We start from the raw sequence: 144,179 nt of genomic DNA, 5'->3' as shown, positions 1-144,179 counted from the left end.
TTATGGTCTTTTTACCTTAAGGATTTATATCAGCCTAAGGGAAATTTTAGAAGGCTGTGGAATGAAAATAAAATAGAGCCTATCTTTATCTTTCTCCCTTTCTTCCCGTACAAGTTATCCTTCACCCTTTTCTTTGAGTTTTGAGAGCCCATGTTGAGGAAGCAAGCTAGGGAGTCTAAGCTTGGGAATTCTAGACCTAGCTCAGCCATTGGGAAGGATTCAAAACTGTGTTTGAGGTGAGTTCAGCCATAAGTTTCTGATTCATACTCTGATTTGAGTTTTAGTTTTTAACTTGTGAATCTCTTGTAGAAAGTTTGAATTAATGGAAGTTTGGGTGATGTTTACTTTGGGTTTTGATGAGGGTGAGTTGTAGAGGATGTTTGGTGGTTGAATTGGGTGTTAGGTTGAGGTTTGGGACAAGTTTGAAGGGCTGGTTTCAAGGGAAAACGCAGGGGAAAGTCTGGTGTGCGTGCTGAGTTTTCTGGGCAAAATTGGGTATTGAGCCACGGCATGGCTGTGATGCGCCGCGGCTCAAGGCGTTTGGCAGGGAGGGTGGTCTCTGTCTGGGAGGCGCGCCGCGGCGCAGCTAGGGCGGGCCGCGGCCCTTAAGGCCATTTTGACCAAAAACATGTTTTTTAGCTTGGGGATTCAAGCCATAGGCCTCGGGGTTGAACCTAGTACCCGGTTAAGTGGGGATTGATGTTCCGGAGGCTAGATATTGATTTGGGAACTTGTGTTGATCATTTTTATTGATGATACCTTATATTTGGTTATGACTAGGTGACCGTTAAAGGACTAAAAGTTGATCGTTCTCAAGGGTCGTTCTCTTAATAGTTCTAGCTCGACTTTGAGGTAAGAAAACTGCACCCTGTGTATACGTGACATGCATGGCTATTATTGATGCATGTTGGTTGATTATTGAGTATGACATGCATGGGTATTCTTGATGCATGTTGGTTGGTTATTAAGCGTGACATGCATGGCTATTATTGATGCATGCTGGTTAATTACTGAGTATGACATGCATGGCTATTCTTGATGCATGTTGGTTGGTTATTAAGCGTGACATGCATGGCTGGTATTGGTGCATGTTGGATTGCAGGATATATTGCATATGATGTATGAGAAACATGTGATTAGGATATGCTTTGTATACTGGGTATGATATTGTTCAGAGCTTGAGCCTCTGTGGTTGTGCATGGTCCTAATTGTACTAGTATCTGTTTAGTAAGCATGCTAAATACCTTGTTTATGGATATTGAACATGTGGTATATGGTTGGTGGCATGACTTGCTTGTGTATGACACTGACTAGTTAGGGACCGACTCTAAAGTCGAGGATCACGCATTGAATGGCTCTATGGCATTAATGCTAGACCGACCCTAGGGTCGAAGAACCTATAAGCGCTTGCCTGGTCTAAGACTAGATGATTTCAGCCAAGGTATATGACCCCGGTGACTGTTTATCACATGGCTGGGGGACGCAGTCCTTAGTTACGACTCTAGAGTCGAGAGGGTGGTTATGTTGGTGACTAATCACCATGCACCTATCCTAATCAAGCTTATGAAGGAACCACCTATCAGTTAAGCCCTGGTGACCCTATCGTCACATGGCTAGAGGAAGCTACACTCACCTTTGTGACCTTTGGCTATTGTCACCTACCTGTTTTGGACCGTTGGTCCTGAATGGCTGTTACAATTACTGTTGATATTATATCATGTTGGATTGTCTTTTCTTGCTGGGCTTTGGCTCACAGGTGCTACGTGGTGCAGGTAAAGGCAAGAGGAAGCTAGACCATCCTTGAATTGAAGAGCTTAGGTGATGACGTGTACATATGCAGCTGCTTGTCCGCCACGGCCGAGGTTTAAAGTGGAACTAGGGTTGAACCCTGTTTTGCCGCTTAGAACAGCCTGTTGTAAATATTTTATGTAATAGACTCTGAAATTATATTTTCGGGATCCCAATGTATATATTAAACATTTTAGTAAAACGTTACATCCTAACCAAAGTTTTTAATCCCTAAACCGCTAATCATACTTAGTTCACGATTTTGGCCAAATGACTCGATTAGCGAGTTTAGCACTGTTTACAAGGCACACCGTAACGGTCCCTGGAGTTTGGGGCGTTACAAGAGTGATGACCAGTGGGTCATTGTGGGGAAACTGAACATGGGACGCATCGTCCTCAGTAAAGGTTATCGGCCGAGATTCAATCTTTTGGCACTTTGGAGCTCTAGGTTCGGGTTCATAGGGGGACCTGTCCCCAGTTTTTAGCTCGTTCACGTATCGCTTTTGGGCATTCTTGCCCGTCCCTGCGAGATGAGGCCCGCCCGAGATGGTTATCACATCTTCTCCATCAATCGGAGGGGGCTTATCTTCTTCTCTAGCTCGGGAATTATTGTCTTGAGTAGGCTGCGGCGCAGCTGCCCTCTGGCTAGTAGAAGCCTGATTATTATTCTGGTTCCTGACATATTGTCTAAAGTATCCTCTCAATATCAGTCCTTCGATCTCGTCCTTCAACTACCTGCATTCATCAGTAGTGTGCCCAGTATCTCTGTGAAATTGACAGTACTTGCTGGAGTCTCTCTTAGACTTCTGATTTCTCATGGGGTCTGGTCGCCTGAAAGGGACCTGGTTTTCATTAGCCAGGTATATATTCTCCCGAGACTCGTTGAGCTTGGTGTACACTTTGTACACAGAGAAATACCTTTCCCGTTTCTTCTTCTTTCCCCCTCCCGCCTCGGGGTTACTTCCTTCATTCTTCTTCCTTTTAGAAGGGTTTTCTGCAGGGGGTTTCGAAGCTGATGGGTCCGCTGAGGCCGAGGCAGAGTTTACGTTTATCATTGTAGTTATGGGCTGAGAGGTCATGTTCAGCGTTGGCCTCACTCCTTCTACATTGACAAACCTCTGAGCTCGTCTATTAAACTCGGTTAAGGATCTCACAGGCTTTCTCTGCATATCATCCCAGAGGGGACTTCCCGACATTACCCCAGCTTGGATGGCCATTAGATGACCACTTTCATCTACATCCCGAGCTCGGGCAACCTCCAAATTAAACCTTGTAAGGTAGCTCTTCAACGTTTCACTTGGCTGTTGCCGAACGTTGGTCAGGGTCGATGCCTTGGGTCTTACCCCGATCATGGCTCTAAACTGCTTTTTGAAATCTTTTGATAGTTGATCCCAAGAAGTGATTGAATGCCTCTTATATTTTTCGAACTAGTTTTTTGCTGGTCCTGTAAGCGACGCTCGAAATAACATGCATCTGAGCTCGTAACCCACATTACTTGCTCTCATTATGGTGTTAAATGTACTCAAATGACTGTACGGGTCGGATTTCCCTTCAAAAGGTGGGACATGAGGAATCTGAAACCCTTGAGGAAACAGAGTGTTGGAAATATGGGCAGGGAATGGTTTGAGCTCCTCATCAGAGTCCTCATCCCGACTCCGACCTCGCTTATTCTGCAAGAGCCTAAATGCCCTTTCCAGCTGATCAATTCTTTCTTGAACCAGGTCCGCAGGGGGTCTTGCCTGAAATTGACTATCATTGATCACAATTCCAGGCTCGCACCTTCGCAGGGGATCTTTGCGCCCATTTAGGCGATCTCTCAGGTCCGGGTTCGATGGATTACCACTACCCCGATTCTGATTCAGGTGCTCCCGCAGGTCGGAGCGGTTCCTATGGTTTCCAGTATTTCTTCGTCCTTGATCATGCATGCTGACTGATCTGGCGTCCCCTGAGTCGTCACTGGCGAGGCTTGTCGCATGATTGTTCCGAGACGGATTTCTTTCATGCTGCCTCGTCTCTGCAGTGCGAGATCTAGACATTTGGCTTCTCGCAGGCTAGTCGCCTCTCCGTTCTCTAGTAGGCTCTCTATTCCCCTGTTTCCGTCCTGCCCGCCTTGCCTCATCACCCCGAGTTGGTTGTGCATTCCTCCGAGGTGGTGAGGGGTATCTTATTGGTGATGGCGGGAACCGTATGGGTGACGGTGGCTGCCAACCATTTCGGGGCCTGGATGGCCCCGAGTTCGCCCGTGATGACTCGGTAACATTTTGCGCGTTACCAGGAACCTGAGTCTGAGCCTCTGCAGGGGCTCGGTTATTCCCAATTTTTGCTGGTAACTCCGTAGTCGAGTTAGTCGAAGCCCTAGCCCGAGTGTTTCTTCGGGGTCTCGAAGGAGCAGGTTGCTTTGCTGGTGGCGGAGGTTGCTCCGCTCCTCTTGTGGCAGCGTTTTTTCGAGGTCGCCCACGAGGCCTGCGGGGAGGAACATGAACGTCCTGCAGAGGTTGAGGTTGAGCCGCCTGCGCATCTGCGGCTAACCTAGCCAACTCTTCGCTTCGCTTCTTGGCTTCAACCAGCTGTTTTCTTAACTGTCGGTTTTCAAGTTCCACAATGGGGACGTACCATTCAGGATTATAGTACATGTCCTCATCGTCCCTTGGAGCCGGAGGTGCTGGAGGTCCTCGAGAATCAGAGGACTCACTTCTCTCATCAGGTTCAGGATTCGTCATCGGCTGCTTCCCAGGGCACCGTGGATAGTTTTCTTTAGGAATATTCTGATCATTCGCGGCCATAGCTAATCAGGGATTGTATTGCTTAAGGCTCTCAATGAAAGCACCAAACTGTTGACGTCGTTTTTCGTCAACTTAAAACGTAGAGCAATTAAACAACAAGAACTATGGCGCAGGTAAATAATACAGAATAACAACGAGAATTTTACGTGGTTCAGCAGTTTACTCTGCCTAGTCCACGAGTCAATTTTATTAAGACTTTTGATATTTCAGGAAATTCTTCAGGGATGAATTCTCCATAAATTCTCTCAAGATATCAAAAATTCGTCCCCTCTAAGTGTCCATGATCTATCTATTTATAGAGGGTTCTCAGAGTTCGTTCCCACATATTTCGGGAATATACTCCTCTTCATTAATGGGGATAATGACATTAAATTATGTAACTCCTATATACAAGGAAACGTCCCCTGAAGACCAGGAGGCATATAACAGACTAGTTAATATCCCTTTAATGTAGGGAAGTTACAACAATAAATATCTTTAAACGCATGGAACGCGTCTCATCAGATGACTCATTACGTCGTTCGAGATCGGTAATCAGTATCATGTCGGACCAGGTCTTTAGATAAATTATGAGCTAGCCACCTTACCCCAAGACCAGCTCGGAGCGGGCAAATACCACCGAGGCCTCTACATTTCGAGATTATACCCATGTCGAGTTCGGGCTACTTGATCCAACAACACCCGACAACGGATATACTCCGATGCTATGTCTTTCGAGCTTAGAAAGAACTTCGAGGTTACATATCTTTGAGGTTGCCACCTTGCTTCGAGGGTTTGACATCTGGACCGCGATGTGCTTTAGATATCTCGAACTCACACCTGACGAGTCCAACTTTCGAGGTCACAATCTCAGGTCTTGAAATCTGGGTGTAACACTTACTACTCTTACATAACCATTAATCTATAAAAAATATTAAACAAAACACAACAATGGTTGAGCTATGAAATTACTTCATATTCTTTATGAATTAGACACCATTTGGGTTTCAAAAGATGAAAGAAAATTAAACATTTTCCATAATAGGTCAATTAACCTAATGATTAGTCAATCTATGGAAATTACTAAGGTGTTCTTTGGTAATACTTAAATAAATAGTTTTTTATTTATTTAATTAAAAATTTGACAATTAAACTTAAAATAGTGTTTGGTAACTCTATTTTTATTTATTATTTTTAAAAAATTTAATTAAAATTTAATAAATTTTGAAAATATAATTTTTTCACTTTCAAAATTTTTTAAAACTGTTTTAGACTTTTCGTTTCTTTTTTTTCTTCTCTTTTTCAAATCAACACCTCATTTTATATTGTTAAACAAAAAATAAAAATAAAAGTTATCAAAAATATTTTTTATTTTTTATTTTTAAAAACAAAAAACAAAAATAGTTACCAAACATATATTTATTTTTTTAAAATAAAGAAACAAAAATAAAAATAATATTTCAAAAATTTTACCGAACACAAACACAACTTAAGCATTATTCAGTTGTTGATGTGATCAAGGTGGTCATCCAAATCAACCACATCTTCTCACTTTTCAGTTGAAATATGATCCAATATAGGACCATATTCCTCCATATGATCCACCAAGATTGAGCCTGGCCCAACTTAGGTTCTCAAGCCCAGGACAGATTTGACTAAATAACTATTTTTCTCAAATTATTTAAAATATATATATATATAATAAACGATATTTTAATAATGTTAAAAATTATGGCTTATTTATGTGAAATTTAAAAAAAAATATAGAAACATTAGCAAATTGAAATTTCCATAAAAATAACTAAATGACAAGCTTGAGCCTGGCCTAAATGATGAAAGTTAGAGTTTTTTATAAATATGATTTTTTTTTATTTTTTTATAAATATATATAATATATGACATTTTAAATAATTAAGATTCAAATTTTACAACTTAATTATGTAAAAGACTATGAGTTATTTGCTAGCATAAATATTTATAAAAAAAATATAAAAGTCAAATATTTGTAAACTTAAAACAAAAAAAATAAATAAAGATTTCCCATACAAATAATTAAATGACAAAAAATCTATAGAGGTGTAATTTCTATGAAAAATAATTGTTTAAATGAAATAATTTTAGTAAATTTATAAAATTATAGATCATTAAATATAATTATACTATGGTATAAAAAACATGACAAACACAGCCTTGTAAATTGTAACATGATTAAGATTAGGAAATTCCTTCAACATAGCACATATGATTGAGTTGTTCATTGGCTGACCCAAGTATTTTGGGGACCTTGGTCAAAAAAATTAAAATTGGACATTTTTCTTAAGAAAAAAAAAGTTTGTGTGTGTTTTTTATTTTTTATATAAAAAATAAATTTGTATGGCAAAAAATAAATAGGACCTTCTAGAAAGAAAATTTTTGGATCTTTTCTATCAACATTTGTGGGCTAAATTTTGGGACTTTGGCCCCAGCCACATTTGCCCCACCCTGGCCAGCCATGATTACCCCAAATATAATATTTAGAAAAATTATAAGAAGGAAGTGAAAATTAAATTTAATATGGGTTATTCAATAGAGTTTTAAAAAATATGGCTTGTTTTTTATAAGTATTATTTTATGGTTTTCTAAAACTTGTATTCCTTTTTATGGGATTTTTTTTCTTCATATTTTTGTAAAAAAATTATTTTTATGCCATATTTTTTTTCTCATAATTTGATTTTTTTAATTAAATTTGTCCATACAAACTAAAAAAAGTTTAATTACCATATTTTTGCATATTAATGGCTAAAAATTCATATTTATGAAAAAATCCCTTATAGGAAATTGCCCAAAATAAAGGCATCAATAAACTAATGTCTTATTTTTAAAATTGTAGAGAAATGACCATTTTACATTGTTAATTACCTAAATTGTCATTTTTTTATAATTTATTTATTTATTTAGGACTGTATGACTTTAATATAGTGGTATATATATATTAGTTTTGTTTAATTAGTTTTTATTTTAAAGTTATATTGATTTTTTAAGTTTTTTTATAAGTTGTTGGTATATTATTTTCCAATTTGTGTATATGTTTTTGTAGTATGGTATATAATTTTTTTTTTTGTGATATTTAGTTTCTATTTTATTATACACAGTGGTAGTATATAATTTTGTATCATGGTATATACATTTTAATGGTAGTATATAACTTTGTTAGCATAGTATATATATTTTTTAGTAATAATTTTGTAAGTTTTGATGGTATATTATTTTTCAACTCAGTATATATATTTTGTGGTATGGTATATCATTCAACAACTCATAAAAAAAAAATCAAAATAACTTTAAAATAAAAACTAATATACATATGCCATAATATTAAAATATTTAGAATAAAATAGTAATTTGTTAAATGACATATTTGGTAATATGTGATATTAAGGAGATGATTAGGCTATTTCACTACAAAATTAAAAACATGGACATTTACTTACTTTCACACACCATTAAGGGTCATTTTGCACCATAATCCTAATATTTAATGCATCAAAATAGACAAAAAGTAGCAATGAGAAAAACCTAAATTAAATCTTAATATTACACTCAACATAATAAGTGTCTAGGTAAAAAATTGAGTATAACTTTGGTACGCATATCAAGTCCAATAAGACAGCCAGATGAGTCCATATTCGGGTAACGAGCCCAAACTACAAAATAAGTCCATATTCGCGTAACGGGTCCAAACAAACAACTTAACCTGCACCTGGGTTTGAATCCATCCACTCAATCAAACGGGTCATAGAAGAAGTCAAGAAGATTCAGCCAAGAAGGACGTTATCTATCTGGCGAAATCCAAGGGACGAGGCCCTTGAACAGGTTAGAGGAAATGGCCCCAATGGGAACTCTATAAAAGAAAGTTGGAAAAGAGTCTTTAATGACTATTGAATACCGAGACTAATCACTCATACTTAGTGAACCTGACTAGTTTGGTGCCTAAGTAATCAATTGTAAGAAAACGCTTTTACAATAACTCCCAATTTAATTAGGATTATATTGTGCAATTGTGTACATTAGAGTATCTCCAATAGGGTACTAAATTAGTGATTGTGTGTTACATTTATTTTTATTTTTTTTAATATTTCTCTAATAGTGTGCTAAAATTTGTGTCAAATTAGTTTGGCACAACAATAAATGATATATTTTTTTATTTTTAATTTGGCTATTAATTATTATTTTTATATCTTATTTATCAATTGGAAACTTTTAATTTTTATTTATTTATTTTAAAGTCAAACTTAATTAGAAACTTATATTTTTTAATATATATTCATTACAATGTTTTTTATTAATGTGTATCTATGACATAGATTCTATATGTTTTGGAAATCAACTAAAATATTGTCCTAAATATGTCATTTATTTATTCTTTTTGTGTTAAATTTGGCAAATCATCTTAGGTTTAAAAAAATAATGTTAATTTATTTCTAATTGGCTATATATAAATAGATCCCTTATAATAAAAGTTTTTAAATAATTATTTTTTCTCTTTCAAAAGAGATTTAGAAGAATTGTTAATAATTGTTCTTTGTTTTGCTTGTATCTTAAGAAAGAGCCAATATAAACCACGGTGTTGACTTGACTCAAAAAGTATCATAGAACTAAATTCTTTTCTTCTTTTTTAAAAAAAAAAAAACATAAAACTAAATTCTAAAACAACAAAAATGGCAATTACCAGAAAGAAAAAGATAAAAAAAAAAAAGTAGCTTCCAGTCAGGGGCCAGGGGTCACGTGCTCCCTCTCATTTGTTTTTAATATTTTTCTGTTTGTATTAATTAAAATTTGGCCCCAAATATTAAATATCTCACCATATAATTCATTCAATTTATAAAAAATTAAAAAATTATGATTATTCATTGTATTTATGACAATGTGTGTTGTCTCATTACTTGTTAGAACCATGTATATTCAAATAGATATTTAAACCAGAATCTAATAAACAAAAAATTGAATATAATAACAAAAGTTGTGTTTGGTAAAAATTTTGTTTTTGAATTTTTTTAAACACAAAAATGGAAATATTATTTTATTTTTGTTTCTTTATTTCTAAAAAAAAATGCTTGGTAACTATTTTTGTTTTTTGTTTTTAAAAACAAAAAAATAATAATTGTGTTTGATAATTTTTTTGTAAAAAGTTTAAATACACCTTTAAATTTGATTTTGATCAAAGTTTTTTAAACTAAAATCACAAATAATTCACTAAAACTAACAACTCAGAACAAAAACACAATTATTATGCGTAACAACTTTGGTGTTGTTTGGTAACACTTAAAAAAATAGTTTTTATAAATAAATTTGCTTACTTACAAAAAAAAAAAAAAATGGATGTTAAATTTTCAAACCAGATTTTATAAAAATCTAAAATTCTATTTTTTACAAAATTATACCCTCTATTCTTAACATCCATTTTAATGTGTCCAAAAAAAAATATAGTTTTTTGTATAATTAATTAAAAATTTGACAATTAAACATAAGGAAATTTCTTTGGTAGGGCTTTCAAAAAGAGCCCTACCGGTAGGACTCTTTTATGTTCTCAACCTTTGAACAGTTTTCAGCGCAATTTTTTTTTATGACAGTGTATATTGTAGTTATTTAGAACATCCTGCAAATTTTCAGAAAATTCCGAATAATTTACAGTGCCGAAAACTAAGTTCAAACATGCTATTTTCCACACGCATAAAAAAAATTAATCACGCGTGCAACAACCTATTTTTATACTAGTTTTTGGCACTGTAAATTATTCGGAATTTTCTGAAAATTTGAAGATGCTCTAAATAACTACAATATACATGGTCATAAAAAAAATCGCGCCGAAAACTATTCACAAGTTGAGAACACAAAAGAGTAGGGCTCTTTTTGAAGTCCCTACCATAGAATTATCATAAACATAAAATGTAATTGATAACTCTATTTTTATTTATTATTTTTTAAATTTGAATTAAAATTCATTAAATTTTGAAAATAGAATCTTTTCACTTTCAAATTTTTTTTAAACTGTTTTAAACTTTTCCTTTCTTTTTATTCTTCTCTTCTTAAAATTAACACATCATATTGTTAAATAAAAAATAAAAATAAAAATAAACAAAATCTACAAATATATAAACCCTAGTTTTCCTTTATATCGTTTAACAAAATAAAAATTACCCACTCAAAAAAATAATAATAATACACATGCAACCATTTTTCATAATTACTAAAAAAAATTATTTATTTGGTGTTCAATGTTAAAAATACTGAATATTTTATATCACAAATCACATTTTTCAATCATATAACATATAAAAAATTAATATCTCAAATAAAGAATACACACTAATGAATCCAATAACACCTCTAGACAATAAATAAAAACTTTTTCTTCTTCTCTTGTGAAATTTTTAGTTTGTGATCTTATCCCCAATATGAGATAGTGATCTTATAGTCATAAATCCAAATGAAACAATTTAATTTAGTTTTAGGTAATAAAGTAAAGGGTGGGATATTTTTTTTAATTTTTATTTAATAACAAAATTTAAAATGTGTGAAAATAAATTTCAAATTTATAAAAAGTTTACAATAAAATTATTTTATATACCATTATGTATTATTTTGAATGAATATTAATAAATAAGTGAGTGACAAAATTAAAATGATTCATAATTATTGTATAGGCTTATAGCTCCAATAAAATTACAATATCTTTTATTATATAATTTTATTAATTAATATTCATACAAAATAAGAGAATTTGTGGTGTGAGTGAGTGAACTTTTATTATATTCTCAAATGAAATGCAACTATCTTTAAAAAATTAATTCGGTAGTTTTTACTTTATAGTCAATTTTGGTTATTCAAAATTTATAATTGTATAATTTTACTATTGTAAAAAAAAATCATTAAACATAACTTGATTTTTTGAAGAGTTAGTTCAAATAAACTCTTAAAGATATCAACACTAATTATAGTTATTTATATAAAAGAAAGGACATAAATATTTACAATAGTAATACAAACAATTTAATATGTTTCTTTTCAAATCAAACTTTCCTCGTGAGGATGTCAATATTATAAATTGTATTCTTCATAGGTGTAAGATTCCTACCAAGGTAAAGATTTGATTAAGCCATGCATTTCATGAAATTTTAGTGGTTTGTATTAGTCTTTGCTAAAAGGGATGTCTTCTGCAAGGAAGAGACTAACGAGATGTTTGGTTGGGAGTAATGGAATGTAATAGAATAAAAATGAATAAATTTTCATTCTATTACTTTGTTTGGTTGCAGTTTAGCCAAAATCTAATGTAATTGTGTTTTCTACTATTTTGATGGAATGACTATTCCATTTAAAAATGAGAAGAATGATATAAGACTCACTCCTATGTATTTTAGAGTGATCTAACAAGAACGAGAGCTCCAATCCCTTGCCTATACAAAGAAGTTCAACCACCTCTTTATTTTAAATTGAAGCTTGAGGTCTAAACTTTTTATCTCTTCATTTGCTTGCCCTCTCCTTACAATTTCTCTCCATATTTACTACATAATTATTACACCAAACTCTTTGCTTGACTTTGTCATCATAGATCATTTGTGAGTTACCAAACCAATGCCAAACACTCATCTTACCCTAAATTACACCTCATACACATATACACATATATATGGTTGGAGAGGCCTAACATCTGCAATGGTGGCACCATTCAAGAGTGTCGAAAATCTCTACATTATCCAAAAATATATTATTTTAATTTATTTATATTTCACATCATTTTTGGCAACCTTACTTTTAAAAGTGCTCAAATTGTTAGCACTGTTCACGGGTGTCATCATGGTTTCGCACATCATTATTTAATATATTATTTATTTTAATTATAAATATTGTCCCACTTATTTTTAAAATTCATGTATTAATATAAATAAAATATTACATGAAATTTAAAAGCAACCCATTAAATAATATAATCATAATTAAAATAATACTAATTAAATTTTTTTAATCATAATTAAGCAATCTAACATAATTAAAAAAATACTGATTTCTCAAAAAATAAAATACTAATTATTCTTACTCTATCAGTTGGTACACGACACAATGTGTATATAATGAAATTATTTTTTTTATTAAAAAGATAGATTTGGCAACAGTGCTAAAAAAAAACTTGGCACCCTTGACTCTCCGATGGTTGGCACCCTTCAATAGTTGTCAAAAAAAAATGTCACATATCCAAGCAATCCTTTTGGCTCTCCCCATTGGAGATTCTATTAGTGAGATCAATATTTGACCTAATACTTTCTTATCATATTAAGAAAAAATCTTACACTAACACTAGTTATGGTAAACTTTCCCAAATTGAGGTGTGAGAATTTGAGTTGTGGGTGGAGATAGAATTCAAAGTAGTATATGTCATTGACTTAGATGGAAGATGATGATGATGATGATGATATATATGATGGTGACATTTATACTCTTATTATTATTATTATTTTATTTTTATATTTTTTACATCCAATTAGAGAGATGATTATAATTTTTTTTTAGAATCAATGGGGAACAAAGGGAAAAGGTTGTTGAAAGTGAAGTGTGACAAGGGTGGATTTTATTTTTTTGAATTAGACATGTTATAATTTTATTTGAAATTAACTAGTTAATGGAAGATAAAGGTAAATTTGTCCCTTTTTTTTTTACTAATTTCAATATATGTGGACTTTCTTTTTTATTATTTTGAAAAACAAATAGACATAATTAGAATTCGTTGTATCACAATGTTATAAAAAAAGTATTAGGGGGTTTGATATAAATTGTAATTGAATTTTTTTAATTCTAATTAAATAAATGTTTCATATAAAAGTTCTTGATGAATACACACACCTTAGAATCTCTTATTATAAGTTTAGTGTGGAATAGGTTTGGGACCAATAGTGTGTGAGGTGTAAATAAAGAAAAGATAATGAAGAATAAGACAACAAAGCAAAAGCTAAAGATTAAATTTGAGAGAAAAAAGAAAAAGCCAAAGCAAAAGGAATAACATAAATATATAGACATATGCAAATTAAATTGTAACTATATTGGCTTTTAGGATTTCAATTATGTGTTCAACTAAATAAGGTATCAATGTTCTTTTAGAGTGAAATAATCCAACCAATATATTTAAGGGAAAATACAAGTTTGGCTCTTGTATTTTTTTCAAATACGCGATCGGTCTTGTGTTTTGTTAAATGACAATTCGGACTATGTGTTTTACAAAATGGATCAAAATAATACCTTATACCCTATTTTGGTCAAAAAAATTCAAATATAATATTTCATTATCAGCTCTTCGATCACTTTTATTAACTTCTCTGAACTCATCGCATCACTAATGATCCGATAATTGATCTTATAATTGAAAATATTTTGACCAAAATCGAGTCTATGGTACTATTTTGATCAATTTTGTAAAACACACAATCCAGATTGTCATTGAACAAAACACAGAGGTCGATCACGTATTCAGAAAAAATACAGGGGCCAAAATTATATTTTCCCTATATTTAATATCAAAACTTGATTAATAAGAAGAAAAATAATTGAAGAAATAGAGTAAATAATAACATGCAATTGATTCTATTATGTGAAAGAACTAGTTTCACTAATAATTTTGGGCTACCTTTTTTCTTTTCTTTTATAAAATATAATTTAAAGTACATAAGTTATAATTTTAAGTATATAAATTGTGTCAAACATTATGTAACTTGATATGTTCTATTACTACACTACTTTTGCTAAGTAATATAATATAATCACTACCAATATTAGGATGTTGCTACAAAACATGAATGGATTTGTATGTTATTTAAACAGATTATATTCATTAACCAAACAAAATTTACTAATTTAATATTTATCAAGATATATTTATGTAACACACTAATTTTAAATATATTAAAATTCACTAATTAAAAATTGTAAAAAAAAATCACATATTAAAATATTTAATATTCTAAATATAAATACAAATTAATTAATTTAATTTTTCAGTACAAAATTAACTTATTTATTTAATTTGAGTTTTAATCATGAAAAAAGAAGACTATTTTGTAAAGTGACAATATATAATAGTCTATTTTCACCACTTATAGAATAAGTTACTAGTGAAGTTGGTGAATTTTTACTCTATCCTACATAAAACTTTTGTTTAAAAAAAGAAAGTAATATTTCATTTACTAATTAAAGTAAAATTAATTGTTTAAAAAAAATAAAGTAAACTTACTTAATTTATCTATTCTACAAAATTCTTCCCAAAAATAAAAAGTCACTATCGAACTATTTTTTTACCCTCTAAAAAAAAGAATTTTTTTCTTAAATACACTTTTTCTTTTACTATTTTACAGTTCTTATTTTTTTCTTTAAAAATTACCCACTCAAATTTTTAAAAATATAATTTTCAAAATTTCATAATTACGAAAATATTATTTTTAAGAAAAACAATTTGAAAAAAATTCAATGTATAAACTAAATATCAATAATAAAACCTAAAAACAATTTGAAAACAACACAAAAAACGAAAAAAGAGGAAACTGTAAAAATTTTCTTAAAATCGTATAATTGAAAAAAAAAATTTGAATGTAAAAACTTAATTTTTTAGCGAAAATTAGTATTTTATGTAATTTTTCTAAAAAAAACTAATATTATTTTTGAGATTTTTTCATAAATATGAAAAAAAATATGGCATAGTAATGATTTTTTACAAAAATATGACATAATAATAATTGTTTTACAAAAATATGGAAAAAAAATCCCACAGCAAAAATACAAATTTTAAAAAGCCATAAAATAATACTTATAAAAAAATTTAAATTTTATTAAAAAATGTAATTTTCACGTTATTTTTGTGGTTCAATTGGGCCAATTTTGAATCAAGGCCCATAAAAAGACACGTAAGGTTTGAAAAGAATTTTCTAAACATAGCTTTCTTTTTTGAAAGAAAGATTTTTCTAATTTCTGAGAAATTGTAGTAAAGACTGTTGAAGAATATTCAAACTATTAATAATTAAAATAAATAAATAAATATATATAAGCTTTTTAATTTAAAATTAGTTATAGAAGGATCTAGAAACCCTAACCATTTTCCATTATATATACTTCGCTTTCTCCACTCCCCCACTACCTCTCTCGCTCTAGCTCGTAATTCTTCGTATTCTTCTCCAAAAACCCTAGATCTAAGCTTTTCACAGAGGTTTAGGTTCAGCCATGGGAGACACCGAGACCTTTGCTTTCCAGGCTGAGATCAACCAGCTTCTCAGTTTGATCATCAACACTTTCTACAGCAACAAGGAGATCTTTCTTCGTGAGCTCGTCAGCAATGCTTCCGACGTACGTATTTTCTATCGTTTTCTCCGTTTTTTATATGATCCGATTATCTATTTGCTTATTCTGTATTGTTGTTCTTGTTGAGTATGATTTTCGTGTGTGTATTCATAGATTGGGATGGTTTTATTATGTATTGGTTGGTTTAGTATCTGAAGATTATGGAAATAATGATGATTAGGCTATGGAGATTGTTCCTTTAATTTTGATTTATGTATTTGTTAAGAGAAAAAAACCAAGCTTAATTGAGTGGGACGTTGTTTGATTAAATGTTGAATTTTTAATTACAGGCTCTTGACAAGATTCGATTCGAGAGTTTGACTGACAAGAGCAAGCTTGATGGTCAACCAGAGCTCTTTATCCATATTGTGCCTGACAAGACCAACAACACCCTGTCGATCATTGACAGTGGTATTGGAATGACCAAGGCTGGTATGTACTCTGAATTATGTCTGGTTGGTGTTTGTTTAAAGTACTGTGTTCAGTCTGTTATTAACTAGTTTGTGCATGTGGGTTTTTGCAGACTTGGTTAACAATCTTGGTACAATCGCAAGATCTGGTACCAAGGAGTTCATGGAGGCATTGGCTGCTGGTGCTGATGTTAGCATGATCGGGCAATTCGGTGTTGGGTTCTACTCAGCTTACCTTGTTGCTGAGAAGGTTATTGTGACCACCAAGCATAATGATGATGAGCAGTACGTGTGGGAGTCCCAAGCCGGTGGATCATTCACTGTTACCAGGGATACTTCTGGTGAAGTTCTTGGCAGGGGTACTAAGATCACCCTCCACCTTAAGGAAGACCAGCTTGAGTACTTGGAGGAGCGTAGGTTGAAGGACTTGATCAAGAAGCACTCTGAGTTCATTAGCTACCCAATTTCTCTCTGGGTTGAGAAGACCACCGAGAAGGAAATCTCTGATGATGAAGATGAGGAGGACAAGAAGGATGAGGAAGGAAAGGTTGAGGATGTTGACGAGGAAAAGGAGAAGGAAGAGAAAAAAAAGAAGAAAATTAAGGAAGTTTCACATGAGTGGTCTTTGGTTAACAAGCAAAAGCCAATCTGGATGCGGAAGCCTGAGGAGATTACCAAGGAAGAGTATGCTGCTTTCTACAAGAGTCTCACCAATGACTGGGAGGAGCATCTTTCTGTGAAGCATTTCTCAGTTGAGGGACAATTGGAGTTTAAGGCTATCCTCTTTGTTCCCAAGAGGGCACCTTTCGATCTCTTCGACACCAGGAAGAAGCCCAACAACATCAAGCTCTATGTCCGCAGAGTTTTCATCATGGACAACTGTGAGGAGATCATTCCCGAATACCTTAGCTTCGTCAAGGGTATTGTTGACTCCGAGGATCTTCCTTTGAACATCTCAAGAGAAATGTTGCAACAGAACAAGATTTTGAAGGTTATCCGTAAGAATTTGGTGAAGAAGTGCATTGAGATGTTCTTTGAGATCGCCGAGAACAAGGAGGACTACAACAAGTTCTACGAGTCCTTCTCCAAGAACCTCAAGCTCGGTATCCACGAGGATTCCCAGAACAAAACCAAGCTCGCTGAGTTGTTGAGATACCACTCAACCAAGAGCGGTGATGAGTTGACCAGTCTCAAGGACTACGTGACCAGAATGAAGGAGGGACAGAGCGATATCTACTACATCACTGGTGAGAGCAAGAAGGCTGTTGAGAACTCCCCATTCCTCGAGAAATTGAAGAAGAAGGGATATGAAGTTCTTTACATGGTTGACGCCATTGACGAGTACGCAGTTGGTCAGCTCAAGGAATTCGAGGGAAAGAAGCTTGTCTCAGCCACCAAGGAGGGATTGAAGCTTGAAGAGAACGAGGACGAGAAGGCAAAGAAGGAAGAACTCAAGGAGAAGTTCGAGGGTCTATGCAAGGTTATCAAGGATGTGTTGGGCGACAGAGTTGAGAAGGTTGTCGTCTCTGACCGTGTGGTGGACTCCCCTTGCTGTTTGGTGACCGGCGAGTACGGTTGGACCGCCAACATGGAGAGGATCATGAAAGCTCAAGCATTGAGGGACAACAGCATGGCTGGCTACATGTCAAGCAAGAAGACAATGGAGATCAACCCCGAAAACCCCATCATGGATGAGCTGAGGAAGAGGGCCGACGCCGACAAGAACGACAAGTCCGTCAAGGACCTTGTGCTCCTCCTCTTCGAGACCTCCCTCCTCACCTCCGGCTTCAGTCTCGACGACCCCAACACCTTCGGAAACAGAATCCACAGGATGCTCAAGCTCGGTTTGAGCATCGACGAGGACGCCGTCGAGGCTGATGCTGAGATGCCGCCGCTCGAGGATGCTGAAGCTGATGCCGAGGGCAGCAAGATGGAGGAAGTCGACTAAGCTTTGTCGCGGCCTGATTAACAAACCATGATTTTTAGAGTTTAAGTTTTCGTTATTATATAAGTAGTTTTTTTTTTCTGGGGCTTTTTTTGGTACTGTTGCCAACTTTGGTGGTGGGTTTTTTTATTATCCAGAGGTATTGTTTTGGACAAGTTATATTTTCCTTTTTTGTCTTTGCGATATTAAAACTATTTTAGATGAATTATCATATATTCTGATCAGTCTGCTTTTTTGTTTTACTTATAATTTGTTTTGCCTTGTTTATTCTATTTTTGCTTTAATAAGTTTTATTTATCTTTCTAATTATAAAAATGATAATTTTTTTCTAAAATTAGGAAGCCTTTAAAAATGTGCTCCCAAACAATTTAAACACCTCAACACTAATTCTATTTGAAAATATTGGAATGATCTTTTTTTAATTAGCATTTTGATTTTTGAACTTAGTTAGGTTTACATTAAGAATTTTAGGTAAGAAATTGAAGAACAATTCTGTCAAATGAAGAATGGAATTGATAAGTGTCCAGATGAGAAGTATTAACTTCTTTTTTTTTTATTGATTTTTAACGAAAAGATCATCTTTTTATATTTAGTAAGACATTCAAAATACTTGTTAAATTTTACAATCAAGTTCAGAAATCGCATAATTAGTTGAGAAAATTTCTAATATGTGGATTTTCACTTCAGTAGTTCTTACGTATTTACACACACACAGATATATATATATATATAATGAGATTCTCATAGAACCTTTTATTAAATTTATACTTGAATTAAATAAAATCAACAATAATGCATTAAAATTCCAAGCTAAAAAAATTTAAATCTGATGACAACTAGAGTCATATGAACAAATAAAATAAAAAAAGCACAAGCCAAATACCATACAAAAGAACAATAATAAAAATAATGCAAAAAAAATTGTTCCCAACTCCTTTACATATGAGAGCAAAATATGATGAGTCTAGAAACGTAGAAAACACAGCAGCAGAATGAACTGAAATTTGGATTTGAATGTTTTCCCACTTCAAGTATCGTCCACCTGTGAATGGAACACAAAGCTTGGGAATGTTGTGGTGATGTCTCTGCTCAAATCAACACAAAACACCAACATAAGATTAACACAAACACACACACACACAAGCAAAAGCAAAACCCGACTCCACTCGCGATCGAAAATGGAAGCTTACTTGAGGTACTGAAGTGTCATGTTTTTCAAGAGAGACGGGTGTCGAAGAACAAGACTTCTCCACTCTTCCTTGTCAATCCTCCCATCGTGTTTCGTATCAGCTTCCTCGAAAGTCTATAACAAACAACTCGCTAATAGTATTAGTCAATCGGTTTTCGCTGTGGAGCTGCAAATACAGGGAGATTGAGAAGGGTGGTTACCTTGTCGATTATACTTTCTATGACATCGTCTGAAAGATTCATGCCAGATTCTGCAAGAGTAGCCACTACCATTTGCTTCACCTGAAAATTAACATTTGAAATGTTCGGTTAATATTGTAAACGAAAAACTAGCAATGAGAAACAGAAAATAAGAGCACGAACCAATAGTTTTTTACCTCCTGCCTTTCGATGAAGCCTTGCTGCTTGAGATCATACAGCTGAAACGAGACTGTGACACGAAACAACAGAGTATGAAAATGTTTCAATTCTCATTCTCGTACCATATGATTATTCCATACCGAAACATGTAATAACAGATGGAAAATTCTATTCGTTCAAAAAAACGTACATTCAATCTTGTCATCGATCGGGGCGTTGGGATGAAAGACAGAGAGGGCACGGGCAAACTCTTCAAAACCTAGTATTCCATTGTGTTTTATGTCGAACAAGTCGAATACCTGAAATTTAAAAGTGATGAAATTATAGCAAGCAGCTTATGAAAGATATAAGTGATGAAACACAGTTAGACAAAGATATGATACCCGGTCGGCGAACAGGCTCTCTTTCTTATTTGTCTTGAACAAGGCCAGTTGAAACTCTTCCTACAACAGAGGTGTAAAGCAATCAAGTTAAAGACTATAGTATAAATAGAAGTACACTTTCATATTCTGAGTTTATGACAGAAAAATACTGTCTTTTATCACCTTTTATACAACAAACAATGGAGAGAGATTAATTAAGTTGAAGTCAAACACAGATTCATGCAGAGGATAAAAACTAGCTCAAAGAATAGAAAGATAACAAACCTTGTTGATTAATCCATCATCAATCACAGCACTACTGATCTTCTTAAAAAGTTCATAAAGTGCTTCAATTTCGCTTACGCTAACTGCATACAAGAAAGCCCCAATGTTCAATAGACAGGTTTTATAGTGTTCTATGAAAAGGTTGGATAGCAGCAGTAACTTTAAATTTAGTCATAGTCAGAAATAGGCAAAGAATTTCCAATGATTCCCTACTTTAAATTCTGTGTCTAAAATAAGCAAAGAATATTCATTGATTCCTACTTTTTTGTTGACCAAAAAAAAAAAAGCTCCTCACCTCACCTAACCCCAATATTATGTAGGTACTCAAAAAAAGTCAAACCTCAGAACTTGTAGGAGCAAACCACAAGACTGAACATTTGAGCTACCCTTCTTGGGTTCAATGATTTCTACTTTAAAATATAATAATTTAACAATGAAATGAATTATCAGCAAGCATCATAATATACTAAAAATTGCTAATCTGTTCAGGTCAGAATTCAGAATCATACACACTGTCTCTTCTGCTAGAACTGCAGGATCGTCTAGGCCTCTTGATTGGTTATACAAGTCGAGATCAAAGCACCGCAATACGGAAGCAAATAAATGCTTGAACCCATCTATGCACTGCAACATGATATTTTCTCTAAATCAAAACACTCCATATCTGTTCAAAGAAATAGACAAACAAGTGTTAGAAACTCGTAAACGTCTTGTGCTCGAAATGGCCATCAATGTATGAAAGCACTGAACAAACCTGTTAACCATTTCCTACTTCTGATATTAAGCTCAACTAGGAAAAGATTCTTCAAATGTTCAACCACCAAATCTTATTTGTCCCTGGAATTAAACACAATATGATAAAATTGTTCAATGTTGAAAGAACTTAAAATAAGAAAAAAGCAAATTTGGGTCATAAAAGATTGAACTATCCTCCTAGATGAAACAAACTAAGTACCAACATAACTTGTTTAAAGTCTAAAGCATTACTCTTATGAGAATTAAGTCGATTATTTTAATGTAAAGTATAAGCTTGTACTCCTAGATATGAACTAAGCAGATTGTTAGAACAATGTTAAAGAAGTAACATTGGGGGCTCAGCTACAAGCTGCCATAGTAACTAAACTGAACCATAATTCACACACCAAGATTACAGAAGAACTCCCCCATTTAAACTGTGAAGCAAAACTACATAAGATTCAAACTTTCACATACCCAGATAGTTTTTCACAACAAAAAAAATCAGATATGATAAGAAATCAAACCGAAAAAATCCCAGAAACCCACTTCGTACAAGCTTGAACAATTTCCAAACAGTTAAAGAACAAATCCCAAACCTACACTAGAATTATTCATAAACACACACCCATAACACCGAACCAAAAATCCACCGATTTTTCAAATCTGATGAAATGGGACAAAACCAGATCCAAGATCCCAATACAGAAAGCTAAAATCCCATTACAAAAAAAACAAAATTTGAGAGCAGATAAACGATCCAACGGTGCAAAAGGGAAATTCCCAGAAACAGTTGGAAAGCAAACCCAAAAGGGTCATCAAAGGATCATTATGAAAAAGAGGGAAAAGAAACTCACTTTTTTAATGCTATTGCCTTGAGAGAGAAAAAAAAGTGAATAGATAGTTGAGTCGAGTCGAGTTGGATGCAAAGGTTTTTGTGTGCTGACCGGTGGCTTTAACCAAAAATTCGGAAGATGACGAATCTGACAGACTAATATATATATATCAACTGTGATAGAGTTATGGTCCGGAATTTTAAATATATTAAATAATAATAATAATAATAATGAGAAAAACAATTATTATTATTATTATTTGTTTGAAAATAAAAAAAAATTAAAAAAATAGGAATTACATACTTCTAAGTTTTTCTCTCTATTTTTAGGTTATATGTATTGACTAATTTTAAAAAATTATTAGTTATGAAATCTCGCTCGAAAATTATTTTTTGGAAGTTTAAAAAATATCTAAAATTGAATCATTTGAACTAAAGTAACTATATAGCCCACATGTTAGGGGAAAAAAGTTATATCCCACATGGAATGTTGAGTTTAAAATTCAAATTCTGATCTTAATAAATTCTACTATTTTTATTAATAATTCTATTAATAAATGAATTTAATAAATTAATATTTTCAATACTGTTTTAAAATTTAGATATGAATATTATAATAAATGAAGAATCGCCTCACCGGTGGTATTATTTTGTATTTAAAATCCGTCAATGATTTTTTGTGGTATTATTTTGTATTTAAAATCCGTCAATGATTTTTTGTTTCGTGAATAATTTTTTGCGCGATTTTCTTTTATATTCGTGTATATTGAAGTTATTTAGAACACTATACAAATAATTTACAATATTTACAGTACTGCGTATCGAAAATTAGGTTCAAACATACTATTTTTCACACGCATAAAAAAAATTAGTTATGCGTGCAATCTTTAAATTGTAAGTTATTCAGAATTTTCTAAAAATTTACAGAATACTCTAAATAACTACTCCAGTATACACAATCACAAAAAAATTTCTTTTTGAAGCCCCTACCATAAAATTTCCTATAATAAAATATATAATATTGATTGTCAATTTATAACAAGGGTTGAATAATTTATAAATTTGTGATTATTATTACCCTTTAAAAGATATTTCATTTATTCTCTAAAAAATATTATTCTATTTATTTTATTGTATAAATTATGTAATCCTAAACTAAAATACTAAATTAATATTTATTAATTTGTCAAAAAAAAATTATTCCTTTTGTAAAAAAAATTCAAAAATAAATAATATGTATTTTCGACCCGTATATATATTTCCCCAAATAGAACTTAGACCAATCCTTCTTATTATACAGAGAACTGAATTGAAAACCCTAATTTGGGAATTCGAATTGAATTGAAGAACGAACAGGTAGCAGAAGACCACCAACTGCGAATTCATTCCATCCATGGGGAAGAGAAAAGAGCGTCGCCGCGCAGCTATGTCCAACACTGGCCGCAGAGTCAAGCTCGACCTCTTTGCGGAACCCTCTGGTAAATACATACATATATGATTGGTTTTCCATAATTATGGTTTCGTTAGTATTGTGTATAGTGTTTAAACCTATATGAATGAGAAATCCCTTTAAAGATTCAATATTTACTATTTTTGAATTTTGGATTTGGTTGGGTGAGCAGGGGACTTGGGTGGCTCCAATAATGCACATGATGGAGTTGGAGAGCATATAGATACGAAACATGGTGCTGGGTTACCCAATTCACCATCTTCTTCAGGTGGGTTCCGTGTCAGTTTTTCTACCAAAAAAAAGGGACTTTGTAGAGTGGGACATGTCACATATGTGCTCTCAACATTATGTTGGTGCTGAAATATGGAAACTATGTAGTACTACAAGGACACATTGTGTTATGTTGTTTTGCCACAAGAATTTTTGTTTTTCAGACTTGTTCTTCTACTTCTCTACTACTCTAGGGTGGCTTTGGCTATGGTCTTGAGTTGAGAATATACACTGCCAGATCGGGTCCCGGCCCTGCCACTGTGAATTTATGACCTTTTAGGCAGCATCAAAGCATTTTGGAGAATTCTGCAGAGAATTTTTTCTATCGGTTCGTATGTCTCTTGCTTTTATTTGATTTTGTTCGTGGCTGACTTCTTGTTTTCGTGTGTGACAGGTTGCTATGATGTGATGAGTAAATGCTGAAATCATTAATTTTCTTATTTTTTTATTTTAGAAATACTAGGAAGCTTTGGTTGTCCATGTTGTTTTGAATCTGTATCATGAACTCGATTGAATATGACACGAGTTCTTTATAGGTGTATATGGTCTGGATAGTTTCTGATTTGCTAGTGTTTCTTTTGTCTTCAGGCCCGCAACCGGAAAATCCACTGCTCTTACTCGGGCAGTATAGCGACGATGATGAACGGGAAGATGACTTGGATGAGAAACTTGGTGAAGCTGCTGTGGAAAGTTCTTTGGTTGAAAATAACAATGAGGTAATTTAGCAAATTTGACAAAAAGTTGGCTTAGTTTTCTCATTTGAGTTCAACAACAATTGTATTCTATATGGTGTAGTCTTTTGTTGACTTGTTTTTTTTTTTTACTAGAGATGAATTGTTGTAGTTGAATTTCAGTTCAATATGACTTATCTTCTACTTTGTCATTTTATGTGTTAATATCTCCCTCTTTCTCTCTCTCTTACAATAAACAGGTTAAGATTTTGAATGGAGAAGGTTGTGTAGATGTGGTTGCTAACAAACATGAATCAGATAAAACCTCTAGTTCTCTTGATATTAACCACAACCTTGACGATGCAAATAATAAAGAAAGTGATGATACAGCGTTGACTGCCTTAGGCAAGGGTGATACTGCCTCAACCGCCTTAGGCAATGACTTGGAAGTAGGACAGATCTTTGCCCCTGCCACATCTGACCTACAACAGAGTGGAGATGTTGGTTCTGGTTGGCAGATGGTACTGCATGAGGAAAGTAATCGGTACTATTATTGGAACACGACAACTGGAGAAACTTCATGGGAAATACCTGGAGTATTGGCTCTGGCATCTGAGTTGGTCAATAATCATGAATCTTCCACTACTAACGAGAGAGCAGAAAATGCTTTTGTTGATATGCAAGATCCCAGCTTGAGTACAGGTCCGACATTTGATGGTCTTTCAGCTCCAACACATATTGAAGGGTCACATCCGGTTGAGTGGAGTGTAGCGAAGAGTGAGGCTCAGAATGTTACAAATTGTGGTAATGACGCCGTCAAGGCTTCCTATGTCAATGCCACTTTAGGTGAAGGTAGTTCTATGAAAGATGTTTATGACAAGTTGGTATATGGTATGATGGACACTGAAGATCATGGGTCTGGAATGGACCTTTCTACTTCTCTTATTAAACGCAGTGAGTCTTTGATAGAGAAATTGAAGTCAATAAAAGGGTAAGCTTACCAACTATAGTTTCATCCATGCTTTGCATTTTTTTTTTTGTTCTTCAAAATTGTAATTTTTTTTTAATGAATTTTCATATTTTCTAATTGCTAAATATCATTTTCAGGTCTGATGGCCAAATGCAAAGTCTTGACCGCATCTCCAAGTATATTTTGGAAGTTGAGATTAGGCTTTCTGATTTTAAAGCTCTTTCATCTTTTGGCTCTTCTCTGCATCATTTTTGGGTACATTCTGATAGGCGGCTTAAACAACTCGAGGATTCTATTAGTGTTGAACTTTCCAATATAGGTTCAAATACACAGATTGATGACAAGATTCAAGAAAGCTCTGAAGCCGATAAAACTGAAAAAAGAAGACTGTCGCCTGAGACTTTTGATGTTTCTACAATGGTTACCACATCAACAATATCATCTAAAGATCACGATGCTACAAATGCCATTACTTGCTTACATGTAACTACTCCTACTGGTGAACAAGTAAATGGGGCAGCTTGTCCTGAAGAATTAAATTCGAAGCAAGGGTTGCTTGCTGCAGAAGAAGTCGACATGGATGTTGACATGGAGGTTGATGATGCTTCTGCATGCAATACTGCCATTGTCGATGCTTCAGGTGTTAAGGAGTCAGCTTTGCAATCAGTTCAGCAGCCCATTCAGCCTGCAGGGTACACATCTCTAGTCCCAGATGATGTATTTATTGTTCCACCTCCTCCAGATGAAGAGTGGATTCCCCCACCTCCACCAGATAACGAGCAAATTCCTCCACCCCCACCAGATGAGCCACCCGAGGCCATTTATCCTCCACCTCCATCATATCCAGAGACAGGGCCACCTCCATATGCAGAACAGTACAATATATCTTATCCAAATTCCAGTTTTGAATATTATGGGCATGCAGCTACAGAAGTCCCAAGCAATAACTTTTATGGACAGGCACCTGTCTATTATGATGCTGTTCCAAATACATATACTGAAACTCCTCAAATCCCAGCTGTTGCTTATTATGATTACGATTCAAGTGTTCCTCCTGCCCCTGGGGTTAGTAGTGTAGAGTCCTCTCAACTTCACAGGGAGCCTGCTCCGATTAGCTATGGAACTGTCGTTTCTAATCTTGTTGGTTCTGTGCATTCCTTAGTTGAAGCAGACGGCAATTCATTGCCATCTGCAAATGGGAGCAACAGTTCTGCTGTTGTTGGTGAGATTGATAGGGCACCTCTGGAGGTTCAATCTACTGCAGCCACTATCCAAGTTCCTTCCATTGTTTCTGCAAAAGAGAGCGATTCAGTTCCACCAGTTGAAGCAGTCCCTGCAACTACTGCCGTTTCTACTGTCACAACAGCTACTAAGGCTCAAGCTAAAGGTAAAGTTTCAGAAGCCTTATGTTACTTGGTAAAGTTTCAGAAGCCTTATGTTACTTGGTAGATTTGGTCCTTTTTTTATTGACCAACTTTTACAATCTTCACCTGTTGATTTCAATTTATTTTTACTTGCTTGCAATAATATAAATAAACAAATAGCAATCTTTTGTGTGTGAATTTAAGCCGAAAAGTCACAATTGCTATGTCAAGATATTGGCTTAAGATAATAGTGAGCATTAGCATTGCTTCACATGCGTTTCTGAATTGTATGCATGATCTGTGAAATTAATTTTCTTTACTATAAATGAGCTTTTTCTTCATGTGCTAGCTGATTTTATAAATACATGTTCACTTGCTCACATTTGGTTACCTTTTTGTCAGTTCCACGTGTTAAAAAGCGGTCAGTTGCTGTTGCCCCTTCATTGAGATCAAATAAGAAAGTTTCCAGTTTGGTAGACAAGGTATGAAATGTAGCTTATGTACTAATCAATTCATTCAGGTTGCATCTGCACTACCTTTACTGATATAAACTCTTTTTGTATAATATTATCATATTAATTTAACCAGTGGAAGGCAGCTAAAGAAGAGCTGCTTGAAGACGAGGAACCAGAAAATCCATATGAGATGCTAGAAAAGAAGAGACAAAGGGAAATAGAGGTCTGTTTTTAGATTTTTTTTTTAATTGTTTAAATTCAATGCAATGCTCTGCTACTTCTTTGTTTCTTATACTCTTTTAAATGCAGGAATGGAAGGCGCAACAGATTGCCAGTGGAGAGGCCAAAGATAATGCAAATTTTCAGCCGCTGGGTGGTGATTGGTACGAGTTCCTTCCTTGTGGTAGAGCTTGGACTCTCATATTGCAGATTTCTTTTTCTCTAATATTTGTATCATGTCATGGGACAGGAGGGAACGGGTGAAGCGAAGGAGAGCTCAACAAGCCAAAGAAGCTGCACGAAAAACACCAGAATCATGTAACGATGAAAACACCCTAGCAGTTGCCAAAGAAGCTACACGAAAAACACCAGAGCCGCTTAAAGATGAAATCAAGCAGCAGCCTGTAGTTAGTGAACTTTCAAGGGATGATGATCTTCCATCTGGGTGGCAGGTATTTTTACTTTTCTTGCTTATGTTACATATAACACATTTGAATACAATCAAACACCCTGTTTCATCGCTGATATATATATTTATATGATTTGGTTTTTTTTTTATTGATTGCAGGCATACTGGGACGAATCGTCGAAACAGGTTTATTATGGAAACCTTGTCACTTCAGAAACTACATGGATCAAACCAACGAAATAAGCCATTGTTGAATTTACTATAGCATAAAATTTTGGTTGTTTTACCCTTATTTTTTTTTTCCATTTTTCCCACTTGGCTCGTGTACATATTTTATTTTATGTCAAGGGGAAGTTCATATTGAGAACAGTGAAACTAAATATTTACCACCATTGAGAAGTAGGTTCTATCTCTTTTTGACCAATGAAAAAATCACACCTGTTTTCATATATATGATTGCTATCATAGTTCTTCTATAGTTGGATTTTCTTTCAGCCTCTTTTGCTAACATTATATGCTCATAGCTACATGTTTTCAGTAACCATAAAATAACCATGTTCTAGTCATAAAAAAATCACGTTGAGCAACAAAAATTGATGTAATTGTAGTAACTCAAACCGATAACAAAGTCTGAAGATAATTGTTATACTTTTCTAGTCTGAATATGGTTTGTACTTTGTACAATAGCAGCATTCAACAACTTTTTTGGACTCGTTACAAAATAGACCAATTTAAATGGAATAGCATTTAACTATTGATAGTTGGAACAAGTGCCAAAAAAATAGTAATTATTTCAAGGCTATATATAGTTCAAGTCTTCAAGATGGAAAGTGCATAGAATAATAACTAGACAAGATCGACACCCCCAAAACTTGTACCGATAATTTATAAGCCTAAGCTATCCATCGGTACAGATACAATAAAGCTGAAGTAGCACTTGAGCTTGAGCTAGAAATATCCACAAAAATAACAAAATCTCCCTCATCGTCTCCTGTCTTCTTGATATGGTCCCTCACTCTCTTTATCCTTCAAAAAGCCGAGGAAAAGAAGAAAACCGAAAAAGAAGAAACCACCAGACCAGTTGCCTCCACCGCCGCCACCCCCACCTCCGCCATCACCATCATCACGTGGTGGAAATCCAGTCCCACCATCATCGAGATCCGGCAACTTCTCCTTTGCTGAACATTGCAATGAGCAGTTAGATACGATTTAAATCAATCTCGGGGATTTCGAGAAAAACAGATGCAATGAAGAAAGAATCCGCATGCATGAAAATTCAACATTCAATACTATACAACTTCCCACCAAGTGTTCAAGCATGCAGTGTATCCCAACCAATTAATCATAGTAAATTTTTCTACTGAGTGCAAATAGCTAATAGCTAATTATAACTAAACACAGGCAATGACTATTACTTGGCATGTGAGTCATGGTTGGAGCTTGCCGTGTAACTGTTTGGGTTTGCTCCGCAGAACATCGAGCACTCTGTAAAAAATAAGCAGTTATCGTTGAGACATTTTTCCTTCTTGGAGATTATTCAGTAATAGAGGAACACAAAGAAAAAGTGTTTCTAATCCGTTAAAACAGAAACATTTTTAACTTCTCATGAGGAGGTCATGATATTCACGAGACCTAGGATTGAACATGGAACAGAGATCACCCTACAGTAAAGGAAGGAAGAAGAGAAAAGATATGAATTGCGAAAGCTTACATAAGCAGCAGCACATATGACAGAACTAGACTGCCTTCGAGTAGAAAGCATGGCTGATTTACTTGTCTTTGTAAACATTAACTTTGTCCCAGGCTGAACTGGTCCTAACTTATCACTCTTAACTTGTAAACATTTTGTAGCCAATGGTTGAAACCGGTAGCAGACTCTTCCTAAATCAGATTCCACAAGCTTACTTCGTCGCTTAAATCCCACTGTTCTTGCCGTGGCCATATACAAAAAAGTTTAACAGTTCAGTACAACAATAGTAATCAAATGCCAAAATTTAATGAAAAAGGCAAAGTTTATATCTACCATTCCAGAAATTTAAAGGAACCAATCAGTCAAACAGATCTCATGCCTAAAAGATTGACATTAAGGAATGCACTTAATCTCTAGATTTTTTTTAAACAAAAAATATATAAATTACAATTTTTTTTTTCTTTCTAGATAGGGACAATTGTACCATGGCAGTCAACCAGCTGAACCTTTATGTTTAGAAATAAACAAGCTAGCAGAAAAGTTCACAGACCTGGTGGTAATAGAGGCGGACTGATAACAGAGCTTGCAGTTGCAGTAATCATTGACATCTTAACGATGCTGTTGGAAAATGGTCTGAAAAAATATGATGCTTGTATTATAAAAATGACAATATGTTTAGGAAAATGAATAATAACAAAAAGTTGTGAATCGAAAAACCCAGTTCAAAATGAATAATTACAGCATTCTAAACCACATCCACAAGCATCAAAATAAGACTGACGCACGCAAACCATTCTTTCAGATTTTAGCCAACGAAAAAGATTACAGACCTATTTTGTCAGGTATTCAATCTTTAAGCTACAAAACTCAAACTATGAAGAGTTATTTGGAAGAAAATAGTGGTAAGAAGACCAGAACAATCTCTTTTATTCAATTTTGCATTGTTCCAATAAACCAAGAAAACAAAAAATAAACATATAATTAGTACTAAACAAATAATGAAATTACTAAAGTCATCAAAATTTAACAACAATATTTTCTAATTATGCCTAGTAGTTGAACTTAGAAGCCTAGAAACTTAAAGAAATATTTCTAACTCAAAGGCCTAAGAACTCCTCATTCTCATCATCCTTGACTAGGGTTTGTTAATTTGGGATTAATTAAACAATTTACAGGGCTAAAAGAGCCACCCCACTCTAATGATGACTATATATCATTATCACATGAAGCTAGAACAATCAAACACAACAACCCCACAAAAATAAAACCCCGAAGAGTCAAGGAAAATATGATATACAAGAAAGAAACGAAGCAAAATAATCCCAACTATAAGCAGAAATATAAGAGCTTTATCTTTTCTTTTCTTTTTTCAATATAGTAAAGATAGAAATGAAGATAAATGCAGCAACAAGCCATGAAAAACCTTAATTAAATCACAATTGGAAGGTGGGTTTTCCTGATTAAACCTAAATTGATGGAAATACGTTAAAAAAACCACGACTTTGTTCTATTTTTTCTCTCGTTTTCTCGGAAACCAAACGAAAATTTCAAATCATCAATTATACTTATTTTTCATAAAAAAAAAAAAACAGGGAACTATTCTACTCACCTTAGCTATGCGATTTTTGAGAGAAGAATGGAACACGCAGAGAACTAAGCCTAAACGCTTGAGCGAACGAGCGAGAGACTCCTGCTGCTGAGGATGCGCCAATGGTAGAGAAGGCGGTGATCGTTTTCACAACCCACCCACCCAGAGACGCCAAATACGACGCCGTTTTACATCATCCTTTCCTTCCCTCCCTCTTCCTCTACTCTTTGACTGGGCCGTAAGTGTAGTGATACTCCTGACCCGGCCCATTATAGTCCAGTCCTTTAATGGGCCTGTAGCCCATATAGACTAATCTAATTTATTTAAAAGTTAAATATGCAAGTTCATATCAACAAAGTCGTTGTAGTATAGTGGTAAGTATTCCCGCCTGTCACGCGGGTGACCCGGGTTCGATCCCCGGCAACGGCGAATTTTATTTTAATTTTTTTGTTTTTATCAAATCTTGAAGGTTCTAGCTTTAATAATTTCATTTATTTATATTAGTTATAGTATATATAATAGTGCAGCTCTTAATAGAGAAATTTCTCAGAAAAAGAAAGAAAGAGAAATTCAACCTTGCTAGAAAAACTTGGGCATAAATCTATATAACAATAAATATATATTTATATATATAAAGATAAATTTGTGAACATGTCTACTTTATTTTGTATTCTAGCATATATTTGATAATTTTTTACAAAATGATCTTTGACTATAATTCAATTACAGCAACAATAATGTCAGCAATATGAGCATATCAGCGATTACTAGCTCCTATGATTCGAATACACATCAATTTTTTGACTCCACTGTTATCTGCTACATTCAATTGGATTTGAGGTTGAATCATATTATTTTTTATTTGTTTTTTGCGAAGTGAAAAAAAAAAGTTGTTTGTCTAAATTTTTCAACTGATTATTTGAATCTAAATTTCGATTAGCTATCTAACATATGAGAGACTCTTTTGCAAAAAATATTAAAACTAGGTTAGAATGCAAAATAATTTTAAAAAATAAATCATTTTACCAAGAAACTCATATATAAATAATAATATATAATCACTTGAATATTCAATTCTCATGAATAAATTGTAATCAATTGACCAATGTTCAATTCTAAAAGTTTGGCAGCTTTGATAATTTTGATTTATTATAATCATAATAATTCAAATGACATATTTAATTGGTATTACTTTTTTCTTCCACTTTGAGGTGCATCAAACAAAATTATTAAGATGTTGCAATTATTAATAGAATAAAACATAACATGATAAATATATTTTCAAGATTAATTTGTGATGATATAACAAACTAAAAAATTGCAGACCAAGATAAAAATAAATTTATGAGAATAATTACTAGAAGAAGAACCGTATAATATCAGGTTCTTCACCCCTAATACATAACATTCATACATATACATAATTAAAAATTAAAAAAATTATACATATATATAAAAATAAATAAATATATATATTATATATTATATTAAACAGAAACAACAGTCATTTTTTTCCACGTGCATGACACCCTCTTCTTCTACTGTGCTTCAAGTGAGTCATCTATGGCGCCGGATTTACGAGCCAAATCGACGAGGTTAGAGCCAACCGAGCCACCGCGCTGCATGCCTGAGGTGCGGTGGTGGCGGCAACGGAATGAGCCGGCGTGTGTGGTGGGGGAGCAGAGGCAGTTCCACCTTGAACTAGAGGATTTGGTCACGGCCGGAGTTCTTGCTCTTGGTGACACCACAAGTATGTGAGTGTGTTTCTTCAAATCCTCTAAATTGATTTCTGGTAAGTTTAGCTTGTAATTGTTTATACTCATTTTCTTGTTCATCTTTGGTGATGCTGGTGTTCTTTGCTCCACATTTGCATCCATATTAATCACTTAATTACACAAATTAACTAATAAAAAAAGGTCATTATTGGAACATTGTTGTGTAAAACTATAACAAAAATATGTCACATTTCATAAAAATAATGTTTAAGGCCTCAAATTTTTGTTTTACTTTATGTATAAGGAAAAAGTAACCCTCAAAATAAAGAACTCGAAATGCTATTATACCTAAAGTCTTAGAAAATGTTAAGTCGAGCATGGTTTAATGTAGGACTTACAGTTACTCGTGAATCCTCGAGAAATAAAAAAATTTGCTTTCAAATTCAAGTTCACAAAAATCATAGCATAAAACTAAAAAAAATGAAAATATAGTTGAAATTTCTACCTTATTCTTGCATTACCTTGACCTTGATGAGACCTATAAACACTTATTCGAGTAAAAAAAATGAAATATCATCGAGAAAATTATCTTAACTCTAATAAGAATTATAAACGCCCTTAAATCTTAACAAATGTAAAAAAAATCATCAAAACTTCTATTATATCCTTGCACTAATGGCATAAGACTAAAAAAAAATCAGATTATCATCGAGACTTCTATCTTATTCTTACCCTAATCTTTTTTTGTTTTTCTTTTTTTTAAAGGAAATTCTTACCCTAATCCTAATGACTTACATGTGATAAAAAGCATAACATAAGGTATTATAATGCTATTGTATATCAAATCAAATAAATGAAAAACTAGTTAGGGAAATTGAAAGAAAGAGAAAGTGTACCTTAATGAGATTACAAAGGGTGGTATTTTGAAGCTTTGAAGAGTTTAAACAATAATGATGATGATCCAAAGGAAATGGTTGTGAGAGAAAAGAGCCTGGTTTAAGATTAAGTTTATTTAATTTTTCCTAACATTAAGGAATAGATCCAAAGGAAATATACCAACAAATTTAACCATTTTTTGTTTTACTGTTTCAAAATTTGTGGTTACTCCTACTCAGCAATTTGTGGCCATTAATTCTCATTCTTTGACTTGAAAAACTGAGTCTATTTCTGCTCCCTATTTTCTTAATTTTCTATTATTATGATTTTGTCCCTAAACAATTGAGAATTAATGTATTAAATTAATAGTCCTTTAGTTTTATAGTTTCTTATTAATGCAGTCTTCAATTGTTTTATTCAAGGGACTATCTTGAAATTTGCTAATAAGTTTAGGGATCATTAGCCTCAAATTTTATTTATTTTTGAGGAGTCATTAATATCAATTTTTAAAATGGAATAAAAGAGATTCATTTGCGGTTGGTTAGGGAACAAGAAAGTAGTTACACATTTCTAATTTATGCCATGAGAATTAGGAAATGGTAAAACAAATATTTTCTGAATTTCGGTAAATTTGAAAAAAAAAAAGAAAAAGTCAAATAAAAGAGAGGGAACACAGGATCAAAACTAATTTCTCTTTAGAAATTATTAGTTTCATCCAAAGAAAACACATATTATTACATTAAAATATCCACCACACTCAGCATAAGATGAACTAAGAATTCTTATGATTAACCAAAAACAATCACTAAAAATGACCCTTTTATTAAAAAGAGTGAAAGAAATGCTAATGCCCACACAAAGTTGATTGTTATCTCTTTAGTCCAAATCTCCATTTTCAACCTTACTTCTGCCTCTTGTAGATCTTAGCCAAGAAAGATTTGAGCACTGCCTGAACTTCTTCTTTCGGATGAGCTTCGATCGATTTTATAAGCTTTTGGTAACTAGCATTCTCGTAATCCGCAAACACGCCCTACAAATCCCAAAAATCGAAGTTAGAAGAGGGTTACTCCACGAGCTTTAAAAACATAGATCGAAAGAGAAACAGAGAGAATGAACCTCAAGATCAAGGGCCTTGTATAACTCTTTCACTTTTTTGACAGATGCTTCATCTCCCTTACCATAATGCTCCTGGAAAACACAGAATTCAGATGTGTATGCAAAAGTAACTAACGTTCCCTCGAGACATTTTCATATAAAAATTGAAAGGATGAACTTTATTGCTTACAAATAGCATCTTCTTTTGTTCCTCGGTAGCTATTTCGAGTGCTTTCACAACCAACCAAGAGCACTTGAAGTCTTCAATATCTGTACCAATCTGATAATCCAAAAGGGCATCAATGAAAACTGAAAAAAATTCCCAGTTGAATGAGGATAGTGCATTACAAACTTGACAAAAGAGTGTGGCTTTATAACATACCTTGCCAATTACATCTGGGTGGCCAAAACAATCCAAATAGTCATCCTACATAATATGTCATTGGTTTTTTTGTCAATAAAAATACAGTAAAATGTTCAGCAAGATTATCAGGATCAGTGGCCAAAAGATTTGGTCAATACATTTGCAACTATATTTCTCAAGAATATACAAATGAGGATATGTCTGCAATCACCTGTACTTGGAAATAGGTTCCCATTTCAATAAGAACGTTCTTCACATCAACATGGTTATCAAGATTTTCACCAGCCATCACCAATGCACAAGCAACCTGATCATAATTAGTGTCAGAGAACGATACATAAGCGCAGTTGATAGATTCTTACATGAAAAAGATTATCAAAACAAGCAGAACTATCAAAGACAAAGATGAAAACCAATCAAGGCAACATGCTTCATGAATGCATAAATCAACGGTTCTCTCTTACCGGAAGGTAGAATGAGTAGTAAGCAGTCTTGTACTGAACAATGCGATGGTGACTGCAAGACAACACCACAATCTTTAGGCACATCGAATATTTGAGTGAAAGTCTTGTAGTAATCACACATATCAATTTCACTTACAGTGGAATTGAGTATTTTGAAAGATCTTTCTCTCCTTCAATTGTGGTGATCAAATCAATCATTTGTCCCGAGGCTGTTTGGAATTCCACCTGTAGATTAACAAACCCTGTTACATGACTAAGATGACAAAGAAAAAGAAACCCTTTTGCTCTACTCAACTATCCATCAAACAAATCACACCTCATTAAACAAATCAAGAAGATCCACATAGTAGCTCTTCCCCTTGAAATGCTTCTTAAGAATTCTCGGAATATGGTTTCGAAGTAGAATGCCATCGTTTGCAGCAATCAATCCAACCTGTGATAAACGCAGAACACTTACACATGTTAGGATATTCACTCCATAGAAAACAAGAGAAAAACCCCATGAAAGGATGTAAAGTCACACCTTTGGTACTCTAAACCAGCAGGGTTGACCGCGACGTGTAACAGAGTTATCCATGATATCATCAAGAACCAAAAAATATGCTTGAAGCTACATAGAATTGAATGTTACAAAGTGTTAAAAGGGTATCCCAGTTAATGAATAAAAAGTACCAAAATGAAAGCTGCATACCCATTCAATACACCAACCAAGAGCAGAAGTTAGAAAAATTTCTTCTTCAGTTAGTTCCTTTCCTCCTTTAAGTAATTGGTAACTATCAATAACTGACAACCCACGATTAAGCTTACCTACCAACCAGAAAAAATCAATATGAATTTGTTAAAGAAGGTAAAATGTCACAGTTCATTACAATCATTCTCAACACAAACAGGTCAAAGGAAGTGAAAAAAGAGTTGCATTCCAAACCTCCTGGGACATTGTAATCCAGCATCTGCAAAGTAAAAAATGACACTCAATCAGGTCTTTTTATAAGGCTCAACTAAGTACAATAAAGAATCTTAAAGAAAGAACTACACAGAGAAATTGAACTTGGTCAAAGCATGATTCTTCAATGAACAAGATCACATAAAATCTGAGCATAGTCTCACTAATTGAAAGAAAATAAGTATAATGACACTCAATCAGGTCTTTTTAATAAGGTACAAGTCAGTACAATAGAGAATCTTAATGAAAAAACTAAAGAGAGAATATGATAATAATAACACAGTATTTAAACATGGTGAAGAGGATTCTTCAATGAACAAGATCAGATAAAATCTGAGCATAATATAACTAATTTAAAGAAAATAATTATAACCCACCAAAATTTTCAGCTAAAAGTCCAGATCTTTTAAGGAAATATGTTCTAGTTTCCACTTTTACATATAAAAAAAAAGTTTGAATTGAAAAGACCAAAACGAATCTGGTGAGAACTACACAAATCAGAACCCAAATTCCTTAAAATGGAGAAAACGAAAGCAATGTCAGTGAAAAGAGAAGAGAGTTAGAGAGATGGGAATACCCGTTCGACCCATTGGCGAGAATCATCGGTGAACTCGAAAGCAGGATCGTTGAGAAGCTCTGATTTCAAAATGGAGTAAACCTCCATGAATTTTGACCTTAAACCACTCATTTTTTGGCTGAACAAGAACTCAACAGAGGTGGGACTAATGGGTTGTACTTGTTCTGGTCTGTGATACTGAAAATCTATATATAAATGTATATATAGACAGATAGAGAGAGAGAGAGTCAGTGTAGAAGTGCTCTCTTTATAGTGCTCTCTTTATAGAGCTTTGGAGGCCACTTGTTTTGACCAATCATGCATTGTTTAAATCATCAACATTAGGGCTTCATTTACCATATAATTACAAATTTGCCATTTTTAAAATATATATATTTATAGGATAATTTTTTTTATAGGTTTTATAGGAGTTCACTTTAAGCCTTACCGGTGAGACTCTCAGTGTTCTCGACCCGTGAATCTTTTTTGTGCGATTTTTTTATGACCATGTATATTGTAGCTATTTAGAGCATCTGTAAATTTTCAGAAATTTCTGAATAGTTTACAGTACTAAAAACTAAATTCAAATATGTTATTGCACACGTAGCTATTTTTTCTTATACGCGTGGAAAACAACATATTTGAACCTAGTTTTAGGTATTGTAAACTATTCGGAATTTTCTAAAAATTTGCATGATGCTCTAAACAACTACAATATATACGGTCATAAAAAAATCGTGTCGAAAACTATTCACGGGTCGAGAAGAGCTACATCGGTAAGGCTTAAAGTGAAGTCCCTGTGTGAAAATTATCATATATATATAAAATATAATAATTGTTATTGCTATTATTTTTTCTTTAAAAAGCAGACAAATAGTGTTAAATTAAATGAGTTTCATATGTAAGAACATCTCATTATTTATTGTTATAATGTGAAAACAAAATAATTTTAATTAAAAATAAATGTTCTTTATTTTATTATATATTATTAGAGTAATGATTTATGTGTAATTCTAATGTTTGTATTTGTATGAGATTGACTACTAAAATGAAATTTAGTGGTTGAATAGATTAATTTAAAAAAAAAATATTTTAAAATTATATATATTAACTAATATTTACTATTAAGGAGAAAGAAAAAAGCTTAAATGGAAAAAAAAACTCATGTTATTGTTATAATTTTTCCTTTAAATAACAAACTAGACTCATCTAAACTCAGATGGAAAAAATTCATGTTATGTAAAAGACTCTTATTATTGTTATAATATGTATGACATGGAAAAATTAAACAAAGAAAAAAAAATTGAATAATCATATAAGACCACTTTTTTTTATTGCTCTTATATAAGAAATATATTATTTGATTTTAGCTAAATATTAGACTTGATTGTTAATTTAAGAAAACTTAGTAATTATATAATGTTTTACATTATTTATCAAAATTTACTACACATTAGCTTTTGGTCAATTTTATATGAATGTTTTATTTTTTTAATATCAAAATCGAAATTAATTTCAGTAGGTTTTGTAAAATAAAAGTTTTTATTATAATTTTATAGACTAAAAATGTTAATTTTTTGTATTTTGATATAATTAATATGACAAAAATAATATTATAATATATGATAAAAATGTAAGCTTGAATGGAAAATTACAAAGTTTAGAATAATAAAAAACAAAATCAAAGACTGAGGACAAAAAAGTAATATACCATCTATGTTGTTTGGCAAGCTTACACAATAAATGTAAACATATATATATATATATATATATAACCAATCAAAATTTTGTCAAATTTAAGAGGCTTGCCAAAATCTTTCTCATAAGTCAACACTCCAAATTTTACACCCAAAATAAATAATTTTCTTCTTAATAAAATGAAATAAAATAACCATACACACTACATGGTCAAAGGTATACACCTCTAAGTAATAATTATCTAATATAGAAAAATAAATAAATAAATGACACCTGGCAAAAAGCATAGATTTGATTGGCTCATACAATTTGCCGTCTATTTTACCAAATAATTTCTTCTTAACCTTAACAATGCCATTGAGTAAGATCCAAACTAAATTTTCCAAATTGAACAAAAACTAAAATAAAATAACAATTTAAAAAGGAAAAGAAAAGAGAATTGAATGAATTGGTCTTGATCTTGATTGTATGATTTTATTGACTAGGGTACTATTTATTAATTGAGTAATAATATGTGTACCTAAAATATGCATACAAACATTACACATAGTGATGTGACAGTTTAGCCTAACCAATCACATTTATGAAAACTGAGACCCACAGTTTTATAAAACAGTGACACATCACTGTGTGTAATGTTTGTGTATATATTTTAGATAAACATATCATTACTCTTATTAATTTGGGACCATATAGGATGGTAGGGTTGTTGACATTACTAATACTAAGATTGAGCTAATTAACTTGTTTTGGATGGTTTTGGCCATGGTTGGTGTATTGGTGAGAAAGAATGAGCAAAATTTTTTGTAATGTTGTTGTTGGGAAACATTACATCCAATGCCATCTTCTATTAAAATAAAATAGGTTGGTGTTAAATATATATATATATATATTTACATTTTTTATGATTTTGGTACATTCTAAAATTAATTAATAAGTACTGCAAAATAATAATAAGTATGTAATCTTTAATTAATTAATTTCATAAATATCTAATATGTTAGGAAAATATATATATTGAGAAATCAAAAACTTTTTGGTACTTTCCTCTTCCGCCTTGAATTTTGTCTCAAGTGCATCTCATATTTCCTTTGCCGACTTGGTCTCGGTGTAGAGGTCATAGAGCCTATCTGAAAGAGTGTCGAGGATATGACCCCTAAGGAGATTGTCCTCCTCCCTCTTCCTTCTTTTCTCCACCACCTCAGGAGTGTCCTTGTCGGATGGTGTTGGGAGATGTTCAATGGTGGACTCTATAATGTAGGCGATCTTGAGAGTGGTCAAGAGAAATCTCACATTGTTTTGCTATCTCGTGAAATTAGATCCATCAAACTTATCTAACCTCACTAGGTCTTGATTCACGATTTTGATAGTCTCACATTCCATTAAAACAACACAAGGGGTAAGCTTTTGAATGGTTTGATATAAAGGTTTTTTCATAAATATATTTATCTTTTTTTGTTTTTTTTTTCTACAAAAATAGTACTTTAGGTTTTAAAAAATACAGTTTTCAAAGTTTTTTTATTTAAAAAAATACGGTGTCAAAAAACAACTAAAAAATAGCAATTATACAACAATTAGATGCCAACTCATTGCATACTTATATGTTTTAGAAAAAAATTTGAAAACAACTAAACACTAATTAGAAAATAACAGAACAACTAAACATAAATTTAAACAACGTGAAAACAACTATTCATAAAATCAAAACAATTACAAAATTACACAAAAATAATTAAAAAACAACACAAAATAAGAAAACACAAGCAAACCCGTAAAAATGTAAAAAAAATTCTTAAAAACATAAAATTTGAAAGAAAAAAAATTTGTTAGTCTATAAAAATGTAATCTTTTAGTAAAATTAAGTGTATCATGTAAATTCTCTTTTAAAATAATAGTCATTTTAAGTATTGCTATGCTTCACACATCTAATAAATTGAAGATGAAGTGTTTTATTAAAGGCTTTAATTGATACAAATATTTATTATTTTTTGAGTTATGAAGATGGGACTTTGTTTTATTTCGAGACTCGGAGAAGAATAATTCAAAATAATGATTTTGTTGTTAAATTTGCTATGTTTGATTTTTTAGTATATCAAACCCAAGCCCAACAAATGAGCCCATTAAATTTCAAGCCCATACTTACACAGATTTTAGTAATATGTTTTTTTTTTTTGACTTAGATATTTTTTTCAATACTTTATCATTTTAATATATAAATCTTATAAAGTTACTTTAAATTTACTTCTCAAACTTAAAAAATATATATTTTATTTGAATAAAAAGAAAAGAAAATGGAATTCTTTGAGTAAAATTCAAGTTCCAATCAAATGAATAATTTTTAGAAAGAAATATTATATTGATCATGGTTGGTAATGGTTTTAAAATATTTTTCAAACAATTATTAGGATACAAAAATTATAAGATTATTATCATCATTTACAAAAATAGTTAGGAGTATGAGATTATATTATCACTGATTCACTCCAACAGACATAAAGCCTTAAGAAACCTCTTTTTTTATTAACTTAATTCATACTAACAAGTTATCAACATTCTAATCAAGGTTTAAGACAAAAAAAAAAAAAACAAACAATAATCCATAAAAAGAAAAAAATTATTAGATCAAACCAATTATTTATGAAATTATTCTCATTTTGAATGATATTAGTTAGTTATAAAATTTAGTATTGTTGATTAGGAAAACCATTCCATAAGATCACAAAAGTTAAGGAATGAATAAGATAAACATAATAATAAAACTTAATTATTAAAATATATAGGGAAATTTTTCTACAGGGGCTTCACTTTAAGCCCCACCGGTTGTGCTCTCAGTGTTCTTGACTCGTGAACAGTTTTTGGCGCGATTTTTTTTATGATTGTGTATATTGTAGCTATCTAGAGCATTCTGCAAATTTTCAGAAAATTCCGAATAGTTTACAATACTGAAAACTAGGTTCAAACATGTTGTTGCACGCGTAATTAAATTTTTTTATGCGCGTGGAAAACAACATGTTTGAACCTAGTTTTCGGTACTATAAACTATTCGAAAAATTTTAAAAAATTTCAGGATGCTCTAAATAGCTACAATAAATACAGTCATAAAAAAAATCGCGCCGAAAATTATTCACGGATCGAGAAACACTGAGAGCCCCACCGGTAGGGCTTAAAGTGAAACCCCTATAGAAGAATTGTACAATATGTATATATATATATTTATACAAAGGTGGAGATCATCAAGAAAAGCAATACAATATAAAAAGAAAAGAAAGGAGTAAGATGAATAATTATGTATCAGGTAAATATTAGATTAGTTAGGATCATATAACACCACACATATATATAATTATAGGGCATACTTTGTTCCTCTTTTAGAAAACCAATTGTATATTTTTGATATAGTTAAAACATAAATTAACCATGCCATTTAGCTACAATAGATTATGTATTTTTTTGTATTATATATTGTAATTTGTAGTGGTGTGCCATAGATGCATTTCACCAAAAGTAGTGCTAAAATACAAAATAGTAATGAAGTCACAAAAACTATATGTGTATTAAATTAGAATTAATATTGTTAAGAAAAAAAATTATGCCAATAATCACAAATTTAATTGAAGTATATGAGAAAAAACAAAAATACAAAGGATAAAGAGTTTGTTGTATATAAATAAATACAACTATAATTGATATATTACTTACAAAGAAAAATACATTATATGACACTCAAATTAAAAAAAAAAAGACCCAAAAAAATAAAATAAAAGTAGTGCTAAAATAGTAATGAAGTCACAAAAACTATATGCGTATGAAATTAGAATTAATATTGTTAAGAAAAAAAATGATGCCAATAATAAACAAATTTAATTGAAGTATATGAGAAAAAACAAAAATACAAAGGATAAATAGCTTTTTGTATATAAATAAATACAACTATAATTGGTATATTACTTACAAAGAAAAATACATTATATGACACTCAAATTAAAAAAAAAAGACCCAAAAAAAACTAAAAGTAGTGCTAAAAGAGTAATGAAGTCACAAAAACTATATGTGTATTAAATTAGAATTAATATTGTCAAGGAAAAAAAATTATGCCAATAATCAACAAATTTAATTGAAGTATATGAGAAAAAAACAAAAATACAAAGGATAAAGAGCTTGTTGTGTATAAATAAATACAAATATAATCGATATATTACTTACAAAGAAAAATACATTATATGGCACTCAAATTTTTTTTTAAAAAAAAGGACCAAAAAAAAAAATATTGTATTGTAATGTAATGGAATATATATGAAGTGGATCATGTCCCTTAGGTGGTGGTGAATATTCTCACATCATTCTCTCTTGTTAATATTGCTATATTTGTACTCAAAAAGAAGAGTATAGTTTTGGTTACTGGTGACCTGATCCAATGTACAAGCAATAAACTCACTCAAGTAACCAATTACAAATAAGAATACATTTAAATCACACCCAAATAAAAATTAAAAAAAAAAATTCATTTTTTCATTTGCTTTCCGCCTAATTCTACAATATTTGGAGACCAAAAAACTATAACAATTACTACGTAAGTATTCGAGATGTATTTGAATCTCGAAACTTGTGAGAACAAACCACATGCCTAACCATTCGAGCTACCCGAGCAATTTTTTCCATTTGCTATCTTTGTAGTTCTTGTTTACAAAGAGGGCAACAAGATATGATTTTGAGCCATTGATCCACACAATTGAGGTGGAACATGTGAGAGCATGGTAGTTGCCTCACTTCTTCCTTGTCTTTATACTTAGCTAAGCAAATGCAGCATTCCTGTTGAAATCACACAAAAATAATGAGCTCCAACTGTTTGATTAAAGTTCTCAAAGAAAAAATAGATATTTTGAGTAAAAGACTTACTGGGTCTTCATCAATGGAGTCTGAATTACTGCTGTTGTTTGTGTTGTCTGATTTGTTGTCAACAGCTTTGTACTTCCAATTGGGTAGTTGAGAAATTTGGTCTTCAGAAGCTCCTTTGTCGATGGAACCCATGTTCATGTTGTATCCAAGGAGGCTGCTGATCAATGGTACACAGCAACATAAAAGAAGGAACAATAGGAATGGGAAAGAGTAGCTTATGGCATTCCAAGCCAGCAGAGAGATGCATAGGACATGGAGTTTTGGAGCGCGGCGGAGTGAGCTGAATCGAGAATCGAACACCCAAACATTGCCCATTACGAACCATATGGCGAAGAATAGCTCGAGTGAAGTCCTGCACTTGTTCATCAAATGTGTGGTCCTGCATAAGTTGCACACAACAAGCTCAAAACCAGAAAGAATACAGGTAAAAAGGCAATGATCTTACTTGTGACATGTTTACCAAACCATAATCAAAATCAAAATAGTTTAGTAGATGAATGAGAATTATGACTTGTATTGCAGACATAATCAAAATGTTTTAAATTGACCAAACTGTTATTCTTTTGTTTTGTCGGGAATAGAGTTTATTACTATTCAGAATGTAACGAAAAAAGAGTACAAATTGGAGGAGGATTTCCTCTAACCAACAAAACTCATCGTCTAGCCCAAGGGCATGCTTCGTCAATCCATATGTGAAAGAGATGCCTCGGAAAAGTAGACAATAAAATTTTAATATCTATGTTATTATTTAAACTTACGACCAACATGTGACAGAGATGCTTCTGGAAACTGTTATTTATTTTAAATGAGAATCATTAACACACAAATAATCAACGTTCACCCTAATTAAACATGTCATTACTACTTAACATGTTAAAATGAGAACAAATATGATCAAAAGCAGGAAAACATGTCAATTCTTTCTTACCTGGATTCTTCAATCCCTCTTTGGTGCTCAACATCAGGAAGGCTATAAGCATCTCCTTGAGTGAGATGAAGATACCGGTACCGCCCATAGAGCAGCAGAAGATTAAGAAAACAGCCAATATCATAGCCAACAATCCACATCCTCATAGGCCAAACTGGCCTTTCCCTCTTCGAGGTAGCTAGAGTGATTGTTGTGAGGCTTATCTGAACAACCAAAGCTATGAGCTCCAGCATCATCCAAGTGCTGGAATTGAAAGGATTAGACCCAAGATCTGATCTTGTTCCATTTTGGTAATGAAACACTCTTCTAAAGAAAGTAAACCACCTTGCTCTAGAGACTCTCATGGCCATTCTTATCAACAGTGAAGATGGAGGTCGAGAAGGCCTATTCCGAGTGGCTGCTGCTGCTGGTGCTGATGCTGCTGTCGTTGCCATTCGATCTCCTACGGCGGAAATCGATGAAAATGGAACTGTTGTGCTGCCAGAGCTACACAAGGAGGAGTCTGATGATGGGGAGAAGTACCGGGTATTCATTGCTTGAATTCAAAAACTAGTTCGACTAATCAATCTCAACTCTGGTTTTTGCAGCTTAAAAGAGTATGGAAATCACCATTTGAGTCTCCAAAGGAATGGACTTGAAGCTCTTAGCAAGGTACCAAAGACTCAAACTTGAATAAACTTTCTTGGGTCAGAACCAAAAAAACAAACTTGAATCTCTTAGATAACTAATATCAAGCTTCAAACTTTTTTAATAGCTTTTCTCTGGTATGACTAATCAATCTGAAACTCTGGTTTTTCCCGTATTTATCTATATATATATATATATATATATATATCAGGCTTGCGTTTCTAACTTTCCAACTATGGAGCAAAATTAAGAGAGTTGAAAGAGACAAAAGGATGAAATTACCATTTGAGACTCCAAAAGGTTTGAACTTGAAACTCCACAGACCAAAAACTTGGAAGATTCTCTGTGATAAATAGTACCAAAAACTCAAACTTGAAGCTGAAACTACAGATGGGTCAGAACCCAAAACCTCTCAACAACACTTTCAGAGCCTGGAATCACAAACCAACTTGCTGCAGAGGACAAAAGCTGATCTGGGTACGAGAGGATTGGACTGAAGATGAAGAAAATGGAGAGAAACTGAATAGTTTATATGAAGCAAAAGGAGCTGAGGAAAAATAGGTGCGAAGAGTGTGTCGAGAAAGGTGAAGTTGGTTCTCAGATGGTGACCAAGAATCAACTGCAAAAGGCTTTTGCTTTAATCCCAAGTGAATCAGAAGAAGAGAGAGTTTGGAGGGAAGCCAACGGTTGGCCTAACTTCCCTCAGGTTTTTGTTTATTAAGAAAGCAAAGCTCAACCCAACTGCTTCTTCAACTGCAAATCTCTCTCCCTATATCTCTTTCTATACAAAATTACCAAAATGACAAAACCTAAAGATACATATAAATAAACAAATATTCTCAAGTAGGAAAAAAAAACCAAAGACTAATTTGTTTTCACCTTGGTTTTGATTGGAATAAGAACAAAGTTAGTTACTTATTTTGATTCTTACCCTTGTGTCAAATTAACTGATTTGAATTCTGGCGGGTACAGTGTCCTCAAAAAAAAAAAAAAAGATATTTTTTTATGATATAAGGTTGGCCACCTAATGCAACTATATAAATAAATATATATTTATATATATATATATATATTGTGCAATTTTGACCACATTATTTTCAAGTTGTGGTGTGTTAATGGGGCCATGTTATTTGTGTTATCTAATCCTATGCATGATCATGATGTGTGTGTATTAAGTGTTATGTATAATATAGAATAAAGTTTGTAATTATGAAACACTATTAAATAATTTCAAATGTTTTAAGGGTTTTTTGTTTTTGTTTTGGAATATAATATGAGTAACATACCTTGTGGGATCTTCCAAGGTGTAGAGAATTATGTCAAGTGTTCATTAATTAATTAGAGATTGGGTTCAAAATAAGAATGAGAATATTAATGGATAAGAAGAAGAAGAAGAGGCTTGATGAGTTTTCTCTCTTCGAATGAAAGACAAAAGAAAAGGTTTCTTTCTCATGTGTCATGAAGATCACATCACATTGATGTTACATATAGATATAGATTTTGATCCCATTAAGTTTGCTAATATATATGTATGTATATATATATTTATATAATATGTGGGGTCTTTTAGCAAAACGAATTATTTTTTGAAATTAAGCTTAATTTTAATAAGTTTTTACAAAATGACATTTGTCTGTTTGAATTTTTTTTAATAGTTTGTCTGGAGTGTCGGAGATCATTTTGCTAAAAAATTTTAAAATTAGGTTAAAGTGCAAGATAACTTCAAAAATAAAATTTATAAGTAACATTCATGTTCCGCTTCAATTTTTGAGAATTGGAAATTTGGTCATTAATTTTTTTTAGCAATTAGAAGTGTGAATTTAATTTAATTTAAATAGTGAATGGCTCTAAATTGTAAAATTTTTAAGTGATAAATCAATTAATTTAGGATAAGTTCAAAAAAAATATTGCAAAATTATAATAAATTTAAATGAGAAATTTATTTTAAAAAGTATGTTCTAAATAAAAAAACATACGAAATTAAATGTTACTATTTATAAATTCAAAGATTTTATTTTTTTTAAAGAAAAACTTAAATAATCATTTTGTCGATCCAATAAATTTAAAGATTCTAGATTCAAATTTGTTGCTATAAAATGTGTCTTAATTATTGGTATCTAAAACAACTGTTTAATCTTATTTAGCTAGAATTAATATTTTATCAATAAGTCAAACCATTTTAATAAATACAACCAAGCAAGTATTTCAGTCTAATAAATTACAAACTACATATTTTATATTTTATGAGACAAAAATTCTTAATTTTTCTCAAAAATTTGAGAAGGTCGACTACTTTGAAATTCAAGATATCCACAACTTTTTCACAAAAATTAAAAGTTAAAATAATTATATATGTTTTTTTTCGTGGAAATTTACAATAATTATAGGTGTCTTAATTAGATTGGGAAACTAGATATATTATCATTAATTTAAGTGATAAACATTTGCCACGTGTAAAGAAAAAGAGTTTGATTATGTATGGAAAAAGACAAAATAAGTTTGAGATATGTATAAACATAAATAAATCGTAATTGACTAGAATTTGACTGCCTTTAATTCTTCTTAACCGACCTATTAACCAAAAACGTGTCAAACTTTGAGATTAAGGGTCCTTTGTTATGAAAATTCAATCACAATCTTAAATAGATTATTATAGGGATAACTTGAAAAATACCCAGTTTTAGGATTAGTTAACTAAAAATAGCTACTAATAATATTTAGTTGAATATTACCTATTTTTTTAAGCACATTTCCCATATTACTCTTAAAACACTACTAGAAGTCTAATGTAAAAATCTCAATCTTTGCCACTGTCGTGTCATTTACTTCCCTCTTTAAATAATATTCCACAGTCAGTTCCAGTAGACCACTGTATAATGGGTAGAGTCATTAATAATTTGGGTATTAATCTAAGAGTTTTAAAAATTGGGTAAAAATTAAATAGGTTAACTTAAATTGGGTATTAGGTGTAATTTTCCCATTATTATATAACACAATCTCTATTTGTTAATTTCGTTAGAAAAAAAAAAACCCAAAAAATTTAAGGAACTTAATCTTCAATTACACTTTTTTTAAAAGAAAAAAGTAAAGCATTCTCTAAGGTTTAAGATACAAGTTGGAGTTGTACTCTGTCTTTAGGAGGATTTTGTTAATAATAAAAGTATTATTAATATGTAAGAGTAGTTTAGTCTTTTAGTCTCTTATTATTTTGACTATATATTTTGTTGCTCTTGTACTCTTATTTTTATCATTTCGACATAATGAAAACCTAGTCTCCCTTTTGATTCTCTCTCTCAAATCTTCTTTGTCTATTTGCAAAATTATCAGATTTGATAGTAGGGGGCTTTAAAAAGAACTCTATCGGTGTGGCTCGTTTGTAATTCCGATTCGTGAACAGTTTTCGGTACGATTTTTTTTATGACCGTGTATATTGCAGTTATTTGAAGTATCCTGTAAATTTTTGGAAAATTCTGAATAATTTCCAGTGCCGAAAACTGAGTTCAAACATATTATTTTTCACACACATAAAACAATTAGTTATGTGTGCAATAACCTGTTTTTAAACTAGTTTTTGGTACTGTAAATTATTTGGAATTTTCTGAAAATTTGCAGGATGCTCTAAATAACTACAATATACACGGTAATAAAAAAATCGCGTTGAAAATTGTTCACGTGTTGAGAACATAAAAGAACCTCACTGATATGATTCTTTTTGAAGATCCTATCGTAGAAATTTTCATATATCTTTGTAGGCACCACCAAGGATGGTAAAAAGTTGTTGCTTTACATTTTTTATGGGGAAAAAGAAGATATTAAGTTGCTAATTTAAGATGATTATCTACTCATTTGGGCTCCATATACTTTTTGGTGTGTATTTTTTCTTGGGTCAATGTTTACCACAAAGTTGAATTACTACCATTTTCCACAAGTAAGTGTAGAATATAAAAATTGAATTAAGTAGTGTTTGGTCAAAAAAAAATATTTTTTATTTTTTAACAAAATAAAATTCTCGAGACATTCGATACTCAATTTTCATATTCGATACTATACCAAGAAAGCTAGTTTACAAAAAGAAAAAAAAAGGTTTATTTTCACTAATTAAAAAGGTTTATTAATTATCTAACTAATAATGCTTTAATTCATATAAAGATTTATGAGAATTTATTCTTGATTAAAAATAACATTTCTATACTCTTTTAATATATATTTTTTAAATTTTACCAATTTTTTTTCTTCCAACTTTTAAGAAGTTGAAATGAATATATATATGTTGAATAGTATTATAAACAAAAATATATTTTTGTAAGAAAACTAAAATCATATTATGAAAATCCAAAACCATTTTTTAAAAAAAATATTAATTCTAAAAATGTAAATTTTTTTTTTTTTAAAAATAAAATCCTATTAGCTCTTAAGGTGGCAGAGGTGAAGAGAAAGAATCCACAAATGTACTTTATTTTATTCTCAAAAGAAAAAAGAGACAAGTGTGTTGCAAAATCCATATAATTAAAAGTACAAATTTGATTCATTTGCATGGTTCTAATTTAAAGGTAAAAAGTAATTGGAGTAATATTATGCTTTTTTTTTTTACTTTATAAAATAATGAGTTAGTTGAGCCTCAAATTCAGTTAAACAGATGAAGAAAAATAGTTTAAAAAAAAAAGGAAGAAAGTGCATGGTAGAATATAATCAATATATCATTATCAACTTTTTATTTATCACAACAATTAACTAATCACAATCCAAATACATTTTGCACATTTGTCAACTTTTTGGTCTAAGGCCATGTTCACCACTAGTAACTTAATATTTATTCTTTTTTGTCCTTATATGGAAGTTAAAAAAATATAAAATAAGTATAGAAGAGAGAAGAATAATAATCACTCAGTTGTTTTAACATATCCAAACAACTTATTAAGTGGTCACTATCACTAAATAATTTATGAGAATAAATTATTCCATTGTTGGATATGGTATGCTGCCACTCAATTAATGGAAATGTTGAGAACATACTCTCACCGATAGGTCTATATGAGATTTGTCTAAAAAATTCCAAATAGTTTACAGTAGCGAAAACTAGATTTAAATATCTTATTTTCCACGCGCATAAAAAGAATTAATCACGCGTGCAACATGTTTAAACATAATTTTCGGTATTGTAAATTATTCAGAATTTTATAAAAATTTACAAGATGCTCTAAATAACTACAATATATACGGTCATTAAAAAAATTGCACCGAAAACTATTCATAGGTCAAGAATACTAAGAGCCTCACCCGATAAAGTTTAAAGGGAAATTCCTATATGAGAATTGTCCTATATATATTTATATACAAGTATATTTAATTCAATTAGGGTTGAAGTGTATTTTGTATTTTGTATTTTGTAACTAGGAAGATTTTGTTTGAGAACTAAAATTAATTATGACATTTGTTGGTTTTCCCAATTTAGCTAATTTAACTTGAATAAGTAAGAAACTAACAAATATATCACTTTATGAATTTTCCTTCAATGCATAAAGCTGAAATTAGTAATAGAGTACTAATCAGAATATAAAAAGGAATAAGTGAGATCATTGTACAGTTTAATATAAAAAACAATATTTATAATAGCCATTTTTATTGTCAAATTTAAAAGTTATTCCTCATTTTCTAAATTTATATTTTTACATACTTTCATTTTTAATTTCTAAATTTACTAATGAATCACATGTGAGTGATTTACCCAAACCACAAAAATGTGGTTTTAAGATTATGAGTAACCAAACCACATATTACAATTTACTATTACCATAAATTATTAAAAGGAAAAAAGTGGTAGAAATCTATAAATATAAATACATGTATAAGATTCAATAATTAGAAAAATAAAGAGATAATCATGAATATTAACTCATGACAAATTGGCTGTAACTAACACAGAACTCTAAGCTAAGATTGGCCTGTTTAAGTTAGGATTTTATATTAAGTAATCATTTTTAATTGGGCTTTTATGTCTTATATTCTAAAAATATAAAACCTGTGCTTCTATTTTTTTTGGTGTAAAATTTCAAATTTATTACTATAAGACATGTAACCATGTATAAAAAACACAAAATATTGATGTATTGACAATAAAAACACAATGTGAAGGCTATTTTATAAAGAATCATCAAAATAATATTAAAAAAAGAAAAATCTATTTTCACCAATATTTTTGTCTCCATATACATATGAAATACTTATCAATGGTGACTATTCATAGATGTGTACTAACAATTATAATGAATTAACAACATAGTGACGTGGTATGACAAGTCACCAACAAGTAAATATTTTTTTTTCTACAATAATTTCGAATTTAGTTTTTTTTTTGTCATAATTAATGTTGTTGTTTCCAACAAATAAGAAACATTATCTATATTTAGAAATTCACATATATTTAAAAAATAAAAAGTTTACAATATTATATTTTCGTAATAAATGCACATTTTTCATCAGGTAACTCTTCAAAAAATCTGAAAAAATCAAAATTTATTTTTAAAAATATTAATTAACAACTATAAATATGAACTATTGAACTTAATCTAATAATTAATATTAAAGTAACCATAGATAGTAATCATTAATATTTATTAATAACTTACAAAATGTATACACCTACAAAAAGTAACCAAGTCTTACATGAATACAGAGAATGTACAATAGTTATTTTTTTCTTCAAAAATACAACCCACCAAAGCAAAAAGTAAGAAAGAAGATACAATAACAACTCATGATCTAAAGATTACAAGGAAGTAGTGGGAAAGAAAAAGACACCTATTAGCAACTCATCTAAAGATGCTAATATGCTTTGTTATAAATAAATATTGATTAATGAATAAACACACACCATCTCATCTAAGTAGAGAAGAATAGAATCACTTTCAAACATAAATTATAGGGGAAAGAATAATGTGCTTGCAATCCAAATAATGATGCAAACAAATAATAATAAAATGGATATGCCATCCCATACCAGAGTAAGTTAGCTCTCTTTTTTCTTAGGTTCTTCAAGAACAAATTCAGCATACAAATCCTTGAGTGCTATCACAACTGTGGTTATCAGTGGCCCCATAATTGCACCCTATAAACCAGCCCAGTAACCATAGTCAGTACCCAAAAAAAGAAGAAGAAAAAATTCTAGAAACAGATGAGAGAATTCAATGGTAATGTGAAAACTATGCAAATAATAGCATTTCCAAGAAAAGTGTTATGAATACTCATTTGAAATATAGCACAAGTTGGCAAGAACAGGCAATAGTCAAGAGAATGATTTTATTTATTTCTTTTTTTCAAAAAATATATAGCAAACCACATCCTGACAGTTTGAGCCTAAACTATGTTTAATCCTACAAATAATAGCATTCAATTGTAATGTGAAAACTATGCAAATAATAGCATTTCCAAGAAAAATGTTATGAATACTCATTTGAAATATAGCACAAGTTGGCAAGAAGAGCAGGCAATAGTCTAAGAGAATGATTTTATTTATTTCTTTTTATAAAAAAAATATAGCAAACCACATCCTGACAGTTTGAGCCTAAACTATGTTTAATCCTACAGTATTTGGAGACTAAGAAACTATCAATTGCTGACTCGAGCATCAGACTTTGTGGGAACAAATCATATGCTTGTCTATTTGAGTTACTTCTATTGGTTGGTTGAACTAAGTTATCTGAAGTAAGTTCATTTGGCCCAAAGTATTTTAGGCTTCAGATGGGGAGGCTTGCACCAGAAATTTAAGGCAAAACATAGAAAATATATGAAGAAACAAGATGAAAATTTACCTCTAGCGCCGAGGGAAACAATGTCATTCCACCAATGATGCTAAGACCAGTGAGATAAGTACTATGGCCAGGAATGTCCTCCTGAATTTCGGATGCACCATAATCCATAAGAAAAAGGTGAACAATGAATAAAACGATCGCCACGATGTATCTACCTTCGAGCACAAGTTGCAGAGCAGCTGGAATTGTTGCAAACCATGATGGGAAGATTGGTAACAGAGAGCTAATGATAGCAAGAACTGTAGACATGTACAAGAAATGTATCTTAATCAGCCTAAACAAAAGCCATGTTAGACATCCTTGAACAAATGCAATCTCAGCAGTGGACAGAAGTACTCCTGAAACAGCTTGATCAAGAACCTCAACACATCTATCTCTAGCTGATTTCGAAATTGGAAGCATGCATATCACTTGCTCAGTCACACCGCCGGACTCGGTTGTAATGAGGTAATACAAAACCCAGAAGAACACCATTGACTGAGACAAGAAATTGAAAACCTCAGCAGCACCAGAAATGATGGAATTCCCTATGGAGAACATGAATTTCGCACTGCTTCCCAGAACGGTTGTGCTACTAGTGAGCACACGCTGCGACACATCCACGCCTTTTACAGCATATCCTTTTGCCTTCTCTACCAAATCCTCCCTAGTGATGATCAATTCTCGGATTATGGCATCCATTTCTGTGTAAATCTGTCCCCATTCTCGGTTACTCATCCGATTCCTTAAACTCAAAAGCTTTTCGGTGTAAGGTGAGGGGCTAATCAGAGCGGTTGAAGGCACTGAGGAATTCGCCTGGCGCTTGATAATAAAATGCTTGATTCCAGTGACGAATTCGGTTAGATTATACTGCATTGCTAAAGTGTCAATCTGTTCAGAAACAGTCTCATATGCTTTGGTACTATACTTGTCTACCATTCCAGGCAAATCATTCTCTTCCATCCATTTCTTAACACCAATTCTCTCAGCATAATTGCTCTCTTCCACATGTAGTTTCAATGAAATAACAGCATCTTTACCTTCAACACCAATCTTATAAGAGAAAAATGTAACACCAAACAAAAACCCAACAATCATACCAATAATTAAACCAATTCCAACAATGGTCTTCAACCTTTTCAACAACCCTCTTGTGAAAAAAGCACTAATTCTACTACGAGGGAAGCTAACACTTCTGAAAGAAGTAACCGTTGACATGGTGGAATCAACTGTTTTGGCACTGAACACAAAACCCAACCCAACAATCCCTAAAGACCCTAACCCACCAAAAGTCTCATAAACAAAAATGAACACCCAAAACGACACCAGCCACCGGAGCAGCTTCGAGAAGGCGCCACGGCGCCGTTTGGAGTGAGCTGATTTGGGTTTTCTGAGCAGAATTCGAACCGCAGCTTCCCGGACCTCTACAAGGGTACCAACAAAAACCCTAAAAACAGCTACTGGGATGGCTAGAACGGTCTCTGTCAAGCCCAAATTCAATGGCTCAGTCCAGAAGGCTTCTAGGGTTTGTTGAATTCCCCTTAATGGGATTGAGCAAAGCACAGCCCATTGAATGGGTCTGAGATATTCCTCTAGAAGCTTACAAACGGCGAAGAGAATGAAGATAGTGAAGGCCAGGCCAGCGTGGGCCATGGCTATGTAGAGCGCGAGTCGTACCTGGGGATCGCCGGAGAGGGTGGCTGTACGATCTGGGTCGGCGGCCATTTCCGGTGATTCGCTCCCACGCGCCGAAGGAGGCGCGTGTGATGGTGGGGTTGGGGAGGGTTTTCGAATTGAGGCTGATCGAAACATGTCTTGCCAAGCTGGGTTTGATGAGTTCGGTTCTGAGTATGGAACAAGTTCCATTACAGATACAGATAAGAACTGAGTGACGGAGTTTCTCTCAGATAAAAAGGAATTGACTTTATTGGATTATATTCTGAATAGAAAGAGAGAGAAGAAGAAGAAGACTGAGAGTGGCAGAGAGAGAGAGCGCCAGTTGTGTTAGGAAGAAAGATTGGATTTTTATGAAACCTCTGAAAGTGAAAGTGAATACTGTGTCGGAAATCACTTTCGAGTCCCTGTGGATTTTTTTTCAGTACCAATCAATCATTCAATAAAAGATTGCTTTTTTAATTTGTCAAAAAAAAAATTGTTTTTTAAGACAAAAACAAATTTGAGGATATGAAATGAAATAAATAAATTTGGAAGAAATATTTTATTTTTATATTAATTTTAGGTGTTATATTACCGGGAAAATAGCGTGGAGTCTTTATTTTTTACCGACTACACTTACATCTTAACTATCCCAATATTTATTTTAGGGGAATTTAATAATTCCAGTTTTGTTTGAGATAAAAATATATATTTAAAATGTATTAATTATTTTTATATATAACCGAATAATATATTAAAGTTAATTCTTTAAAATACCCACTAACATACGAATTTTGTTATTTTTTTTAAATACTCAATAACATACAAACTTTATTAAAATAACATAATTGACGAACATATTATTAATTCATATAACTAATTATTTACTTTATTTGGTTTTATTATTAATAAAGAAACACCATGGTTATATTGTAAGATTAGTGGAAAATTAAAAAATACGTAGTCATTGACTGCATAATCCAAGGAGGTGAAGAACAAGCATTTTGGATACTGTTTGATAGCTGTTTATTGTTTATTCTAAACATATCCTGTTTGTTATAATTGATATAACATATAACTTATTTGATCTCATTTTTATTAAGAATATGTTTCTACTATTATTATTTTTTGATACCAAAAAGTAGTATTTTAGACTCTCTTGGATATTAAACAATAACTCTTGTAAGTATGATAACAAATGGTAATTTAGAATGTTTAAATGTTGGAAATTAATATGTAGTTTTTTTTATGTAATATATATCACTGAGTATATAAATATAAATTTATTGTTGGATTTATACTGCAACGTTTTTAAATGTTGGATACTAATAGGTAGTTTTTATTATTGCTATTACATATAGTTTGGCTATTAGCAACACAACTTTGTTGTTGTACTAGTAACTAACTTGAAGAGTAATATAAAGACTGAAGATCATAAGATGCCACCAAGTTGTCCAATATTGAGCAAAGCAATCAATTTGGGTACCATTTGGTAGCTTTTTAATGTTTCTATTACTTTTATTTTTTATTTTTCATCCAATCTCATATGAAAATTACAGACCTTACCCATTTCTTATATTTCTTGAAATTGGTTTTAATGATAACATTTGTTATATGAATAATGGCCATCAAACTTATTTGGTGTCATCTTTAATTATAATATGTTTATACATCAATATTGTTTGATACTCGATAGTTGAATAATTATAATGATATGCTTGTTTAAATTAGTAATGTCATTTGAAACTAGTAAGTATATAATTATAAAAATATAAAGGAAATATATAATATAAGGAAATATATTGAATGTGATATATTATGATAAAAAAAAAGTTGGTATAATAAATAGGTAAATAAAATTTGATTGTTTGTTGTTTCGGTTAATTAATATTATAATATGGGTATATTAAAATATCAGTTTCAAATTAGTAATTATTTATATTATAAAGTATGTGATTGTAAATCTTCCTTTATTTTATGGCTTACATAGGTGTCAAAGTTATATTTTATTAAATAAATCATAATTTATAAGGGTAAAATATGATTTTTTTTTTTAAATATCACCTATTTTTCTCTCTATAAATCCTTCTTTATTATCAAATATTTTATTATTTTTAAGAGTAAATATCATTTTAGATTCTGTGTTTTGCAATAGTTACTGATCGAACTTTCTATTTTGATAAATGACAATTTGAACTATACATTTTGCAAAATAGAACAAAACAATACCCTGTACTAAAATACACTCTATTTTATAAATTAGTTAATTTAATAATATTAATAAAATATTATTGAATTAAAAATTAAATAAAATAAAACTAATTTTAATATCAAATTAATAAAAATCAATATTGAGATTTAAAAAAAAAGCGTGTTTTTAATAAAACACTAATCCTAAACTACTCCCCTACTTCTTCTTATTCTTCTTCTATGAACAAACCTTAACCCTAAATTTCCACACTATTCATCTTCTTCCTTTAATGATGCTTCCTCATTCTTAGATCTAGGCTTTCTATTTTTGCTGAACTAGGCTTCCTCCTTCTTGGATCTTTATCGAACACAGGTGGGGTTGGGTCATTGTGAATCTAGGCATCAAATGGAGGTAGAAGTATTCGTCATATACATTTTTATTTAAACTTCTCATAAATTATAAAAATTATTTTCACTTAATTTTTTTTTCTGTATGTGTGGAAAGAGTTTTTAACAATTTATGAGGAATTTAAATATGTATTAATTGAGGAAAAATATGTTATAGATAGAAGTAGCTTTAATAAATTTCATGCTTCTAAAATTTAAAGTATGTATGGTTTTTTTTATTAAAAATGATAAAATAATTAATATTTTATATAGTTAAGAGGTATAATAGAAAATATTTTTATTATTATTTCTTAATATTTAAAAATAAATATTTAGGTCAATTACCAAAAGTATTATAATTTATAATAATTAATTAATAAAGAAGTGTTTGAAGATAAAAAAAATAGGTATTATTTTTTTGTTAAAATCCTACTTTACCATTCCAAAATAAGATTTATTTAATAAAATATAACTTTGGGGGACCTAAGTGAGTAAAAAAGTAAATGTTGAAGATCTAATTGCTATAAAATAAAAATTAAGGTTCTAAGTATTACAACTGGTAAAACTTAGGGACCCAATTGTTATTTATCCTATATTACCACTACCTCAAGATTTAATAAAATATATATAAAAAAAATCAGAAATTGTATGTATGATAAAACAGAAATTCTAAGACAAATGTGTAAAAAAATTAATGAAAATCTGTCTGGTTTAATTTGTTTTAATCTTGTTAATTTTTGTCTTATAAGATTTAATATTTTTTTTTATCATATTTGTAAGTATTGAAGAATTCTCATGAAATATTATAATGATATGGCTCCAAATACGATAAATAAGTTTAAATAAAGAATTTACCAAATTGATTGTAATCCTCTTAGAATTACAAATTTACCCTAATTCAATTCACCCTTGAAGAAAAATATTAACTTTAGATAATTTTTTACAAAATCCCTCATTAGATAAAATAATTAATATATTCTTGTCTAGACTAAAAAATAAATAAAAGTCATAGCTTGGTCAATGTTTAAGTTTGGTTTTCCCTTTTGTTAAAAATACTTTATTGAAAAATAGAAAGTATTTGGTGACAACTATAAATGTAGGAAGCAAATCACATGGACTTGTGGTAATTGGTTCATGTTCATGATAAAGATGGTTCTATAAGAAGTAATATCCAATTCATTAATTTACAATTCTTGAAAATAAAAACTCTTAGACAAAAAAAAAATCAATTCTATGAAAATAATTATGTTTAGATCATTTTTTTTTTACAAAATTCCTCGTTAGATCAAGTAATATTTAGACTAAAAAAAATGGTTTATACATTTTTAGATCTTGTGTTTTGTCTCATTACCAGTTTGGACTCTGTGTTTTGACAAATTATTTTTTGAATCCTGTATTTTTTAAAATAGTTCAAATAGACCCATAAATCCGATTTTGATCAATTTTTTTTAAACTAAAATCATAAATAATTCATCAAACTAACAACTGAGAACAAAAATACAATCATTCTGCCTAAGAACTGTATTGTTATATTCAATTTTTTGTTCATCAAAATCAGGTTTAAATGCCTATTTGAACCATTTTACAAAACACAGAGTCCAAAAAATAATTTGTCAAAACACAAGGTCCAAACAGTTAATGAGTCAAAACACATGATCTAAAAATGTATAAACCTACAAAATAAACTAAAAATAATTCATAGCTTGCTCAATAATTTTTTTTATTTAAAAAAATACTTTATTGAAAAAGTGAAAGCTTTTGGTGACAACTATGGATGTAGCAAGCAAAGCACATGTCCATGTGATTATTGGTTCATCTAACAACCAACAAACTTGATCCTACTTCTAATCCCTCATTGCCTTTAAGCTAATAAAATTCATAAAGAAAGTTGACTTTTTTTTGGCATGACTTGTCTTGGTTTGCTCTAATCCAGCTTGATTACATGTTTATTTTCTCATAATTTGTACCACATAATACATATAACCCACCTTAACCACTAAGTGCTAAAAATTCTCTCTCTATTTTTTTTTTTAACATTTTCTCTTGAATTCTCTTGTTTGCCTATTCGACATATGGATTTAATAAAAAATTATAATTTTTTTAAACATTAAAAAATTAAGTAATATCCATATATATATATATATATCAAGTATTTAGATTAGATATATTTATAAAAGAGAATTTTCTTTAAAAAAAAAAGGGAGAGAAGCATCTAGCATGTATTTATATGTACACAAAAAAATGTTTATACATTTTTAGACCTCATGTTTTTTCTCATTACTTGTTTGAATCATTTGTTATAAAAAATTCATTTTTGGACTTTATATTTTGTAAAATAGTTTAAATAGACTCATAAACTCAATTTTGATGAAAAAAAATTTGAATATAACAAAACAATTTTTAAACAGAATGATTTTATTTTTGTTTTGAATTGTTAGTTTGGTGAATTATTTGTAATTTCAGTTGAATTTTTTTTTACCGAAATCAGGTTTAGGATTGTATTTGAACCATTTTACAAAACATAAAGTCCAAACATGTAATATGACAAAACACATGTCCAAAAACATATAAACGCTAAAAAGGCACACATGTATATATAAATGCCTCATTGTAGAGTTTGATTGGTTCAAACTTCTTCTCATCATAAAGTGATCAACTAGTATGTGATTTTTCATCATAATAAACAATTCACCCCAAGTTCACATGAAGAAAAAAACCAAAAGACAAACTTTTTTGTGGGGATGATATTATTATTATTATTATTATTATTATTATTATGCAACAAAGTATGAAAATTTTCCATTGTAAATGAAATGTGTTATATAAATATATGTGTATTTATTTTTCATATACTAATTCTCCTACGAAGACAGAAGTAAGCACACAAGCGATAAGCCAAAGCCATGAGTAGCAAGATCCACACTTCTTGCAAGCCACCATTGAGATTCACAGTGTCAAATGAAGGAGAGCTCTGTAAAGGCCTGCACCCTCCTTTGCTTTCACACTCATATAACTGTTCTCCAGAGTACTGTACTTTTAGGAGTAGTCTAAACCCATAGTACATGAACGACAAGTACTTCAACCACTGCATAAATATTGGTATGTGCTGCAACAACAAAAACAAACACCACTCCATTATACTAATCAAGAGAAAAAAAATCTGATCTTTATATAATGATCTTGCTCTAAGATAATTGTTAGCAGAGTAGCTCGAGAGAGAAGCACCAAGAAAGAGATCTTTGTATTTGAGAGTGACACAACTGCGAGAGAGTATTACTTGGGTGTACTCGGGTTTTTGTACAGGGAGAAAGGCAAAGTTCTTGATTGTCGAGGCTTGTGGTGTATTTCTAAACTCGATGTAGATTCAAGATCTTTCTTGATCTTGTTTCGAACCAGTATAATCCTTTGTGTTTCTTTAGTTTTCATGTTCTTATAATTTTTGTCTTTGATTTCTGTGATTACAAAGTGTTTGTGATATTGTGTCTTTGAAGTTTGACAACGATAATGCATATGTTGTTAAAATTTAAGGAGTTTACGAGTTCGTTATTGTTGTGGGCTCGATGCTCGTTTGAGCTATTAGGCTTTGAAACTTAAAACTATTTATTAGTGATCATCAAATTTGACATGGCAATAGATTAATGGAGTTTCAACTCAAAACCAATTAGCGATAAATAAAATAGTGGTAGTTATTGTTGTGGACTATAATATTGGTTTCGATGTCATTTTAAAGATTCATGGATTCTAACTCAAAACATATTAGTGGCGAATGGAATAGTTTATGTTCTTATGATTGAATATGTGAGATTCTTATGGCACAAGAAATTACCTGAACATAATAACCTCCTGTAAGGAGAAACAACATTAGTACCAAAGAGGCAAACATTCCAGCTCTTTTAATGCTCAAAACAGCAGCTCCAAAGAGTTCTCCTGCTCCCTTATTACACAAACAAATTTATGTCAACATTAAAACCATTCACAACACGAGCATTCGCACCCGAGAAGGGTAGCTCAAACAGTCAGGCATGTGGTTTTTGCTCGAGAAGCAAGTTTCGAAAGAAAAAATTGATACTAACACAAGCATTTTGTATTGTTTAACTCTTGAAACTTACTTGGCTTGTGACAACTACTAATAGTATTGCAAATAATGTCAGAAAAAAGCAAGGAACTGTTCTTCTGAAACCCGCCATGAAGTAGAGTATGATCATGAAGAATGTAGGGTAACAGACATGTGCTACCATGTCACACAGTGTGCTGCAGACATAGTATACACTCAGTCTATACATGTCTGCTTTCCTTTCTTTCACTAAGTAGATCTTTTCAAATGGAAAGACATAAACTGCACCGAAAATCGATGAAGATGTCCAGAAAATGCAAGTGTAGAACATCAAACCAACCTGAGAATCAGAGAGCTATGATGGTTCAGTATCTCAATACTTTCACTAGCACTATGTTTAGTAGAACGAAACAAAGAAGAGAAAGTTAGAAGGATATAAAAGAAAGTGTGCTTTCTTCTTAGTTGTTTGGTATATAGAAATGAAAGAAACTTGGCTTTTCTCTTCTTTTCAAGTTTTGTTTCTTACCAAGCACTCATTTTTCTCTCCTATATTTTCTTTTCCTCTCATTTTTCTTCTTTACCAAACATAGCCTAAATCTATCTCTAATTTCTTTCTTACACTGTTCTATCTTTAATTTATTTCTCATCACTTTATTTTTTATTTTTTCTCGTATCAATTTATTTGTCATCACTTTCTCTTTCCTCAAAGTTTTTCTCCTTACTTTCACATTACTTTATCTCATTATTTATTACAAACTTTTAAAATATTTTTCTCTTTGTAAATATATTTGTTAATATTTTGTTTAAGATTTAAAAAAAATAAAACTAAAAAATAGATTTTAGAAAACATTAACCAAACACTTGTTTTTTGAAAACTACAAAAACTGTATTTTGTTCTCATTTCTGATAACACAACTTTGAAAACAAAATACAGAAAACAATGTCAAACAGGCCCTTAGCTTTTCTCTTCTTTTCAAGTTTTGTTTCTTACTAATCACTCATTTTTCTCTTACCTGATCTCTAAGGTGTGCCTCAGTATCAGTCTTTGATTTCCACCAAAGGAGGCCCAACAAAACAGCAACTCCAATGGCTTGAACTAATCTTAGCTTATCAAAGTAATCCCTACACCTTTCTCTGAATGTCCTCTTACACAAAATCAGAAACTGATCCCACCATGACAATGTCCAATCTTTCTTGACTTGAATGGCTGCTTGGAGTTGTTCTGAGGCCTTTGTTGTTTGATGATTCTCTTGCTTCTCCATTGGCTCCACTTGAGTTTTGTATTTGTGTTGTAGATACTAACATAGTATGAGCAAAAACATAATGTTGAGAAAGAGAGAGAGAGAGAGAGAGATTTTGATAAAGAGTTTTACACATGATTCTTGTGTAATTCTACTGAACCATGTAAAATTCTTGTGCTCGAGAAAATAGTAAACTAGTTCATTGTTCTTACTTTGATGACAGCCTTCTCGAACTCTGGCGCGCCCCGTGGGGTTGAGAAATCTGAAGGGACACTGATGTCATTCACCTGACCAGTGGCTAAATCAAGCAAGAACTCAGCAGGGTTCATTGGAATTTCAGGGACAAATCTCAATGATGAAAAGTAATCCATTGATTCTCTAGCTTTTCCATAGTAAACAGGGTAACCTTCTGATATAAGCAAGAGTTTATCAAACATTTGAAACATTCTGCTTGATGGCTGGTGGATTGTTGTGATTATTGTCCTTCCTGCCTGCAATTTAAAAATGAGACTTTTTTTTTCAAAGAATTTTTTTTAACATTATTCTTGTAATAAAAACATAGGACAATTCTACTATAGCGGTTTCACTTTAAGCCCTACAGGTGGGGCTCTTCAGTGTTATCGATCCGTGAACAGTTTTCGGCACGATTTTTTTTATGACCGTGTATATTGTAGTTGTTTAGAGCATCCTGCAAATTTTCAGAAAATTCTGAATATTTTACAGTACCGAAAACTAGGTTCAAACATGTTGTTTTCCATGTGCATAAAAAAAATTAATCACGCGTGCAACAACATGTTTGAACCTAGTTTTCGGTACTGTAAACTATTTAAAATTTTCTAAAAATCGCGTCGATGCTCTAAATAACTACAATATACACGGTCATAAAAAAAATCGTGTCGGATGCTGTTCAAAGGTCAAGAACACTGAGAGTCCCACCGATAGAGCTTAAAGTGAAACCCAATTATCCCAAAACATATACATATAAATTAGTAATTCTTTAAAATTGACTCCAGTAAACAACTGTACTATTTTGACTAAAGCAAAGTAATTTTAATGTTAAAATGGTTGATATTGTGTAGGAAAGAAAAAAATATTATCTTTTTATGTTAAAGTGTCGTTAGTTATATTTAACAAATTAATAAAACTACTTTTTTTTTTCTTTTTAAACATTAGACACACTCACCAATATCAATAATTTTTTTTTTGAAAATTTAAAGAGTGACTTTCATATTTTTTATTTTTTAAAAAATAAATTCTTATATTTGGGTGCCTTAGGCAACGACTTGGTTGGCCTCGAGGTTAGGCCAACCTTGCTCGAGTGCAACACAAGTACCTTCGCAAGGCCTCGAAGTATGGCGAGAAGCCTATTCGCAGAGGTCGAATCGAGGCCTGAAGTTGGCTCATCAAGTAACAACAATGAAGGATCCACAAGAATTTCGTAACCAATACTTGTTCTCTTCCTTTCTCCTCCCGACACTCCTTTCACAAATCCTCCACCTATTCTTGTGTGACGACATCTAGTACGATAAAAATGAACAAATTATTTTCAAAAATACCAAAAAAATTAATCAATAAGAAAAATGCAACCTTCACCTACCTTTCAAGGTTAAGCTCCTTTATAATCATCTCAACTCTTCCATACTTCTCTTGTTGGCTCATATTGCTCGGTAACCGCAAAAATGCAGAGAATACTAGAGTTTCCTCCACCGTTAGCTGCGGAAAGAGCACATCGTCTTGTGTTACAAATCCAATCCTGGTAAAAAAAAGTAACCAAAAAAAGAAAGAATGACACTTTGCAAAAATACCATATATTTTCAAAGGTGAGAACTTGTTTTGTTATACCTTCTCTTAAGAGCTTGATTATATGGTATGTCATTATAAGTTATTTTCCCTTTAACATTTTCAAGTAATCTTCCTCCAATGACTTTCAACAAGGTTGTTTTTCCACTCCCTGAGGGCCCCATCAAAGCAAGAATCTCACCAGGGCCAATGCTTCCTGTTATGCCTTTCAAGATGTGCTTATAATTATCTTGATCCATGTTGAGTTGTGAGGACACTTTTGATACTACTGCTTTCACTGGATTAGAGGTTGATGATTGCTTGTTTTTCACCTTGTACTTCACATCTTCAAACTGCATTTTTGTAACAAAAATCATGTAAAATTTAAAAAAATATATTTTAAGATTGCCTTTTGTAAATTTACCTAATTTATTTTAAGATGGCATAAGAGCATATCTAAGCACCACAACTGACAAAAATGTGTGACAGAATAGTTTCATTATTGTAACAGAGATCTACTTTTGTAGTTATTTTAAAAATCTACTTTTTTTTGGGTAATATTAAAAAAAATTCGAGGGGTTCAAATAGATGTAGATTTGTGCTTGGTTCCAATGAAAAACACGTATCAATTCTACACACCATTGTGTAAAACCGATTCTTTTCTCAATTTTCTATCGATTTCGTATTGTGAGACTTATCTTTATTAGTGCGTTGCTCAACACCACATGTGTCTCTCGTACTAATAGTATCAGACGACACTCATTAGACGAGAGAAAAAGTGTAAAAAATCAAAGACGAGAGAGATTATTTTGTAAGTACCTTGAGAAAAACGGGAATAGGGCGATCTTTGGTTTGGTTAGAAGTGTGATCTTCAATGTCAATCTCAGAGTACCTATTCCTAAGATAAGCTTGAGACATGAACTCAATGCTGTGACCAAACCCATTGCTTGCTGCAATCTGCTTAGACATGTCCTCAATCTCATCATCTCTTCTGATTTCCATCCCTACTATGACTCTACAAAAACTAATCAATCTACTTTACTTGTTTTAATGGAATCACCCATAAATAACCATAATTAGCTTGGCTTTATAATGAAGCAGAAGATGGTTTGGTTAGCCACATGCTTCCCATGCAATATATATATATAAATAAATATATATATATTTATATTTATATTTAGGACTAGGAAAAGATTGGTTTTATTAGTTCTCACACACCCTTGTAACTTTCTTTATAGACATGCCAAGAACATGACTATATTCATATTAGAAGCTTCTGAGATCATAATGATAATAATCATCATCATATGATGTGTTATAGTCATATAATTGGATTAACAACTATATTCCTTAAACTTGTTTTGAACATGTCTTTTTTATCAAGTCTTTCTTATAAAAGTGAGTAGTGTTAATATACATAGTGTTTATACTTTTTTAAACCATGTGTTTTGTCCCATTATTTGTTTGTACTTTATTTTAAAAAATTACTTTTTGGACCATGTGTTTTGTAAAATTGTTCAAATATACTTCCAAACCCAGTTTTGATGAATATAAAATTGAATATAACAACACAGTTGTTAGGATATGTAGAATGGTTGTGTTTTTATTCTAAGTTGTTAGTTTAGTGAGTTATTTATAATTTTAGTTCAAAAAAAACTTTGATTAAAATCGGGTTTATAGGTATATTTGAACTATTTTACAAAACTCGGGATCTAAAAAGTAATTTGTCAAAATACAAGATCCAAACAAATAATGAAATAAAATACATGGTATAACCCCACAATGAACAATAAAAAAGTTACAAGAAATATCTTAATTATTGAAAAATAATAATACAGCAGCTCAGGCAGTTAGTGTGCTTCTAATTACATACTTAAGTTCTAATTATGTACTCAATATAGCTACTTGACAGAGTTTATAATTGGTTGGTTTCCACTTTCATGCATACGTATAAATGTCATTGTCCTTTTAGTTGATTTTGTACATGTTTTTCTTTTTGAAGTCTTATTCTTATCATTTATCTTTTGAAATTCAGGTGGTGATGATGAACTTTCATTTTCATGACATTTATGGAATATAATGTTGTTTTAGAAAAGAATAAGTTAATTATATTATATATATATATAGGGGAACACTTCGGTGTAACCACTTTTTTTGTCGTTCCGGTACAGTCAGTAGGGTATTTCGGTACCTAAATAATTTTTTTTATGACGGTGTACATTATAGTTATTTAAGACTTTCTCCAAATTTTTAAGAAATTATGAATAGTTTACAGTGAAAACAAGTTTATTATACTCGTGTTTATTTTTTATATGCGCGTGTAAAATTCAATTGTTTGAATATTGTTTTCGTCACTGTAAACTATTCAGAATTTATTGAAAATTTGCAGGAAGTTTTAAATGACTACAATGTACAACGTCAATATAACAAATTTTAAGTGCCAAAATAGCCAAATGTTTGCACCGAAGTGGTGCCCTATTTATATATATATATATATATATTATAAATGTATGCTTGTAAAGTTTATTGTCGTTAATCTGTCTTTCCTTTATAGAACCTGTCGTTATTTTAAATCAAGTATCGTTTTGTTAATTCTTGTCGTTTATCTTGATTGTTGTCGTTTAAAGAAAACCAACGAAACAACTAAGGCATCAGCCGGACATGAATTCCAACAAGATACCAATCTCAGCTCAGTCTCTCATTCTCATCATCCACCACACGGCGTCGTTTCTCTCCTCCCTTCCTGACTCAGTCGCCGACCAGTTCAAGACTTGTACGGATCTCTGTTCGAGTATCAAGAGCTTGGGTTACCTCAGCGACATTAGCTTTCTCCAGGTGCGGTTCGGGTTTGATTTAACTTTGAAATCTTGGATTTTGGCTATCTGGGTACCTGTTTATTTGTCTAGGAAATAGAAAATCAGTCAACTTCGTTTGAAAAAATGTGACTTACTTTTCTTTCCGTTATAAGGATCTACACTGCTATATATAGTCTGCTGTATATTTATATATGTATATGTTATTTAAATTGTAAATTATGCTCAATTACAGATTCTGTGTGTTGTACAGGTTTATCAACACTTCTGATTTGGTTAACTTTGAATTTGGTTACGTGGGCACCTGTTTTTTTGGCTATAAAATATAAAATTAGGAAAAAAAAACACTTGCTATATATGTATTATGCATGTGTGTATATGTTGTGCTCAGTGACAGACTATATGTGTTGCACAGGCAGCTCTTTTATCCATCTGAAGAGGATTTGTGTAAGTTGATTAGATTTTCGGTGGAGAGGCTTTCTGAAGAGGATTTGTGTAAGTAGATAAGTTTGAAAGCTATTTAGAGGACTATGTAGAGAATTCTGATGAAAATGGAGTGGATGTTGATAATCAGAAAATTAAACCTCAATTGACTGAAACAAAACAACAGAATATCTTAACACAAAGGCTATAGATGCCTCTTTGAGAAGGTCCAGGGATGTTGATATTGATGGTGTATCTAGCTCTAGTACTGGAGAATTCAACAAAAGTGGACTGACTGAATATATTGAATATTGAAAGGAGCAACTATGCAATTGTAGATGAGATAGTGTTCAGGTAAAACAAGTGCATTGCTTCTCTGAAAGTGGTATTTTGAGACCATTTCTTACTCAACTGAAAGAGAAGCATAATGTTTTCTAAGCTAAGAAAAAACAAGTAGGAAGGCAGGCATACATATAGGCTCCATACAGGCATCCATGAGAGCTTCGAACAAATATCTGAGAAAATTCTGGCAACTGATTACAGTCAGATCTTTATGCAATTAGGAAGGAAAATGAGTACTTAGAGAAATTCCTCCAAGACAAAGTGGATCAGTGAAGTGAGTTCCTTGTGATTGTATAGTACATTCTTTCAATGGCGCTTGTGAAACATTTTGGTTTAATTAAAACTAAACCAAATTGCTCCACTCAGTTACAACTTACAAGAGGAGTTAGTGAAAAATTAAAACTTGTGCTTATCATATAAACAAAAGTGACCATTAATTAGAACAATTGATTACACATTAAGATAGTTTATATATATATATATATATATTTATAGAAAATACAAAGACCCCAATTAAACAATATTCCTAAGGTTCCATACAAAAAAAAATGTTAAAGGGAATCATTTGATATAATAATAATAATAATATTCACATGTATTAATTCTTAAAATATAAAGTTGTCATATATGAACTAATTGGATACAAATGTACAAAAATGGTTACTAATTAACCAAATCAAGTGATCTAATGTCTTATTTTCGGTTTGTGTGTGTGTTCCTATTTATTTATTTTTTATAGTTAATAAAAGCTTTATCGGTTAGTGCTCTATTGATTTAATATGGAAACCATGATAGACTCACTGAAACACTCCAAAAAAGCATTTCTTGGCAACTTCTTGGAACCATCTGTCCATCACTATGGTGGCATCAAGTGTAATAATGTCCAATGACTTTTTCTTCCAAACGCGTAAACTGTACAAAACAAAAGCATAAACACTTCTCTTATACTTCCACTACTCCTTTTTGTTCTAACCTTCTTTACCATTCACTAGTTATCTCTCTCTCTCTCTCTCAAGAACAGAAACCATGGCTGACTTAATGGTGGGGGGAGCTCTTCTCTCTAGTTTTATCAATGTCCTCTTTGACAGGCTTGCTTCCAAAGAGGTCCTTGACTTCTTACGAGGAAACAAACTCAATCTTAAGCTGCTCAAAAGGTTGAAGACTATGTTGCTACCAACTAATGCCCTGCTGAACGATGCCGAGGAGAAGCAGCTTGGAGACAACAACGTGAAGAATTGGCTTGATGAGCATAAAGAAGTACTGTATGAAGCAGATCACGTGATGGACAAGAACAGTACTGAAGCTCTGCGACTCAAGATGGAGGAAGATGAACTCGAAAGCACAGCAAGTAAGCTCTTCAACTTTGTCTCTAATAATCCATTTGAAATAAGTGTTGTGAAATTTGAAATAGAAGAGATCCTTGATACTCTAAAGGATCTTTTAGAACAGACAGAATACCTTGGTTTGAAAAAAGTTGACCAGAAAACAACATTACATAGAACACATGCCCCTTTGCTAGATGTTCACAAGTGTATGGAAGGGAGGGTGACAAATAGGCTATTCTTAAGTTATTGTTGTGTGATGATGATGCTGGCCCTAGGATCTCAGTTATTCCTATAGTAGGGTAAATACTTGCCCCCAAGTTTATTTTACTGCGATCAACATTTAATAAATGTACTCGACCAGCAACCCGTCTGACCTGTCACATCTGTTTGTACCTTTTCGAAAAAGCAAGCAATTATAACCTTTACAGTTTCCCAAATATATTTTGACGGTTATTGCAATTCCCCATACATCGAAATCTCATTCCCATCATTACTCTTCAATAACGTCGAGCCGTATAAATATAATACTCTTTAGCTTTTTCATTTTTTTACCAAAACCTTCTCTCCTCAAGAACTCGGAAAAAACCTTCTAGAAACTTAGAAACTTTAGTGCGATCCGAGACGTCTTCGACCAACTACGAGAAAAATCTTCGTGATTTCTCCTTCAACTCATACTCCAAGTAAGTTTTCGAATCCACTTTCTCATTTATGTAGAATTTTTCGTGTAATCTAGTCTTGATTTCACGTATTTTTGTAACTGTGTCTCTGCTATTCTTGAAAAATTTTCTTGGTAATCGGGTTTAGGCAAAGATACATAGAAATTTTTTTCTAGGATAGGGATTTTTAGGCAAAATAAAATATTAGACAATGCTCAAAAATCAATGTGGGGTATAGGAGTACTGATTTCGGGTTCAAAATCGAAGTGAAAATTCGATTTTAAGCTTTTCAGCAAAACTGAGTTTTTCCCGCCTGTTTTCGGAGTTGAAAAGTTTTTCTGAAAAAACTTTTCACTTTAACCTTTTGATCTGTTTTTTCAAATTGCTCGCACATTTATTGTGTTTTTATCAGGATGCTACTAGTCATATAAAAGCTTAACTTTTATACACGAGCAGCGTTATCCTTACTTTTCTCTTTCTTCTATCTATTGGTCGTAGATTCTCATGTCCCCTTTGCTCTTCTCAAATATTCACGAATGATCCTTGGGGAGGTGAGAGACCAATAGGCGACGATCTTCTCTGAAACGCCCTAGTTACCCCATAACAGTTACGGTGAACGGTGAACCAGAAATTGAACTTGCTACTCGAGTCCTTTGGTTAAAAATGTGCTTCTAGTGTTATTAACAAGTTAAGGTGAAAAACCAATCAAAAGGAAATGATATATTTTATTTAATACTAAAACTGTTCATGGGCCCATAAAAAACATTTACAAGTTATTTATAACTCAAAATGGTCATTACTGTTTCAAATTTACAACCCGCCGACCTAAGTGGCAAAAATAGGGTAAACCCCCTAGTTCCTCTGAGAACTCCTTGGCCGTGGCGGTCAAGCGGCCACATATGTACACAACATCACCTAAGCTCTCCACTCAAGGCTGGATGAGATTTTCTTCCCCTTTACCTGTACCACATAGCACCCATGAGCCAAAGCCCAGCAAGAAAACACATTATAGCATGAATATAATATCAACAATGATCATAATATTCATTCAGGACTTTCAGTCCAAAACAGATGAGTGACAGTCGCAAAAGTAACTAAAGTGGGTTCCGTTCTCATTAGCCATGTGACGATAGGGTCATCGGGGCTTTAGAAATAAGTGATCCTTTCACTAGTTTAAACAGGTTAGGTGCATGATGACTAGTCACCAACATAACCTACCTCATGACCATAGAGTCATAACCATGGGATTCCATGCCCTAACCATGTGACAAGCTGTCACCTAGGCCTTAGGCCCTGGCTCTGAGTAACTAGCTTAGACTAGTCAAGCGCTTATAAGTTTCATCGACCTTAGGGCCGGTCTAGCGTTAATGCCCTTGAGTCATTCAATACTGATATCGATTAGATCTAATCTTTAATCGGCCCTGCATTCAAGACGCTTATGTCGTTTTCCGGCTCTTAGGTCAGTAATATGTGACCAGTGCCGTCCTTGATTAATCAGTGCCATACACAAGTAAGCAAGCTCTGTTAAGCATTTAATATGCAATCAATGACCACATTTATCAACCAACATGCCTCAACGACAATCATGCATGTCATATACATAGGGTGCAGTTTTCTTACCTCTGATTTGAGCGAGAATGAATAAAAGAACGACCCTTAAGAACGATCTGACTTTTAGCCCTTTAGCGGTCACCTAGTCATAACCAAATATAGGATACCATCAATAAAATGAACAACAAAGGTTCCCAAACCAAGATCTAGCCTCCGGGACATCAATCCCCACCAATCCGGGTAGTAGGAACAATCCCGAGGCCTAAAACCAAGTTCCCGAGGTCAAAACACTCAAACGAGCTCAAAACTACCCAAGAGTCGCGGCCCTAGCACCTTGAGCCGCGACCCCCAGCCACACTAGGAGCAAGGGCCGCACCAGGAGCAAGGGCCGCGGCGCCCAGCAAGGCCAAAGTGCTCCACCTGCTTCTTCGAGGTAGGGCCGCGGCCCCCAACCCAGAACCAGCCAAAACTCGACCTCCTTCATCCCAAACCCTCCAAAAACATACCTAAACACTTCCAAATCCAAAAATCAAAGTTCCCAAACTTCTCAATGATCCAAAACCATCAAAACCCGAGGCTCAAACGAACCAAAAACTCAACGATTCACAAAATCCAATTCGAAGCTTAGAAACTCTAAAAACTCAAAACTTAGATTATCTTTGATTGGGTTATTTCTCGTCAAATCCTTCGGTCAAGAAGCTTCTAATCTTTCCTAGGATCGCTATGCCTCGATCCTTGCTTGATTCTGACTCCTAGAACTCGAGATTTCTTCGAAAATGCCTTGAACGGTAAAAATGAACTAACGGGAAGAGAAAATATGCTTTTCTAATGTACGGTTCTATCTGACAAGCTACTTCAAGCTTAAGTAACCTCAAATAAAACCTAATGCTCGGGGTCCCAAAAACACCCCCGGGGACATTATAGTCAAAACTTCCAGAATTTCCTCCTGATCTCAATAACTCCCAATTTATCATCAAATAACATTCCCATTACTCAATATCCCAATAAAAGACCTCGTTATGACAAAACCGCTAATTTGAAATATAAGACCGTCTCATGCCGAATAGCTCGAATATATCTCCATAATAATGGGATCTCATCCATAAATCACAATATGCACTCAAAATACACAAATATGCCCTCAACGGGCCAAATTACCAAAATATCATAATAATCAAATGTAGACCCACATGCATGCATATAACATTATATTATAATATAATTAACATAAACATGCATATTATCATTTAATGGCATAATTAAATAGTTATGGACTGCCCGGCCTACTAATCTAGCCATTAAACCGCATTAGGGATTTCGGGGCATTACATTCTCGCTTTGCTGTTCGAGGATCAAGAACAACCTTCTTTGCCCTTTCCCGAGCCTTCGGCTTCACAATCAAACCCTACGACTAGTCCTTCATTAAGCCAACTAAACGTGGGTCGTGTCAAATACACTGCTTGTAGGAAAAGGAAAACAACAGATTCACCTTCTAACCAACTTGCAACCAATACCGAGGGTCCTTCAAACGACCCTCAACCTTTAAATTTTTCACCACCAGATATTCAGCCCAAAGCCCGTCTTCGTGATGGCCCTCGAACAGAAGTAGACTGGTACATCGCCCTTCCTAGTGTCATATCGGACAGGATGGTGGCAAAATATCCCAAGAAGTATGGGCTTCCTGGGATTACCCTATATAATCCCACACCCGACCAAAGGGCAAACGTGCTTGGAGGCGCTTACAATGCTTGGTCGAGGTATCATATAGAGCCAGGGGAAATCTTGCCTTTACATGACTTTTTCCAAGGGGTGGCCAATTATTTCGAGGTTGCCCATTTCCAAATAACACCCAACAGATATAGAGTACTTTCGGCACTCCATATCCTATATAACCATAAAAAATGGCCTGTTCCTACCCTGCACAAGATCAATTATCTGTTCGATCTTAAATCTAACCTCAACCAAAACAACATGAGGTTTTTCCACTTCTGCCACTAGGAATTTGCTTGCATATTCCTGAGCGATGTTACCCATAAGTCCAATGTACTCTTCCTTACTACCGACCTGGTTGTCGACAATTTGGCCTTCACACGAGGAGGTAAACTTTTAAATCACTATTCAGAACTTCTAGTCGTTCATTTTTTTTTCTTTTATTATCCTTATCTATTTTGTTTGAGTCTAAGTCCATGGCACTGACCAGACCCCACTCCAGAAATGGAGACAAGGGCCAGAACCCTAGCCAGCATGACGAATATAGAAAAAAGCATCAAGGAGCTGGTTACGGAGAGCAATCTAAGGCTGGTCGGCCTTTTGGAACCTCATCAGGAAGTAAGGGAATCCATTGCGGGGAATGCCATTGGAGAGGGCACCGAAGGACAGGAAATCCCCGAGCAGCAGCAGGATGTGTCACAACCCTAGAGGCGACGACCAACGGGAGTGACCATTTGAGAGCCATCCAGCAACCCTCGTACTGATGGGAAGGGAAAACAAAAACTACCGAAATATACCTGTAGCGACCCAAATTTGCTAATAAGGCTTGAGGCTTTGATTAGCGTGCCTGGAGGGCAATAATTGTTATATTGTATTAAAATATATGAATTTAGTGAATATGTGATTAAAAGTACATGTTTAGGTGATTAAATATGCATGCGGGCCCCATTTGGCTGTTAGGGGCATATTTATAATTTTAGCCCGTTGGGGGCATAAATGTTATATTTATGTGTATTGTGATTGACACCACGTGTGGGTGGTGATATAATAGCGGTGCACGATCCGAGACGATCCTAGGGAGCTGTTTTTGCTAAAAGTCACAACGGGGTCAAATACCCGGCTCGGGGGGAGCTTAGGGGTTTTTTAGGAATATTATAAAGTGTTCGGGGATTATTGAGTAACGGTTAGTGATAGTGATAGTTTAGACATGTTGGGATTAAAACAGGGAATTTTAGGCATACTCGAGGATTTAGCGGGATGTGTTAAAAGACAAAATCGCCCTTGGTGGCATATGAGGACTTAGGGTAACTTAAGGGGCAGTTGGGTCTTTTTGGCAGCTGGTTATGATGAGATAAGGACTGGGAAATATTAGAACGTTTTAAAAAGGAAAAGGAAAGAAAAAGAACAGAACTTCTCAGCTCTCCCTCTCTCCCATGCAGTTTCCTCTTTCCCTCTCCTTGATGGTTGAGAGCTTGCTGAGTCTTGAGGATTTTGGACTAGTGAATTGAAGGATTTTGGCTGCTGTGTCTTGGGGAGTTAGCTCAAGGGTGTGTTAAGCTCAGAGGTAAGGAATTCATCCCTGTTTTCTTTAAGTTTCCAAGCTTGACTTTGAGAGTTTGAGAATGGAAGTTGAAAGTTGGATTTGTGGCTTGTTAGTGTGAGAATTCAACTTGGGAATTAAAATGGGTTTAGCTTGGAGTTGGAATTTGAGGAAGCTCAAGGTCAAATCCTTGTTTGAGGTAATAATTCCATGCATTTATGAGTTTATGCTCTGTTATGGTTTAAGTTTTATAAAGTTTTAAACCAATTTGTGAATCATGGGTTTGAATGTGTGTCTAGGCTTGTTGTTGATGTTTCTGAGTTGTTAGATGGTCTATATGGGGTTTTGGATTGAATTTGAGACTTATGTATGCTTTGGTATTGATTTGGGAGTGTTTTGGCTCGGGAAAAATGCTAAGAAAAACCCAGATTTCTGGGTTCGCGTATGGGCGCCGTGACCCTGTTCTTCCGTGCTGCGGCGCTAGGATGCATCAGGGGAAGGAAACCTTTCTGGGCGCCGTGTCACGGGCTGACATTTTGACAGCGGAAATGCCCGTACGGCACTGTAGCTCCTCTGAGCCAAGCTCAGCCTTCTGACCAGTCGAATAACAATGGGCACCTTTTTCGCGCGACCGTGTGCCTTTGCACACTTCCGTCTCTCGAACAACTCTCGCTGAGTCATGCTCTCAAGCATCTATGAGTGCAATCATGCATCAAGGATATCTAACCAAGACACTCACACTGTCCATAGGTTCTTACTATGGCAAGGCAAAGCCCAACACCGATGCTTGCCCAGACATTCGCAAGTCAAGGTAGCATGTGTGGCCAAGAGCCAACACCAAGCTGACGTGCCAACACCTCTCATCATGCCCCATTCGATACTATCCGATTAGCTCACGTCATAGACCAAGGACTTTGATACGTCCATGGTCCAATCCTCAAGGCACCATACCATCATGCATGTTGGCAGGCCCTCGAGACTGGCTGCCAGACTAGTAGCACACACTGGACCTCTGTCCTGCTCAAGCATAGTGCACCCTCCAATGCTTGCATGCTAACAAGTCCCACGAATGACTTCCCGTGCCATCTCGTGTAGAGATTCATGGCCATGGCGCGCCACGACATCTCTCGAAGGTTTGGGCCACGTTCCATGCAAGCGACATCCCGGCAAGCCAAGGGAAACGTACCCTTAAACCTTTGGCAGCACACTTCAACGCACTACCGGGGTGGCCCGGTAATGTCCATGAGTACTCCTACTCATGGAGACATATGAGTCCCCTCCTGGTCCTCATATGCCCGCCCTACTAGTCCTCCCAACTAGTAGTAGCTCACTTGACGCACCTGCGCTAGGGGGTGGTGGAGAGCTGACACCAGATGCTTCCCCTACAAAGAGCCTTCTAAACTTTTAGCCTTCTACCAGGAACATATATGATTTTTGCTTGAGAGACATATTTGGCTTCCAACTCGCCAATTCTCCAAATCTCCCAAATACGATCATACCGTTGTGTTCATTGAACCTTCAATATGGAACCTACCAAGTCCTGTCCATTTCCGGGCAAGATTGAAGATATTTACAAAAATGCCACTGCCGTACAAACTAGGCATCAACATGCTCACTAGCCTGCACCCTCGCGTGCGCATCTGACCGAGCACCATCCTAGCTTGTAACATGCCATCAAGGCCGGCATGTTACACGCCGCAGCCCCCCGCGACCCTTAATAAAGGGGTGCCGCGGCGCTAGGCCATTTCTAGGCAGGGGAAATTTTTAGTTTTTAGGCTTTTGCCCAGGGGCTCGGAGGACGCTTTCGCTACCTTGTGTGGGGAATCGGGAGGTGCCGAGAGCATGAGATTGGTTTCAGGAGATGATTATAAATTGGTTAGTAATGTTGGTGCTATGTGTGCGTTGTGACTAGGTTTTTAGCGAGGCTCGGGTTAGAGGACAGTGCTCGTAATTTCGGTGCTCAAGAAGTGTAACGACCCAACTACTCTAGACTTTGGACCATTAATGACTACTATACATAGACACTAATCCTTGAGAAAACGTAAATATGAAATAAACATTACTTCATTAAAACTTGTAAAACAAATGTTAAACTACATAAAATTCAAAGTAGGATATGAGATCCCATTGTTTTTAAAATAAAAAAAATATATAACATAACTTTAAATAAATGGGATACAAATTAAGTGCGGAAAATACATATAAAGCATAATTTTTAATAGGTTAGGAAACGACTTCATCCTCGAATCGAACGCTCAGTCCAGCGATTCCATCTCGCCTCAATACACATCCTCAAGCTGCCAAGAACCTTTACCGTTGCCATAGCTAATTTCCTGCACATATAAACATAAAGGAATGAGCCTAATGCCCAGCAAGGAAAATCTACAGCATAAATCATACATATAAAATTATATCATATCCTAAACATACACTATATCATAAACATATGTCATACTACTATAATGCTATAATGGCCATCATACTACTTGGGGCTTGTTAACTAATCAAGTCATATGCCTATTAGATTTGTGGGGCTTGCTAGCTAAGCAAGTCATATGCCCATAAATTTATTGGGGCTTGTTAGCTATACAAGTCATATGCCCAAGTCTATCATCATACATAATATAATATTTCATAACACATCAATCATAAGATAACATATGACATATAAAATCCTATCCTATTTTCCTTACCAATATATACCGGGATATGAGAACAATATCGGGACTTTTGAACACTCCTAAAAACCATCAAAGAAAGGTGAGTATACTAAAGAAAAATGGATGAAAAGAATGAACGAATTATATCATCGAAAGGATATTTACCAAAAATCTTACGTTCAAGATCTTAGATTCCTAACCAAGAATAGAGAATATGTAACGACCCACTAATCTAGACTACTTGGACCATTAACGAATCTATACATAAAACTTACATTTTTGCGGAAATACCATAATTATATTGAAAACTTATGGAAACAAAGGTTACTTTCATAAAATAAGTAGGATATGGGTACCCATTGTCTTTAAAACAAAAATAACTTAAAAACTAAAAAGATTTACATAGAAAATGCGGAAAATACATTTAAAACCATAAAAACATAAACATGACTACATCCTCGAATCGAATAACGCTCGGCTCCTTGACTCCATTCACCATCGATACACATCCTCTAAGCGTCACGAATCTTTCCGCCTCTAAAGCTTATTTCCTGCACATAAACAGAAAGGAATGAGCCTAATGCCCAGCAAGGAAAATCTAACACATAGTCATAAACATAAACATAATGTCATAATAACGTAAAGACATATCATAACACATAATACACTTATTATAATGGCCATTATTACTTGGGGTCCCATAGACTAAACAAGCATATGCCCATGGGATTAGTGGGGTCCTACTAGCTAAGTAGGTCATATGCCCATAACCCATTTGGGGTCTTGTTAGCCATATGGGTCATATGCCCAAGCCTACAAACATACACATATACATATCATAACACTTTTAATAACATAAATCATATAGATAACATAAGCACATAACATGTTGATTCTAGCCTATTTTCCTTACCAAAGTTACCGGGATATAATGGACTGAGTTGGGACTTTTGGAACACTCCTAAAACCATAATGAACAAGAGTGAGTTGAAAGAAGGAAAGAGATGAAATGAAAGAGAATAGGAAGACTAAACCATTAAAAGAAAATATGCTTACCACAACTTAAGTGCTTAAGAACTTGGATTCCCTAACCAAAATAAGAATGAGGTTAGGAAATTGAGTAGAAGACTAAGAGAAAGGAAACATAATACAGAAAAGAACTAGAGTTTTGGTTACCTCAAAGATTGCAAGATCAATCTAACATCCACCGAAATACTATAGCACTCACTTCCCAAAGTGTTTGATAAGCTTATGATGTTTAAGCTTATAGTTTTTCCCCAAACCAAGTGTTTACACTCTCACACTCACTTAACACTAGCAGCCTCTGAACTTAGAGCAAATGGTGAATAATGGCTGGGTACTAGGTCCTATTTATAGAGTTTGGGAATGAAAATATCTTGATTTTACTTGAATAAAAATAATGGCTTTTTAAGTGAAAATCATTTGAATAATCGTTCAGCAGAGGCTGAAGACTCGTTCAGAAGATGCTGGACTGTTGAAGGATTTTGAATGGCTGAAAGGAAATGAATTCAAAAGAGTTTGAATCCATGCTGAAGGAGGCGATATATCGCCCCCTGTAGGCGATATATCGCCTGGGCCAGTATGCCCGAGGCGACCGTGCATCGTTTCGTGTTTTCCGTATCTACGTGCTGCGACATATCGCCCCCTATAGCTGCGATATATCGGCATACGCTGAATATTTAAACACGAAATTACACATTTTTAGCTAGGTTTGAATGGAGTAAACAGCCTTGACTAAGCCCTCAACGTACTCAAAGCTGCTGACTGACCCTATAACATTCAAACTTTACTCCTTATTATATTTAATCCTCAAAAATCTTAATCCTTAATTACCATTCAAAACATGTGCTTAAAATCCTATTGGTTGATGTCTAAACCTTATAATATAATAATAAAATCCTTAATATCAGTCACTTTAATCAAACCTTAGGTTATACTTAATATTCTTAAACTATAGGTTAAACTTAGAAAATCTATAAGTACTACTATGAGTGTCCAAATAATTCCCGGTCTGAACCAAAAATCCACAGTAACAAAGATAATGCTATAAATACTATCATACTATTATCTATCTTAGCTAAGTAAAGTTCTTGGATTCTACAATTCTCCCCTACTAAAAAGAATTTCGTCCTCGAAATTTACTTATCACATAACTCCGGATACCGGCCTTGCATGTCCTCCTCCAACTCCCACGTTGCCTCGCATTCAAAACTATTGCTCCATAGGACTTTGACTATAGGAAAGCTCTTGGACCGTAACTGCTTCATCCCTCTATCTAGGATGCTAACCGGTCGTTCCTCGTAACTTAAGTCTTTCTGGAGCGCTATCGTATCGTTCTTGAGGACGTGAGATGGGTCTGACACATATTTGCGTAACATCGAGATGTGGAAGACGTTGTGACTATCGGCTAGTGCTGGCGGTAGGGCTAGTCTATACGCAACTGTTCCCACTTTGTCCAATATCTAAAAGGACCTATGAATCGGGGACTAAGCTTGCCTTTCTTTCCGAACCGCTTGACACTTTTCATAGGAGATATCTTCATGAAGACTTGATCTCCAACTTGGAATTCCACATCGCGTCGCTTGGTATCCGCATAGCTTTTCTGTCGGCTTTGAGCTGCAAGCATACGCTGTCTAATAAGCGCTACTGCTTCTTGAGCTTGTCTAACAGCTTCGGGCCCTAGAAGCTTCCTTTCTCCTACCTCGTCCCAGTGCAACGGTGATCGGCACCTTCTTCCATATAGCAACTCATAAGGTGTCATCTCGATCGTCGACTGGTAGCTGTTGTTGTACGAGAACTCGATCAGTGGTAAGTACTTGTTCCACGATCCTCCGAAATCAAGTATACAAGCGCGTAGCATATCCTCTAAGATCTGAATCGTACGCTCAGACTGCCCATCTGTCTGAGGATGGAAAGCTGTACTAAGGCTTAACTTAGTACCCATAGCTTGCTGTAAGCTTCTCCAAAATCTTGACGTAAATACTGATCCTCTATCTGACACTGTCGTCTTGGGGATTCCATGAAATCGTACAATCTCTTGGATGTAGATGTCTGCATATTGGTCTGCCGTGCATGACGTTCTAACAGGCAGAAAATGAGCCGACTTGGTTAGTCTATTTATTACTATCCAAGCGGAATCATGCTGCTTGTTCGTCTTTGGTAGCCCCGTCACAAAATCCATGGCTATATCATTCCACTTCCATTCTGGTATGCTAAGCGGTTGCAATAAACCTGCAGGCCGCTGATGCTTTGCTTTCACTTGCTGGCATACCAGACACTTAGATACATACTCAGCTATGTCCTTCTTCATCCCTGGCCACCAATAGACTGCCTTGATGTCATAAGTCATCTTGGTAGACCCTGGATGAACTGAGTACGGGGCATTATGCACTTCTTCTAGGATTGTCTTCTTAATACTCTGATTGTCTGGCACGCATACCCGATCCTTATATCTCAATAAACCTTGGCTAGATATTGAGAAATCTGTATTCTTGCCTTCTCTTACTGCTTCCATATGTGGTGCTAGCGATTCCTCATGTCTCTGACCAATCCGTATGTCCTCTAGCAGATTCGATTGGATAGACAAGTTAGCCAGCTTGCCTACAACCACTTCTATTCCGGCACTGATAAGCTCCTACTGTAGCAACTTTTCAATTCCGGATAAGGTTGCTAAGTTCCCATAGCTTTTCCTACTAAGCGCATCGGCAACTACGTTCGCCTTCCTTGGATGGTATAGGATTTCACAGTTGTAATCCTTTACTAACTCTAACCACCTGCGCTGCCTCATGTTGAGCTCCTTCTGAGTAAAGAAGTATTTTAAACTTTTGTGGTCCGTATAAATCTCGCACCGTTCTCCGTAAAGATAATGGCGCCAGATTTTTAACGCAAAGACCACCGCTGCCAACTCCATATCGTGAGTTGGATAGCGTTGTTCATACTCCTTTAACTGACGTGACGCGTAGGCTATCACCTTGTCATTTTGCATCAGTACGCATCCCAATCCTAACTTTGATGCATCACAGTAGACAACGAACTTGTCGTTAGGTGTTGGGACACTAAGTACTGGTGTTGAGCAAAGCTTATCCTTAAGCCATTGGAAGCTTTCTTCACACTTATCGTTCCAGTTAAACTTTTTTTGCTTCCGGGTCAGGTTGGTGAGTGGAGTGGCTATCTTAGAAAAAGCCCTCTACAACTTTCTATAGTAACCTGCTAGCCCTAAGAAGCTTCTTACTTCTGACGCGTTCTTTGGTCTAGGCCAATCCTTCATGGCCTCTACCTTCGATGGATCTACTGCAACTCCGTCTTTTGATATGATGTGCCCGAGGAACGCCACTTGTGAGAGTCAAAACTCGCATTTCTTGAACTTCGCGTAGAGTTGGTGCTCCTTCAATCGCGTCAAAATCATCCTTAAATGTTCCTCGTGCTCTACTTCATCCTTGGAGTATACTAAGATATCGTCGATGAATACAACAACGAATTTATCTAAGTAATCCTTGAAGACTCTATTCATTAAGTCCATAAACGCGGCTGGCGCGTTAGTAGAACCAAAAGACATAACCAAGAACTCGTAGTGTCCATAACGAGTCCTAAAGGCTTGTCTTAGGAATATCTTCTCCCTTTACCTTGAGCTGATGATACCCGGGCTGTAAATTGATCTTAGAGAATACAGTCGCGCCTCGGAGTTGATCGAATAAATCATCAATCCGAGGTAGCGGGTACTTGTTCTTAATCATTACTTTGTTCAGCTCACGGTAGTCTATGCACATCCGCATACTTCCGTCCTTCTTCTTCACGAATAGTACCGGAGCTCCCCATGGTGAATGGCTTGGCCTAATGAAACCCAAGTCTAGGAGTTCTTATAGCTGTGTCTTTAACTCCTTGAGTTCCGTAGGTGCCATCCGGTATGATGCCTTAGAGATAGGCTCGGTGCCGGGTACTAATTCTATCGTGAAGTCTATTTCTCGATTTGGCGGCAATCCTGGCAAGTCATCGGGGAAAACTTCTGGAAATTCTTGTATAACTCGAACATCTCTAACTTTAAGTGACGACTCCTTCTCCATATTCGTGATGCTGGCTAAGAACGCTTGGCATCCTTTCTCCATCATTCTCTGAGCTTTGAGAGGTGACACTAACGGTGTGCGTAGTCCTGAAGCTTGTCCCATGAAGCACAATTTCTGGCCGTCAGGAGTCTCGAACATCACCTTCTTGCGTTTGCTGTCGATCGTTGCGCCATGCCGTGCTAGCCAATCCATGCTTAGTATTACGTCGAAGTCCTTGATTACTAGCTCTATCAGATCTCCTTCTAGTCCTATGTCCTCAATCTTGATCGGTAAGCCTCGTACTATTCGTGATGATAGAACTACTCTGCCCGAAGGCAACTCGGTTACAAACCTAGTTCTAAATCTTTCACTAGGTTTGTCTAGATTTTCTATCATTCCTAACGAGATATACGAGTATACTGCTACCAATCTAGCGATACATATACTATCGAGGATAGGATCTGACCTGTAAATCCTTGTTACTAGCATGGGTTCCTCCTTGGGTCAAGGCAAAGACCTTGGTCTGGAACCATCGTTTAATCCCTCTTCTCCTTGCTATCATTCATCTGAATCCTTTCTACTTCGATTGCCGTCTCAAGAACGTTGGCAAAGGTAGTGGTTCCCAGGTCTGCTAGCTTAACCCCTAATTCCATCTTTGGTCTAAGTCCTCTGACGAACTTGGTCAACCTCGTAAAGTCGGTTGGGACCAACTTTGGTGCAAACTTGACTAATCTGTTGAACTGACGAGCATATTCTTTTATCATTAGCGGTGACTGCCGAGGTGTAATACTTCTTGTGGAACGGCTCCACAAATCTTGTCCATATTATGGTGGTGACATCGTTAGTCTGCTGAACTAAGTCCCACCATATTCTGGCATCCTTCCTTAGTAATGACGAGACGCAGGATATGCGGTCCGCATTACTGAGGTTCATGCGCGTAAGAATTGGCTTCACATTCCTTAGCCACTCTTATGCCTCAAAGGGGTCTATAGTCCCTTCGAAGTTTGGAGCGTGCTGCTTGCGGAACCTTTCATACACTGACTCCATATTCGTTACTGGATGTGGCGCGTAGTTCATCACTGGCCATCCCCCATATGGACCAACTTGTTGGGGTGCTAGGGCCATTTGTTGTAGCTGCGGCTGCGGTTGCGGCGGAGGCTGAGGCTGCGCCTGTTGACGTTGTTGCTGCAAGAGTTCCTCGACTTGTTGTCGCCGTCTAGCGATTTCCGCGGTGTTGTCAGCTGACGGTGTCGGTGCGTTGCGGCTAGTAGTAGCACGCACTCCTCTTCTGCGAACTGGAGGGCATCATTGGTCGTTGGAACAACGTTGGAGGCGTTTCCGTTGGTGCGTGCAGATCTTCGGAGCGACATCTTCACCAAAAGTTCTAACAGTCGAGAACTTGTTAGAACTTACCCTAATAGGCTCTAAGGCAAAAACTTATTCTAAAACAAACATATCTCGGACCTATTTATTATGACTTCTTATGAAAAATTATATAGGTCTTTATTTATTATTAGAGTGGGTTTCTATATTTAGAAAAACAAGTCATCTTTATTTTCTAAGTGTGTTTCTAATCATCCTATATGACTTAATTCTCAGGCTCGAAACTTATCTTTGTTCCAAAGTTAACCATATTGAGGGAGGGCTGGGATCAGTAAAATCGTTCCCACTACTAAGGCCCCCTAACTCTCAATAAGGAAACTTGGTTCATTGATTTGTATCCACCTTCACTGAACTTAGTCATTATTCATTTTATTTATTACTCATTATGATTGCGAAAAAAAAAAAAAAATCAAACTCATACATGAAAATAAAATAACATGAACTTAATTTGGAAAAAAAATAATAATTTTCACTTATTACAATCATAAAATAAAGAAATAAACAAAACAAACATTGAAAAAACTAGCTATTCTTAAAAATCGGGATCTTCTACATCCGATCCTTCATCTAGCATATCATTATCTATCTCCTTATAATCATCATTGTCTTGAGCCTCAAAATTTCCTCGGGGAAGATTTAAGAAGATCCTATGTTGTTGCTCATTAGTGAATTGAAACTCTAAATCATAGGTGAACTTAAGTATGAGAGAATAATATCTTAGGGCTGCTTGTAAGTCATCATCATTATTTATATTCTCCCATATTTCTTCTAAAGTTAAAATTGCTGACGAAAAATCTTTTAAAAGCCTAATTACTAGGACATATTGTTCTGCAGCTCTCATCATGATTTGCTTAGACTCTTGAAGGTGACCTATCTCTTTGTGGAACAAAATCAATCTTTGAGTGATCTTTTCTAGTGCTCCTACGGTGTTTCTTGGCTCCCTTATTCTTTTTAAAGCCTTAATGGCTCGGATATCCTCATTGCTTAAAGCTCCATTCATTCTTAACTGAAACATAAACACTAAAGTCGTTAGCTATACACATAGACAAAGTAACTTGTAACTTGTAACTTAAACACTTACTTGGCGGTCCGATTCGGAGCTTTGAGCATGTGTATCGAGGAGAACTTCATGCGAAGGAACCGTTTGCTCTGATACCAACTGTAACGACCCACTAATCTAGACTACTTGGACCATTAACGAATCTATACATAAAACTTACATTTTTGCGGAAATACCATAATTATATTGAAAACTTATGGAAACAAAGGTTACTTTCATAAAATAAGTAGGATATGGGTACCCATTGTCTTTAAAACAAAAATAACTTAAAAACTAAAAAGATTTACATAGAAAATGCGGAAAATACATTTAAAACCATAAAAACATAAACATGACTACATCCTCGAATCGAATAACGCTCGGCTCCTTGACTCCATTCACCATCGATACACATCCTCTAAGCGTCACGAATCTTTCCGCCTCTAAAGCTTATTTCCTGCACATAAACAGAAAGGAATGAGCCTAATGCCCAGCAAGGAAAATCTAACACATAGTCATAAACATAAACATAATGTCATAATAACGTAAAGACATATCATAACACATAATACACTTATTATAATGGCCATTATTACTTGGGGTCCCATAGACTAAACAAGCATATGCCCATGGGATTAGTGGGGTCCTACTAGCTAAGTAGGTCATATGCCCATAACCCATTTGGGGTCTTGTTAGCCATATGGGTCATATGCCCAAGCCTACAAACATACACATATACATATCATAACACTTTTAATAACATAAATCATATAGATAACATAAGCACATAACATGTTGATTCTAGCCTATTTTCCTTACCAAAGTTACCGGGATATAATGGACTGAGTTGGGACTTTTGGAACACTCCTAAAACCATAATGAACAAGAGTGAGTTGAAAGAAGGAAAGAGATGAAATGAAAGAGAATAGGAAGACTAAACCATTAAAAGAAAATATGCTTACCACAACTTAAGTGCTTAAGAACTTGGATTCCCTAACCAAAATAAGAATGAGGTTAGGAAATTGAGTAGAAGACTAAGAGAAAGGAAACATAATACAGAAAAGAACTAGAGTTTTGGTTACCTCAAAGATTGCAAGATCAATCTAACATCCACCGAAATACTATAGCACTCACTTCCCAAAGTGTTTGATAAGCTTATGATGTTTAAGCTTATAGTTTTTCCCCAAACCAAGTGTTTACACTCTCACACTCACTTAACACTAGCAGCCTCTGAACTTAGAGCAAATGGTGAATAATGGCTGGGTACTAGGTCCTATTTATAGAGTTTGGGAATGAAAATATCTTGATTTTACTTGAATAAAAATAATGGCTTTTTAAGTGAAAATCATTTGAATAATCGTTCAGCAGAGGCTGAAGACTCGTTCAGAAGATGCTGGACTGTTGAAGGATTTTGAATGGCTGAAAGGAAATGAATTCAAAAGAGTTTGAATCCATGCTGAAGGAGGCGATATATCGCCCCCTGTAGGCGATATATCGCCTGGGCCAGTATGCCCGAGGCGACCGTGCATCGTTTCGTGTTTTCCGTATCTACGTGCTGCGACATATCGCCCCCTATAGCTGCGATATATCGGCATACGCTGAATATTTAAACACGAAATTACACATTTTTAGCTAGGTTTGAATGGAGTAAACAGCCTTGACTAAGCCCTCAACGTACTCAAAGCTGCTGACTGACCCTATAACATTCAAACTTTACTCCTTATTATATTTAATCCTCAAAAATCTTAATCCTTAATTACCATTCAAAACATGTGCTTAAAATCCTATTGGTTGATGTCTAAACCTTATAATATAATAATAAAATCCTTAATATCAGTCACTTTAATCAAACCTTAGGTTATACTTAATATTCTTAAACTATAGGTTAAACTTAGAAAATCTATAAGTACTACTATGCGTGTCCAAATAATTCCCGGTCTGAACCAAAAATCCACAGTAACAAAGATAATGCTATAAATACTATCATACTATTATCTATCTTAGCTAAGTAAAGTTCTTGGATTCTACAGAATACAAGTTAGGATTTTGAGTAGAAAAACTATAAGAATATCACAGAAAGGAAATAGAATAAGAAATACATGCTTCTATAACCGAACTACACCTCGAAACAAAATATACTATGAACCTTACTTCTCGAGTGTTTATTAAGCTTATAAGGATAAATCTTATAACCCCAACCCAAGTGTTTATCACTCTAAAATAACCTAGCAGCTTGCAGACTCTGAACTTAGCTTGAAGAATGAATAAATGGTTGGGTACTAGGTCCTATTTATAGAGTTCAAGAATGAAAAGATCTTCATTTAACTTGAATAAAATAATGACTTTTTAATTGAAAATATTTGAATAATCGTTCAGCAGAGGCTGAAGACTCGGTCAAAAAGATGTTGGACTTATCAAGAGGTTAATGATTAAAATAAGCTCGGTTTCAAAAACATTCAAAAATCATGCACATGAGCTGATATATCGCCCCTAGTAGGCGATATATCGCCTGGGCCAATATGCCCGAGGCTCGTCGAGGTGACTGTGCGAAGTTACGTCGTATCCCCGTATGGCGATATATCGCCCTTTAGATTTGCGATATATCGGCATACGTTGAAATATTATACATGTAATTACATTTTTTCAGCCTAATTGAATTGAGTAAACAACCTTGACTAAGTCCTTTAACGATTTCAAAGCTGCTGACAGACCCTAGGATATTCAAATATTGATCTTAATAAACTTATTCCTAAAAAATACTTAATTATCATTAAACATACACACGACAAGTGTTACTATCTTATTGGGTCTATCTAAACCTTATAATATAATAAATATCACCATCAATATCAGTCATATTAATCAAACCTTAGGTTAAAATTAATATTCTTAAACTATAGGTTAAACTTAGAAAATCTACAAGTGTTACTACGGGTGTCCAACCAAGTCCCGGTTTGAACCAAAATCCACAGTCATAGAAATATTACAACTATCACTAGCTATTACTATTACTACTACTATCTAACTAGCTAAGTAAAGTTCTTGGACTCTACAATTCTCCTCTACTAAAAAGAATTTCGTCCTTGAAATTTACTTACCAAATAATTTCGGATACCGGCCTTGCATGTCCTCCAACTCCCACGTTGCCTCTCGTTCAGAACTATTACTCCATAGGACCTTGACTATAGGAATACTCTTGGACCGTAACTGCTTCACCCCTCTATCCAGGATGCTAACCGGTCGTTCCTCGTAACTCAAGTCTTTCTGGAGTGCTATCGTGTCGTACTTGAGGACGTGAGATGGGTCTGACACATACTTGCGTAGCATCGAGATGTGGAACACGTTGTGACTATCAGCTAGGGCTGGCAGTAGGGCTAATCTATACGCAACTGCTCCCACTTTGTCCAATATCTCAAAAGGACCTATAAATCGGGGACTAAGTTTGCCTTTCTTCCCAAACTGCTTCATACCTTTCATAGGAGATATCTTCATGAAGACTTGATCTCCGACTTTGAATTCCACATCGCGTTGCTTGGCATCCGCATAGCTCTTCTAACAGCTTTGAGCAGCAAGCATACGCTGTCTAATTAGCGTTACTGCTTCTTGAGCTTTTCTAATAGCTTCGGGACCTAGAAGCTGCCTTTCTCCTACCTCGTCCCAATGCAACGGTGATCAGTACCTTCTTCCATATAGCAACTCATAATGTGCCATCCCGATCGTTGACTGGTAGCTATTGTTGTAGGAGAACTCTATCAACAGCAAGTACTTACTCCATGATCCTTCGAAATCAAGTACACAAGCGCGTAGCATATCCTCTAAAATCTGAATCGTACGCTCGGACTGCCCGTCTGTTTGAGGATGAAAAGCTGTACTAAGACTTAACTTAGTACCCATAGCTTGATGTAAACTTCCCCAAAATCTCAATGTAAACACCGATCCTCTATTTGAACTATTGTCTTGGGGAATCAATGCAACCGCACTATTTCTTGGACATAGATGTCTGCATATTGGTCTGCCGTGTAAGACGTCTTAATAGGCAAGAACTGAGCCGACTTGGTTAGTCTATCTATCACTACCCAAGCGGAATCATGCTGCTTGTTCGTTCATGGTAAACCCGTCACAAAGTCCATAGCTATATGACACAAACTCTGCTATGTCCTTCTTCATCCCTGGCCACCAATAGTTTGCCTTGATGTCATGAGTCATCTTGATCGACCTTGGGTGAACTGAGTACGGGGTACTGTGCGCTTCTTCTAGAATCGTCCTTTTAATCCTTTTATCATTTGGCACACATACCCGTTCCTTATATTTCAATAATCCTTGACTTGATATTAAGAAATCTGTGGCCTTGCCTTCTCTGACTGCATCCATATGTGCCGCTAGTGTGTCGTCATGCCCTTGCCCAATCCGGATATCTTTTAGCAGATTTGACTGGATAGACAAGTTTCCCAGTTTGCCGATAACTACTTCTATTCTGGCATTGATCAGCTCCTGTTGCAGTGGCTTTTCTAATCCGGCTAATGCTGCTAAACTTCCATAACTTTTCCTACTTAGCGCATCGACAACTATGTTAGCCTTCCCTGGGTGGTATAAGATTTTGCAGTTATAATCCTTTACTAACTCTAACCACCTACGCTACCTCATGTTGAGCTCCTTCTAAGTAAAGAAGTACTTTAAACTTTTGTGGTCCGTATAAATCTCGCACCGTTCTCCGTAAAGATAATGGCGCCAGTTTTTCAATGCAAAGACCACCGCTGCCAACTCCATATCATGTGTTGGATAGCATTGCTCGTACTCCTTCAGTTGCCGTGAGGCGTAGGCTATCATCTTGTCATTTTGCATCAGCACGCAACCCAACCCTTGCTTCGACGCATCCCAGTAGACTACGAACTTATCGTTGGGTGTCGGTACACAGAGTACTGGTACTAAGCAAAGCTTATCCTTAAGCAACTAGAAGCTTTCTTCACATCTATCATTCCAGTTGAATCTTTCCTGTTTCCGGGTCAGGTTGGTGAGCGGAGTGGCTATCTTAGAAAATCCCTCTACGAACCTCCTATAATAACCTGCTAATCCCATAAAGCTCCTTACTTCGGATGCATTCTTTGGTCTTGGACAATCCTTCACGGCCTCTACCTTTGATGGGTCTACTGCAACTCCGTCTTAATGTGCCCGAGGAACGCCACTTGCGAAAGCCAAAACTCGCATTTCTTGAATTTGGCGTAGAGTTGATGCTCCTTTAATCGTGACAATCCTCAAATGTTCCTCGTGCTCTACTTCACCCTTAGAGTATACTAAGATGTCATCGATGAACACTACGACAGATTTATCTAAGTAGTCATTGAAGACCCTATTCATCAAGTCCATAAACGCGGCTGGTGCGTTAGTAAGACCAAAAGACATAACCAAGAACTTGTAATGCCCATAACGAGTTCTAAAAGCTGTCTTAGGAATATCTTCTCCCTTCACCTTGAGCTGATGGTACCCGAACCGTAAATCAATCTTTGAAAATACAGTCGCACCTCGGAGTTGATCAAACAAGTCGTCAATCCGGGGTAGCGGGTACTTATTCTTTATCGTTACTTTATTCAGCTCGTGGTAGTCTATGCACATCAGCATACTTCCATCCTTCTTCTTCACGAATAGCACCAGAGCTCCCCATGGCGAATGGCTCAGCCTAATAAAACCCAAGTCTAGGAGTTCTTGCAGCTGCGTCTTTAACTCCTTCAGTTGTGTAGGTGCCATCCGATACAGTGCCTTGGAGATAGGCTCGGTGCCCGGTACTAATTCTATCGTGAAGTCAATTTCCCGAGTCGGCGGCAATCCTGGCAAGTCATCGGGAAATACCTCTGGGAATTCTCTTACAATACGGACATCTTCAACCTTGAGTGGTGTTTCCTTTACCATATCTGTGATGCTCGCTAAGAATGCTTGACATCCTTTTTCCATCATTCTTTGAGCTTTGAGAGATGATACTAACGGAGTGCGTAATCCTGAAGCTTGTCCCATGAAGCATAGTTTCTGGTCGTCAGGAATCTCAAACATCACCTTCTTGCGTTTGCAGTCGATGGTTGCGCCATGCCGTGCTAGTCAATCCATGCCTAATATCACGTCAAAGTCCTTGATCTCCAGTTCTATCAGGTCTCCTTCTAGTTGTACGTCCTCAATCTTGATCGGTATGCCTCGTCCTATCCGTGATGATAGAACTACTTTGCCCGAAGGCAAATCGGTTACAAACCTAGTTCTAAATCTTTCACAAGGTTTGTGTAGTTTTTCTATCATTCCTAACGAAATATACGAATGAGTGGCTCCCGAATCAAATAATACAGAGCATATAATATTGAGGATAGAAACCTGACCTGTGACTACCTTATTGCTAGCATCAACCTCTATTTGGGTTAAGGCAAAAACCATAGCATTAACCATCTTGTCGTCTTTCTTCCTTTCTGGCTTGTGCTGAGGACAATCTCTTTTCCAGTGTCCTTTCTGACCACAGTTATAACATTCCTTGGTGTTTGTGTGACACTCACCAGGATGTTTCTTCTGACACTTAGCACATGGCGGGTATTCCACATAACCTGGCTTATTTCCCCCATTAGTTGTCTGTGCCCTCTTATCGCTGTCAGATTGCTTATTATCAGAATGCCTCCTTTTCTGACCGTTACTGTTGTTGCCAGACTGATTGTGGCTATTATGGTTGTTGTTCCGACTGGTCTGAGGTTGACCTTGCTGTCTAGGCTCATGCTTACTGGCTTCTTCTTTACTTACATTAGCCTGCAACCTCTCTACTTCTATTGCCGTCTCTAGAATATCGGCATACGTAGTATTCCCAAGGTTTGCTAGCTTAACCCCCAGCTTGATCTTCGGTCGAAGTCCTCTAACGAACTTAGACACCCTCAGATAGTCAGTTGGAACCATTTCTGGTGCGAACTTAGCTAATCGGTCGAACTGTCAGCATACTCTGCCACTGATAAACTCCCTTGCTTCAAGACAGCGAGCTCCTCAATTCTTGAAGTGAGTACAGCCGAATTGTAATACTTCTTGTGGAACAGCTCCACAAATCGAGTCCATGTCATGATGGCAACATCATGCGATTGCTGGACCAAATCCCACCATATTCTGCATCCTTCTTGAGTAAAGACGAAACACAGGATATGCGGTCCGCGTTGCTGAGGTTCATGTGCGTCAAGATTGGCTCCACATTCCTTAGCCACTCTTCTGCCTCAAAGGGGTTTGTAGTCCCTTCAAAGTTTGGAGCGTGCTGCTTGCGGAACCTCTCATAAACTAGCTTCATGTGCTGTACTGGATATGATGCGTAATTCGCCAGTGGCCATCCCCCATATGGACCAACTTGTTGGGGTGCTGAGGCCATTTGCTGTGGTTGTGGCTGCGGCGGAGGCGGAGGCGGAGGCTGAGTCTGGGGCCGAGCCTGTTGTCGATGTTGCTGCAAAAGTTCCTCGACTTGTTGTTGCAGTCTGGCAATCTCTGTAGCATTGTCAACTGGTGGCTGCAGCGCGTTGCGGCTAGTAGTAGCACGCACTCCCCTTCTACGAACTGGAGGGGATTCATTGTTCACTGGAGCAACGTTGGAGGCGTTTCTGTTAGTACGTGCAGATCTTCGGAGCGACATCGCAGCAGAGTTCTAACAGTTGAAAGAAACATGTTAGAACTTTACCTAATAGGCTCTAAGGCAAAAACTTATTCTAAACAGACATAACTCGAACATATTGATTATGACTTCTTTTGAAAATTAAATATAAGTCTTCTTTATTTAGAGTGGGTTTCTATACTTAGAAAAATAAACCTTCTTTATTATTTTCTAAGTTTGTTTCTAATCATCCTATATGACTTAATTCTCAGGATCGAAACTCATCTTTGTTCCAAAGTTAACTGTTGACCCTGATTTTGGCCAACTGACACGGAGTCAAATATGCTTGATGTGGACAAATGCGTTGAAATGAATGTGATGACGAAAACTATAAGACATAGAGATTTATAGTGGTTCGACCCTAGAATCTGGTAATGATCTACGTCCACTTGAGCTGTTATTGATATTAGATTCAAAGAGTGATCAAAGAATTAAGGGTTCAATGAGTTTCACAAAATCTCTGAAGAATTGTACAATATATCAGATAGCTCTAATACACTCGTAAAACTCTAATCTCAGATAATTAGAAAGCCAAAAGTCCCTCCCTTGAGCCCTTTTTTCTCTATTTATAGGCTCAAGGGAGGTTTACATTAATTTGTTACATATATTATTTCCTAAATAATCGGATACTCAAGAAATCATGGGAGATAATTCCGGATTTGATCATAACTGCATAAGATCTTCTCTGTGTATAGCGTGTACACGACCAGGCTGGTCGTATATAGAGATTAAATGTTGTGCCAATAGATATTTTCCTGGTCGATAGTCGAGTACGAATTCTGCCAGGTGCTAGCCACGTGTATTAAATGCCTGCCACGTCATGCACGTTTGTTTTTTGGATAACATTTGCCCCCCAAGTTTGTTTAGCGCGACCAACAATAAGGAAACAACCGTCCATATCCCCACGAAATCTGTCAGGATCCTCGTGCATTCTTGAAAGCCGTGACATAATTATGTCTAATCAAGCCCTCTCAGTTTTCAAGAAACAATTTGACAGCTTATACACTTCCCCACGTTTCGAGAATTAAAAGTAATGATTGCTGCTTTTTGCCATACTTCGGTCCTCATAAATACCTTCTTTTTCTTCTTTATAAAATTTTTTCTTACCATCTTTGTCAAGAACTTCAAGAACCTTGCCATCAGAATACAAAGCTTCCAAAACCAGTCAGTCGTCTAGCCGAAGATCTTCCGACTCGAACTTTTCATTCTCTTCTGAATCTCCATCTTCGCCCAGGTAATCACTCTGTCTTTTTAAATTTTTCATTATGCCATGCATGCCGTTTCTATGCTCTGTGATTTCTGTGTTCTTGAGTAGGGTTTTATGAGGATCTTTTTGTATGAACCTTCCATTGCTTGGTAAGAGGGCGTCTTTCTGCTTTGTGTAGGTTAGGACGTAGTTTGATAGTTAGGATCATAGGCTTAGGGCGTAAGGTCGACGAAAAAATTCAACATTTAAGCTAGGTGAAAAAACTGAGTTTTTTCCCGCCCTTCAGGAGTCGAAAAAGTTCTCTTCTAGAAAACAGTTTATTTTCTTTCTGATCTGTTTTTCAAACCGTTAGTGCCGAACTTAGTGTAGGAGTAGGATGCTGCTGGTTATTTAGACGCGAGCAACGTTATCCCAATCTCCCATGCTACTTCGCAGACCATGTGTCTTATCTCCTCCATTGTCTGTTTGCAGTTCATATGCAAGACCATTGGGGAGGAGAAAGACCTATTGAAGATGACCTCTTGGCTCAACTACTTGAAGGCGAGAAAACCCATCCACTTTGATACCAGAAATCCCTATTTCTCGCCCCAGCTCAAACCGTCCTCCAGTGCCCAACCAGAGAATGGCCCGAACTAAAACAAAAGCTCAAAAAAGGAAAAACCCTAACTCTTCAGGCTAGCCTTTTGCTGATGCCCCCTCGACCAGAGGTTGAGGTAAATTCGCTCCCGAGACCAATGTCCAAAGACGTGCCCGCCCTCGCCATGCTGACCAGCCAGCTGTTGCGTGGCACGTCATTCCTCAAAGTAAGGTGACACTGCAGATGATTGCTAACTATTTAAATAGATACAATTTGACGGGTGTGACCTTAGTCAAACCATCTATCGACCAGAGGGCCAACCTGCCAGGCGGGGCTTACAGCGCCTGGTCGAGGTTCCACATTGAGGCAGGGGCCACCCTGCCTTTTCATTCATTTTTTCGGGGGGTGGCTAATTACTTCGGAGTAGCCCCCTTCCAAATCACCCCAAATGGATATAGAATGTTGGCCGCACTCTATATCCTTTATAAGCTCAAAAAATGGCCAGTACCTTCTCCCCACGAGGTCAATTTTCTTTTTGACCTTAAGTCCGACCCCAACCAAGATGGCACAGGGTTTTTTCATTTCTGCCATCAGGAATTCGGACGTTTTCTGTCCGACACCACCCATATCTCTAATGTGGGGAAGTATCACCATGAATACTTCCTCACTCCTGACCTTACTGCGAACAACCTGGCCTTCACTCGAGGAGGTAAAAATTCTTACACCATTAGCTTCTTTACTTAGTGTTTTTCTATCATAATATCTTGACACCCATTGTGTTCCAGGCCCATGGTTACGTCCCATCCCTACTCTGGGAATGGAGTCAAGGGAAAAACTCTTAGCCAGCATGACAAATGCTGATAAGAGTGTAAAAAAATTAGTTATTGAGGCTAACCTTAGGCTTGTCGGCCTCTGGAGCTCCAGACCCGCGGCGGATGAACCTTCGGCGAACGATGTCCAAGCCGAAGCGGAAACCGAGCAGCAACCCCAGGCGTCTCCTCCGCGGAGGAGGCCAACTGGGGTTACGATCAGGGAACTTGCCGCCCCTCCTCGAGCGAAGAAACCCTCGGTCCCCGAGGGCAAAGGGAAAAAGAAGGTTGCCGAGCCTACCGAAATTTCTGACGATTCGTCGGATGTAAACGGTACAATAATCTCGCTTTTAAACCATTTACCAATTCCCTCTCATCTATTTGATGGGGATGGCAACTTTAGGAATGCTCCCTCTTTAAACTCAGATTTCTTCCAGGAACTAGGTAGTTCAGTAAATAATGCTACGACCAGTAGTTGTAGCCCGGGTACTTAACTTGTAATCCTTTTACTTTAGTCCCTGTTTTCTGCATGACCATTTAATCTCACTGCTTGAGTTGTTTCCCTTTGTGCAGGTATGGACTCTGATGACGTCTTCGATCATTATCAGGCCGTCGCTGCTTCTTCCATCCCAAAGAAGGATGGCAAGAGGGCTCGAGGGGAAAGCAGCAAGACCCCCTCGAAGAAGGCTCGAACAGACGACGCTCCAGCCACCGCCCCTTCCAAGGAGAACACACCACCTCCGCCCCCCACCGAGCAGACGACTCCCACACCTGCTAATCCACAGCCTTCTTCTAGGGCTGCCGACAAGGAGGCATTGGACAACTCGTCCGAAGGCTCCCTGCCCAGCCTTGTGGTCGGATCAGCCAGAGAGATGATATACAAACTCTCAAAGCACAGACGCAGTCAGGCCGCTATCACCGAAACTGCTTCAATGGAGGCTGATCAAGTCGTCAACAGGGGGCTGAACGAGATAGTTAGCGTAAGTAACCTCTTGTTACTTTGCTATTCATATCTGATTTCTCTCCCTTACTTTGCCTCATTTTTTGTCTTTCAGGGGCTGTTAACTCTTACTGCTGGCTCGCGCCGTATTGGGGCGTTGGTTTCTCAAGGCAGAAATTTTGACTCCAGGCTTGCCCAGGCAAAGGAAGTATTTGAGGTTGACAAGGACAAGCTGCTCGAGGAGAACAAGGAGCTGTCCAGACAGTACGAACAAATGTGTGAGGACCAAGCTATTCTCACTAAGGAGCTTCAGGACGCCCAAGAGGCCTTGAAGAAAGCTAACGAGGCCCGGGAGAAATGGAGGGAAAGTTCTGTACTTGTCACCCAAGAGTGTAAGCAGCTTGGATTTGATCTGACCGCCAGCAGGGAAGAGAAGAAGAAGCTCGAGGAGCGAGTGCAGGAGCTCGAGGAGGAAGGGGCCAAGAATTTGAAGAAGTCCAAGGAAGCCACTCACCTCTGCTTCTATGAATTTTGGAAGCACAACCGGGAGGCCAACTTCAACTACTTAACTGAGCGGCTGAAGAGGACTCTGATGGCGCAGTGCGCCATCTGGTTGGAGGCAGAGGAGAAGGCTAAGGCTAAGGCTCCTGTTGCTGATGCTGAAACTGGTCCCCCGGCCGATCAAAGCACTCCTTCTAATCCTGAAGACCCTCTTGCTCCTCAATGATTATTTTTCTTTTATTTTGTTTTTATGGCCCACGGGTCTACTTGTAAAGACAATTTACTTTTATTGCTGCAAGGGTAGCTTTTTTACTTATAACTGAACAATTACATCCGAGCAATACTGCTCGCGGTGTAAAAGCTTTTCACTTTTAATTGAACAATTACATCCGAGCAATACTGCTCACGGTGTAAAAGATTGCCTTATTGATATCATAATGTTTCTTTTTATTATAATATCTGTTCGCATGACCGAACTTAGCATAGTACTTTGGTTTGATTTTACAAAACATAAATTTTGAAAAATACTCTAAGTACCGTAGCATGCTTTCACTCATTTTGTTCATGTGTTTACATACCGATTGGTATGCTTTGCTATCGATGTACTTTGTATGCCCCCCAAGTGATCGAGGAGCTTTAGGTCCTTGGTCACTTGCCTTGACCACGACCTGTGCGAACATTACTGCTTGGTATGAAACGTAACACTTGTAATACAGCAAAACAACACACGTAATGAACAAATACTTGTAAAAATGAATTTACAAAGGTTGGCAAGAATGACTGGCTGCGCATAGTCCCTTATAATCTCGTATTAAAAATGGACTAAACATGTCTTTACGAGTGATCTTAAAAAGATCTTACACTTATAAGCGATTAGCCATACAACATGGATAACCCTTTTCCGAAACTTGTACAAAGTAAAAATTAATACAAGCCAGTCCTTTAAAAAGGACTGTTTATTGGTAATACTTGCGCAGGTGTTCACCGTTCCAATAGCGTGGAACAAGATCTCCATTTAAGCGTGCAAGCTTGTAGGTGCCCGGATGAAGGACTTCTTCAATTTGATAAGGTCCTTCCCAGTTTGGTCCAAGCACTCCAGCAGTTGGGTCGCGGGTATTTAAGAAAACTCATCGTAATACTAGGTCTTCGACGTTGAATTTCCTTTCTCTTACTTTTGAGTTAAAATACTGGGCGACCTTTTACTGGTACGCAGCAACTCAGAGTTGGGCTCTTTCCCGTTTCTCTTCAAGTGAATCTAGGGATTCCATCATCAGTTGGCTATTGTGCTCCTGGTCGTATGTAATTCGTCGATGTGAGGGCGGATCTAATTTGACGGGCAACATGGCTTCATACCCGTATGCCAAAGAAAACGGGGTATGACCAGTCGTGGTTCGATGAGAAGTTCGATACGACCAAAGCACTTCAGGCAGCTGTTCTGGCCATGCTCCTTTAGCGTCCTCAAGTCTTTTCTTCAGGGTATCTTTAAGAGTTTTATTCACTGCTTCCACCTGCCCATTTGCTTGTGGATGCGCAACTGAAGAAAAGCTTTTTATGATCCCGTGCCTCTCGCAGAAGTCTGTGAACAAGTCGCTATCAAACTGGGTGCCGTTATCTGAGATAATTTTTTGAGGCAAACAATACCGGCAAACAATGTTCTTGATGACAAAGTCAAGAACTTTCTTGGTCGTTATGGTAGCGAGTGGCTCAGCTTTGGCCCATTTGGTGAAGTAGTCAACTGCCACGACTGCATACTTCACTTCGCCTTTTCCTGTTGGTAGGGACCTGATCAAATCTATACCCCATACTGCGAAAGGCCAAGGACTTTGCATCTGCTTTAACTCATTGGGAGCTGCGCGTGGGATCTTAGAAAATCTCTGACACTTATCACATTTTCGCACAAACTCCATTGAGTCTTCATTCATAGTCGGCCAGAAATAGCCCTGCCTTAGAATCTTTTTTGCCAAACTCTGCCATTCAGCGTGATCTTCGCAGAACCCTTCATGTACTTCCTTCATCAGCTCCTTAGCTTTTTCTGGTGTAATACATCTGAGCAATGGAATGGAATATCCCCGTCGGTAAAGAACTCCATCGACCAGTATATACCTAGCAGCCCGCCTTTGTAAGGTTCTGACTTTGCTTCTATCTGCCGGTAATACCCCATTTGTTAGATACTCCAGGTAAGGCGCCATCCATGTGTCTTCCATCCGAATTTCCATAATGGCTTCATCTGCTCGTATGCTTGGTTCGCACAATCTTTCTACTGGCACAATATTTAAAGTGTCAGCATCTTTTGCACTTGCGAGTTTGGCTAAGGGATCTGCGTTCGAATTCTGATTTCGAGGTACTTGCTGGAGGGTGTATTTTGCAAACTGAGCCAACAGATCTTTGGTTTTGCTTAAATAGGCCACCATTTTGAGGCCTCGTGCTTGATATTCCCCTAGGATTTGATTCACCACCAGTTGTGAATCGCTGTAAATATTCAGCACCTTTATTCCCATGTCCTTCGCCAATCTTAACCCAGCGAGGAGTGCTTCATACTCGGCTTCATTGTTTGACGTTGCAAAATCGAACCGGATAGCGTAGTGAAATCGATGCCCTTCAGGCGTTATCAATATCACTCCTGCCCCTGCGTGAGATTCGTTGGACAACCCATCTGTGAATAATTTCCACGAAGGAGTTTCTACTTGGGGCTCAGGCGCACTAGGCTTTTCACACTGCTCGTTGTCTGGGAGCTCAGTGAACTCTGCAATAAGATCAGCCAAGACTTGTCCTTTTACAGCTGCTCGCGGTGAATATGTGATATCGAACTGCCCAAGTTCGACTGCCCATTTTAATAATCATCCAATCGCCTCCGGTTTTTGAAGAACTTGTCGAAGGGGCTGGTTTGTTAAGACTGTAATAGGATGGGCTTGGAAGTAAGGGCGCAGTTTTCTTGAGGCCAAGATTAGGCAATAGGCTAACCTCTCGATGGGGGGATACCTCAGCTCTGCTCCGATTAGCCTCTTGCTTACATAGTAAACCGCCTTTTGTACGCCTTCTTCTTCTCGCACCAGTACCGCGCTAGCAGCGACTTCTGTGATCGCTAGGTAGATGAACAAAGTTTCTCCTTCGATGGGTTTTGATAAAATAGGAGGCTGTGCCATATGGGCCTTTAAGGCCTGAAAAGCCTGCTCGTAGTCTCCTGTCCATTCGAACTTCTTGTTGCCCCTAAGTAGATTGAAGAAAGGGACGCATTTATCCGTTGACTTGGAAATGAATCTACTTAAGGCGGCAATTCTCCCAGTTAAACTTTGTACATCCTTGATCTTTTCTGGCGACTTCATGTCGATCAGGGCTTTTATTTTGTCGGGGTTGGCCTCGATTCCTCTTGAATTAACAATGAACCCCAAAAATTTTCCTGACCCGACTCCGAAGGAACATTTGAGAGGATTTAATTTCATTTGATACTTGTTTAATACATCAAAACATTCTTGTAAATCCTTCACGTGTCCTTCGGCCTTTTTCGACTTTACCAGCATGTCGTCCACATATACCTCCATGTTTATTCCGATCAACTCCTTAAACGTGTGGTTAACCAGTCGCTGGTAAGTTGCACCTGCGTTTTTCAGTCCGAAGGGCATTACTTTGTAACAGTATAATCCCGTATTGGTCCGAAAGCTGGTGTGATCCTCGTCAGGGGGATGCATGCTAATCTAATTGTAACCTGAGTACGCATCCATGAAGGAGAGGATCTCATGTCCTGCAGTAGCATCGACCAGCTGGTCGATCCTTGGGAGTGGGAAGCAATCCTTCGGGCATGCTTTATTGATGTAACGACCCGACTTTTCTTAACTAGACCCACCGAACACGACTATGACTATCCGGGGTCAACTGGACCCTTACGGTCAACTTTGGTAAAAATCGGACGTTAAAATCTAAATAAACTTTAGAGTAAACTTTAGAAAATTTTACATTGGAGTACTTTGAAATAAAATAGTATTTGGATGGGATCCCATAGTTTTAAAAACAAAATGTAGTTAAACGTAACTTAAGAAATAGTCTGTGGCCATAGGGCCTTCTTTAAGTAGAACTAGTAAACATGAAATTGATAAAATTGTTACTAGACTTAGCAGAAAACTTAAGAGAACCCTGACAACCCTGCAGGTCGGTTGTTTCACAGTATGCATACTTCAGACAGAATCCCCTCCAGCTCATTGCACTGCTCCTTAAGCCTTGCCCTTACCTACACACACAGAGTAACTGATGAGCTATAACGCTCAGTAAGGAAGCTAGCTACAACTCATGATTCTACTATTCAAAACAAACTTTTCATAACAGAAATGCATATCTAGAAACTGCAAACTGAGCAACACGTCTAGCATATTCACATAAGTCAAAGTGTTGCGTAACATACTGAAAACATATAACTGAGCCATCGTGTTATCTGTGGGGTTTTAATCCCAGTGTGGCCTCCACGGCCCAGAGCAACCTCACCTCCCGTACCAAAGGGGTACACTCCGCTAAAACACGATGACTCTACTGACTTGGCGAATAACCCCACTGTACGGCTGCATGGGGAATCCGCCCTCACAAGGCCTTGTACTGAGCCATCGAGCTATCTGTGGGGTCATGATCCCCGGGTGGCCTCCGCAGCCCAGAGAATACTCACCTCCCGTGCCAAAGGGGTAAACTCCGCTAAAACTCGATGACTTTACTGACTGGACGACGAACCCCACTACACGGCTGCATGGGGTCCACCCTCACAAGGTTTCCCTTGACAGTCACAAACATTACACATGCATTCATGATAACTTTACTGCACTAAGCACATTCAAACCCGATAGATGGGTACTATCATGCGCATCCAGCCATATAATCACACACATATATAGCATCTAGAATTTAACCAGCAGTCTACAAACATGCAAACAATTCACTAGAATCACAACAAGCTAAGTTACTCTTGGTGTATACTTCCTTACCTCTTGTCCTTAGCTTTCGCGAATTATATCTTTGTGAGTATTTCCGATCGTGTTTAGACCATATAATCATATTGGGACAATATGTCTTAGTTTATGCTTTACTAAGATTTTAAATATAAATAAGGGAATTTAAAAATCAAAAACTAAAATTCCCGACCCTGGCCCAAACCCGAGCCCTTGGGGTAAAATGACCATAATACCCTTCTCAAAAATCCCGAACTTAACTTAGAAAATTATTATTTCCTATAATAATTTTGTCCTAGACCACGTCCGAAATTTCAAGTCAAAACTCCAATTATTTCTTAAAATTCCGTTTTCCGATGCTCGAGTCCAATTCACGAGCCCTGAGCCCACCTCTTGACCTTGAGACTTAAAATCGGTAATATTGTATTTCCTAAAATATTTTCTAAGTCCTTGAAAATATTTCGTAGGTTCTAAGTCATCAAATCTAAACTTTGAAACTAATTCCCGAACTTAGCATTTTCCTTGAAGCTTAAATAATACTTCCCGAGCCTAGCTCGTAAATCATTAATCTTAGATATTACTTAGATAAATTTTCTAAACCTTGATCCTCAAATATCAGTTTGTAGACTTTGGGGTACCTAATCCCGAGCCTAGCGATAAAATTCTAAAGTTTTGGGACCAACTACCATTTTTGGTCCTTTTGGTTACTAATCAGTAACCATTAGTAACTACTTGGACACATGCTCTTACATGCACGTGACTACCCCCTCATCTTCATCCTTATACACATTCAGCCATGGCCATCCTAACCAAGGTTTCTCACCATGGCAGCCACGACCTCACTCCATAGACCACCATGCTCATCACTTCGGCCACCACTAGCCCCACCACCGGCCTCCACGCGTGACCACCCAAAGTGGTATTCCCCATGCACGGCCACCCATTTCCACCATTCTTCAACCACCACCAAATCATCTCAAACTTCAAGACCACATATATTAAACTATCTCCAACCCCTTAATGTATGTTTCTAGACCTAAAACACTAATTAGATCCATACAAAATAGCCCACAAATCCATAGCCAACCTAAGAACATAAATGAAGAACAATCGGTACCGTAAACTACTAAGGAAATTTATGAATATCTACCTCTTAATGTGGCCGGTTCTTGGTGGTTCCTTCTTCTCCTCAACTTAGTAGACAACACTATGAACACAACAAAACTATTGACATAAATTTGGTACTCATAATCTAAGAGAAAAATCAACGCAAATGTATGTTCGGACTTACGTTTTTCTTCTGACTATTCATGTACCGAATTCCCAATAACTCTCCATTCTTCCTCTTGCTTTCTTCTACAATCAAAACATAGGCTCTAAGGTCGTGTCTAAGGACTGTAACCCAAAGAAAAACCAAAGAAAACTCACCTTTGATTCCTCCTTCTTGGACCTGAAGTGAACGTACAAAACAAGAACACAATGTGTTCTCTGTCTCTAATCTCTCACAGTTATCCTCTCACGTTCAAAAATGGCTAACACTAATGAAGAAAGACAACGGTTCTAATTCCCTGCCTGGTAACCTCTAAAAACTGCCATAGCTGTTTAAATTGTGTTTCCCTCCAATAAGTATGTGTGCAGCCAAACACACCACCGTACGCTTCTCAAAATACAACATTAAAACTATAGCTTAAGAATGGTAAATATAAACTATAGTCTAAACACCAAAAATGCAACTTTGGTTTAACTTATGTCTATAATTTGTCTATAATTTTATGTGAGTCATTTCAACATAAAATCATGATTTTGATCTTATAAAATTCATCTTGAATTATTCATACTCTTAGTGAATAAATAACAAAATCATAGTCTAAAATAATTCTATGATTTTATGTAGATTCCAAATACATAAAATCATATACTTAAACTCTTTAAACAAGATGTCCATCTTTGATTTCTTTCATATCTAAATCCCCACACTATGGTCTAAAGCGATCAACTCACACTTCATTATTTAAAATAATATTTACCAAATATTATTTTAATTATTATTCCTACTCTTAAAAAAAAATTCACAGAACAATATTTACAAAAAAAAACACAATAAACAAATAAAAAAATTCTGGGTTATTATAAAGACCCTAATTAAACAATTGTAGAGACTCAGAAAAAGAAAAAAATAAAATAATAAAAGATATTATTTAATTTTTTTTGTGGGTGGGACCCACCTAGGTAAGGAGTCAATAGTCCTCTTTTTTTTTTTCTCTTTTCTTTTCTTTTTTTTCCCTTCTCTCTCCCCGAAACCTCTTCTTCTCTCTTTTTCTTTTTCTTTTCTTTCCTTCATTTTCTCTCCAAACCAGTCACGGCCACAACTAGTCGGACCACCGCCGGAGTGTCATTTTCGACACGCGCCGGAGGTACAGCTTCCCTGACCGGCGATGACGGAAACCCCAAAATTTGGTGACCATCGGAGAAAGGACGCGCCTGTACGGCTACTTCGAAGTTTTTCCGTCGAAACTTTGAGGTGCCTTTCCGGCGAACTCCGACCACCATTCGGCGAGTGGGTGGTACCGTTGGAATCAGCATCGTGAGAGGATCGTCGTCCACTAATTCATTCCGGTCAACTCACCATTTTTCTCCGGCGAGATTTTGGGTATCTTCGCCCTTTTGGAAGCATTTTCCGGCGATACCGGAGGTCATTTGGGCGAAGGAGCTGTACTTTCGTGATGTACTCATCGAGAGGATCGTTTTGATATATGCCATGCATATATTTGTCGACGTCTCCGGTACCGCTACCAACCGCTATAGTGCAACGCTTGGGTAAGGTTCCGGAACTTGAAAATTTAAGTATGGTCATATTATATGTGATTGGACACGATTTTGAATAAGGAATGCTATGATGATAATCGTTTGCTCATTTGGTGCACGTAGAAAAACGTGATATTAAAATCGGACTAAATTATTCTAAGATCATCGTTAAGCTTAGGAGCGTCGCTTTGGACTTGGATTAAATTCTAAGGAGGTATCTAAAGAGGTAGGGACTCAACTGGACTATTGGACTTATTTTACTCATCTTAAATTACATTCAACATATTCCCATTTTGAGATTTATAAAATGTTTGAAAAATTGAAAACTTAACCTGCATGTTTTCTAATCTGTTATGAGGGCACTGAGTGCCAAATATATATTTTTGTTCACTTATTTATGCAGGTTATGATTTTTGGGTTTATTCAAAGGCATCTGTTATGCTGCCCAATTTTCTAAAATATAAAGGGAATGTGTTTCTTTCTTTTCATGTTTACCTGCATTTGGTTATACTGATGAGAGCCATAGTGATCATGATTGGTGCACGTTGTTGTTTCATGACCTAGTCTCTATGTCATCATAAGTAGATCAGGTGTCCACTCACCTGTAGGTGTAAAGACCTAGCATCTGTATACAGGAAGTGTTCTGAGCCTCCCCCTTGTGGTGGTTATCAGATCCGGTTACCCGGTTTAGGATGTTGGATTTTCTATGGTGGGTAACGGGAACTAGGGATCTAGTGGACGGTGTGATGTGCACTTGTAGCTATGCTCTTATGATTATTTGTGGTTTCTCTATTTTGGTTTATACATGATGATATATGTTTTGCTTTCAAAGCTAACTATGCAGGGGTTTTATTAAACTTCTGGGTCCATGATATTAGTTGTTTTCCTACTGGGCTTTATAAGCTCACCCCAATCTCTCCCATTTCAGGAGCCTAGTGACGCGAACGTGGAAAAGATGAATTATCGATGGGGCCAATGTGTTTAGCCTATTTCTATTTCGTGTCATGGTCTTATCTTTTGAGCATTTTTTTATGTATTCAATTTCGAATCTAATGATCGGTGTATCTGAATGAGCTATGAAATAGTTAGGGATGAGGAATGGTGGATGCTAAGTATTATTTTGGGTGTTTATGACTTATTAAATTTAACTATTTGGTGATTACGTAACTGTAGGAATATTATTGTTTTATGTATAATGATAAGTGATTATACTTTTATTACTAATATTTTTATATATAATTATAGGAGTTATTTCATTATTTTAACTTATAATTATAGGACGATTTAATATAAATTAAATGATCATTTATAAAGACTATTTTTCAACGAGGGTCAAAATTTGACCTTTGACCACCCAAGTTATGGATATTACAAATCTGCCACGGCCTAGGGCTCGGGTCGTGACAACAATATTCCATAAAAAAAATGTTAAAGGAAGGGAATCATTTGATATAATAATAATAATATTCACATGTATTAATTCTTAATATATAAAGTTGTCATATATGAACTAATTGGATACAAATATACAAAAATGGTTACTAATTAACCAAATCAAGTGATCTAATGTCTTATTTTCGGTTTGTGTGAGTGTGTTCCTATTTATTTATTTTTTATAGTTAATAAAAGCTTTATCGGTTAGTGCTTTATTGATTTAATATGGAAACCATGATAGACTCACTGAAACACTCCTAAAATAAAAAGCATTTCTTGGCAACTTCTTGGAACCATCTGTCCATCAATATGGTGGCATTATTCAAAAGAAAAGTCATCGTGTAGAGACATAACAGAAGGCATCCAATGTAATAATGTCCAATGAATTATTGGAACACTTTTTCTTCCAAACGCGTAAACTGTTCAAAACAAAAACATAAACACTTCTTGTTGTCATTGAACAACAACAACCTCAACCTTGATAAAACTCTACTGCACAATTAATCACAAACCAGAGAATGAAACTAAGAATATAAAAGTAAAATGACAGAAATTAAAAGAACATACAAAGTTTATAGAGGTTCACTCCTTTAATGGAGCTACTCCTCTTAGGAATTCTCTTCACTATGACAAATGGCAATATTACAGAGTTTGTGATCAAGATAACTTAAATTTTAACAATGGTGATCAATCTCCCTTGAACAATAACCAGACTGATGAAGAACACTTAGGAAACACCCTTGAAGATAACTTCTTCTGCCTTTCGACTTCTCAGTTCTGCTCTCAACTCTCAATCTCAAATCTCACTTGTTACAAGTATTTCAAAACCTCACCATACAAAATAAAACTTCTGTCAGAAAACTTGCACTCGAATATCCCCTTATATTCTAATATACAAAATGATCACATATATATAATGACTGAAATAATACAACTAACATAATAAAAGATGTTTAACTTGATCAACCAATAAAGAAATGCCATGTCATAAGAAAGAAAAGAAATAAAGAACCATGTTTTATTAAGAGCTGATAATAACAAATTCCACCTCAGAGCTTAATAAAACCTTGTTAAAAAATCTTCCCAAGACTCATTGTTCTATCCTCCACCAGATCAGCCTTCTTCAATACTTAGAAGTTTCACACAGTGTTGAAACTTGCTAAGTGTCAGTATTTTAGTTCCCATATTTGCTGAATTCTCTTCACTAGGTACTTTATCAATATTTATTAATCTTTGTGTCACCTTTTCCCTTATGAAATGATACTTTACTTCAATGTGTTTGGTCCTATCATGGAACAATTGATTTCCGCATAGATAAAGAGTTCGACTATTGATAACTCTAGGAATTAGAGTTATTTTTATGCTTTTAAACTTATAATTTTATCAAGAAAGAGTGGTTTAGGGTGTTTTGTAGTGTCTTTATTTTCATTTTGTCAAATATTAAATATAATAAGATAATATTAAATATTAGTATATTTCTGGAAAAATATACCCTAAACTATAAAATTTTGCCTTCGCAGGTGGTTGGTAGAATTTTGGTCATTTGGAAAGAAATTGAAGCCTAAAATGGTCTTAGCAGGAGGGAATGCTGCAGTATTGCAGCAGCAATGCGTTTTGCCAGCCAATCTACTTGGATGACCCACGTGGAAGCTACTATTTAATTCTCCAGCTCACTTTGAGGATTATTTAGATTGGGTTGCATGATAAATAAATAAATGATGATTGGGCTTCATTTTGCCTTGGACCCATTTATGGTAAAGAAGACAAAAACAAAAATGAATTAAAAAGAAAAAGAGGCCCATGTGACCCAAGAAGGAGGAAGTGACCTAGAGAAAAGAGTTGTCTTCTTTTCCAATTGGGAGATATACGGCTGGAGAGAAGAGAAAGACCCAGCCGCCTGTGCAAGAAAAAATATACCCATTTTGGCAACCATTAAAAGAGAAAAGAAGGAAAGAGAGAGGATTCTAAGGAAGAAGACAAAAAGAGAAGGGCTATTTGGGGGACACTCCATAATATTCTTGGCTTGTTTTTCTTCCCCTTCTCTCTTAGAACTTAATTCTTTCTTGCATTTTATTTTGATTTATGGATGATTATAAGTTGGGTTATTTTGTGTTTAAAGCTATGAAATAATTATCTTAAAGTTAGGATAATTAAGAAACTTTGTTATGCAATTGTGGAACTTTGCTATTGATGCTTAATGCTAATTGAGGTTTATTCATTCAAGTAATTTTCATGCTTAATATTTACTATTGCTTGATCACCTTTAGTAAATGATTGAAATAGTTAAGATTGCTGAAAATGATTATAATTATTGGACAAAAGACTTGAATGGTGCAAGATTAATTTCTTTGATTTTAATTTTGTGAGGGTATAGACATATATCTTTGTCTTGCATAATCTAATAGAATTGGTGCTTGATATGAAATTTTTGAAATTAAATTGGCTTAGACATAAGTAATTTAATTAGAGAGTTAAACCCATTTGATTTCGACAGAAACTTATGGACTTGATTAGAATTCTTGATTAGTAAACTGTCAGTGTGCCACAACATTTTCATAGAATTATTTCTAGTAATTGCATAATAGGGGGAATTAATTATCCTAGCTTACCATTTCATTATCAATTGATTTTCATATTGCATCCCATTAATTTAGATTTTAAATTCAGCTGTTAGTTATTTTTAATTGCATATAAAAATCAACTTCCAATTCAATTTGAGTTTGGTTCTTTTATTTTTAATCATTTTGCTAGAGTTTAATTTCACAATTTTTAGCTTAAAAACAATCCTTGTGGATACGATATTGGGTTCTTATCACTTTATTACTTGTTGACAGTGTACACTTGCACTTAGTATCTATTTTGCACAACAAGTTTTTGGCGTCATTGCCGGGAATTGCTTAAAGTCAATTATTGTAAAGTTAATTATCTTGCAATTTGGTTGAATTTTTCTTTCTTTTGTGCTAACTTGGGTGATTCTCGTGCAAATTTCAGGTTTATACAGTGTATGAACGAGAATCAAGACCCTGAACTACTTCCCATTGATCTAGAAATCGAGCGTACCTTTAGAAGAAGGCAAAGAATACAAAAGTCAAAAAGGGAAGTAGTAGTGATGGATGCTGAGCAAGGGGCTCAACAGGGAGCTGCCCAGAGGGCAGCAAATCTATCAGGAGTTGCTCATGATCCACCAGTAAATCTAGCAGGAGCTGCTCAAGATCGAGTAGCTCAAGGGGGAGTAGCTGCCAACAATGGGCAAAATGCAGTTATTGTGGCTGATGACAGAGATCGTGCTATCAGGCAATATGCTCTCCCCCTCTTTAATGAACTCAATTCGAGCATCGTTAGACCAGAAATTCAGGCAGCACAGTTTGAATTGAAGCCAGTCATGTTCCAGATGCTTCAAACTGTGGGTCAGTTCAGTGGGATGCCAACAGAGGATCCTCGCCTTTATCTTCGATTGTTCATTGAAGTGAGTGATTCATTCAAGCTGCCTAGAATGATAGAGGATGCACTGAGACTAAAGTTGTTCCCATACTCCTTGAGAGACAGAGCTAGAGCTTGGTTGAACTCTTTGCCATCTGATTCTGTGACTACTTGGCAAGAGTTAGCTGAGCGGTTTTTGATGAAGTATTTCCCTCCCACTAAGAATGCCAAGCTCCGCAATGAGATTACTTCATTTCAGCAACTTGATGAAGAATATTTATATGAGGCATGTGAGCGGTTTAAAGAGTTGTTGCGCAAATGCCCTCATCATGGCATTCCTCATTACATCCAGATGGAGACATTTTATAATGGTCTAAATGCCCACACTAGAATGATGGTTGATGCTTCAACGAATGGGGCACTTATTGCTAAGTCCTATAATGAGGTATGAAATACTTGAGAGGATATCCAACAACAACTATCAGTGGCCCACTTCTAGATTGTCTACAGGTAGAAAGGTGGCTGGTATTCATGATGTAGATGTCATCACTTCTTTGGCAGCCCAAGTCTCCTCTATTTCTAATATGCTCAAGACAATGAATATGGGGATGAATCAATCAATGGGGCAGCCTATGGGGACACAAATGGGGTCTATGGAGAACATTTCTTGTGTGTATTGTGGTGAGGGCCATACTTTTGACAACAGTCCTTCCAATCCAGCAGTTGTGTGTTACATGGGGAACCAAAATAGGAATAGCCCTTATTCTAATTCCTACAACCCATCATGGAGGCAACATCCCAACTTCTCGTGGAGTAATCGAGGGGCTGGCCCTAGCAATTCTTATATGCCTCCAAGACCAAATTTCCCACCGGGTTATCCCTCACAAGCACCACAACAAAGGCCACAACAACAAGCAATGCAATCTACTCTTTGTGGCTTCAGATTAAATCTCCTCATACCTGTCCCTTCTTCTTGTAGCTCTACTCTGAGGACCCCTGGCGAAACCAAACTGACACTTCATAGAACCTTACCTGTGACCCTGCTTCCTTAGTGCTAACGTCTTCAGCATAATGGTCACTTGCTTCTCACTTTGACTGGAGAGTAATCTGACATACCGCACGTAAACCTGAAGAAGACTTACCTGTACCGCTCTTATATTTCCTGCTTGAAGAACTTACCTGTGTAGCTGAAGCTTGAACCAGTTAAGAACCCCTCTTACCAATTTCCTCACACCCTACTCAGTACAAGTAATAATTCCTTAAATGTCTCTTTCCTTGATCTCCAGCTGGTAATAACCAGATCGTAGATCAATTCCTGGAGACATTGTCCCGTCTTGTACCCAACATTAAAACTTTTCATTCTTAACCGACGATGCCAACGATTCCCGCAGTATGATGCTCTGTCTAATCCAAGGTCAAATTTCTTCAATTGCTTCAGTAATTCTTTCTGTCAACCAGTACCGTCTTCCACAACATTCCTGATACCAAACCCACCTGTAGTTCGACCTTGAAGTACACCCAATCTTTCCTTATATACCCATCTAATTTTTTTCCACTGGTCAGCTTAGTTTCCATTCAGTCCAATTAAAATACTCCAGATGATATCCCCTATAATCCATGGTTGTCTCTTAACAGATTCACTTCCACTCTGACTCATGTTGAGGCTTCCTTACGATGAACTCTATTGTTCTCACTACGAACCTCTTGATTACTTGTATCCCAATTCATCTGCCAGAAGTTTCTAATTCCTCCTCAATAAATACTACTATCTTCAGCTTCTCGCACAGTACCCTTGAGGCATATTCTCTATGTCTAATCCTTTCTCGGAATATTCTCAACACTGAATTCTTCCAGCTCGTTACATGACTAAAACATAGACTATCCAGTTAGATACTCATCTTCGAGGAACCAGCCTCGAACTTCGAATGTAACGAGGCATTTTAGTCTTCCGTTCCCTTACCATGGGAAATCCATCCTAACATATCGAATTATTTCATGTAGAAGTCGTGCCCTCCCCTGACATCCTCTCGGGTGGCGTCCTCTGCCTCAGGTACATACCAAATAACCTCACCGGTTCCCGTCACCATCCTGACAACTACCTTTTCAATCAGACCCCTTCCCTATCACAAACTAGGTGCCCTAGCACTGTCTGGGGTCCTTCTACCTCGATAATCGAGAATCTGTCCTTACTGAATTCTACCAATAGAAGTACTATCTCTTGCATCGCTTGCCCTGCAGCATTCATGCTCGATACCTCATTCCACAGATCTCAAATAACATGGCCCTCTTTGCTGCTCAAATACAATCGAAGATCTAATACATTGGAGCGGCCCTGTCACCCTGAACCATTCCAGAATTTAACCTTTACATGGGTCATTATTCCCAACTACCACCGCTTGTATAAATTTCCAAAATGAAGTATCCAACTCCTAACACTCATTAACACATGTTGTCGTTGTCTTATCATTTCAAATCAAGCTCATAGATTTATTAATCTCCGCAGCTCAGACTGTGTCCTTATAACTTCTTTTATCGAATCCCCATTTGAGTTCTTTCCAATCCATCATGCCAATATCTCAGTCTGAATACCATTTCCTAGCATCCTCCTGCCACAAGTACTTAGCACAATCCCTTAGTTATGACCTCTCACCTTTATATAACCAAGAATGGAATTAGCTTTACCCATCCACTAAACAATTCTTAGGCAAACCCAAACTTTCCTCTTCAACCAGAGGATAACGCCTTTTAGGCCTTCCATTTAATATCCTTTATCTGTCTGTATCCTTATACTAAACCAACACCATTTACTCATATGCTAGCGCACATTTCTGCGACTTTCAGGGTAGATGGAGGTTTCCAACCCCTATTATCATCTGCAACCCTCCTGTATTACGAAGCCAGGTCTACTTAACCATCCTGGATGCAAACAATCTGAGTTCATCCGCCACTACTGACTAAACTTCTCAACCCTGAGGTTCACACTCCGAACCAAACCACATCCAGGTCCAAGTAATCACAATATTCATACACACATAGAACATAATAGACATTAGTTCACATTTCTACGCACTTAGCTACCAAATTTATTGCTGCTATGTTTATTCACACCTTCTCATGCTTCCTATAAATCAATAGACAAGCATAACATATAAATTCAGCTTGGGCAATCACCCACAAGGAATCAATATGCAAACCATTGTTCAAATATTCATTCACATGCAACAACAATGCTGATCAACATGCTTCCATCTCATCATGCAATAATAGTCAAGGGCCAGGCCCTATCAGTTCTCATGCTCCCTATGGTCATACAGCATAATACATTCTTACTTAGATCAAAAGCTTAAGCATACCATCTCATATATTCAATTATAGAACCTTGAGTCGAGCTTGTCTTTTAGCGGCGAGTGTACATGTCCAACCTATCTCCAGGAACCCTTAAACCTAGGACGCTCTGATACCAAGTTGTAACGCCCTGGATAACCAAGACCGTTACACTGTGTCTTTGAAATAGTGTAAGACTTGTTAATCAAGTCATTTAAATCAAAATGTGTATCTAATGATACAAACAGATTAGGTTAAAAAGAATTTTGGTTATAAACGATTAAATTTTATTAAAATACATGTTTGATACATGAGATCCCAAAACAAGGTTTAAATAACGTAAATACAAAATTCTCAATAACAAATAAATAACCAAGCCACTCTAATGGCAAAATATACGTTTTAGGTTCCCGTCCCTGTACAATTCCTCGACCGTGGTGGCCGAGCAGCTGACAATGTACACCTCGCCCCCAGAGCTCTCCAACTGTAACTCCCATTTCTTTTTACAAATACATTACAACAATTATGAAAAATAAGAGAAGATATTTTTATTTATACTTTTGAGTGCATTACAATGCTAATCAAAGTCTAGAGCTATTAAGTAAAGTGGAAGAATAACTAATGAAAATGCAACTATAACATTCATGGGCATTTCATTAGTATAATACCCATAGAATGATGCTAAATACAAGCAAACAATCACTAAAGTTATGAACAATAAAGAGAAATTCATGATTTGATGATGAATTTTATCTAGAAGGTTAAGAGATGAAGAAGTTGTGCAAGTAAATGGTTGAAGGAACAAGTATTTATAGGACAAAAACTAGCCGTTTATGACCGTTGGTGAATAGTGATCCTGACCGTTGGGGATATAGTTGTTTTCTATTAAGAGATTTTAACAATTCTAAGGTTGTTGAAGTAACCAACAGGTGGGAATAATTAATTTATGGGTGTTAGAGAAACATTTTCAGAAAAGTTTGTGAGTAAAAAATGTTAAACTAAGTAATATAAGATTGGGAAATTTTCATTTTTTTACTATTCACCAGGTACTATTCATAGTGGGTCCCACAGTGGGGTCCGCAAGGGTCCCACAGTAAAGTCCATATGGGTCCCACAGCGGGGTCCACCCCATGGGTCCCACATGTTGATGGAGTAGTGATATAGTGATGACTTAAGCAAATTACTATGCTTGATATTTTGAATATTTTATTATTTTACTATGCTTGCTATTTTTAATATTTTATTATTTTACTATGCAGCATAGTAACCCAATATTTTCCTATAAATAGAGCCTTTCAGAATTCATTTTTGAATTACAAAAAATCTTTCTTTCTCTCACTCTGCCTAAAACTCTTCTTAACACTCTTTTAGAGTTTTAAATCTCTAAAATCTAGGCGAAGTTCTGTTTTTAACGCTAGCCTACGAAAACCTTTTTGGGTAAGCTCTTTCCCGAGTCTTTCAGTTCAGTTATTTAACTATTATTTATAGATTATTTTAATATGCATTTATAATACCAAAATTTATATATAAATTATGCTACTATGTCTAAAAATTTTATATATAGATTATTTTATCATGCCATTATAATGCCGAAATTTATATATAGATTATTTTACTATGCCGTTATAATGCCAAAATTTATATATAAGATTACTTTACCATGTCGTTATAATTTATAATGCCAAAATTGAAATGTAAACTATTTTTTTTTTGTGTCATTGAAATGCTAAACTTATATAGGCTATGGTCACACTTTGGACTATTATGGACTCTTATGACCTTATTCCCTATTATTATGGACAAGTATTATGACCTGGACTTTTTCGTATGACCATGACCACGACTTTTAGACCAGAACCTTCCCATGGACAAATATAGTATGACCATACGCCTGGACATAAAATAAGAAAAATAGAATAATAACAATCATAAACTAAAGTTATATCATGTAGATTTTATGTAAGTTAATAGTTTGTGTTTTTATCAGGAAGCTAACAATTTCAGTTGTTTTATCAAGACGCAAGGTAAGTAGAATCCTCATCTACAATACAAGTCTTTTATGTGTCTTATGTGCATTTATATGCTTTATATGTTATCCTGCCATGTTCTTATGCATAAGTTATTTTCAAGAATGTTATATTTATTATGCATAAGCACGCTTAATGTTCACAAACAAGTTACTGAAAGCGTTAAAGTAGAGGTGCTGCTTGGGAGACCTACGTCCCAAAAAAATGTAAGGAGGGAGATGTACTTCCCTATATAATGAATGTTTATGAGGGAGAAATTCCCTATTATCATGTTTATGTTCAGGTGGGAATGTGATTCCTTATGTAATGCCGGCAGCAGCATCCTCTAGGGCCCAAAAGAAAGGAAAGTGAAAGAAAGAAAATACATAACATATTGCACGTTTATTTTAATGCATATGAGGTAGTTATTCTACTTACTGAGCCTTAGCTCATCAGATAATGTTTTGTATTGTAGGTAAGATGCCCCAAATATAAATGGTTGATGAGTATACATGGAGCCAACATGACTGTACATATGGGGCTGACCTGAAGGGAGTGGAGTTCTGCTATGCTATTTTATAAATAAACGAGAAACTTGATTTTATAATTATATTTCATTAAAAGTATTTTGTGAACTTTATAATTTACTTAAAGCTTTAAAAGTATTTCATGAACATTGTAATTTACATAAAGCTTTTCAATTTATCGGTTGGATACATCTTCATTTCTACGTTAAGGTGTAGTAACGCCACGAAAATTATTTATAAAAGTATTAAGATTTGTATGTAAGATAAAGTTTTTATTTAGTTGTGAGTATTGTATGGTTTGAGGTTATGAACATTAGTTATGTATTGTTTAATAAAGTTTTTGTAAATTCAGAATTTCAGTATTGTTATATTCAGGTTAAACTTTGTTTTTACACTATATATATGTATGTTAAGAAAGGAGGTCGTTACACCAACCCATGGTCAACTTGCCTTACCTGCACCATGTAGCACCCGTGAGCCGAGGCCCAGCAAGAAAACATAATATCATAACATAATAGTATTAGCAGCTAAACAGTTCGTAGAGCATAATCCAATAATTACAAGGCATTAATCAGTTACCAGCAAGCCATAAAATACATTCAAGGCAACACACTGGTCAATAACCAATAATTCAGCTCCAGATACTCATCAAGTCATACACAATAACCAATAATAGAACATATGTCAAGCAATAACTAGGGTTAATGCCCGCAGGCCGCACCCTCTATTTAATTCACTGTCTTTGGCTTGCTTAGGCCAAGCCCAGTGACATACCCACTGACTCCGGCCAGCTTAACCGAGCTCAGTGACTAATAAGTTGTCCTCGGATACCAGTGTCCGAGTCGTGCCATGTACGCAAGTATTGATTTCGACACCCTTAGGCCGTTTATCACATGTCCCAGTGGCATAATACCACCTCATGACATTCATACAATTATAGGGAACTCTTAGTCCCAACATACTCACATGGTTTATCACAATCACATAACAACACATACAAATATAAGGAACACTTAATCTCATCCTATCCACCTACACAGGTGCAGTTTTCTTACCTTAATTCCAAGTGCTTTAATTAGAAAGGACGACCCCCGAGCACGATCCATTTCCCGAGCCCTAGCTTATCACCTAGTCACAACCCAAGGTAATGGAATCCATTAATATTCAAATATAGGTTTTCGGGTACAAAACTAGCTTCCGGGAAACTGAATTCCACCAAGCACGGTGGTGAAATCGATCCTGAGCACTTTAGGTTAGATTCCCGTGCTTTAAAACCCCAAATGTTCAAGTATACATCTAAGGGCTGCGACCCTTGAAGCCTAGCCGCGGCCTTGCCCTAAAACAGAACCTAAGCCCTCCCTGGAAGAAGACACGTGCCGCGGCGCTCACCCCTGGCCGAGCCCTCCTGGCTCATCTTCATCCTAGGGCCGCAACGCTCTAGAACAGAGCCGCGACCCTTCCCTTCGAGCCCAGAATTTCCACCATTTCCAACCTCTAAACCTTACCCAAAGTCATCCCAAAGCTCCCTATTTCAATATCAATCATTCCCAACACTTTTAAGATAACTTTAACAACATAATTCAAAAGAAAACCCAACTTAAAACTCATTAAAATCCATGTTTCAATTTCTGAAACTCAAGAACTTCAAACACTAAAACCAACCAAACAAAACTCAAATTTAAGCTTCTAAATCATGAATTAAATTTGTTGACGCGGTTCTTCGCCAACAAGAAATTAAGAAAAGAAGAGAAAGGGATTAGTGCTGATGTTGAACCGAAATAGATGAATGATCTTAAAGAAAATGAGTTAGTGACACAAAATACGTTTTTTGAGTGGTTCAAAGGTTAAAATCCTTCTACTCCACTAGTCAGTATTATTGCTCTATACTGGGTATTTGATTATAGGGTATTTCTTACAATCAAGAATCCAACCTCTATTAACTCTCAAGGTCTCCATATTTATAGGAGAAGGCACCTGGGAGTTGGTAAGAAGGTCATCCCGTGACCTTCCTACCTATCATATCAACTCTGTGACATTCATGATTAATTCCTAAACCTGACACATAAGTGTGGTCAGATCAATAGGTAAGGGGATAATGGGCCGCACGGCCCAACCCAGGCGTGGGTGTTTGAACACGCACGTTCCTGCTGCGTATCTGAGAAATCAGGTGTATATCAGACACGTGATGTCTGATATATGCACGTTTACCTTGCGTGGTTGACTTTATTAAAGGTCACAGCCTCCAACTCTAGCTCGCAACACGAGCTGGATGATTACCTCGACCTGAGGCCTTCAGAGTCCATATTCAGTCCTTAGGCAATCTTGGCAAATCCTTAGGTTACCTCGAGCTGAGGATGCAGGACCTTACGACGGCAGCTCCGGGATAGGGGACGTCCTCGTGGAGAACAGGAGTAGGCCGTACCTGAGCTCATTAATCAGCCCGTGGAAAACCAGGGCGTACATCTGCCCACCAAGCCTTTGCTCGTGGTACACGGCGTCGCGTAGGGCCACAGTAGGGGCTTTTAGGTTTCCCCACGATCTCTTCACATTCCTCACTCTATGCAGGCGCCGAATACGTGGAACATCATGGTTGGTGACGGTACGTCTTCCGAGAACCGCATTTAATGGCCGAGCCTATGCCCAGCCGTCGTTTCATATTTCGAGTGGAGGGCCTCGGATCCCACATCAGGGCAATCCAACAGCCCTCTTCACGTGGCCCTTCATGGGTATAAAAAGGGGTGGCCATCCTACGCATGGGCCACCCTTTCATTCGAAATTTTCTCCTTTTTCTCCCTTCATCTCAGAAGAAAAAACCCTCTTTTTGCCGACTGCCATTCCCAGCGTTCAAGAAGTTCAGGCGTAGGGACTCCTTCAAAGCTTTGGAAACGAACACTCCGACGAAGCTCCCACTTAGGCGACACCTTCACCCACTCCCAGCCAAACACAATGTAAGTCTCCTGACCGCATATTTTGAAAATATTTTTCACTGTAGCTTAGGTAAATATTTACTGTAGCCGCATGCAAGGTTTTACTGGTTTTTGTGGGTGTGAAGGGTGAAAGCCTTTTAGGTTAGGGTATATATATATATATTTTTTTTTTTTTGCTGTAGGAAATCGTTTTAGGAGTATGGTTTACAGCAGGCATTTTCTGGAAAATTTCTGGGTAGGAGTTTTGGCAGAAGAGATGTCTCAGCCCGAGGAGAGCCTGCGAGGTGCGTTTGCCGGGGGGAACCCTTAGCTGGGGCCGCTGGGCCAAGAATGAAGAGGCTTCGGACGTCTAAGAATGCCGTCGGGACCTCCTCCAAGTCTCCTGCAAAGGAGAAAGAGCATCCCCCAGCTGCCCAGGCCGTGGGAACGGTCCCTCCTGCTGCAGGGGGGACAACATGCCCCCACCTCCTCCGCGAGCTCCGGCCCTCGTCCAGGACACGGGGGTGGAGCCCAGGGCTTCGGTGATTGTACCTTCCGAGGTACGCATCCCAGTCAACCCCCAGGACCTAGAAAAGATTCCAGAGGCCTTCCGGGGAACAGTGTATGAGTCGGTGAACTACGCCGTCAGCCACATATACAAGTTCAACGAGAAGGAGCTCAGGGCCATCAAGACGATGAGCTCGGTGGGCGTGATGGAGTCTTCAATGGGCATGACCCTAACGGTAAGTTGACTTTACCCTTTCATGGCTTTTTGTTATCATGCCTTGCCCTGTTTCCTTTCTCCCTTCTCTCTCTCTCTTTTTTTTCTAAGGAAATTGTCCCTCATCTTTCGCAGGGCGTCGTTGCCCTCCACCTGTAATGACCCACTACTCTAGACTTTTTGGACCATTAATGAAACTATACATACAAACCTTAACAAGACTTACATTTGCGAAAATACCATAAATTTATTAAAAACTTGTAGAAACAAAAAGTTACTTTCATAAAATAAGTAGGATATGGGTACCCATTGTCTTTAAAACAAAACATAACTTAAAGTAAAAAGGAGTTACATAGAAAGTGCGGAAAATACATGTAAAACCATAAAAAGTAAAACAAGACTACATCCTCGAGAAATCGAACTCTCGACTCCTTGACTCCATTCACCATCAATACACATTCTCTAAGCGTCCACGAATCTTACCGCCTCTAAAGCTATTTTCCTGCACATAAAACAAAAAGGAATGAGCCTAATGCCTAGCAAGGAAAATCTAACACATAGTCATAAACATAAATTTCATAATAAACATAAAGACATATCATAACACTTATTATAATGGCCATTATTACTTGGGGTCCCATAGACTAAACAAGTCATATGCCCATGAGATTAGTGGGGTCCTACTAGCTAAGTAGGTCATATGCCCATAATCTATTGGGGTCTTGTTAGTCAAATGGGTCATATGCCCAAGCCTACAAACATACATATCATACACTTATCATAACATATTTCATAACATAAAACATAAGATAACATAAGCATATAACATATAGATTCTATCCTATTTTCCTTACCAAAGTTACCGGGATATGTGGACAGTGTTGGGACTTTGGAACACTCCTAATAATCATTATGAAAAAGAGTGAGTCTAATGAAGAAAAAGAGATGAAAAGGAATGGGAAGACTAAACCATTGAAGAACATACTTACCAAAACTTATGTGCTCAAGAACTTAGATTTCCTAACCAAGATAAAGATTAAGGTTAGAGGCTGAGTAGAAGATTATAAGAACTTAAAAGAACAAATACAGAATTGAACTAGAGTTTTGGGTTACCTTGAAAACTTGTAAGACCAATCTACACCTCAAACCGAAATAATCTAAAACCTTACTTCCCAAAGTGTTTGATAAGCTTATGATGATCAAGCTTATGATTCCCAAACCCAGGTGTTTAAACTCTCACACTCACTTAGCACTTGCAGCCTCTGAACTTAGAGCAAAAGATGAATAATGGCTGGGTACTAGGTCCTATTTATAGAGTTTAGGAATGAAAGGATCTTGATTTTACTTGAATAAAAATAATAGCTTTTTAGGTGAAAAATATTTGAATAATCGTTCAGCAGAGGCTGAAGACTCGTTCAAAAAGATGCTGGACTTATCAAGAGGTTGAATGGCTGAAAGGAAAAGAATTCAAAAACTTTTGAAAATACACTGAAGGAGGTGATATATCGCCCCCTGTAGGCGATATATCGCCTGGGCCAGTATGCCTGAGGCAGTCGTGCATCGTCTCGTGTTTTCCGTATCTACGTGCTGCGATATATCGCCCCCTATAGCTGCGATATATCGGCACACGCTGATTAATTAAACACGAAATTACACATTTTTAACTAAGTTTGAATGGAGTAAACAGCCTTGACTAAGCCCTCAACGTATTCAAAGCTGTTGACTGACCCTATAGCATTCAAACTTTACTCCTTATTAAATTTAATCCTCAAAATACTTAATCCTTAATCACCCATTCATAACATGTGCTTAAAATCCTATTGGCCCTCATCTAAACCTTATAGTATAATAAATATTATCCTTAATATCAGTCATATAATCAAACCTTAGGTTAAACTTAATATTCTTAAACTATAGGTTAAACTTAAGAAAATCTATAAGTACTACTATGAGTGTCCAAATAATTCCCGGTCTGAACCAAAAATCCACAATTACAAAGATAATACTATACATACTATAATACTACTAAATAATTAGCTAAGTAAAGTTCTTGGACTCTACAATTCTTCCCTACTAAAAAGAATTTCGTCCTCGAAATTTACTTACCAAATAATTCCGGATACCGGCGTTGCATGTCCTCCTCCAATTCCTACGTTGCCTCGCGTTCAGAACTATTGCTCCATAGGACTTTGACTATAGGAAAGCTCTTGGACCGTAACTGCTTCATCCCCCTATCTAGGATGCTAATCGGTCGTTCCTCGTAACTTAAGTCTTTCTGGAGCGCTATTGTATCGTACTTGAGGACGTGAGATGGGTCTGACACATATTTGCGTAGCATCGAAATGTGGAAGACGTTGTGACTATCGGCTAGTGCTGGCGGTAGGGCTAGTCTATACGCAACTGGTCCCACTTTGTCCAATATCTCAAAAGGACCTATGAATCAGGGACTAAGCTTGCCTTTCTTCCGGAACCGCTTGACACCTTTCATAGGAGATATCTTCAGGAAGACTTGATCTCCAACTTGGAACTCCACATCGCGTCGCTTGGTATTCGCATAGCTTTTCTGACGGCTTTGAGCAGCAAGCATACGCTGTCTAATGAGCGCTACTGCTTTTTGAGCTTGTCTAACAGCTTCGAGCCCTAGAAGCTGCCTTTCTCCTACCTCGTCCCAGTGCAACGGTGATCGGCACCTTCTTCCATATAACAACTCATAGGGTGCCATCCCGATTTTTGACTAGTAGTTGTTGTTGTACGAGAACTCGATCAGCGGCAAGTACTTATTCCATGATCCTCCGAAATCAAGTACACTCGCGCGTAGCATATCTTCTAAAATTTGAATCGTACGCTCGGACTGCCCATCTGTCTGAGGATGGAAAACTGTACTAAGACTTAACTTAGTACCCATAGCTTGCTGTAAACTTCTCCAAAATCTTGACATAAACACTGATCCTCTATCCGACACTATTGTCTTGGGGATTCCATGCAATCGTACAATCTCTTGGATGTAGATGTCTGCATATTGGTCTGCCGTGTATGAAGTCTTAACAGGCAGGAAATGAGCCGACTTGGTTAGTCTATCTATTACTATCCAAGCGGAATCATGCTGCTTATCCGTCTTTGGCAGACCCGTCACGAAGTCCATGGCTATGTCGTCCCACTTCCATTCTGGTACGCTAAGCGGTTGCAATAAACCTGCCGGCCGCTGATGCTCCGCTTTCACTTGCTGGCATACAAGACACTTGGACACGAATTCTGCTATGTCCTTCTTCATCCCTGGCCACCAATAGATTGCCTTGATGTCATGAGTCATCTTGGTAGACCCTGGATGAACTGAGTACGGGGTGATGTGCGCTTCTTCCAGAATCTTCTTCTTAATACTTTGATCATTTGGCACGCACACCCGATCCTTATATCTCAATAAGCCATGGCTAGATATTGAGAAATCAGTATTCTTGCCTTCTCTGACTGCTTCCATATGTGCTGCTAGCGATTCATCATGTCTCTGACCAATCCGTATGTCCTCTAGCAGATTCGATTGGATAGACAAGTTAGCCAGCTTGCCTACAACCACTTCTATTTCGGCACTGATAAGCTCCTGCTGAAGCGGCTTTTCTATTCCTGATAAGGCTGCTAAATTCCCATAGCTTTTCCTACTAAGCGCATCGGCAACTACATTCGCCTTCCCTGGGTGGTATAGGATTTCACAGTCGTAATCCTTGACTAACTCTAACCACCTGCGCTGCCTCATATTGAGCTCCTTCTGAGTAAAGAAGTATTTTAAACTTTTGTGGTCCGTATAAATCTCGCACTGTTTTCCGTAAAGATAATGGCGCCAGATTTTTAACGCAAAGACCACCGCTGCCAACCCCATATCGTGAGTTGGATAGCGTTGCTCATACTCCTTTAACTGACATGAGGCATAGGCTATCACCTTGTCATTTTGCATTAGCACGCAACCCAATCCCAACTTTGATGCATCGCAGTAGACTACGAATTTATCATTGGGTGTTGGTACACTGAGTACAGGTGTTGAGCAAAGCTTATCCTTAAGCGATTGGATGCTTTCCTCACACTTATTATTCCAGTTAAACTTTTGTTGCTTCCGGGTCAGGTTGGTAAGCGGAGTGGCTATCTTAGAAAAGCCCTCAACAAACTTTCTATAATAACCTGCTAGCCCTAAGAAGCTTCTTACTTCAGATGCGTTCTTTGGCCTGGGCCAATCCTTCACGGCCTCGACCTTTGATGGATCTACTGCAACTCCGTCTTTCGATATAATGTGCCCGAGGAACGCCACTTGCGAAAGCCAAAACTCGCATTTCTTGAACTTTGTGTAGAGTTGATGCTCCTTCAATCGCGTCAAAATCAACCTCAAGTGTTCCTTGTGCTCTACTTCATCCTTGGAGTAAATTAAAATGTCGTCGATGAACACAACAACGAATTTATCCAAGTAGTCTTTGAAGACCCTATTCATTAAGTCCATAAATGCGGCTGGCGCGTTAGTAAGACCAAAAGACATAACCAAGAACTCGTAATGTCCATAACGAGTCCTAAAGCTTGTCTTAGGAATATCTTCTCCCTTTACCTTGAGCTGATGATATCCTGACCGTAAATCGATCTTTGAAAATACCGTCGCACCTCGGAGTTGATCAAACAAATCGTCGATCCGAGGTAGCGGGTACTTGTTCTTAATCGTTACTTTGTTCAGCTCACGATAGTCTATGCACATCCGCATACTCCCGTCCTTCTTCTTCACGAATAGTACCGGAGCTCCCCATGGTGAATGGCTTGGCCTAATAAAACCCAAGTCTAAGAGTTCTTGTAGCTACGTCTTTAACTCCTTGAGTTCCGTAGGTTCCATCCGGTATGGTACCTTAGAGATAGGCTCGGTGCCTGGTCTAAATTCTATCGTGAAGTCTATTTCTCGATTTGGCGGCAATCCTGGCAAGTCATCGGGAAATACCTCTGGAAATTCTTGTATAACTCGGACATCTCCAACCTTAAGCGGCGTCTCCCTTTCCACGTTCGTTATGCTGGCTAAGAATGCTTGACATCCTTTCTCCATCATCCTCTGAGCTTTGAGAGATGACACTAACGGGATGCGTAGTCCTGAAGCTTGTCCCATGAAGCATCGTCTCTGGCCGTCAGGAGTCTCGAACATCACCTTCTTGCGTTTGCAGTCGATCGTTGCGCCATGCCGTGCTAGCCAATCCATGCCTAGTATTACGTCGAAGTCCTTGATCACTAGCTCTATCAGGTCTCCTTCTAGTTCTATGTCCTCAATCTTGATCGGTACGCCTCGTACTATTCGTGATGATAGAACTACTTTGCCCGAAGGCAACTCGGTTACAAACCTAGTTCTAAATCTTTCACTAGGTTTGTCTAGTTTTTCTATCATTCCTAACGAGATATACGAGTGAGTGGCTCCCGAATCAAATAATACATGACATAAGTTATTGAGGATAGAAACCAGACCTGTGACCACCTTGTTGCTAGCATCAGCCTCTCCTTGGGTTAAAGCAAAAACCCTAGCAGGAACCATCTTTTCGTCCTTCTTCCCTTCTGGCTTTTGCTGAGGACAATCTCTTTTACGATGCCCTTCTTGACCACAGTTGAAACACTCCTTGGTGTTGGCGCGACATTCTCCAGGATGCTTCTTCTGACACTTAGAACATGGCGGGTATTCCACGTAGCCCGGCCTATTTCCCCCATTATTCGTACGTGCCTTCTTATCGCTGTCGAATTTCTTGTTATCCGGATGCCGTCTTTTCTGGCCGTTACCGTTGTTGTTGGACTGATTACTGCCATTATGGTTGTTGTTGTTCCGACTGACCTGAGGTTGGCTCTGCTGTCTACGTTCAGGCTTACTGGCTTCTTCTTTGTTTACGTTGGTCTGCAACCTTTCTACTTCGATTGCCGTCTCAAGAACGTCGGCATATGTAGTGTTTCCCGGGTTCGCACTCTACCATGAAATCGGCCAGGGCCTGGATTTTTATAGCAGTTCGTGGAGTGTACAAAATCTCGAACTGACTAAGTTCGATGGCCCACTTTAACAAGCGTCCCGATGCTTCAGGTTTTTGCAAAACCTGCCTTAAAGGCTGATCGGTCATGACGTGTATCGAGTGGGACTGGAAATACGGCCTGAACTTTCGCGAGGCCATGATAAGGCAGAACGCCAATTTCTCCATCAGCGGGTACCGGGATTCAGCGCCGAGAAGTCTCTTGCTGATGTAGTAGACTGGTTTCTGAACCCGGTCTTCTTCTCGGACTAACACGGCACTAGCTGCGTCTTCTGTGACAGCTAGGTAGAGAAAAAGAGGTTCTCCCGCTTTTGGCTTGGATAACACGGGTGGCTCGGCCATATGTGCCTTCAGGTCGAGGAAAGCGCTTTCGCACTCTTCTGTCCATTCGAACTTCTTGTTTCCTCAGAGCAGGTTGTAGAATGGCAGGCATTTATCGGTGGATTTCGAAATAAACTGGTTGAGGGCTGCCACTCTTCCTGTCAGCCCTTGGACATCCTTGCGCGACCTGGGCGAGGGAAGCTCGACCAACGATCTAATCTTGTCGGGGTTTGCCTCGATTCCTCGGGTATTGACTATGAAACCCAGGAATTTTCCCGATGCGACTCCAAAAGTGCACTTCTGAGGATTAAGCCGCATGCCATACTCCCGTAGTATCTTAAAACATTCTCCTAGGTCGGAAATGTGGTTATCGGCAATCTTTGACTTGACTAGCATGTCATTGACGTACACTTCCATGTTTTTTCCGAGCTGGTCTGCGAACATTCTGTTTACTAACCTCTGATAGGTAGCTCCGGAATTCTTCAGCCCGAACGACATGACCTTGTAACAATAAACGTTAGTTGGGGTCATGAAGCTGGTGTGCTCTTGGTCCGCCGGGTTCATGGCGATCTGATTGTAGCCTGAGTATGCGTCCATAAAGGACATGAGCTTGTGCCCCGCCGTGGCATCCACCAACTGGTCAATTCTTGGCAATGGAAAACAATCCTTGGGGCAGGCTTTATTCAGGTCGGAGAAATCGATGCAGGTCTGCCATTTCCCGTTGGGCTTTGGGACTAGCACGGGGTTGGCGACCCAAATCGGAAACTTGGCTTCTCGGATAAAGCCGCACTTCTTGAGCCGGGCTACTTCTTCCTTCAAGGCTTCGGCCTGGGCTGTTCCGAGACGTCTCTGCTTCTGGGACTTTGCAGGAACGCTTTTATCCAGATGAAGTGTATGCATGATGACACTCGGGCTAATTCCCACCATATCCTCGTGTGACCATGCAAGCACGTCCAGGTTATCCCGCAGAAACCTAGTCAGCTCTGCCTTCCTCTTGCTACAAAGGTTTTTCCCAAGCTTGACCTTCCGTGAAGGGTTCTGCGGGTCGATGCTCACCTCCTCGAGCTCCTCAATAGCTTGGAGCTCGGATCTGTCCTCGCCTATCCGGGGGTCAATATCCTCACTCAAGCCGATATTTTCCCCTTCGGCACTTTGAGGTTTTTCAATCTCAGGATCAGCTAAGGGCTCCTGAGATTCCTCTTCATTACCTTGGATGGCCATTGCCAGCTGCCCGGGTTTAGATTTTTCCTTCATGGAAATGCTGTAGCATTCCCTGGCAGCGAGCTGATCGCCGTGGAAGTAGGGAATTTTATCGCGAGGTGGCGAATTGTGACGCCCCACATCACTATGGCTGCTTTCTGGAATGATGACTGGCCCTACAAACCAAGACAAGTCTTTCCAGCGTGCTTTGTCCTCACTCGCACACTTCCTGGGAAAACTTCCCAGGAGGTCACCCATCCCTAGATTACTCCAGGTCAAGCACGCTTAACCATGGAGTTCTCAAGTGATGGGCTACCAAAAAGAAGATGCACCTTCCTGATATAGGTAGTACCTATCAATCCATTTAAGCCCTCTTCAACTGTGTAGTCCCATACCTACACAGTCTTAGAACCATTACACTTGACCTTCCCCAGGCGGTGTGGGATTGCACAGCTTACCCGGTCTTTCCCCTTACGGATCACGGGATTCTGACTGTCACAATCACCCCCCCCTTAGGGCCCGACGTCCCCGTCGGCCACACTTCCGGCTGGGTCAAGGCTCTGATACCATTATTGTAACGCCCTACTTCCTTAGAGCCGTTACTAAGTGAGTTTTAAGACGAAACAGTGCAATGAACTCGCTAACCGAGGTTTTGAAGCAAAAGTGTGACTAATAAAAGTTAAGGCTGTAATCTTTGAAAATGCGTTGACTCAATAAAAACTTCTAGTATTAAACAATTGGGATCCCAAAAATAAGGTTTGAAAACTATTTACATCTTGAAATAAGTTTACAGTTGATCGGTTACAAAATCATAGATTATTATAGCCATTTTCGAATAAATCCCCAACCAAAGCAGTCGGGCAGGCCGAACATGTACGCGTCGCTTCACGCTCTCCGTACTCATGGTTGGTTGATTCAGTCATTGTCCTACCTGCAACACGGAGCACCCGTGAGCCGAAGCCCAGCAAGAAAACTCATGCATAACATAACATATGCAATTCACACAGTTTATCATAACAGATAATCCACATACAAACAAGTCAACCATTAGACTAAGCAAACACGGCCATGCCGCCCCCGAAGCCTTACCGAAGCCTGGGGTCTCGGTCCTCACCGCAAGGATCTCACACATATCCTCTGGGTCCCGGGCCCCGCCCTGACCATAAGCATCCCATGTGCTTAGTGTTACTTCCGGCTCCGCTGCCGTACCCGGCCTACGCCGCACTCGGCCCTTGCCGTTCATTTCATTATAATCATACATAGAATAAATCAAACAACATTCATACAATTATCAATACATGTAAGTCTACACCCTAACATGTAATGCAATATAGGGCCGTGCCCCGCAATCACACTATGGGCCACGCCCTATCCTACGGGTGTTATAGTTTTCTTACCTGCATTCCGAGCCTCCTGATGCACTAAAGCCGCGAGCACGGTCCTCTAGCACGAGCCTCACCAACAACCTAGTCACAACACACAAGAAACATCCCTCATTACTAATCAACCCAAAACCACTTCCCGGGACCAATCCCGCACTCTCGGGACCTCTAAAACCTTAAAACAACACCCCGGAGACATCCCCCGAACCCCCGGAGCAAAGGCCTAAAATTGCCTAAAAATGATGCCCTGAAATTTTCCTTGTGCCGCGGCACCCATCAGTCAGGGGCTCCCTTGCCGCGGCACGAAAAACCTGTGTCGCAGCACGCCATCGCAGACCCAGAATTCTGGGTTTCCTCCTGCGTTTTCTCCGAGCTTAAACCTTCCCAAATCATACCAAACCAATACCCAAACCCCAAAAACCAATTCCAAGCTTCATATGAACAACTTAACAACCTATGGGCACTAGATACAAGATCAAACATCAACAAACCCAAGAATCCACCCCTTGATTCCTATTTTCAGCCACCCAAACCAAAACTCAAACAACTAACTCAAAACTCAACAAAAACAACTCAAGCTCTAGATTTTACCAATCAAAATAGAAATCAAAACTTAGATGTGTCTAAAAACCTTACCTCAAATGGAGAACCCACACAAAGTCCTTGATCTCCTCCTAGACTCCCACTTCTCCTTCTCTTCTTCTTCTTGCCCTAACCTTCTTTCTCCTTCTCTTTCTTCTCTTAAATTTCTATCAAGCCTCAAGTGGCATAAATGCCCCAAACCGTATACCCCCAAATCCCAGCTGCCATTTATCTATTTCCCAACCAAATGACCAATTTGCCCCTCCTTGCCTATCCTTTCCTACTTAAACCTCAAGGGCACTTAAGTCCTTTCATTTCTATTTCATTTCTACCATTTTCTTTCTAAAACTTGTTACTCTCAGCAGTAACTAATGGTTACCCAGGTTACTAAATCTCCAATAACCAATACCCGCTAAATCTCAACTTAACCATAAAATCCCGAGGTACCCCTAGGCTCCTCCCGAGCCGGGTATAGAAATCCCGTTGTGACTCTTGAGTTAACTAGCTCTCTAGGACCGTCTCGGCACGTGCATCACAATAATACAACCACACCCACGTGGTACAATTCACAGAATACAATTATCACATATCAATACAGTTATGCCCAACATGGCCAAAATTACAATTATGCCCTTCTAACACGATCCGGGCCTACATGCATACTAGTAAACATAGCCATGCATCTCAGTTAAACAAATAGCCAAATAACATGCTTTAAATCATAACCATGCATTTAACTCATAAAATCACACATAAATCCCATTATGCCCTCCAGGCATGCTAATCAAGGCCCTTAAGCCTTATTAGCGATTTTGGGTCGTTACAACTATCCTCTCCTCATAAAAATTTCGTCCTCGAAATTTACCCAAACACATCAGTCAGAAAACCCGAAACTCTGACCCTGAATCCCAAGGTCCACCGCCTTTACTTTAGTTCCCACAACACCCTTTCAGGCGCAACAATCTTGCCCCGCAAGATCTTGTCTAACGGCCATACACTCGATAGCCTCTCGTTTACACCGCCACCCTGCTGAAGCCTCCGGGTCTGCCTAGATTACAATGTCCAATTCGTTGTCTTATCCCTGATTCCAGAGATACTCAAAAGTCATCACCTCTACCAGGTGGGATCGACTTGTAGGCCCCGCTGGCCTAACCCTTAGTACAACTTCAGAATTTTACGTTGAATCAAGAGTCAGAACTCTCCATTCTTTCTCTGAACGCCTCACAGATCCCCGTCTGTTATTACGCAGAGACGCAACTCTTTCTTCCCGGAACTTTATTTCCTCAAAACTTATCAATTTACCAGCTCTTTATTCTTTCAAATAGGCAGACACCCCTGCCTTAAGAAGTTTCAACGACCTCTTTGGCTTTCTCTCTGAACTAAAGCCAAACCATAGTATTCACTATCCTTCACCTCTTATCATGTCCTATGTCGTGTTACCTTAACAAGACACTAGCGACTGCCACCACGACTAACTCGTCAGGGATTACACTTCCCTTAATACCTCAAGTATTCACCTACTCAGCGCTCAATTCTTTAAAATATCCGATAAACTTTCAGACTGCCATTCCACTTGCAATCAGCTAATAATTCCAGATTCCCACTCTGTTCTTTTTTGTTCTTTAGACCCATTCCAAAATTTAAAATACTCTTGGGTCTCAATTCCGAATCATCGACGTTTTACCCTGCTATCAGTTCACCTGAACCAACTACATTAACTCAAACCACCGAGTTAAAACTTTTCATGTCCAAACACTTTACTCAAGGTTCAAAGTGGTCTATTCCCGTGATACACTACCACATCACTTAACCCCTCAGGGTCCAAAGGAAAACACTAGATTCCGTCACCCGCTCGACCCTCCCGGTACGACGTACCCTAGGAGGTGGAATGATATCCATTCAGAATTCTCGTTCAAGAACCAAATCTAATTGGATCCTTCATCCATTCCTGGTATCCCAACTTGTACTACCTTAGCAGGGTCCTTCCCTGTTTCAACTCAAGCCAACACTTCGGATTCCATCGCTCAGTGACACTCACCAGTTAATCATACCTGCCAACGTTACGCCGATCTCAGTCGTTGCCTTGTGTCTTCCATTACAATCTATGGCGTTATTCCTTGACTTACACATGCCTCCCAGCTAGGAGTTCCGCCTCCAATTATATCTCCCCTCGAACAAACGAGGAATTCAGACACCGATCACCTGTCTGTTACCTTCCCCCACATCTGGGTCTCAACGTTAACCTTCTTACTAATACCCAACACTCAAGTACCTTATGCCATACACAATAGTCGACTTAATGTTCCAAGTGTATCAACCAGGTTCATTCTTTCACCTCCCGTAAGGTTCGATCCAACCTCGTGCCAGATGCGCCTGGGCATGCATAAACCGTGGTGCACCCCCACAAATCCCTGTCCTCATCATAGATCAAGTCCTTTATGCCATTACTCTTTACTTAATCATTACACACATTAATTCCATCATCGTCCGTAACCAATCAAATCTTACCTTGTCTTCTGAATTTCTTTCTGATTTGACACCACTCAATCCGTTTAACCTCAAGTTTTACTGTTCTTCTCATCTCTGATGTAGTCGTCTCCGGAGGTGCTTGTACAATAGATGACGCGCTTACCAGTCTTGTTATGCTTTCAATTCTTCATACGCTCTTTATTAGCCTCTTTGTGACTTCAGATCAATTCTTCTCTTACTTGTCCTTTCTTCTTGCAGCTGTAATCTGAGAACTCCTGACGACACCCAACTAACACTCCGTAGAACCTTACCTGAGACTCTGCCTTCTAGGTACTAACGTCTTCAGCATAAAAATCATTTGCTCACCATTTCCATCTGGGAGTAATCCACATGCACTGCTCGTGAGCTTAAAGGGGACTTGCCCACATCGTTCACGCATTCTCCGCCTAAAGAAATTACCCGTGCTGCTGTAGCTTGAACCATTCCAGAATCTTTGTTACCAACTCCTCACACTCTAGCCAGCGCAAACTAGACAATCCACAAAATGTCTCTATCCTTGGTTTCCAGCTGGTAATAACCAGGTCGTAGATCAACTCTTGGAGACATCGTCCCCACTGGTACCCAACATTGTACTTTTCGTTCAAACCCGACGATGCCAACAATCCCCGCAGTATAACACACTGGCTACACCAGGCTCAGATTCCTTCAATTGCTTTGATAGACTTTCTGTCGTCCAAAACCGTCTTTTACAACATTCTTTATACAAATCCTATATGTAGTCTGACCTTGAAGTATTCCCTAAATCTTTCTTTGCATACCCACATAGCCTTCCCACTGGTCAGCTCTGTCTCCTTTACGTACTACAGATGATATCCTCAACAATCCACCTGCTATAGTTCTAATTCCTTCTCAATAGGTATTACTGTCCTCAGCCTCTCGAATGGCACCAATGAGGCAACCTTTCTATGTCCATCACCCTCTCGGGACATTCTCAACATCGAGTCCTTCCAGTTCGTTACATGACCAATGCATAAACCATTCTATTAAATACTCATCCTCGAGGAATCATCCTTGAACTACGAATGTAGCGAGGCATTCAAGTTCTCTGTTCCCTCACCACGGGAAATCCATCCTAACATATCGAGTTACTCTATGTAGAAGTCACGCCCTCACCTGAGCTCCTCTCAGGTGGCATCCTCTCCCCCATGCGCATACTAACTAACCTTCCTGGTTCCTGTCGCCAGCTCGACAACCACCTTAGTAACCAAACTTCTTTCAAATCTCAAATTAGGTGCCCAAGCACTGTCTGGGGTCCTTTCCCCTCAAAAGTTAGAATTCGACCTCGCTGCGTTCTATCAACACAAGTACCATCTTATCAATCAGACTTTTCCCCCTTTCTGGCAAACCAGAAGCCATAGAACTATCCGGGGTTCCTTTCACTCGATTATCACGATTCTCTCTTTACTAATTCCATCAAAGGAAGCACTACCCCTGCGGCTCTAGCACTCATGCTCTAATCATCAACCATCAGTTCCTCGAACCACATGGCTTTCTCTGCCATCCACATACAGACGATAAATCCTTACATCAGAACAGCCCAAACTCCTTAGACTATTCCAAATCTCGAATCCTTAAATGGGTCGCCATCAATTCCAGATACACCCATCAGTATAAATTCCCAAAATGAATTATCCAATTCACCAAACCCATTGATCTATGCTGTTGTTACCCTAACAGCCCAAACCAAACTTATAAGTCTGCCCGTCTCCACGGTTCTAATCATGTCTTTAAAATCTCTTCTAACCATTCATCATCTAGGTTCTTTCCAACCCATTAAGCCAGTACCTCAGCCCGAGTACCAAATCCGGGTATCTCTCTGCCTCAACATTAACACAACCCTCTAATCAGGATCTCTCATCCTCTTAACCAAGGGTGGAATTAACTCTGCCCATCTATTGATAATCCTTATCAGCCCGAACTCTCCTCATAACCCGAGGATAACACCCCTTAAACCTTCCATATAATACCTTTATCTTTCCATACCTCACAGTAGACCAACACTGGTAACCTTACTGTTAAAACATCGAAATCAGCTATTTCCCCAGAGAAATCCGCTGTTCTTCTATCCCATCTCAACTAACAAACTCCACAGCCTACTCACACACTAGTGACTCACTGCTACTGCTTCCAGGGATAACTGGAGATCTCAACTCCAACTTATATCTAGAATCCCCATTTCAACACAATATCAGGTCCCCAAACCCTTCTAGGAACCAACAACTCGAGTTCATCCGTCGAAACCGACCAAACTCCTGAACTCAGAGGTTCATACCCTGAACCAACTCACAACTAAATCCAAATATCCACAGGTATAATGCACACACAAGCATATACTAGTTCAAATCCACAATGTCACACATTTACCTCCCAGATTCAATCATTACTAAGTAAATCCATACTCATCATGCTTCAAACAAGCCAATATACAAATATAACATATGAATTTAATCTAGAGAATTAACCACATACACTCAATATGCGAACCATTATGCCAATTTTCATCCATATGCATAATGGTATTATTCAGCATGCATCAATCTCAACATGCAATGGTCAAGGGCCCAACCCAACAGCATCTCATGCATATGTTATTTCATTCCTCATGCTCCATATAAATAAGCAGGCAAACAGGGCATTCAAACATATATTTAGACAAGTCAATCAATCATACCAACCAACCCTGGAATTATTAGCTGATTGCAAGTGGAATGGCAGTCTGAAAGTTTATCGGATATTTTAAAGAATTGAGCGCTGAGTAGGTGAATACTTGAGGTATTAAGGGAAGTGTAATCCCTGACGAGTTAGTCGTGGTGGCAGTCGCTAGTGTCTTGTTAAGGTAACACGACATAGGACATGATAAGAGGTGAAGGATAGTGAATACTATGGTTTGGCTTTAGTTCAGAGAGAAAGCCAAAGAGGTCGTTGAAACTTCTTAAGGCAGGGGTGTCTGCCTATTTGAAAGAATAAAGAGCTGGTAAATTGATAAGTTTTGAGGAAATAAAGTTCCGGGAAGAAAGAGTTGCGTCTCTGCGTAATAACAGACGGGGATCTGTGAGGCGTTCAGAGAAAGAATGGAGAGTTCTGACTCTTGATTCAACGTAAAATTCTGAAGTTGTACTAAGGGTTAGGCCAGCGGGGCCTACAAGTCGATCCCACCTGGTAGAGGTGATGACTTTTGAGTATCTCTGGAATCAGGGATAAGACAACGAATTGGACATTGTAATCTAGGCAGACCCGGAGGCTTCAGCAGGGTGGCGGTGTAAACGAGAGGCTATCGAGTGTATGGCCGTTAGACAAGATCTTGCGGGGCAAGATTGTTGCGCCTGAAAGGGTGTTGTGGGAACTAAAGTAAAGGCGGTGGACCTTGGGATTCAGGGTCAGAGTTTCGGGTTTTCTGACTGATGTGTTTGGGTAAATTTCGAGGACGAAATTTTTATGAGGAGAGGATAGTTGTAACGACCCAAAATCGCTAATAAGGCTTAAGGGCCTTGATTAGCATGCCTGGAGGGCATAATGGGATTTATGTGTGATTTTATGAGTTAAATGCATGGTTATGATTTAAAGCATGTTATTTGGCTATTTGTTTAACTGAGATGCATGGCTATGTTTACTAGTATGCATGTAGGCCCGGATCGTGTTAGAAGGGCATAATTGTAATTTTGGCCATGTTGGGCATAACTGTATTGATATGTGATAATTGTATTCTGTGAATTGTACCACGTGGGTGTGGTTGTATTATTGTGATGCACGTGCCGAGACGGTCCTAGAGAGCTAGTTAACTCAAGAGTCACAACGGGATTTCTATACCCGGCTCGGGAGGAGCCTAGGGGTACCTCGGGATTTTATGGTTAAGTTGAGATTTAGCGGGTATTGGTTATTGGAGATTTAGTAACCTGGGTAACCATTAGTTACTGCTGAGAGTAACAAGTTTTAGAAAGAAAATGGTAGAAATGAAATAGAAATGAAAGGACTTAAGTGCCCTTGAGGTTTAAGTAGGAAAGGATAGGCAAGGAGGGGCAAATTGGTCATTTGGTTGGGAAATAGATAAATGGCAGCTGGGATTTGGGGGTATACGGTTTGGGGCATTTATGCCACTTGAGGCTTGATAGAAATTTAAGAGAAGAAAGAGAAGGAGAAAGAAGGTTAGGGCAAGAAGAAGAAGAGAAGGAGAAGTGGGAGTCTAGGAGGAGATCAAGGACTTTGTGTGGGTTCTCCATTTGAGGTAAGGTTTTTAGACACATCTAAGTTTTGATTTCTATTTTGATTGGTAAAATCTAGAGCTTGAGTTGTTTTTGTTGAGTTTTGAGTTAGTTGTTTGAGTTTTGGTTTGGGTGGCTGAAAATAGGAATCAAGGGGTGGATTCTTGGGTTTGTTGATGTTTGATCTTGTATCTAGTGCCCATAGGTTGTTAAGTTGTTCATATGAAGCTTGGAATTGGTTTTTGGGGTTTGGGTATTGGTTTGGTATGATTTGGGAAGGTTTAAGCTCGGAGAAAACGCAGGAGGAAACCCAGAATTCTGGGTCTGCGATGGCGTGCTGCGACACAGGTTTTTCGTGCCGCGGCAAGGGAGCCCCTGACTGATGGGTGCCGCGGCACAAGGAAAATTTCAGGGCATCATTTTTAGGCAATTTTAGGCCTTTGCTCCGGGGGTTCGGGGGATGTCTCCGGGGTGTTTTTTTAAGGTTTTAGAGGTCCCGAGAGTGCGGGATTGGTCCCGGGAAGTGGTTTTGGGTTGATTAGTAATGAGGGATGTTTCTTGTGTGTTGTGACTAGGTTGTTGGTGAGGCTCGTGCTAGAGGACCGTGCTCGCGGCTTTAGTGCATCAGGAGGCTCGGAATGCAGGTAAGAAAACTATAACACCCGTAGGATAGGGCGTGGCCCATAGTGTGATTGCGGGGCACGGCCCTATATTGCATTACATGTTAGGGTGTAGACTTACATGTATTGATAATTGTATGAATGTTGTTTGATTTATTCTATGTATGATTATAATGAAATGAACGGCAAGGGCCGAGTGCGGCGTAGGCCGGGTACGGCAGCGGAGCCGGAAGTAACACTAAGCACATGGGATGCTTATGGTCAGGGCGGGGCCCGGGACCCAGAGGATATGTGTGAGATCCTTGCGGTGAGGACCGAGACCCCAGGCTTCGGTAAGGCTTCGGGGGCGGCATGGCCGTGTTTGCTTAGTCTAATGGTTGACTTGTTTGTATGTGGATTATCTGTTATGATAAACTGTGTGAATTGCATATGTTATGTTATGCATGAGTTTTCTTGCTGGGCTTCGGCTCACGGGTGCTCCGTGTTGCAGGTAGGACAATGACTGAATCAACCAACCATGAGTACGGAGAGCGTGAAGCGACGCGTACATGTTCGGCCTGCCCGACTGCTTTGGTTGGGGATTTATTCGAAAATGGCTATAATAATCTATGATTTTGTAACCGATCAACTGTAAACTTATTTCAAGATGTAAATAGTTTTCAAACCTTATTTTTGGGATCCCAATTGTTTAATACTAGAGGTTTTTATTGAGTCAACGCATTTTCAAAGATTACAGCCTTAACTTTTATTAGTCACACTTTTGCTTCAAAACCTCGGTTAGCGAGTTCATTGCACTGTTTCGTCTTAAAACTCACTTAGTAACGGCTCTAAGGAAGTAGGGCGTTACAATAATGGTATCAGAGCCTTGACCCAGCCGGAAGTGTGGCCGACGGGGACGTCGGGCCCTAAGGGGGGGTGATTGTGACAGTCAGAATCCCGTGATCCGTAAGGGGAAAGACCGGGTAAGCTGTGCAATCCCACCAGCGGGCTGTTCAGGGACCTGGCTGGTTCCTGCAGCTGAGGCTTCGGCCTCCTCCAAGTTGATCCATTCCTGGGCCCTATTAAGGAATTCATTGACCGAGCTAACTCCCTTCCTTTGTATATCCTTCCAGAGATCTCCTCCTACCAGGATTCCAGTTCTCATGGCCATGAGTTTGGAACTGTCATCCGCATCTCTAGCCCGAGCAGCGACGTTTGCGAATCTGCTCAGGTAGGCCTTCAAGGTTTCGCCGGGCTGCTGCCTCACGTTAGCCAGAGAGTCGGCCTGAACGCGAGCAGCCTGGGAAGCTCGGAATGCCCTTTTGAAGTCAGCTGAGAAAGTCTTCCAGGAGCTGATTGACTGCCTTTTACCTTGCTTAAACCACTGCCTGGCTGGTCCAGTCAGCGTGGAAGGAAAGATTAAACACCTCAGCTCGGGGCCAATGTTGTGGGCCATCATCAAGGTGTTAAACATCCCCAGATGGTCTGATGGGTCTCCGTCCCCGTTGAACTTGGATAAGTACGGCATACGGAAACCAGGTGGGTAAGCCGTTGCAGCTATGCTGGGGGCGAAGAGCTCCATCTCGTCCCCAGAATCGTACTCATCTTTCTCTTTCTCCGATAGGAGCTTCCTCATTAGCTCCTCCATCTGAGCCAGGCGCTCGAGGGTTTGGTCCTGATGTCCTTGGTTATTCTGGGGCTGTTCAACAGCTCCGGATCCATTGTACATATTTGGTGGGTTATTGCCCCTCCTATCTTGAGATAGGTTATTTGGGGCATTCCCTCCGTTACGTACTTCAGACAGGGCCCCCCTTGAGTGAGCATGGCTGTCTCCTCCTATCTGCTCCCCTCTATGGGAGTTAAGGCGATCTCACAGGTCACCTCCCTGGGTAACTTGAGGACTTTGCGCCGAACTCAAACGCTGACACAGGTCTCCCCCAGAGAGATCACTCCGGCGACTGCCGGTCCAGTGGCTCCTGCTAGATAGGCTTGGAGTCCGCCTTTGGCGGTGAGGATCTGGGCTTTCCCTTGGCGCCCTGCTACGCTGGGAATGTCCAGCTGATGGCGGATCTCTCCTGCTGCTTCCGTAGGCAGGAATATCTCGGACGGGCCGAGGAGGAGATGGATACCTGATCAATGACGGAGGATGCCTGACTGGAGAGGCGATCCTGGTCCCGTCTGGACGGACTAAGCTCGGTGGGGGCCTTTCGGTCCTGCCAACCTGCTGGTCCCGTGCCTGGCGGTCCGAACGAGGCACAGGACGGTTGCTGGGGACGGGCTGACTCTGCAAGCCCTCCCCGGATCTCCTTCGGGAATTTCCTCGAGCTCCCCTGGGCGCTCTCGAGGATGGTTGGGAACTAGGAGTCGATGTTCTGACTGAACGGCTGTACTGCTGTTGTTCGGCCCTAGGCATTTCTCCGAAGTTCGCCTCTCGGTGGTGTGATGAAGGAATGGAGTTGGCTGTCGGAGGTCTATCGGAACGGGCATGCCTGGACCGGTTACCCCGGCGAGACTTAGGAGCCTCGCCTCGCCTTGCCTCTCTCTGACGTTATCGTCGGTTGTGAGAGGGGGTAGCCGGGCCAGCACATCCTTGATCTGCTGGTTAGCTAATGCCAGCTGGCTCCTCAGCTGAGCATTCTCCATCTCCACCGCAGTGTAATAACACGGGTTTGGATTGGGTGGCCGAGGCGCCGAACTTCCGGTGTCATCTTGGCCCGCCGGCTGTTTTCCTGGTCGCTGCTGGACTTCAGGAACTTGTTCACCAGGGATGGCAGTAGGATGAGCCTCCTGCCCATCATGCTGCTCTGTCTCATTGCCGTGCCTGGATCGAGTAGTCACCATAGTTGGATGTTTGCCACAGCACTAAACAGACTTGCTCTTAATGAAAGCACCAAACTGTTGACGCGGTTCTTCGCCAACAGGAAATTAAGAAAAGAAGAGAAAGGGATTAGTTCTGATGTTGAACCGAAATAGATGAATGGTCTTAAAGAAAATGAGTTGGTGACACAAAATATGTTTTTTGAGTGGTTCAAAGGTTAAAATCCTTCTACTCCACTAGTCAGTATTATTGCTCTATACTAGGTATTTGATTACAGGGTATTTCTTACAATCAAGAATCCAACCTCTATTAACTCCCAAGGTCTCCATATTTATAGGAGAAGGCACTTGGGAGTTGGTAAGAAGGTCATCCCGTGACCTTCCTACCTATCATATTAACTCTGTGACATTCATGATTAATTCCTAAACCTGATACATAAGTGTGGTCAGATCAATAGGTAAGGGGATAATGGGCCGCACGGCCCAACCCAGGTGTGGGTGTCTGAATACGCACGTTCCTGCTGCGTATCCGAGAAGTCAGGTGTATATCAGACACGTGATGTCTGATATATGCACGTTTACCTTGCGTGGTTGACTTTATAAAAGGTCACAGCCTCCAACTCTAGCTCGCAACATGAGCTGGATGATTACCTCGACCTGAGGCCTTCAGAGTCCATATTTAGTCCTTAGGCAATCTTGGCAAACCCTTTTAGGTTACCTCGAGCTGAGGATGCAGGACCTTACGACGGAAGCTCCGGGATAGGGGACGTCCTCGTGGCGAACAGGATTAGGCCGTACCTGAGCTCATTAATCAGCCCGTGGAAAATCAGGGCGTACAAAAGTTTACCTCTTCAGCTGAACCCCTTCTCTAAGTAGAATCCCAGTTAATTCCCAAGTTTATTGTAACACCCTGGTTACCCCAGAACAGTTACGGTGAACCGGAAATTTGACTCGCTACCCGAGTCCTTTGGTCAAAAACATGCTCTAAGTGTAATTAACAGGTTAAGGTATAAAACCAATAAAAAGGAAATGGATATTTTCATTACAAACTGCTCTGCAGAGCTAAACAAAACATTTACAAGTTGTTCTCAGTACAAAATGGTCATTACTGTTTTAAATTTGCAATCCCGCCGACCTAAGCGGCAAAAATAGGGTAAACCCCCTAGTTCCTCTGAGAACTCCTTGGCCGTGGTGGTCAAGCGGCCGCATATGTACACATCACCACCTAAGCTCTCCACTCAAGGCTAGGTGAGCTTTTCTTTTCCTTTACCCGCACCACATAGCACCCATGAGCCAAAGCCCAGCAAGAAAACATAACACTTTTCATAAACATTATCAAATGATTATCATCATAATCACACTAAGCATAAAGCTTTCAAACAAATGAGTGAACATCACATGAGGTCCTGATAAACCATACTGAGTGACTGACAAGCAAGTCACTAACTCAAATGGAAGAGTGGCTACTAGGTAAGCCACCAGCCTTCAACAGGTTCTGGTAAACCATACCGAGTGACTGACAAGCATGTCACTGTTTCGAGTGGGAGAGTGGCTGCTAGGTAAGCCACTAGCCTCCAAGCGCTTATTTCTTTCATCGACCCTCGGGGTCGGTCTGGCATTAATGCTCCTTGAGTCATTCAATGCTGATAGTCGATTAGATCTAATCTTTGTTGGCTTGCGTTAACACGCTAAGGCCGTCTTGACTAATGAGTCAGCTCAACGTGACCAGTGCCCATGTACCACTGCCGAACCTGACTAATAAGTCACAGCTTCACAGTTGATACTAGCACCTTTGCCAAATCTGACTAATGAGTCAGTACCATGCACAAGTGAGCAACATATGCTAAACATTCTATATTCAATCCATGTCCATATTTACACAACCAGCATGCCTCATGAATATCCATGCATATCACACTTGGGGTGCAGTTTTCTTACCTCTGGTTCGAGCTAGAATGAACAAAAGAACGACCTTTGAGAACGGTTTAGCTTTTAGTCCTTCAGCGGTTACCTAATCACAACACATTATAGGATACCATCAATAACATGATAATCAAGGGTTCCAAACCAATATCTAGCCTCCAAGAGATCAATCCAAACTAATCCAAGTAGTAAGGATACTCCCAAGCCCTAAAACTAGATTCCCGGGGTCAAAACGAGCAAACGGGGCGAAAACAGGGCAAGGGCTGCGGCCCTAGCACCTTGGGCCGCGGCCCCCAGGGTTCCCAGAGGCAAGGGCCGCGGCGCCCAGCAAGAACAAAGGCTCCACCTGCTTCTTCAAGGAAGGGCCGCGGCGCCTCAAGAACAGGGCCGCAACGCTCCACCCTGGGCCATTCCCAACCGCGTTTCTAACACTCCAAAGCCTCCAAAAACATACCTAAACATTCCCCAATCATCAAATCAAATTTCCCAAGCTTCCCCATGCATTGAAACCCTCAAAACTCAAGGTTCAAACGGATCGGAAACTCAACAATTCACAAAATCAATTCAAAACTTAGAAACGCGGAAAAACTCAAATCTTAAACTTCGATTACCTTCAATTGGGTTGTTTTCTGTCGAATCCTTCGGTTAAGAAGCTTCTAATCTTTCCTAGGATCACTATGCCTCGATCCTCGCTCGATTCCGACTCCTAGAACTCGAGATTTCCTCAAAAAGGCTTAAACCGTAAAATTGACTTTGAAAAGAGAGAACGGGAGGTTTTCTTATCGTACGTTCTATCTGACAGCTACTTCAAGCTTAAGTAACCTCAAATAAAACCTAGTGCTCGGGTTCCGAAAACTGTAGAGTCCAAGAACCTTACTTAGCTAATTGTTTAGTAGTATTATAGTATGTTTAGTGTTATCTTTGTTACTTTGGATTTTTGGTTCAGACCGGGAATTATTTGGACACTCATAGTAGTACTTATAGATTTTCTAAGTTTAACCTATAGTTTAAGAATATTAAGTATAACCTAAGGTTTGATTATATGACTGATATTAAGGATAGTATTTGTTATATTATAAGGTTTAGATATCAACCAATAGAATTTTAAGCACATGTTATGAATGGTAATTAAGGATTAAGTATTTTTGAGGATTAAATTAAATAAGGGTAAAGTTTGAATGATATAGGGTCAGTCAGCAGCTTTGAATACGTTAAAGGCTTAGTCAAGGCTGTTTACTCCATTCAAACTTAGCTAAAAATGTGTAAATTCGTGTTTAAATATTCAGCGTGTGCCGATATATCGCAGCTATAGGGGGCGATATATCGCAGCACGTAGATACGGAAAACACGAATCGATGCACGGTCGCCTCGGGAACAATGGTCCAGGCGATATATCGCCTATAGGGGGCGATATATCGCCTCCTCCAGCCTAAATTCAAATACTTTTGAATTCTTTTCCTTTCAGCCATTCAAACTCCTCCATAAGTCCAGCATCTTTTGAACGAGTCTTCAGCCTCTGCTGAACGATTATTCAAATGATTTTCACCTAAAAAGCCATTATTTTTATTCAAGTAAAATCAAGATACTTTCTTTCTCAAACTCTATAAATAGGACCTAGTACCCAGCCATTATTCACCATTTGCTCTAAGTTCAGAAGCTGCTAGTGTTAAGTGAGTGTGAGAGTGTAAACACTTGGTTTGGGAAAAACTATAAGCTTAAACATCATAAGCTTATCAAACACTTTGGGAAGTGAGTTCTATAGTATTTCGGTGGAGGTTAGATTGATCTTGCAAATCTTTGAGGTAAACCCGAAACTCTATTTCATTTATTTCGTGTTATTTCCTTTCTCAAAACCTTCTACTCAGTCCCCTAACCTCATTCTTATTTTGGTTAGGGAATCCAAGTTCTTAAGCATATAAGTCGGTAAGTATGTTTTTATGGTTTAGTCTTTCCATCTCTTTCATTTCATCTCCTTTCTTTAGACTCACTCTTTCTTATGGTTTTAGGAGTGTTCCAAAAAGTCCCAACTCAGTCCATTATATCCCGGTAACTTTGGTAAGGAAAATAGGCTAGAATCAATATGTTATGTGCTTATGTTATCTATATGTTTTATGTTATTAAAAGTGTTATGATATGTATGTATGTTTGTAGGCTTGGGCATATGACCCATATGACTAACAAGACCCCAAATGGGTTATGGGCATATGACCTACTTAGCTAGTAGGACCCCACTAATTCCATGGGCATATGCTTGTTTAGTCTATGGGACCCCAAGTAATAATGGCCATTATAATAAGTGTATGTTATATGTACTATATTAAGTCTTTATGTTTTCTTATGAAATTATGTATATGACTATGTGTTAGATTTTCCTTGCTGGGCATTAGGCTCATTCCTTTTTGTTTTATGTGCAGGAAAATAAGCTTTAGAGGCGGTAAGATTCGTGACGCTTGGAGGATGTGTATCGATGATGAATGGAGTCAAGGGGCCGAGCGTTATTCGATTCGAGGATGTAGTTTCGGTTTTATGTCTTTTTACATGTATTTTTCCGCACTAATTATGTAATGTCTTATTATTTTAAATTATGTTTTTGTTTTAAAGACAATGGGATCCCATATCCGTTTTGGTATTTACTTTGTAAATAACTCTTATTTTGCAAGTTACTCAATAAATTATGGTATTTTCGTAAACATGTAAGTTTTATGTATAGTTTCGTTAATGGTCCAAATAGTCTAGAGTAGTGGGTCATTACAAAAACACCCCCGGGGACATTATAGTCAAAACTTCCAGAATTTTACCCTGATCTCAAATATTCCCAATTTATCATCAAATGAACATTTCTATTACCCCAAAATTGACCCCGTTATGACAAAACCGCTAATCCACTAAAGATGACCGTCTCATGTCAAATAGCTCGAATATATCTCCATAATAATGGGATCTCATTCGCAAATCAAGTTATGCACCCAAATACACGAATTACCCTCAATGGGCCAAATTGTCAAAACAGCATAATATTTCAAATGTGGACCCACATGCATACATATATCATCATATCATAATATAATTCACATAGACATGCATATATTAATTTAATGGCGTAATTAAACAATTACGGCCCTCCCGACCAACTAAACCGCCACTAAACCTCATCAGAGAATTCGGGGCATTACATTTATCCTCTCCAATTTAACCTTAAACATCAACAACACAATCATCTTACTACTCAGCCAAAAGCTCAAAGTTTCTAACTTCAAAACACAGTTTAATTCTCACATTGGCTTTGATTAAAGATTTCTTGGATAATCCTTGAACTGAGCTTCTAAATCCCCACTGAATTCTCAGCAATTCCCAGCTCAATCCACTTGGTTTTCTCTTTTTTTCTTTCCTTGTAGTTTTGCCTAGTTTCCTTAAGAGAGAGAGAAAAGAGCTGAGAAGGAAGAAAAAGGTCGGTTTATTTGTGTTCTACTGCTTTCTCTAGTCTAACCTTATCATTTAGGTCAAACCCGAGGCTCAGGGTGCCGGAACCTTCCCCGAGGGCAAAACGGTAAATTTCCCCAATATTCTTGCCTAGACTTCCTAACCTCAAATATATCTCCATATATTTATTTTCATAACCCGCTAGTCTAAATAACTACCCTATACCTAAAATACCCCTGACTTATCCAAAGTCAACTGTTAAGCCCCATTGTGACTTTTCCCGCTATCTAGCCCTAGGATCGTCTCGTGCCAAAAGCTACAAACACACACATATATATATCTACCTATCCACATAATAATGTGGTCTCAACAATTCATCACACACACAATCACGTTTATCCCCTAACGGGCCAAAATTACAATTATGCCCTAACCAGCCAAACAGGGTCTGCATGCTTATCCAATACCCATATTCATGCTTTCTTACCATTAATTCTCTTAACCTCCAATTATGCCATCCCGACACACTAATCAAAGCCCTTAAGCCTCATTATAAATTTTGGGTCGTTACAATAAA

The 144,179-nt window shown here is 37.0% G+C and overlaps 9 protein-coding genes, 1 long non-coding RNA gene and 2 other non-coding genes across 13 annotated transcripts; 5 read left to right on the top strand and 7 right to left on the bottom strand.

Annotated features, from left to right (window-relative positions):
- Positions 1-15,676: 15,676 nt before the first annotated feature.
- On the top strand, positions 15,677-18,481 carry LOC133783380 (heat shock cognate protein 80). The gene is made up of 3 exons (XM_062222993.1): positions 15,677-15,908; positions 16,193-16,334; positions 16,426-18,481. The coding sequence occupies exons 1-3, from the start codon at positions 15,786-15,788 to the stop codon at positions 18,258-18,260; spliced, it is 2,100 nt and encodes a 699-aa protein (XP_062078977.1). The 5' UTR covers positions 15,677-15,785; the 3' UTR covers positions 18,261-18,481.
- Positions 18,482-19,030: 549 nt separating this feature from the next.
- On the bottom strand, positions 19,031-22,198 carry LOC133783377 (calcineurin B-like protein 3). Its single transcript, XM_062222991.1, has 10 exons — positions 22,045-22,198; positions 21,207-21,289; positions 20,962-21,116; positions 20,453-20,535; positions 20,189-20,248; positions 19,996-20,104; positions 19,823-19,875; positions 19,647-19,727; positions 19,448-19,560; positions 19,031-19,342 (listed from the first exon to the last, which is right to left on the bottom strand). The coding sequence occupies exons 3-10, from the start codon at positions 21,083-21,085 to the stop codon at positions 19,285-19,287; spliced, it is 681 nt and encodes a 226-aa protein (XP_062078975.1). The 5' UTR covers positions 21,086-21,116; positions 21,207-21,289; positions 22,045-22,198; the 3' UTR covers positions 19,031-19,284.
- Positions 22,199-23,300: 1,102 nt separating this feature from the next.
- LOC133783376 (uncharacterized) lies at positions 23,301-28,281 on the top strand. Of its 2 annotated transcripts, XM_062222989.1 has the most exons (10): positions 23,301-23,500; positions 23,645-23,740; positions 24,331-24,458; positions 24,674-25,404; positions 25,521-26,770; positions 27,150-27,229; positions 27,336-27,425; positions 27,512-27,585; positions 27,672-27,873; positions 27,990-28,281. In XM_062222989.1, exons 1-10 carry the CDS (start codon positions 23,416-23,418, stop codon positions 28,071-28,073), a joined length of 2,820 nt encoding a protein of 939 aa, XP_062078973.1. In that variant the 5' UTR covers positions 23,301-23,415; the 3' UTR covers positions 28,074-28,281. The 2 variants fall into 2 exon arrangements, with proteins under 2 accessions (XP_062078973.1, XP_062078974.1); XM_062222990.1 differs by lacking the exon at positions 23,301-23,500 and having other exon boundaries at positions 23,937-24,458.
- A 271-nt stretch (positions 28,282-28,552) lies between these two features.
- On the bottom strand, positions 28,553-31,307 carry LOC133783379 (protein YELLOW LEAF 1, choloroplastic-like). The gene is made up of 5 exons (XM_062222992.1): positions 31,130-31,307; positions 30,071-30,153; positions 29,542-29,753; positions 29,246-29,315; positions 28,553-29,008 (listed from the first exon to the last, which is right to left on the bottom strand). The coding sequence occupies exons 2-5, from the start codon at positions 30,126-30,128 to the stop codon at positions 28,812-28,814; spliced, it is 537 nt and encodes a 178-aa protein (XP_062078976.1). The 5' UTR covers positions 30,129-30,153; positions 31,130-31,307; the 3' UTR covers positions 28,553-28,811.
- A 158-nt stretch (positions 31,308-31,465) lies between these two features.
- Positions 31,466-31,537, top strand: TRNAD-GUC (transfer RNA aspartic acid (anticodon GUC)). The gene has a single exon. It is a non-coding gene; the product is annotated as a tRNA-Asp (tRNA).
- A 2,842-nt stretch (positions 31,538-34,379) lies between these two features.
- On the bottom strand, positions 34,380-37,362 carry LOC133783375 (farnesyl pyrophosphate synthase-like). The gene is made up of 12 exons (XM_062222988.1): positions 37,143-37,362; positions 36,548-36,572; positions 36,314-36,429; positions 36,146-36,232; positions 35,939-36,055; positions 35,759-35,847; positions 35,623-35,674; positions 35,370-35,465; positions 35,177-35,221; positions 34,985-35,074; positions 34,816-34,887; positions 34,380-34,729 (listed from the first exon to the last, which is right to left on the bottom strand). The coding sequence occupies exons 1-12, from the start codon at positions 37,251-37,253 to the stop codon at positions 34,601-34,603; spliced, it is 1,029 nt and encodes a 342-aa protein (XP_062078972.1). The 5' UTR covers positions 37,254-37,362; the 3' UTR covers positions 34,380-34,600.
- A 5,769-nt stretch (positions 37,363-43,131) lies between these two features.
- LOC133783374 (E3 ubiquitin-protein ligase At4g11680) lies at positions 43,132-46,251 on the bottom strand. The gene is made up of 3 exons (XM_062222987.1): positions 44,644-46,251; positions 43,716-44,094; positions 43,132-43,628 (listed from the first exon to the last, which is right to left on the bottom strand). The coding sequence occupies exons 1-3, from the start codon at positions 45,174-45,176 to the stop codon at positions 43,482-43,484; spliced, it is 1,059 nt and encodes a 352-aa protein (XP_062078971.1). The 5' UTR covers positions 45,177-46,251; the 3' UTR covers positions 43,132-43,481.
- Positions 46,252-51,861: 5,610 nt separating this feature from the next.
- On the bottom strand, positions 51,862-55,156 carry LOC133783373 (uncharacterized). Its single transcript, XM_062222986.1, has 2 exons — positions 53,079-55,156; positions 51,862-52,375 (listed from the first exon to the last, which is right to left on the bottom strand). Exons 1-2 carry the CDS (start codon positions 54,921-54,923, stop codon positions 52,277-52,279), a joined length of 1,944 nt encoding a protein of 647 aa, XP_062078970.1. The 5' UTR covers positions 54,924-55,156; the 3' UTR covers positions 51,862-52,276.
- A 4,979-nt stretch (positions 55,157-60,135) lies between these two features.
- Positions 60,136-65,366, bottom strand: LOC133784519 (ABC transporter G family member 26). Its single transcript, XM_062223834.1, has 9 exons — positions 65,184-65,366; positions 64,428-64,717; positions 64,183-64,338; positions 63,919-64,102; positions 62,798-63,076; positions 62,358-62,642; positions 61,400-61,684; positions 61,117-61,224; positions 60,136-60,396 (listed from the first exon to the last, which is right to left on the bottom strand). Exons 1-9 carry the CDS (start codon positions 65,364-65,366, stop codon positions 60,136-60,138), a joined length of 2,031 nt encoding a protein of 676 aa, XP_062079818.1.
- A 3,543-nt stretch (positions 65,367-68,909) lies between these two features.
- On the top strand, positions 68,910-96,971 carry LOC133783371 (uncharacterized). The gene is made up of 3 exons (XM_062222985.1): positions 68,910-69,290; positions 95,678-96,084; positions 96,160-96,971. The coding sequence occupies exons 1-3, from the start codon at positions 68,969-68,971 to the stop codon at positions 96,769-96,771; spliced, it is 1,341 nt and encodes a 446-aa protein (XP_062078969.1). The 5' UTR covers positions 68,910-68,968; the 3' UTR covers positions 96,772-96,971.
- Positions 96,972-103,512: 6,541 nt separating this feature from the next.
- Positions 103,513-105,507, top strand: LOC133783372 (uncharacterized). The gene is made up of 3 exons (XR_009870874.1): positions 103,513-104,287; positions 104,399-104,501; positions 105,204-105,507. It is a non-coding gene; the product is annotated as an uncharacterized LOC133783372 (long non-coding RNA).
- Positions 105,508-109,358: 3,851 nt separating this feature from the next.
- Positions 109,359-109,465, bottom strand: LOC133787244 (small nucleolar RNA R71). Its single transcript, XR_009872275.1, has one exon. It is a non-coding gene; the product is annotated as a small nucleolar RNA R71 (small nucleolar RNA).
- Between the last annotated feature and the right edge of the window lie 34,714 nt (positions 109,466-144,179).

Source organism: Humulus lupulus, chromosome 6 (genome assembly GCF_963169125.1).
Source record: "Humulus lupulus chromosome 6, drHumLupu1.1, whole genome shotgun sequence".
Lineage (NCBI taxonomy): Eukaryota > Viridiplantae > Streptophyta > Magnoliopsida > Rosales > Cannabaceae > Humulus > Humulus lupulus.
Note: the sequence above shows the minus strand (reverse complement) of the source record. Positions and strands in the feature narration are given on the sequence as shown.

Excerpts from the sequence above, each read along its gene's own strand:
- LOC133783373 (XM_062222986.1), bottom strand. The coding sequence starts at position 54,923 with ATGGAACTTGTTCCATACTCAGAACCGAACTCATCAAACCCAGCTTGG. Across the intron at positions 52,376-53,078 it reads TGTTTCCCTCGGCGCTAGAG|GGTGCAATTATGGGGCCACT; the intron begins GTAAATTTTCAT and ends GCTGGTTTATAG.
- LOC133783380 (XM_062222993.1), top strand. The coding sequence starts at position 15,786 with ATGGGAGACACCGAGACCTTTGCTTTCCAGGCTGAGATCAACCAGCTT. Across the intron at positions 15,909-16,192 it reads TCGTCAGCAATGCTTCCGAC|GCTCTTGACAAGATTCGATT; the intron begins GTACGTATTTTC and ends TTTTAATTACAG. Across the intron at positions 16,335-16,425 it reads TATTGGAATGACCAAGGCTG|ACTTGGTTAACAATCTTGGT; the intron begins GTATGTACTCTG and ends GGGTTTTTGCAG.
- LOC133784519 (XM_062223834.1), bottom strand. The coding sequence starts at position 65,366 with ATGGAAATCAGAAGAGATGATGAGATTGAGGACATGTCTAAGCAGATT. Across the intron at positions 64,339-64,427 it reads AATCAAGCTCTTAAGAGAAG|GATTGGATTTGTAACACAAG; the intron begins GTATAACAAAAC and ends TTTTTTTACCAG. Across the intron at positions 61,225-61,399 it reads TAGTAGTTGTCACAAGCCAA|GGAGCAGGAGAACTCTTTGG; the intron begins GTAAGTTTCAAG and ends TTGTGTAATAAG.
- LOC133783374 (XM_062222987.1), bottom strand. The coding sequence starts at position 45,176 with ATGAATACCCGGTACTTCTCCCCATCATCAGACTCCTCCTTGTGTAGC. Across the intron at positions 44,095-44,643 it reads AGAGGGATTGAAGAATCCAG|GACCACACATTTGATGAACA; the intron begins GTAAGAAAGAAT and ends CAACTTATGCAG. Across the intron at positions 43,629-43,715 it reads ACTCCATTGATGAAGACCCA|GAATGCTGCATTTGCTTAGC; the intron begins GTAAGTCTTTTA and ends TGATTTCAACAG.
- LOC133783371 (XM_062222985.1), top strand. The coding sequence starts at position 68,969 with ATGGCTGACTTAATGGTGGGGGGAGCTCTTCTCTCTAGTTTTATCAAT. Across the intron at positions 69,291-95,677 it reads TGAACTCGAAAGCACAGCAA|GTATGGACTCTGATGACGTC; the intron begins GTAAGCTCTTCA and ends CCCTTTGTGCAG. Across the intron at positions 96,085-96,159 it reads GGCTGAACGAGATAGTTAGC|GGGCTGTTAACTCTTACTGC; the intron begins GTAAGTAACCTC and ends TTTGTCTTTCAG.
- LOC133783377 (XM_062222991.1), bottom strand. The coding sequence starts at position 21,085 with ATGTTGCAGTGCATAGATGGGTTCAAGCATTTATTTGCTTCCGTATTG. Across the intron at positions 20,536-20,961 it reads TCTAGCAGAAGAGACAGTGT|TTAGCGTAAGCGAAATTGAA; the intron begins GTATGATTCTGA and ends TCTTGTATGCAG. Across the intron at positions 19,876-19,995 it reads GATCGATGACAAGATTGAAT|TCTCGTTTCAGCTGTATGAT; the intron begins GTACGTTTTTTT and ends TTCGTGTCACAG.
- LOC133783379 (XM_062222992.1), bottom strand. The coding sequence starts at position 30,128 with ATGTCAATGATTACTGCAACTGCAAGCTCTGTTATCAGTCCGCCTCTA. Across the intron at positions 29,754-30,070 it reads TCCGCCTCTATTACCACCAG|TGGGATTTAAGCGACGAAGT; the intron begins GTCTGTGAACTT and ends CGGCAAGAACAG. Across the intron at positions 29,009-29,245 it reads AACCATGACTCACATGCCAA|CAAAGGAGAAGTTGCCGGAT; the intron begins GTAATAGTCATT and ends TGCAATGTTCAG.
- LOC133783376 (XM_062222989.1), top strand. The coding sequence starts at position 23,416 with ATGGGGAAGAGAAAAGAGCGTCGCCGCGCAGCTATGTCCAACACTGGC. Across the intron at positions 27,230-27,335 it reads TTTCCAGTTTGGTAGACAAG|TGGAAGGCAGCTAAAGAAGA; the intron begins GTATGAAATGTA and ends TAATTTAACCAG. Across the intron at positions 27,874-27,989 it reads ATCTTCCATCTGGGTGGCAG|GCATACTGGGACGAATCGTC; the intron begins GTATTTTTACTT and ends TATTGATTGCAG.
- LOC133783375 (XM_062222988.1), bottom strand. The coding sequence starts at position 37,253 with ATGAGTGGTTTAAGGTCAAAATTCATGGAGGTTTACTCCATTTTGAAA. Across the intron at positions 36,573-37,142 it reads CTCGCCAATGGGTCGAACGG|ATGCTGGATTACAATGTCCC; the intron begins GTATTCCCATCT and ends TTTACTTTGCAG. Across the intron at positions 34,888-34,984 it reads AACAAAAGAAGATGCTATTT|GAGCATTATGGTAAGGGAGA; the intron begins GTAAGCAATAAA and ends TGTGTTTTCCAG.